This window comes from Cyrtonyx montezumae, unplaced genomic scaffold, assembly GCF_038088225.1.
Source record: "Cyrtonyx montezumae isolate F1298 unplaced genomic scaffold, pur_monq_1.0 scaffold_2, whole genome shotgun sequence".
NCBI lineage: Eukaryota > Metazoa > Chordata > Aves > Galliformes > Odontophoridae > Cyrtonyx > Cyrtonyx montezumae.
Window position 1 is genome coordinate 13,508,818 of NW_027071936.1, and position 141,590 is coordinate 13,650,407.

At 42.8% G+C, this 141,590-nt stretch overlaps 5 protein-coding genes across 12 annotated transcripts; 4 read left to right on the forward strand and 1 right to left on the reverse strand.

The window, feature by feature from the left end:
• The first annotated feature begins 21,539 nt into the window (after positions 1-21,539).
• Positions 21,540-41,147, forward strand: INTS10 (integrator complex subunit 10). 4 transcript variants are annotated; one of them, XM_065736396.1, is made up of 18 exons: positions 21,540-21,668; positions 22,130-22,197; positions 22,276-22,379; positions 22,941-23,080; positions 23,710-23,791; positions 24,108-24,248; positions 24,629-24,800; positions 25,240-25,409; positions 28,959-29,092; positions 30,052-30,205; positions 30,790-30,872; positions 31,631-31,783; positions 32,755-32,863; positions 33,234-33,313; positions 33,755-33,917; positions 34,954-35,047; positions 39,036-39,113; positions 40,790-41,147. In XM_065736396.1, the coding sequence occupies exons 1-18, from the start codon at positions 21,540-21,542 to the stop codon at positions 40,944-40,946; spliced, it is 2,211 nt and encodes a 736-aa protein (XP_065592468.1). In that variant the 3' UTR covers positions 40,947-41,147. The 4 variants fall into 4 exon arrangements, with proteins under 4 accessions (XP_065592468.1, XP_065592469.1, XP_065592466.1 ...); XM_065736397.1 differs by having other exon boundaries at positions 25,243-25,409; XM_065736394.1 differs by lacking the exon at positions 39,036-39,113.
• A 402-nt stretch (positions 41,148-41,549) lies between these two features.
• On the reverse strand, positions 41,550-51,889 carry HGSNAT (heparan-alpha-glucosaminide N-acetyltransferase). The gene is made up of 17 exons (XM_065736398.1): positions 51,689-51,889; positions 51,485-51,612; positions 51,058-51,179; positions 50,111-50,180; positions 49,430-49,499; positions 48,227-48,333; positions 47,441-47,517; positions 46,829-46,859; positions 46,457-46,617; positions 46,079-46,194; positions 45,282-45,403; positions 44,722-44,848; positions 44,485-44,571; positions 43,826-43,903; positions 43,625-43,695; positions 43,390-43,502; positions 41,550-42,371 (listed from the first exon to the last, which is right to left on the reverse strand). The coding sequence occupies exons 1-17, from the start codon at positions 51,887-51,889 to the stop codon at positions 42,190-42,192; spliced, it is 1,863 nt and encodes a 620-aa protein (XP_065592470.1). The 3' UTR covers positions 41,550-42,189.
• Positions 51,890-51,949: 60 nt separating this feature from the next.
• POMK (protein O-mannose kinase) lies at positions 51,950-53,776 on the forward strand. The gene is made up of 2 exons (XM_065736060.1): positions 51,950-52,384; positions 52,909-53,776. Exons 1-2 carry the CDS (start codon positions 52,097-52,099, stop codon positions 53,680-53,682), a joined length of 1,062 nt encoding a protein of 353 aa, XP_065592132.1. The 5' UTR covers positions 51,950-52,096; the 3' UTR covers positions 53,683-53,776.
• Positions 53,777-62,253: 8,477 nt separating this feature from the next.
• On the forward strand, positions 62,254-63,921 carry SMIM19 (small integral membrane protein 19). The gene is made up of 3 exons (XM_065736061.1): positions 62,254-62,421; positions 62,507-62,631; positions 63,349-63,921. The coding sequence occupies exons 1-3, from the start codon at positions 62,267-62,269 to the stop codon at positions 63,417-63,419; spliced, it is 351 nt and encodes a 116-aa protein (XP_065592133.1). The 5' UTR covers positions 62,254-62,266; the 3' UTR covers positions 63,420-63,921.
• A 509-nt stretch (positions 63,922-64,430) lies between these two features.
• SLC20A2 (solute carrier family 20 member 2) lies at positions 64,431-121,668 on the forward strand. Of its 5 annotated transcripts, XM_065736441.1 has the most exons (12): positions 84,146-84,250; positions 85,154-85,296; positions 91,483-92,022; positions 96,123-96,263; positions 97,475-97,560; positions 99,131-99,227; positions 101,204-101,320; positions 102,001-102,204; positions 103,601-104,189; positions 115,175-115,360; positions 116,024-116,108; positions 120,102-121,667. In XM_065736441.1, the coding sequence occupies exons 3-12, from the start codon at positions 91,734-91,736 to the stop codon at positions 120,264-120,266; spliced, it is 1,959 nt and encodes a 652-aa protein (XP_065592513.1). In that variant the 5' UTR covers positions 84,146-84,250; positions 85,154-85,296; positions 91,483-91,733; the 3' UTR covers positions 120,267-121,667. The 5 variants fall into 5 exon arrangements, with proteins under 5 accessions (XP_065592515.1, XP_065592514.1, XP_065592513.1 ...); XM_065736443.1 differs by lacking the exons at positions 84,146-84,250; positions 85,154-85,296 and adding an exon at positions 64,431-64,476; XM_065736442.1 differs by lacking the exons at positions 84,146-84,250; positions 85,154-85,296 and adding an exon at positions 77,844-78,227.
• Positions 121,669-141,590: the final 19,922 nt, after the last annotated feature.

Sequence of the window (141,590 nt, forward strand, 5' to 3'; positions counted from 1 at the left end):
AACTGTTGGGGAATTTTAGCTAAAAAAAATCAGTAGAAAGACTCTACAGAAAACAACCAAGTTTGAGTAAATGTGTCAGCATGTGCCCAGGGAGCATTTTTCTGAGTTCCACCCAAAGCCTAGAAAGCCAACCGTATTCTGGGCTGCGACAAAATAAGTATGGCCAGCATGTCGAGGGAGGCAACACTGCCCCTCTACTGTGTGGTGAGCCCTCATCTGGAGTTCTGCATCCAGATATGATGTCCTCAGTACAGGAGAGACAGACCTGTTGAAACATGTCCAGAAAAGGGCCACAAAAACTACCCAAGGTATGGAACACCTCTCCTAGAGAGGTGGGGCTCTTCAGCCTGTAAAAGAGAGAGCTCCATGGTGACCTGACACCTGCCTTTCAGTATTGGCTACAGGAAAGAAGGGGACAGACTCTTTAGCAGGTCTGTGGTGACAGAACAAAGGGAAATGGTTTCAAGTTCAAAGAGGATAGGTTTAGATTAGAAAAGAAAAACAATCTTTAACAGTGAGGGTGGTGAGGCACTGGCACAGGTTGCTTAGTGATATGGCTGATGTCTTGCCCCTAGACACTTTCAAGATGAGTCTGGATAAGGCCTGGTTAATCTGACCTCACTGTGGAGTCCCTGTTCATTACAGGGAAGTTAGGCAAGATGGCCTTCAGAGGTCTCTTCAAACTCTAACAACTCTATGATTCTAAAATACAATTTGTTTAAACCTGGTTTAAACAAATCTCACACGATTCTCAATCTCACAATAGGAGCACATACAGGAGACCATTGTCTTCGCACTTAACTGTTATGCGCTTCTGAAAACCAATCCAGCTTGAATTTGCTTTGAAAGCATAACCATCAATTGATTATTGAAGCTGAAGGTTCTGAGGGAATTCCCTGTGTTTTCAAAGAAAAACTAAATGAAGCCACTTGACAGTGCAGATTAGCCATGTAACAGTCTATATTGCCTCTCTTGGAGGATACCAAGCATTTTGAAAGGCAGAAATGAAGTCTTTCATAGCAGAAATATTTTTAACTTCATCACCTTGACGATCAACCCATTACCTAAGGGTTGTGAGGTACTACTAGAAAAATGTTCTATTTGTCACTTTCTCTTCTGGATTTTTAACATTGTTTTCATTAATGTTCTAATTCTCATTACCACTAACCTTCTGCCTCCTCCCTTGAAGAGCATACGCTTCTACTGACTGCTTGAACACTTGGTGATCAAGCTTCCAAAACACAACCGTTTTAACAGCTACTCCTCTTGCTCAGTTCTTCCTCAACTGGTTTCCATTAAGTTGCAGTCAAAAAGGATATAGAAAAGCATACTTATTCAGAAGTAAATTAGAAGATCAAAGGTGATCATTATCTTACAGATAACCATACTGGGACAAGAACACAATCTCAGGGAGATCACTCCCTTCCTTACCGTAAGTAAAGACATGCACACTGAAAGAACTGCTTCCATTAGCAAATGCCAGGCACCTAAACTGGCTGCTAGGTTGTCTGCCTTGGTGCCGTCTACCAACAGGCATTTGTCGGCAGGAAACTGATTCTGTCACTACGGACAGCACTCCAACTCTTATCACTTTTGAGCTCTGAAGTAACAGCAGACACACACTGCTCAGAGCCTGGATCTACAAGTACAAGAGACATCTTCTTGAAGCAGCCAATAAATGAAGTACCAAAAGACGTTCAGAAAACTGCCCATTTACTCTAAAACATGAATAAAAGAAGAAAAAAAGGGAAGAATATAGATGTTCTCAAGCCATCCCTTGGTTTATATAACTACTTCTGCTTTACCCCAGATCTTCTACCTCAAAACCTGTGATTGACTCTACAAGTAAGAAATGCACAAAGAACCAGGCAGCAGTTTGAGTTAACAAGCCGTTTGCTAGCTGAAGACTCCAGGTCTAAAAATAGCAATCCTTTGAGAAGTTGTTAGAGCAGCAAAACGTGGCATATGGACATAAAATCATCTGTAGTTAAAAGAAAAAATGGTGAGAATCTATCACAAACAGATGGTTAAATAAAGATATCTCAACCCAACTTGGAGTAGCAAATACTGCCATTGTCATCACTGACAGAGCCAACTGCTCCACGTGGGGGTTCCCGTGTTCCCTTCAACAAGCCTGGCTCCCAGGAGGGGGACTCTGCTTCAGAAGAAAACTAGCAAAGTTGTCCTCAGTAATCTTGGAGTATTCCTCTATCCATTTTGTATCTCTGCACTGTACATCTCCCCAGAACAGTAATGTTTCTTGTTGTTTCACACTTGGCACACTCCAAGTCAGGTCCAGCTGGGTCTCCAGTGAACTTAGTGCAAAAATCAGTACATGAAATCTCAGACAGATACAGGATCACAGCTTCTCTCTCCACAACAGATGTACAGGGCCATTCAAAAACCTGAGCAAAACTGTCCTGGCCTGTACTGAAACTACATTCTAATGACAGCAATCAGTCCAGAAACGTCAGCTACAGTACTATGACTCCAGCCCAGAAGAAAAATTGATAAATGACAACATCTTCAAATTAGGAATCCTCTGGAATTTCAGACACCTAGCCTTCACAACTAGCAGCCTGAAGTGAAATAATGTGCACATACTGAAACTAAACATAAAGGCTCCTCAGCTGTTGGCAGCTCTAAAATTTCACATGAATCTGGCAGGCAGACAGACAGAATCTGAGGAGCAGACATGAAGCAAACACCTATATGAGGAACTCATCAGCATCTTTCTTCATATTCTTCTTTCAAGTTAATTCCCTCCCTCAGGAATAACACTTTGATGCATGCAACCTTCCTGTGCAGAGGCTCTACCCAGCACTCTCCTCCATTTCCAGATGCCCCGTGAACTTCACTCTCTTTTTGTACAAAGCTATCTTTACCTAGGACTCTGCGGTTTTAAGGAGTACATTTGCAACTGGGAAATTGAAAAACTAGGCTACAGTTACAAGATGGGCACTTATGCACTCGTTACCAAAGAGAAAAGATTTATAGAAAAGTGCAGCAGATAAAAACCTTAATCTAATACTAAACTTACACAACAGTCCCTTCTAGATATGGGTCCTTTATACTCAGCCAAAGGGAGGTCAAAGTAAAGGGAATTAACTATAATAGTAGGGAATAACTGTAAAAGTAACAGTTAATAACTGTAAAAGACTTGCTCTTAAACACCCTCTCCTCCCAGAGAAATTCAAAACAAGTCATTCCTGAAAACATGCTCCACTTGTACAATACAGCATGTCTTTGAAGCACACAGTTACCTGAAAAGACAAAAATAAGTTCTACCACTCTAGACCATTAGTAACAGCAAAATACAGCTCTATCTCAGCCCAAATATACAGTTCAGGACTGTAACAGCAAATGCAGGGTACACTCACTATAGAAGTTTCATCTGAGGCTTCATCTATGTCAGTCAGCAGGTGTCGATAAAAAAAACAATACTAAAGTACCAGAAAATGTTTCAACTATATCTGTCAAAGACAGCTCACTCGGTTCAGCTAAGAACTTCCTACACCAAAACTGCCTAACTGAGAAGACTCCAGCTTCTCCACTTTCTGAGACTATAAACACCAGATCAGCCTCAGATGGGAAATACCGCCTCATTGGGAAAATTGATAATTGCTTCTCAAGGAGAACAGCCTGTGGCAGGCCATGTCCTTCCTCACCAGTACAGTAATGATGCCATTGGATGATGCTTCTCATACAATCAAAACATTGCAGTCAGGCTGCCAAAAACACAGGAGAAGACACACTGAAAGCAGAACTATAATTTACATTTCATTCAAAAGCAATATTAAAACATTATTAAAAAGCATAACTTAAAAACCAATAAGCACCTAAAGGAGTATTGCTGTAATGGTCACTAAGAATGCTTTGCCTTGGAGAAGAGTGGATCCCCAAAGCATGCCAAGGTAATGATATAAATGTTCCACTTCAGTACATCCATTTGATTTTCTGGCACTGATGCCACAAGCAAGAACCGCTATGGAGACCAACCTGGGCACAAACTTCACTGCCAACTACAGGAACCATTTCTTTCTTCATACTTCATCTATTCAGTCTCCACATCTAATCCCTGACTTGCTCAACGCATACACTGCAGCAGAACCCTTGAAAGCAGTTTCTAAGAACACAAACCAGCTTTGTGGCTTTTCAATACCTGCACATAGTAAGGAACAGAAAAAGCATGAAAAAAATGACTATACATGCCACTTAAGATAAGCAATCAAATTAACATTTCAGCCACAAGAGATGAAATGTACTGCCTGCAAAGACAACATTTATACTCTAGTAGTAAGCAGCACAGCCTAGATTTCCTAAGGCAGCAGATCGTTTATGTGCTCTGATTTTCAGGTGCTGAGCACTCCAGCTACAAGCATGCAAACAAGTCAGATGCTTACAAATACACAGGTTCGAACCACAAGCCTTCATTTTAAAAGCTGGAAGAGACTGGCTTCATTCATACAGTCCACAGCACCTGAGCTGCAGGTACACTTACTTTTCTTTTTTCAGTCAGCTGAAAGAAAGGGAAAGCATGTTTAGGAGGAAGGAGTGAGCAGCATATGAGTAGCTTACTATCTACAGTGAGCCACAAAACCATAGTATGGCTTGAAGAGGCTTTGCAGAAGGGAAGAAAACGCAGCAGTTGGCTTGAATTCTGAAATACATTTGAAGAAAAACCCACATGTCCAGATCAAAAATTTGCAGAGAACATCAATAGAGCCTTAATGCAGAAACAAGCCCCAGAACAGAACCACACTCCTATTCACAAAGGAGCAAGGAGAGCACATGGAGCCTTACTCAAACGACCTCTTGTTTTTTAATGTGCAACCTTGGCAGGGGAGGGACGCTCAGCTTTCCATGATATTGGGTTAAAAAGCACTCTGGTGGGTCTATTACTCCCAGCAAGGCTCCCAGCAGTGGTCCTGCATCCAGGTACAACAAGCATCCTGAGCACTTATATTGTCATGAAATTGAGTGATTCAGCCAAGCTAGCCAGAGACAAAACACATGTTATTTGTCCACACAAATTCAAACCGTGGGAGGAAAATAAGCACAACAGAACAGGATTCAGACAAGATGCATCCCTATCAACTCACACATAAAAACCTGAGCCTTACTGGACTTAAGCAGGTGTGACTGCCCCACTTTCTGTCTCCACACACACTTCTGGCCACTCTACCTCTCTCCCAGACACAGATCTGCACTTCAGAGACTCTTCCTCATCTGTCAGGTGATACAGCTGAATCAACAGTAACACTGCTTACCTCCAACCAGCTTTTTGCTCCTCAAGTTGCCTTGGCCATGATAGGCAGCAACAAAACCTGAAATCTCAGGTCAAAACATGACCACTATATATACACATATATCTTACAAGCCATCTGGAAGATCCTTGAGAAATCCCCTGGCTTGGATTTGCACTTGCTCTGTGACCTACAGGCAAGGCCAAGTTAGAAATCCAGACTCTGAAATGCACACTTATGAAACATATAGGGGCAAGAACCATCCCCAAAAACCCTGACACCAGGATTCCTCTATGTATTCTGAGAAGTTCCCTGTGGGTTATCAGCATCACTTGCTTGTACTAGCTTCATGTTGCTCCACTCTAGAGTCTGGAAAGGTCCAGGTCCCCATCACATACTTGCACTGCTTTGCTAAGCACCCTCAGCATCAATTCAATGGGATCGACTTTCCATCTTTCAGAAACTTTCCGGTCTATACTACATAAATTACAATGGAAACAACTTAAATTTTTATGAAGATGAAGCAAACTTCTTAACCACTTACTATGTATCACTGAGGATTGAATGTCACTCCACATGTCTTAGATCACTCATGGTTAAGAAATTAGACTTACAGTACATTTACATAAACAGTTCATCTAACATTGAGACAAAAAGAACAGATATTAAGCAAATCATGGAAAGAAACATGAAGTATAAACAGTCAAGACTGCACATCCTGAAGTGCTGCAGGAAGGATCAGAATTAGCACGGGATGTACATCATGGTTTAGGCCAACCTAAGAGGGAGGCAATCCGTTCTGAGAAAACCTGGGATGATGCAGAAGTTCAGCATGAAAACTTAAGTCCTGGAAATACTTCTGAGGACACAGACTACGGAGCACGAAAAAGGCAGAAGAGATGCCTGCATATAACTGCTGTCTACTTCTGTACCAGCAAAAGACAAGCTTCCATCTCTGAAACCTACCAGAAAATCAGATTTCAGTGTAAAATGACAATTCTGAGCATCAAGCAGGACTAAGCAAGAAATAGGAACAAAGTGCAATACCAACAAACATACTTACAGGTACATTCCAGAATGAAAACAGTCAGTTTTGATGTCTTTTTATTTTCAAACCATACTGAGTATTCAGAGGCGACAATATTTCCATCAGGAAATACACAAGCCCAATGTTGAACTTAGATTTTAGTCACGTTCTACAGTCTGCCTCTGTAGTAGCCCATATATTCTAGGAACCCACAGACCACAGATTGAAAACTGCTCCTGTAGATGAAGCCAAACATAAGGAGAAAGTAATCAAGAGATCAAAGAGCCTTTTATTGCTACATCTCCATAGCCAGTGTAAAAACTCAGGATATGCAAGCCTCTATATGCAGAGGCAGTCTTGCAAAACTTAAGATACCAAATGTCAGTGCACAACAAGAACATGATCTTTAACCACAACGCAGTCTAAAACGTACTGCCACCAGCAGACCTTGGCTCAAAGAGACAACTAAAACACAGTGAGAAAGCCTATAAGAAACTGTCACTATCAGAAGGGGCAGCGGGGACAACCTGGAACAAGACTGTTCTCAAACCTGTTGACAGCACTACTGTTGAGTTGAATGAACCAGAAGCTTTCCCTGATACGATGCTTTCTTTCTCACATATCTAGTTACAGAGACCGAGACACACATCGTGCAACCATGAAGTCTCAACTCAGGCTCAACAGAAATATGCACCCAGAAAAGACCAAAGCTTTTTACTTCTGTGTTATCACTCATCACAACCAAGAGCATATTTAACATCAAGACAGCTATCCTGGGACTTCGATGTCACATGAAAGCAAAAGCAGCACCACAACAATTCTGGTTTGAGAGAGTGGCTAACATCCAACTCTAACTGTAGAATATTTGAATTCAAATACAGGCTCACCTTAGCTTCAACTTAGGTGTCACATCTGAAACATCGCATTATTTCCCCCTCCCAAGAACTGGGACCAGACTTCTCTACAGCTAGGTACCCATTTCCCAGCTGCTTTCTGATCAAAAAGACACCACCACTTGTTAAAAATTGTTCCCCTCTAAACTGAAACACACTCTTGAAGAGACTAACTACCTAGATCACTTTCATCTGGATCACCAATAAGATAAAGTAGGGAGGGCGCAGAAAATTAAGACATAAACAGAGCTGAAGACAACTAATATTTCAACAGAAAAAAAAAAATAGCATGACTCAAAGGAAACTGACCCCTGTGACAGAAATAATGCCATAAATGTGCCCTGAACCATGGGAACATGCCAAGATCACTCTAGGGCCCTCTTGTTTGGAAATAAGCCTGCTCTTGAAACAAGCTCTACAATATTAAACACAGAAGAATGCCTTAAAGAGGAAAAGCTCACTCACTGCCTTGAGGTGTCTAAAGCAGAGCAAACCAGAGTCTATCCAAACCACTACTGTACTTCCTGGGTTACCATGTGCAGGTTCCAGCCTCTTTTCCAGGGCAAAAGTGTCTGTAAAACAGTTTGGAAGACAGCACTGTCTGCTTCCTCCTATTTCCAGCTGTAGCAAAATCAATATGACACCCTCTGTAATCATGTGCTGAAACAGTACAGCCATGTGCACACCGTCCAGATAAAATCACTCTGTTGCTTCCTTCTCTTTGCGGACTATCATGGAAATCCAGTCAAGTAACTTCAGCTAGATGGTAACCTTAAAAATATGTAGAACTTGACAATCTAAACCCGATCCTAGCAGTGTGCAAGTTCATATTCAAGTGTTGCAAAATACTCCTCCAAAATATCATTGTGAAACACTGGAATTCTCTAGAAGGTGGGTTATTTTCTCTCCCTACCAACCACATTACCATCAATTTAGACTTTTTCTAATAGAAAGTCTAATTATTCTAGATACGAAGGGTGGAAAAAGTACCAACAGCGCAGCTGCCTATGAGAGCTGCAACAAGAAAAGAAATTAAAGAGGCATGACACAACATGACAACTTTGCTCAAGCCACTTGTATAATAGATACAAATGACCAGCATTTCTTCATGAGTAAGACAATTTTTGTCACAACTTAGTTCAATGGTGGCACAGGCTCAGGGGAGAGGACCTACACTCACAAATAAGCTCCAATTTTCCAAATGCACAGGATATTCATTGAGGTACAAAACAGAAGTGAAAACAGAACTCTGACAAAAAAGTGTAGGGAAGTCTTCGTGAAGAGGGCAGTTTTGCAGGGGCTCTCCTGGCAGGCTACATGCTCAGCTGATAGGATACCGTTCCATCAACATGAAAACTACTGCCACCAGCTGTCATAGTGGACCCTGTGCCACAACACAAATTGTAGCTATGTTCACCTAAATAACAGTGCTCAGCAGGAAAAAATATAAACACAGAAGATTAACACACTAAGAATCAGATAAGCCCACTCCCCCCTCTTTTCTTTCTTGGATCACTCTTGACTTCGACCTTCCTCAAAAGCAAGGCCCATGCAGCATGCTCAGACTGGAAGAGGACCAAATCAGCTCCCCTCCATGAAAATAAATTCACACATCTCATGTTCCCCTTAACAGTGACGACTCACCTATTCTCTCCCTGGATGTTTGGAAAGAGTACACTAGTCAACAAAGATGATGATTAGAACACATGCAAGGACTCCTTGAATAGTTTCTCCTCACCTCTAATTTCCAGAGACCTGAGAGTGGCCTTTCTATACGTAAAAGTGTATGGGGAAATTCTAGTTGGATATACAGAAGTTATTTACAATAATGGTAGTGATACACGGGAGGAAAAGGTTGTCCAGAGAAGTGGTGGATCCTCCATCCCTGGAGACATTCAAGGTCAGGCTGGACAGGACTCTGAGCAACCCAAGTGAGCTGTAGTAGAATTAGATGACATGATCTTGAAGTGTTACTTCCAACTCAAAGAATAGTTTTGCAATAATTCTCTCCATTGCTGGTTTATGAAAGCTGAAATACTTTTTTGGAAATGTACCATCTCAAACTTAAAATTGAAAGATTATGTTTTGTCTTAAATCTAGGATGAAACTCACAAAGGAAACTAAAGAAGCAGATTTCATTTGCTGTCAAAGTACCAACATCTCTAGAAAGCAAGTGATCAGAGTGATCTCAACTACAGTGCAGGACCCTACAGCCTTACAGCTCCCTAACTTATTCTATAAATACAGGCCCATAACTCATCCATCCTCTCTTCAAGATCTAACTGACCAATTCAGAATCACACACCACAAAACAGCAAGACAACTCCACAAGCTGCAGAAGCACAAAATGGCATTAAATAACAAAGCCTTTTTAAGAAAGATGCTGGGCTGCTGCAGACTGACTGACACGCACAGCTCAGTCCACTGGAAAAAAAAACTAAATAGTACAGTTGCTCCCTGATTCGAGTACTCCTGGAGTGGAAAATACATTGAATAGCCTGCCTGTTTCAATTGGCCATATAGCTACAGAGTAGCAACAGAGTCCTAAACCAACACAGGGAAACAATAGTTCACACAATGGCTACGGGGGCCTGTCAGCCAGTAAGATTATATTGTTGCAGTAAATAAGTGAAAAATACTTTGTTTCAGGCATAGGAATTCAGAGTCAAATACAGGTGACTTGGCCTACATCAGTGACGCAGAAACATTTAGAGGTACGTCTTACAAGACTGCCATCCTGGGGAAGAGGTGAAATGCAACTTGGAAGATCCTTACTCCTGACTTCAGTTTGGAATTCTGTCAACCTTCTGCTATTAATTTTTAATAGGTTTAAAAGCTTAATTAACGATGGACAGTAAAGTTCCTTTGACCTAGGCTCTGAAGCTATAACCTTTCCAGTACCTCATAGCCAAGAAGTTTTTAATCAGAATAGAAGACATGGACAGCAATCTCAGATTGCTGCTTTTAGTACATCTGGATTCCCCATATTTCCTACAAAAACCACTTATGGCATCCCCTAAAGCTCTGGCACTTCTGGCACACGCACCAATCCTTAAAATTGCTCGCAAACAAGTTACTACAGCAACCTTCTTCAGTGCCCTCTGCCTGGCAGATATGACAACAGGCACATCTAGAATCAAGGGAGAAAAGGTTAAAATCATAGCTCGACAAGTGCAAAGGCACATGAACACATCTAAAAAAAAAAAAAAATCAAGGCTGCTGACTCCTGATAATACTTACAAGAGATGCTAAGGTGTGCTCTCAAAACACTTCTCCACGCGCTTCACATGTGTAACAAACCAGTTTCTTGGTAAAGTTATTTCCTGAGCATTTCAGGGTGAAGCATTACTTTCCCTTCTCTAACGCTGTGAAGTTTCCCTTTCATTCCTTCAACATTACATAAGTGCTTTTCATTTCCTGAACAAATCTCAGAGAAAGCTGGAATATTTGTGGAATAGCTCATTAATGCACTCATAAATCTAAATATTTGGCTCATTTCAGCACAAGAAAACTTCAGGATCCCATCAGTGCCCTTTCTCAGAACTCGCCTTGCACTGTTCTGTGAACTGGAAGATAAGTGACACGCTGTTCAGGCTGTTTACTGTCCCTTGCCGCACAATCCACTTCGAAGCTAGTAATCACCACTTGATGACAAACACAACCTAAAATATTACTATTTTTCTAAGTTTGTTTGCTATGATTTGAGTCAATATCCTCAATTTTTATATATTCCTCTTACACCTTTTTAACGCAAACTGATGAGAGAAAAAGGCAGGCAATGTATTACACAACACACACAGCTGCGTATCTTGCTAATAGTTTTCTACATGCTTTCCAAAGTTAACTCAGAATCTCTTCCCTGAGCACAAAAGGCTTCATTTTCACACAACCTAAGTGTCCTATAAAAAGTTTCAAAACTGTTACCTCTATTTCAGACTTTTCTAACTGAAAAGCAGTGGTTTTCTTCTGTACAGGCTCCACATTAAAAGCGCACACAGGAAAGACTGTTTCATGTGCCAGAGTAAGACCTCTCTTTTTTCCAAATCCACACAGCTCAAAGCTTCCCACTGTTAAGGATGTCAGTACCTACGTGTTCACTGTAAATGTTAACGAAAACATGAGTTATAAGATACAGAAAGGCAAAGATCCCAGATATATAAAGGCATCTTGTGAAAGAAGGATGACACTGTCTGAACTGGATAAGTTAACCTAACAGCCCTACCAGGGGCCGTGTAACTGCTATTACAGAAGGTCAAAAAAAACCACAGTGCATCCTTCTTAACTAGAAGCACCTTTACTCCAGCACTGTGATTAATACTGATTTCTGGCACATGTAACACAACTTAAGTTATAGCCACCACGTTAACAGCTATCTCTTCCAGTAGAAGTTTACTGAAAAAAAGGCATGCTTTGATTTAAGTAAGGACTGAAAAAAAATCACTTTCAGGACTAAGCATTCTACACTACAGACTCCCAGATACAGTCAAGGCAGCAGCCTGTAGCAGAAATGGCAGTAAAGGAGGTGTAGTAACTTAGCTTTTACCATTTGCATCCCAGCAAACTATGAGAGCAAAACACAAGCCAGTGACCATCAAAGCTGGGGACAGGCTAAGTAATGCAAAAGCCACTGAAGCTACCTGCTTTAGTGCACGTGGTCAGGAGCCCTTTCAGGATTTAATCAGATGCCAGTGGCCTGCTGCATCGGCCTTGGGTAAGTCATCCCACCTACACACGTCCAAACAGTAAGAGCATTCCCTCAAAAACAAAGCAACACTACTAACAGATGATTAACACTGATAAATGGGGGCAGGGTTTTAGCTTTGAAACTCTAGAATCATTTTCTCACCCTGGAGAGAAAGCATAGGATTATTCAGTTGAAAAACCAACAACTATTTATAGCTTTAGTTTAAAAAAAAAAACTTCTCAAAAATACCAAACCAAAAGCCAATTGCTGCCTCAAACCTTTCCAGTAGAAACAGTTCCCAGGAGTGTTCACACACTGTTCCAAGGTTGCTAGAGTACATATTTTTCCATGTGCTCTTGCCAGTAATTCAAGACCACTTTCAGTCACACAACAGAGAGGAAAAAGGAAAAAAAAATTCCTCAATTCCCACCCTCAAGATTTCACTCTCCTAACAATTCTATCAGTACTCTGCTATTCCTTTATTTATGAGTAGCACGGTGACGCCCACACCCAAGTGGTGGGTTTATGTCAACATGAAGACTACAACTACTCACCTAAACAGAAGGAAGCCCACTTGATCCCAGGTGCACAGACAGAAGAGAAAACTTTCATTTCTGTTTGCTAACAAAGAGGAGAAATTCTTCCTACTGTTTCCCTGCCTTATCTTCTTGCCTATCTCACAGACATCACAAGTATAAAGGAACTTACTTAGATACTACAGGTTTTTTCATACAATCCAGCTGATCTTAATATTTCCCTACCACCACCAATGCTTAGGCTCAAGCTAAGTACTCCAGGAAAAAAGCAAAACCTACCGGCAAAACTTAGTGACTGAATTTTTTCCTCATAGCCATCAGGCACTAGAAAATTCACAGCAGGCATCCATATGAAGAATATCACAACTAAGAATTCCAAGCACTGTGTCCAGTTGTTTTAACTATTTCCCAATTAATCCCCAACCAATTACTACCTACAGCTGGAGCCTAAATGAGTACTTAGAGAAACATTAAGAGCAAAAACCTGCTCCTAAGGCCCTAACTTCTTATGCTTTTTCACAGCTGAAATAGAACACAACAGATCTTTTTTTCCTGCTTGATAAACAGGCTCACAGTATTTCTTGAAGCAGATGCTGATGATTGTCGCTGAGTTCTTCCAGCACCCTAGAGGCTGTGGAAATGTTCAGGGTATGGTATTTTCATCTCAGTCTTTATTCCTGAGCCTAAATGCAGTCAAGTTGCAATGAAAGGAACCCACTCAATTGCATGAATAAGCAAAACCACTGTAGTTCAAGCAGGCCCTCCAGGAGCATGGCATTCTGCCAAAGTCCTCTCTTCAGACCAAGACATGACTTCAGACATGACTCGTTACTAGTAATATCATAACAGTGCTGAGGGGCCCTCACAGAGGCTGCATTCACACAGCCAGGCTAAAACGCTCACAAGATAGTCTTCATCAATATTTACATCCTGATAAAGGGAAAGCTAACTCACCACACATGCAACAGATACGTTTCCATCTACACACTGGTCTTTAAACTGTTTAGTTAGCGCTCCACGTATCTAACCTAGCGATTGTTTCTATGAGCCCATCATTGAACAGCAACACGTAGCTCTGTGCTACTTTCTGCTCATCAGCCCTATGCCTCACGTACCTATACCTGTAAAAATTTCTCAGAACACAGCATTACTCCACTTATCTTCATCTTGATAATGTCAGAAACAAATAGCTATTGGTGACTGCAGTTATGTAAAAAAAGCACACAATGCAGTAAGCTATCACAGCATATGCTCCTGCCCCTAAGATCCCAAGAAACACACGAAAGCTATGTCAGCTCCCCTCCTTCCCCACAAACACCTTCTGGCCTAGCAACAATTTATAAAACAGCATCTGGGATTTTATCTGTATCTAATTTATTGCTAACTGCTTCAGAAAATGTTCTATATAACATAGCATTACTTGACTGCATTGCTTTATTTTACAGCTTTTAAGACAAAGTCAAATTGAAATAGTTTCATTTGCAGCAAATAAGCTTTATAATACTGGAAAATGGGTTCCAGATCTAAGTAGCTTGTTCACACTGTGACAGTATTTGTAACTCCCACAAACAGATGTCAGAAAACACCAATATCTGGTGTGATGCTGATGGAATATAATTGAGCCTCAATGGGTCTTAAAAGCACCTTCAAATCCATTTCTTCATTTGAGAACATTATTAATGCTTAATGATAGTATTCTATAATTAAAAATAGTTCACCGTAGCTCCGTAACTTTACTCCTTCTGATTCCCTACACCATCCGTACGTAAAGCCTCCCAGCAGACCACTGAGACATCTCCAAAGTGGAGCCAACACTACTTGGAATTCAAACAGAAGTTTCAGAAACATGAAAAGCCCAACTACATTTAGAAAGATTTTCTAAATGAAGAAGGCCTCCTGTATCTGCATTATAACACGGCCTGCCTTCAGATATGCTTCTCCTTTTAAGAGATGCCACAAAGATTCAAGCAAATTGATTTAAACAGCAATGAATCATAAGAATTTACCCATGCTATGGAAACAAATAAATCTCCTCTGAATGGCAACGCCTTAAATTGCTTAAGAAGAAACTAGTGTCAGTGTCTTCTAATTCCCCAGACACTAACTAGAAGTCACAAACAGCAGTGTCCCATATCAACTCCGTTTCCAGTGCTGCTGCATATGGCCAGTTTTGCAGTGACACCTTTCAGCTGATCTAATAGTGAATTAACATGGCAGAGTGATGTATTTCCCATAACAGGCAGCATTAAGTAGACAAGGAAATCAGCAACACGATCGGAATTAAAAACAGAAAAACACTGAAGTACTGTTAAAGAATACACTAACAGTACATAGCACATTGGAAAGCAATTCTACTCAAGTTAAGCACTACCAGAGAAGTCATTAACTTACAAGTTAAGTGATTCATAGTGGAAATCATGTCTAACTCAGTTTAAACAAAGTTGTGTAACAATTGCCTGCCCAAGGAAAGAAATCCACTCACTTACAGGCTTAATGGAGTAATACTAGAGGAGAAAATGAAAGCAATTAACAAAATGATACATCACTAATCTAGGGTACGCTAGCTAATAAAAGCACAGATAAGAATATAATTGGTATTGATGAAATAACACACCATTGTAAGCATCACAGACAAAATGTTCAGTCACAAATATTTGCATTACATCCACGAGAAATCTAAACAGCAACAGGATAAACATATTAACTACACAAAACAAATAGTGCTTCTGCTTCATATTCTAATTTCAGAGATAAGGAAAGAGGATTTGTCTTACCTCAAATGCAGCCTGAAGAGAGACATCAACACTACATCTTATCCTTTCTTAATTCTCTTATAGCAACCTATGAAGCAATAGAAAATACCAAGTAACTATCTTACCCACAAACAGCACGTGCTAAGGGAGCAACACAGTGCCCAGTAAAGCATGATGAAATAAGTACAAAAAAACATCACCACGACCACAAGAAAAAAATACTGTCAAAATAAAACAGTAAAAAAGTTGATATTTGAAACTTCCAGTAAGGTTTATTACATTTTTGAAGGACTAGAGATTATAATGAAATTATAAATACATAGCTGTGATGTGACGTTACTATTTTCAGTAACACACCAATTTGGTACACTTGTCTAAGGAATTAGAATGGCAAATGGATCTGCACAGAACTCAGTCACGAAAGACCTGAAAAGATTCCTGCCCCTGTACTAAGCACACATGAGCTCAAATGATACAACCTTCCTAACTTGCTTTTTCCTCCAGGACAGTTCCTCCTAAAGCTGCACCCCCATGTTAAATGCCTTGGTCAAGAGTTCACCCACTGACCTGCAAAGAAAGCCCTGTGTTCAGCTCCAACATTTTCTAACAACAAACCAAAAAAAAGGGTTTCACAGAATGAACTATTAAAAAAGAAAATCCTCACATGAGCTTTCCCTGAGGGGGAAACAACATCCATAAGGTTTAAATCGGCCAGGCGGATTTAAGAGGAAGCAGGAAAAAAAAAAAAAGCAGCTCTTTCTGTTGCGTCAAAGAGCCCACTGTGCAATAGGAACAGTGAGCAGAGTTGTTAAACTGGCAAGCCTCTGCTGAAGACAGCTTTTCAATATGCTCTCAGCATCGTCTCCCAGGACGGGCTGGAGACAGTCCCACTCCTTCTTATGAGCTGCGCTCCTTCAAGAGGCAATCGCTCTTAAGGATAGTTCCTATAAACATGCTGTTCAACTGGTTTTGCTGCACACGACGAGACACTTTAGACACAAACCCCCACTCACGTACCAGAATTTGATGTTCCTGGGGGAAACGCAGGCATATTTCAAGCAGCTACCATCAAGCCTGGCTTAAGAGCAGGATGCCATTGATGCCATTGCCAGCTACAACTCTTCTCGGCTTATGTCATTCAGTGTGCTGATAGAAAGCAGTTTTGAAAGACAGCACTGACAGAAAACCTGTAGCGTGATTCTTCTGGGATGCTGTAGTCCAAGCAGCACTCGCTGATTTGAGGAAATCAGTCATCACACACTGCTGACTACCTCTGTGCATACTGCAGAGTGCTCTGGCTATGAGGGGCGAGTTAACCTCCCCTCCTGGGAATAACCTCCACATGACTGAAAACAACACAGGCTGAGGCAGTGTATTTAACTGTGACGGGAGCACGGGAACTGGGCAACCTGGCGAGAGGTGAAGAGACCCACAGCCATCAGCACATCAAAGGATTTGCTACACATACCTCTGCATATGAGAAAACCACCCTGCTGTATGCCTTCTTCCACAGTCAGTGCAAACATAAGCAAAGGCATTCAGAGCACAGGTTGACCTACTCCAGCACGCCCTCATCTGATCAGCTAAACTGCCATCTGGGCTCCTCTAATTATAACGGGAAACCAGGATAACTTCTCAAATGAAAGGACACCAACACATTCTGAGGTGAATATTACTTCAAGTGACGAGGCCACACACACCTGCAAGATGTGCACAGACCCACAAGGAGCAGGAGAAGAACGGAACAGGTCAGAGATACTGTTCCAAATACAAACAAGGGAACAGGCTTTTCAGCATGACTGCAGATCAAAAACAGCTTTAAAAGCAGGACAAACATATGGGTAGATAGATTTTTTTTTCTTATTTCTAGATCTTTCGGAACTGCCGCAGAGATACTAAGAGCCTGAACATGGGGAGGGGAAAGGCAGCAGAAGAAAACAAAATATATCCAGAAGATAGATCCTCCCCATGTTACTTCTTCACTAATATGTCTTCCACAGACAGTCCACCCATCTGTTTCATCTACTTACAGGTTAAAATGAAATCCCCCCCTAGAAAGTGTTTCCATAAGGAGCAGAACATTAGTTTTTGGATAAAGTACAATTAATTTACATATGAAAGATGGCATTTTCTAAGCCTCTGCCCTGCTAACTGAATGCAAACTCCCTTTTGTGCACCAGTGATGCAGGCAGTGTGCTGCTATGCTACCCTCACACCACACCCAGACAACTTACCACTTGCCAAGCTCCAGCTGTAGTGCTACTTCAGTCACGTGAGCATATCTTCAGTGCTGAACTCTGATTAATAATTCTGCCCACACCACAGGGAACAGAACTAAGTCTGGTTCAATGTCCCAAAGCTAACAGCTAGACGAACGTTCCAACATCTCTCATAATAATGCCTGCTCTGAAGCCTAACTGAACCTTTCCTGCTATAAATGGGGATCCCACACAGCTCAGCTCTGTCATACTGTGGGCTGAAGGAAACTCATCCCACGTATTGCATCTGAAGTGCATTTTTTGTTCATCTTAGGACTGTAAAAGTGCAGTTACTCGTACTATGAGCAGGTGTACTGTGAGGTGGATATAACCACATGCATTCCTGATATCCTTTGCAGTCTAAATTACCACGATTCAGTTAAAATCAGGCCAGTGAACGAGAACAGCTTTCAGCTAATACAGAAATGAAGTGGATTGTGCCCAACACTAGTATTGCAAAATCCAAATCGGGATTCAACTCCTAAGACTACAGACAGCCCCAGAACCAGAGACCTCTACTCCATCATCTCATGAGAAGCCATCAGATCTGCAGAACCATGTCCATTTGTACTGACACTGCCATCCATCAATAACAGACACCAGCCTACAGGGAGCTGTATTGGACCACAACAGTCCCGTGCAGTTCCACTCATGTCCCAGTCTCTTTTTGCTCTTTGCGGTTCACCGCTCAGCAGTTGAATCCACCAACCTTCACCTCCACAGGTGAGACAAAAACTTGGTCTCAGCCTCAAAACCTCAGTCCCTGGCAGCCTAGACACCTCTCAGTGATGGGAAATTGCATTGCACAAAACCAACAGACACCAAAAGGGCTAACAAAACAGCTTCACAATATCTAGGTTTTGTGTATACCACATCACTCCCTCAAAAACCCACATCTACAAGGCATCACTTAAAAAACACTAAGGAAACCTACGCTTGTCAGATTTTCTTCCCATATTGGTATAACAGCTTCAGAAAGGATAACAGATGGTGTGCTTCCCCATGCCAAAGCCAGCCTTGACCTCTATAGACCTAAAGAGGAAAGGACAAAGGCCACCAGGTAAGCTGGCAAAGTATAGGTAACTGTCTGCTAGGATTACACCAAGGCAAGACTTCAGAAAGTGGAGAACGACAACACAAAGCCCTCTGCCACACTTCAGTGCCATCTTAAAGCCTTCTTTACGTTGTGTATTGACTGAAGGGTCACAGCAGCATTAAGTCTCAGCTGCAGTGCAGACAACTTGATGCACCACCCTGAAAGTCTGCAACACTGCCTTCACATACCATGTATGCCTGTCCCTGCACCGACTGTATCAAAGATGCTGCCTGATTCCCCCAACCTTGATTTCTGCCACTCAGCTTCCTCAAGAAGCAGGACAATCTTCCCAGGCAAAATCAACCTTGACAGCATCAGATGACTAATGTGCCTCGAAGTCAGCACTGTCTGCTTCCTGTTACAGCAGATGACAAAGCCTCTTCCTGATAAACAAGGCTCATGTAGGCATTCCAGCTGGGTCCTACAGGAAGGAGGCAGTGCACACCAGCAGTCGCATGGCCAAGACACTCAGACCTTCGGCATGCCCTGCTTTGTTCACATTCAAACCACCATCTGCATGAAAACTTGGGAAATCCACGAATCCTGTCTCAAGCTGACAGGACTGCCCAGGCCTGCCACCACCCACAGGCTTGGGATGGAAGATGAATGCACTGAGCCCCTGGCACGTGAGTAGTTTCAGTTCAAGACTGACAGCCCCAAACCACAGAACCTCAGGGGTTGGAAGGGTCCTCTAGAGATGGAACACACTAACCTGCTCAGCTAAAACCAATAGCTTCTGTTGTCAGCACCTTCAAATGCAAGTCCTACGAGATGTGGTAGAAACTCAATACCCATATCCATGGAACTGTCATTAATCCATGGCAACCTGATTTCCTTCTGCTGTGCTAACAAATGCTGATTTGTAGCCATGAGAAATTACCACAGGAATAACTACTACAAGAGTCTATGATTCCCCCCAAAACGGTGATCCCTTTCCTCTTACACAAGAAAACAGAAACGTTGTTTCTTACTCTGATACCACAAAACCTAATACTATAAATACATTAAAAACACTACAGCCTGCTTTTATGACTCCTTGTGAAACTCACCCAAAGCTCTGACATTTGTCTAGCTGGTACCCAAGTGAAGCAGCAGGTATTTAGCAGGGGACTCCTCACACACACATTCTTCAAAAGCAGCTTCTGATACCTGCTATCCTCCTGTTGCCTCTTAGAGCATCATAATCCTGGTCTCAGAAGCAGCACAGAGCAAGCCAGGACCATGCATCCTATCAGACCTTTTCTGTGCAGTTACTGAAGAGAAAAAAATACACACTCTTGTGTTTTGAGGACCAAAAAGCAAAATGGCCTACAGCAGCCTGTAGGTTGGAGAATGGAGACAGTAAAGGAAGATGAGGAAGTGTGCTGCATCCGTTCCACAAGGAACGGCAAACTTTCTGCTGTGGCTCTGTCACCTCTGAATGGTGCATTCATTACATATTTCAGGTTCCTTGAAACTGCAGCTGATGAACACACGGTAAAAGCTGACAAAAGGGTCAGAGAACAGGATCCTGCACTCACTGCTGCGTACTGATAAACCTACAGGGTCAATTGCTTTCAACAAGACAATCCTGCAATAGTTATTACTGTGATAATTTCTCATGGCTCTCAAATCAGCATTTGTTATCACAACAACAGGAAATCATAAAAGGGCACAGAATAACAAAAGTTCCAAGTCAGGAGGAAATCAGCTCCCTCCTTCAGAGAGCAGAGCCTTTGCAAGCATCTCTCTTCTTGAAGGCTGTTGAACTTTATACAGCCTCTCTTCCACAAGCACAGGCCAACACTAGGGTCACAGTGCAAAACCAATGTAGGATTCTCTCCAAAAATGCGTGGGCTTTTCCTCACACAATGCTGGTGGTGACTTTGGTGTAGGACGAAATGGCAGCAGCATGGAGAAAAGGAGATGAGTAAGTTTCCCAGCCCTCAAACGACTCTATTCTCAACTCAAAGACATCACCAGGGACCCCACAATCCCCCAAACTCAAGATCCGTGGCAGCCTACCACAAAAACTCTCCTTCATCTGCACACATTATGAAAGGATGAGAATAAGACAAAATTGCATCAGTCAACAAAGCAAAAAGACAAGGATGTTATCCCTTACCTGCTAGAGACTAAACATTTATTTAAGCTACTTACTGAGAGGACTGCTTCCTACATACAAAGATATATAGTCTTCAGCAACACAAGTTGACACGATCCAAGACCTTAATGTCTGTTGCTACATGAAAAATGAGCAACTACTTGAAAGGAATAAGCAAAACAACACGGAAGAAGTTATAAGTTCACACTCCAGATAAGTAACAGGAAGATCAACATGTAATCACACATCTTAAATTGATAACCATCAACTACACATACGCAAATCCAAAAGTTAATGAAGGTTAGGAAAGTTTACGAGGAGAAACTCTGCTCTCAGCTCTACATTAGTCCTGAACTGGAAGTGTCTTTTATCAGCATGAGCCATAGCAGTGTTACTATGACCTAAGACCCTTACAGAACGGTTTGATTTACAGCAATATCAACATCAAAAAGGGCACTCCTGCGTCACGAGCGCTGGAGATGTTAACTCAGTTGTCTCCAGCCACCATGATCCTCATTACACTGCTCACAGAAACAGGAGCTCTCAAGCCTGGCTCAGCCCTTGAACCACCCATTATCACAGCAGAACTAAGATGCTGAAAAGCAGTACCACAAACCTCGTTGTACGCCACAAGTTCTGAGGACCTAAACGGCTCCCTGAGCTACACAGAAGTACTTCAGCCCTTCCTGCGCACAGAAGCCCTATTTATTCCCGTTTTCCTACTACGTCAGCACCTTCCAGTCCTCCTCAACCCAAAAACAACAGAGCCCCTGAATCTCACTAGCACAAAGATCCCTCTAGTCCCTAGAAAGAGACACCAGAAATGCCGCACGAGCGCAGCCAAAGAAAACAGCACGCTATTGGCCCGCAATATGGCGGCTCCCCGCCCGGCTGAGGAGGGGCGGGAAGGCGGGCGTGACCGCCCCGGCAGGGCGGGGCGCATGCGCACTGCCCGGCAGCAAGATGTCAGCTCAGGGGGACTGCGAGTTTCTGGTGAAGCGAGCCCGCGAGCTGGTGTCGGGAGACCTATGGGCGGCCAAAGCCTGGCTCATCACGGCGCGGAGCCTCTACCCCGCAGACTTCAACATTCAGGTGAACGCTGCGGCACCGGGGCTATATGAAAGCACGGCCTTGCTTGGGGCGCCGCGTTGAGTGACGGGCAGGCCGGCCAATGGCGTGGAGGGGCGGGGCGGGCGGTTGCCGTGGTGACGGGCAAAGAAACCGAAACGGCGTGTCCGTTTTGCGGCTGTCACGCCGCGCCGCGCTCTGGCGGGAGTTGTAGTAGAGTACTCGAGCTGCTCTTTGGCAGATGGCTTGCAACATAGATCGTGTTTCCGCGTTGCGCTTGAGTGCAGACCCTGGTCTCCGATCTCACTGGCTGTTTGGTTCGTGTGAGAATAAAGCCACCGTGTTAATGTATATGCCACAGTCGCCTCCTTTTCATTTCTGCTGCTTGCGTATACGTGTCCTTTGCGGGGATCTGCTCCGTGGCTGTGGGGCTTGGTTTGCAGTTGAAGGGTGAGTGTGATTGCTCAATGCCTTCCCTCCTGCAGTACGAGATGTACACCATCGAGAGGAACGCCGAGAGGACGGCGTCGGCGGGCAGGCTGCTCTACGACATGTAAGTAAGGTGGGGAGCTTTGTGCTGCCTGCGCGTTCCCACGTTGCTCTGCATTCTTTGCCTCGATCTCTGTTACAGGTTTGTGAACTTTCCAGACCAGCCTGCAGTGTGGAGGGAGATCAGCGTGATCACGTCAGCGCTGAGGAATGACTCGCAGGACAAGCAGACACAGTTTTTAAGAGGTAAGGATTTAAGAAGGAAGGATTTTGCTCTGAGAGCAGGGAGAGTCCTGGAGGAACGTAGAGATAAGCCCTTTGGTTTTGTAGCTAGTGGGGCACATCTGTCAGCTGGAACAAAAAGTGCAGTCCAGTAAGCTGGAAAAATGTCATACAGAGTAAGTGGAGGGTCTCTAAGGGGTCGTTGTCTAAATGAAAGTGGAAAAGGTACTTTTTTAGCTAAAGCTAAATATTAGAAGTGGTACGTAAGCAAAAAATGTAAATGAAGATCTTGAAGGAGCATATTTAACTGTCAGATATTATTTTTTTCACTGTTCTACTCATCAGCATTCTTACTTGTTAAGTTTTATGCATCCAGAGAAATGTAGGTTTCCTACAGGCTTCACTCAGAGAGGTAGTGGTTTTGTTTTTGCTTTTTCAGGCTCAGATGTTAAAAAACTGAAAGAAATGAAATGTTTTCAGTCTACACAGCAAGGTCATACTGATCATGTCTTTTACCGTTTCTCAGTCGCCTTTACAGTTCACACACAATGAGTCGTGCTGTTCCTTTTTTTCTTCTTTTTAAAGGATTGTTTGAAACTCTTCCTGGTCGAGTGCAGTGTGAAATGTTACTGAAGGCCACAGAGCAGTGTTTTAACACACTGGAGAGGGCAGAAATGCTACTGCTACTTCTGCGACGCTTCCCAGAGACCGTGGTACAACATGGGGTAAGAGTAGCTCATCGTAAGCATTTTGTTTGTTTGTTTGTAAATACAACAGATATTCCATGCTTCCTGAAAACAGAATAACACATGCACACACAAAGAGTGCTGAGGAGTATTGTAGTCTAAAACACAAGATTGTTTGAGCTTTTTGTATGTAAATTCTCATTGAGGGCAAAGTGCTTTGAAGTCATAGCCAATCAGAGCAACGCTTTTGCTTAGATGTACAAGACTACTGCTAGAGCCCTTTAGATGTGGGTCTACTTATATTTAAGCATCGTTTGAAGACTGTAAAACCTGTTAGTTCTGAAACTAACTCTTCATACCTGCAGCAGACAAGAGTGCACAGGTCAGGCAATGAGCTGCAAATGTAAGGTGTGGTACCTCCATCGTTTCCACCTTTCTGTGCGTGTCTTTACTGATACACAGACAGGCACAAATCCTTTGGTCCTGGTTTTGCTATTTCCTGGCATTGCTTTTCTTCTGGTATTAAGTGGGGCTAGTTTAACTGCAAAGGTACTAGCGCATCCCAACTGAATTATTCCCTGAGTAGCTGCTCGTCTTCATTGAATTGCAATTCCAAAAGTTTCTAAAACCACTGGTCCACCATTTGTTTTTCACCTCTGCTTATACAGGTAGGCCTTGGAGAAACGCTGTTAGAAGCTGAAAATATTGAAGACCAGGAATCCCCAGTGAATTGTTTTAGAAAATTGTTTGGTAAGAAAATGGTCATATTCGTGTTTTATTGTACACGTTTATAGAATAAATCTGTAGTTAATTAAAGTGCTGTCATGGTATTAATATTAGAAACACACTTTATTCAGAATGACAGGCCACTTTAGGGCAGGATGACTATCTGGAAGAAATAGATATTGCAGTCATTCACATGAGGTTCTTTGTGATCCTTTCTGACATTTGATCTGCCAGAGATGGGAATTTACATGGCTAATTGAGAGTCCTTACTTAGGACAAATAAAATTAACAAATTCCACAAATTCTTAATGATATTTGTTTTGTTTCTTTGCTACTCTAGTTTGTGATGTTCTTCCTCTAATAATTAACAACCCCGATGTTCGACTTCCTGCCAGCTTGTTATATAAATATCTAAATAAAGCAGCGGAATTTTATATTAACTATGTAACCAGATCTACGCAGACAGAAAGCCAGTATCAAGGTAAGAGTAGTTTTACAAAATCAGACTTTGCTAGAATACATTTTATCCTTAACTGAATTATGGCTTATAAATGCATCACTTCAAAATAATGTATTTTGAAGAGAAAGATATTAATCAGTTATTAAATATTAATATTAAAGCAGTGTTGTATTATATTGAATGTCTAATTGTACTAATTAGACATTTAATATCTGAATATCTCATGACTGTTTTAACTAATTAGTCCTGACAATATATATACTGAGAGGTAGGACAAAATGTCTAAGATTTCCTCCTCCAATTTGTCAACTCTGATTATGTGTCTTTTTACATTTCTCCTTGAAAATACATCTGTAGATTTGATTTTATTTCTTTCTAAAGAGAAAAGTTTGTTTTCATAGGTTCACAAGATTCATCTGATCTTATGTCTCCAAGCAAACGTAGCTCTCAGAAATACATAATAGATGGTCTTACAGAGAAATCATCCCAGATTACAGATCCTTGGGAGAGGCTGTTTAAAATATTGTCTGTGGTGGGAATGAGGTGTGAATGGCAAATGGATAAAGGAAGAAGGTGAGAAATGTTTACTTTTCCAGCTATTCCTTCTCGAGAAGGATTTATTTTTTTATTTCTTAAGGAGATGGGTCGGAGAAGGACTTTAACGTGAGGAGCATTTTCTGTAAATTCATCACAGCTTTTATTTCAAGACTAAATAATGTAAAGCAAAAATGTGAATCCCTTTCTAATTAGTCACAGAAATATATCCTTGTTGACCAAAGTCATACATAAGAACTACAGTAGTGTGGGATATCCTTTCCTATGTGCCACAACAAATTAAAAGAAGGCAAATATTTAGTAAGGTTTCACTGGTGAGGATTCAGCTTCCCAGTTCCCTGGGATGCAGCTGAGGGGATTTCCTGAGCTAAAACATTAAGCTTTTCATATTCAGTGTGAATTCTTTCCCTTAGTTTTGTGGTCTGGGTAACATGTTGAACTTTTATTTCTTTCTCAGAAGTTTTGGAGATATTTTGCATAGAATGAAAGACCTCTGCAGATACATCAGTAACTTCGATAGCGATGCACATGCTAAATATAAGAATCAAGTCGTGTACTCTACAATGTTGGTCTTCTTTAAAAATGCATTCCAGTACGTCAGCAATATCCAGCCATCGCTCTTCCAAGGTCAGTTTTCAGTGCTAATGTCTCAAAAGATCTTTCCTCGTTAGTCTTTTAAAATTATTGCTTTACAAAGCGACATGGATTCTCTTTAAAAATCTCCCAACACATTATTCTTATCAGCAGAAGTAGTTCAGGACTTCTGTACTGGGTTGGAGCGAAGATCTGTTTAATTTAGTGTTATGGTTTCAGCCTCAGCTAGCAGCAGTTGTGTAGTGAAGAGAGAAATAATGGACCAGATGTTAGGCATAACATTGCTAGGGTTCAGTCCCACTCTTCCGCAGGCATTGTATTTGTTTTTATTTTTTCCTCTGATTTTGATTCTTTGAAGCTGACAGTTCCTTCAGTCAACGGATCACAGTGCTTTCACAAAAAAAGCAAATGTGTTTTTGACTTTGGATCACAGAAAATATATGATTAGTCAAATAAAACCTAAATAAGGAAGTATTTCCTGAAATTCAGTTCTCAAATTCTAACTTGGCTTTTTTTGCATAGTTTAAGCATCGTCTGTGAAGACGTGCTTCTGCATGAATTCTCAATTAATTTCTAAATTGAGCATTTAACATATGAATGTTCTTTGTGGCTTTTCCCGTCCTCTTTAATCTGCTATTGGAGCACTATCAGATTGCTTGGAGCAGCTTGGATTGTTTCTTTAGGGATTTCTTTCACTATTCAGGGATGGACCAGGACCTAAGGGAACCTCATTAATCTTCAGTTTGTTTAGAACTAATTTAAATAGCATCACAGAGAGGAACGTGCAATTCTTAATAGTATGCTCCTCCTTCATTCACTGCTAGGGAATTGCTTGTAGTAATGGTTATTGTAGGTGTAGGGGAACCGTTAAGTGAAGGCCTGAACCGGTAATTGAGCACCTGGTGAAGGGGCATAGCCGGCCCAGGGAGCACAGGTGGAAGGAATTCACGTGTGTGACTGGAAGTGGGGCCAAGCTCCACCCCTTTCCTCACCTCATTTAAGGGCCATGTGTGGAAGGGGAAGGTCTTTTGTGTGGTGTTTTCTTCTTTGGAGTGTTCAGTGACTTATGAGTATCGGTAAGGGGTATAGTTCTGTGTTTATTTATCAGATGGTTGTCTTTGTCTTTCTTGTGTAACTTAAGACTGGTTTAAAGTAGTTATATTTGTTATCTCCTTTTTCTGTTTTCTGTAATCACTGTTTATTCATGCTGCAATGACTGAGTAATAATGAAGTTAAATTTTTAATTGCGTGAGTGTTGTTAAAATGTCCTATTATCTTTTCCTGTTAGAGGCCATGATCAGTGGAGTAATTAAATGCTCAGTAAAATATGAAGTATAAGTTTTAAGGAACTTTGTGGAGTTATTAATTGATCAATAACGATAACTAAGCTCAGAAGACAAGTGATATAACACCTGTTATGTAGAGAAAACTGAGTCATTTAAATTATTACAATACTTTAGTTTTCTTTTTTTTTGTATCCAGACGAAGGTATTATTAAAACGATGTTGTTTTCGCTGGTTGAGTTGACACTGTAAGGCAAGTAAATCTCAGGTGAAGATATGAGTTGTTAAGTTGCATACATGAAAATTAAAGATATCACTCGTGTTTTCAGTATGAACTAGCAGAGGATAATATCTACTGTGGTGGCAGGGTGCAGGACTTCTGGGAAGTTCAGTCACTTATCAGCAAGAAAATATTCTTAAGTTAACTTGTACTCATTTTTTGTCTACCATCAAAGCCCAGTAGTATTCAGTGGTTTTCATATGGCTTATATCGTAAGGGTTTTTCTTACTTTACTTTGAAGAACCCACTGTAGAAATGTAAAGTAAAACCCTATGTGTTTTGGAGGCTTCTTGAGAGATAACTTTTTAGTAGATTTCTTTTATATAATTCCTGTTCCTCTGGTTGAAAAGCTGAGAAGTAAATGAGGCAGTTCACACTTATCAGGCTTGACAGGAGTTGCTATTTAGGCTGATGCTTTTAGAAGTTTGTTTATGACACTAAGTGCTGGAAATGGAACTCTGTAAGCCCACTTTAGACCCCAGTTAAGTCGAGAAACTCAGCATGGCTGTGTGTAGGTTTCAGTAATGTAAGAGAAGGCTTGCAGAACAAGTGCAGGGCGAAGTTGGCTGATTTTAAGACTGGAGGTTTTGGAATAAAGATTACAGTATGCTTGTCTGTTACTGAGAAGAGTGTATCCTTTGGAAAGCAATGCGGTTGTTGAGGTGCTCTGAGTAAGGAGAATGAGTAACAGTAAAACTCATTTCTTTCTTCTCAGGTGTTACAAGGAGGCAACTCTTGAGACTTCTGTGTTAGAACTCTCCCAGCCTTCTCTTGTGGCACATCTGTTTTCTTACAGGTGCTCTTTTCTACATTATGACTTGATGCCTTTTTAAGTGCACACAGCTTATGTTGTTATTCAGTGAAGTACATGCTACAGGACTAATTAATTCAATTTCTGTAGTTGTGTAGGGGACATTTAACCGATAGTTAGTTCCTAGTTTGAATCTAGTTGAAGGAGGTAAATGATCATTTACTAAGCATAGGAGGTTGGTTGGTGTAGCATCAACTTGTGTTGAGATCAGTGTTGTTGTTGCTTACACATCACTTTAGAGTAGGTAAGAGCCCATGTTAAGCTTTTCCTTAGGTCCAGAGTTGAAGTGGATTCTCTTTGTACTGTAGTCTTAAATACATTCTTTCCTATTATGAATGAGGCATTAGTCTTATATCCTGCAGATAGAAACAGCACAAATGCAAGTACAGAGAACACCTGTTGGCATTACTGTGTTTTCTGGCAGAGCTTTTAAAAAGGGCAAATGGATTAATATATTGCCCCTTTCATTTACCTTTCTTGTTGTCTGAGCTTTGCTCACCTCTTTATCATGTGATTATGGTAACTGAGAGAAAATTTTGGGAAGGAAGAATTTTGCAGCAGTGGGTAATCATGTAGCAGTTGTTTTGACAGTGGGGGGTGCAGGCTCACTTGTATGTAATGAAACTTGAGCATTGAGATATGAAATAACTATCTGATTTCATGGGTTGTTCAGTGGTATCAAAGGAAGTTGAGATGATGTGTTTTTCACTTCTACGTGAAGCTTCTGTAGAAGCTTTGAGAGTGATGATAGGAGCTCCTGTAAACTGAAATCATACTGAATGGTTACACTGGAGTAATCTTGTGTCTTTGCCTTACTACCTGCCAGCATGATATTTTGACTCCTAATAAGGATGTTTTGAATATATTGCTGGTTTGTAGCCATTAAGTTCAGAGCCATCTGTTATGTTTACCTAATATTTAGGTAATGTTAGGTAATGCTTTATGAGAAAAATAACTTACTGCCAGAGGGTGTTGTCTGTAAGAGAAGTGTTCAAATATCTATCCTGATGCCTGTAAGGTATTCCTTTGAGTCTGATAAATGCATTATAACCTTTATTTTAAGGCTGCTTTGATGGTAAGTTGCTTAAGTTAACTGCATCTCAGGTTTTGTTCTCTAGCATCACATTCCTTCAGTCTGAATAAGAATCAACTTGATATAAGGACAAGAGTTTTCAGATCAATTGAGATCTTACTTAATTTAAATCTAGGTCCAAATGCACCAAACCAGGCCCCACTGATTCTTCTTGAGGATGTGACCAATGTTTATGGTGATACAGATATTGATCGTAACAAACACATACACAAGAAGAGGAAACTTGCAGAAGGAAGAGAAAAAACAATGGTAAGTTCTCTAGATTTTTCTTCTTGTAAAAGTGCTGAGAGGTTTTGATGCATTTTTAGAGCTACCCTGGAATAGTGGTTTCCAATCATATTTAAGAAACATGCTTTTTTGCTGAGAATAGCAGGAGTAAAACAATTTTTGTAGCAACTTCTGTATGTGTGTATGGCAATTGCTCAGTCATGGCCTGAACTACCAATTGAGCCCCAGGAGCTAAGTCTTGGTCAGTTGTGGGAGCTCAGGTGAAGGCAATTCACCTGTGTGACCTGAAAGGGTGGAGCCTGGCTCCACTCTTCTTAGAGTTCTTTTGAGGGTTGACCTTCACTGAGGAAGGATCTCTGTGGATCACTCTGTCAAGTTTTGTTTATTTTTACTAGCCCAGTTTCTCAGGGATGGGCGAGCCTTCCATTTTCTTCTTTCTTTGGTCCTGTTGACATCACATCATGTATGTGTGGATATTAATGTTTCAGCTTAAAGGAACTCAGCAGAGGCTGCAGAAGCTATGAAAAATGGTAGCAATATCAATCAAACTTTCTACATTTGAAACTCTGAAATAATTAACTGTATCGCAGTTTCGGTAATGAAAAGTCACTTTGTCAATAATGGAGAATCATTTCATAGAATTTCTCTGATGGTAATGTGTACCCTTACATAGGAATATTTTCTTCACATTATGCCACTGTAGGCTTTAACTGCTGATAGGTGAATATATATCCTTCAGTCTTTTATCTGGCTAAAGCACGTCTAGGAGGATGAACTCTTGGGATACTGTTTATCTCACTATTCTGCTGACTTGCTTGGTAGAAAGCCAGTTTGTTCTCATGTCAAAGAAAAGCCAAGTGAGAAGTCACTTAAAGACAGAAATCTCTGTTACAGGACTGCATACTTTTGTTTACTGACTTCACAGTCTTTTGAAACAAATTAAGTACTGAGTCTTTCTTTTTTAATGTATTATTATTCAGAGCTCAGATGATGAGGATCCTGCTGGGAAGGCACGAAGTCGTCATATTGCAGTTAATAAGGCAGACCTAGCAAACTCTATTGAAGTACTAGAGAGCTTTAAACTGGCAAGGGAGAGCTGGGAGCTGCTCTGTTCGCTGGAATCACTGGATAAAGGTAAGGCTAACTACACACCATGCTACGTTTAATTATTTGCTGTCTTTTTAGTTTTGTTTAAGTTGAATTCCTGTCATTAGGAATCCTTAAAATTCAGCTTAGTTTGTATCCCTATTATTTTCTAAGTAAGAAGCTGGTTATCAGTTGATACTTTCATGAATGTTATGTTTCCTGGCTGTTGTGTCATTCTTCATGCCTTTACTTGTTCACTCATGCTTTTTTTGGAAGCAGCTTTCACAGAAGCAGCTATTGATTAGTAGCAGTGTTTCTGGGTGAGGATGTGTTGCTAGTGGCTGCTTTAGTTCATGATCAAGCAAATTGGTTTTACTTTTTCTGATGTTTTCCATGTTATTGCATTAGATAATACTTGATCTTAAAGTAAGCAGATAATACCATTTAACAGCTTGTAATGGGCACTGAGTAAAAGTAATATGGCAATTCATTTGTATTGTAAGGACATCATATATATGAAGGATTTAACGTTCGTACTGTTTTGTTTTTTAAATGCAGTTTATTTCTGTATCATTATTTTTTTTAACAGAAAGCTGTAATGTGCTTTTTTTCTTCTATGATAACTTACGCAGAGTTCACCAGAATTTGTTTGTCATGGAAGACTGAAACCTGGCTTTGGTTAAGAATCTTTCTTACAGACATGATTATTTACCAGGTAAAAAAATAAAAAACTATTCTAAATGACTTCTTACTGTTCTTCTGGTGAGTAGCTCTTCCGATTATCTTGTTAGTTGCCTCGTGGCTACTCCTTTAGGGTATGCAATCATATCTTTCTTAGCAGAAAGCTGTGTACTCTACGTGATGTTCTTGTCTTAGGTTGTGTTTTGGGTCCAGTCGGTATTGCTGTATGGAGGAGACAAGGAGATACGTAATGTGGTGAAATAAAAATGTAGTTTGTCTGCCAGTCCATTCTGTTCAGGTACCATAAATGAAAATATTTTTCAAATCATAGGCTTTAATATGCTGCAGTTAAATTTCTAACTGTCTTGTCAGAAGTTAGACAGACTGATTCTGGATGTCACCCTATCATTCACAGAACAAAGGTTGCTCTTTTATGTGTTTTCCTTGCAATCTTCTGTTCTTGCTGAACAAAACTGTAAGCTTTACTTGACTAAATGAAGTAATAGCTAATGCCAAAGAGAGTGATTTGTTTCACTTAGGAGACATTTTAAAAAGGCTTTTCAAAAAGGAAATGGTTGTCTCTTGCCTTGCAAGTGCTGGACCCACACTCATGTACATAGCACATCATGGAAGAGTTTTTGGTTACTCAGAAATGCTGAAGCCTTCTAATTTGGACACCCTCTGTTTTGAAAGAGTTCTATTAAGGGAATTTTATTTATTTCTTTTTATTTCTTCTACCCATTTTACTCTGGGTAGGCCTTAATAATCTGTTGTTCCATCTTCCTTTTAAAGGGGCAGTACAAAAAGGCCATCAGCAGTCTGCATCACTTGGCAGCTCTTCAGGGCTCTCATTCTCCACAACAAATTACAGGACAAGGATCGCTAGAAAATCAGAGAGCGCTAATCCAGTTAGCAACATGCCACTTTGCCCTTGGGGAGTATCGGGTATGTTCAGTTTACTGTGCACTGCTCTTTTATCACCTGGCCCTGTGGTTCCCAATTGCCTTTGAGTTCTCACATCAGTCTACTTTGAATAGGGTATCAGACATAAGCCAGGGTCTACTTAAACATTGATTAGTTGCAGGGTAAATAATTGCACTTCCTGTCTAATCTGAGTATCCATTACCATCTCCTACATTTGGTAGTTGTAATTTGGGATGTTTAGTCAGAACTTAACCCTAGTGCTCTGCACTGAAAGTATTAAAATACATGGTGAAATTCCTTTTGCTTAGGCTTCTTGTTGCAGGGCAAGAAAAGGGAATTTATATTACAGATAATATAAATTGTGTTCTTAGAAAATAATTTTCAACTGTCAGTGCAAGAGCCAAAATGGTATGACCGGGCCCGACCCCTGAACAAGCTGTTAACATAGTTTTAACATCAGAGTATTGCAAGGTGCATTTCATTGTCAGCTCGTAATGAGTGCTTGAGTAAGGCTCTAAAACCCTCCTAGTACTGTTGGACTTATTTTCTTCCTTTTCAGTTTAATACTTTTCCATTAGAGATACCATTTAAAATCTATTTAGACCTGTTACTGTCTCTAGAAAACAGCATTAAAATTTATAGCACTTGTCATAATGTTAAGTTGTCCTTTTCAGAGCAAGTGTTTAAAAACTATTCTAAGAATTTACTGGGAAGTGTAGTATTTCAAGATGTAATAGCTTTGCAGTTTTGATTTAACCCTCTTCAAAACGACATGGTTTCAAGCTGTCATTGTTTCATATTGTGGCTGTGTCTTTTTACTCAGCTTAACTATCTTATGCATTGATTCTACTGATGTTCTAGCAGCGAGCTGCCTTTTCAGACAAATAAAAAAATGTTTCATCATTTCATCAGAACATAGCTGTACTTAAACTTAATTTAGACTTGTCTATTTCTTGCCTGTCATGTTTCTTGACAATCTTGTCTCTTTTTAGCAAACATGTGAAAAAGTTCTTGACCTTATGTGCTATATTTTACTTCCAATACAAGAAGGAGGTAAAGTACAGGAAGAGCAACCTAAAGTCAAGTCCAAGTTCCGGAAAGGTATGGTGTTGCTGGTACCCTCAACTTAGGGTCATCTCAGTTTTAATGACTGGTTATATATAATGTATACAGTTCTCTTCTAATACTGTGGAAAAGAGGTAGTTCTTGACTCCTTTTTTTTCCTTCAGTTGAGTTCTACTGATACCTACTGTTCTGGGGACAAAGCTCTTACATAGTAAGAGAAGGGAAGAATATATTTTTTTAAATGTTTAACTTCACGTATTTGAATCATTTGTGATTGCCTTCAAAGTTCTCTTCCCTATCTGACTTTTTGGGCAAGTGTATACTCTTTTTTTTGTTCAGATTTCTTCCATACTTAACGGAGTCATAACATGTATAAATAAGTCCATGATCACCTATTCTTTTGCAGGGTCAGATTTGAAGCTTTGGCCGTGTACCAGTAGAGCTATCATGCCTTACTGCCTTCATCTGTTGTTGGCTTGTTTCAAGGTAAGCTATGGTCTGCTAATCTCAAGTCTATAAGGCCTAGCATATGTAGCTGGAGCCCTGAAAGTGCGTGGCCTTATCCCAGTGGTGCATTAGGTGTGAGGGGCTCTACCTCAATTGTTTCTCACCTCAGTGTGTTTGTGGATGGGTGTTTAGGGGTGGAGTAGCATTTGTTCTTTTTCTCCTCTAGTCATTATAGTTTGAGGCAGTATAGACAGCGTTTACCTTCAAGTCCTTCTGCTTGTATCTAGGCTTTCCTTATAGATTACTGGAGAGAATTTGGCTGGGAATTTCCAACTGATTTTAAATATATCGGGGAAAAGTGTAATACACTTCTTATGGAACTTGTTGAGTATTTGCACAGATGTGGGTAAGGTAAATCCAGTCTATTTTGAAGAGTCATGTGATGTATTTTCTGAAGGCTGTTATTTTCTTTCCCTGAAGCTCAGAGCTTTCACTGACAGCAGAGATGATACAGCATTGGGCCATGTGATTGTTCTGCTTCAGCATGAGTGGCCAAGGGGTGAAAACTTGTTCCTGAAAGCCATCAGTAAAATCTGCCAACAAGGGAACTTCCAGTATGAGAATTTTTTCAACTACGTCACAAGTATCCTTTTTCTAGCTGGGAAGTCTTTCACATCCAAAGCTCTTTGTCAGAGATATTGAGAAAGCTCTTGGGTATTTTCAGCAGCAGCTCCTCTCTGATTAGTGTTCTGAGTTATATACACTGTGAGCCTTTCACAATAAGTGGCAGTGAATAATGGACCATAAAGAAGCCTTCTGTTGCCTATTCTGGCACTTCAGAGCACCCTTAAGTACACTGTAGTTAATAGGACTTCAGAAAATCAGTAGTAGCTTTGGGAGTCTTTACAAATATGCCACTGTCCTACAAGGTTGTTGTGCTATGCTGTCCTTAGCTATGGATCACTACAATGGTGAAGTGGCTTCTGACTGTTGAACCGTGGTCATTATTATTGTTTGAATGCATTGTGTGGGTAAGCTTTTGGGTTGAGTAAGCTAAATAATATTAGGGTTCTTGCAAGGCATGTCTGATGTTTTGTCAGCTTTCTCTCACATGCTTGGATCAGTATACACACACAGCTTAGTGTTTAACCTGTGTAGACATCTAACCACTGTCCCCAGAAAGCGTAGTTTCAGATTTATGTCTGAGACAATGAGAGCCCTGTTCAGAGCCTGCAATAATGGCTGTGTTAAAGGAAGAAAATAAGCTGTTAAATCAAGGACAAAATAGGAAACAAAGGGTGATTTGTACCATTATGGGGGCCTGCCTATTCTTCAGTCTCTGCATCACTATGCACTGCCTGCAGTACATACGAGAAGCTAGTGAAGTCAGCCAGTGAATTTGTTGGGAGTGGTACAGGCCTAGTGACAGGAGCTTTCCTTGCAGTCAGACTACATACAAAAAAACTGACAAACTGATGTGTTTTACACTTCTAAAAACAGTACTTAATTTCCGGAGGGCTGGGAATGCATGCTGTGATCTTGTTTATCACTTTCAGAAATCTGTTGTTTTAATAGCTGTTAATTGTGGCTGTCCTTTGGGTAGTGTGGTCTCAGATGTGCAGGAAAAGGACACGTGTTCACTATGTTTTTCCTTTAAGAGTCTTTAACGTTTTCTTCAGATATTGATATGTTAGAAGAATTTGCTTACTTAAGAACACAGGAAGGAGGGAAAATCCATCTGGAACTGTTGCCAAATCAAGGGATGCTGATCAAGTAAGAATGAAAATATATTGACTTATTTTTTTAAGTAAATTATATTCTGTCTTCACTTTTAATATTCAGTGTATGAAGTCTGTCAAAGCAGTGAGTTTTAATGTAGAGAGTTGCATAAAGTTGCTAAATCTCTTATTCAGATTCTTCTATTGACCCATGAACTCCTCTATCAAGTTCTTCACCTTTAAATTCCTTTGTTCATAAGCATTGCATTTGCTTTACACTCGTGTATTATAGTGATTGCCAGACTGCTCTTCCAGCCTGAGGCTTGACTTGCGTTTGCAGGAGTTCTTTGAATAATTATGCACGAGCGTGAGGTGCTAATAATTTCACTGAATGATAGTGCTGAACAGAAAGCACTACTTGTTGCTAATAGAACTATGAAAGACTTAGTTTAAAACATCTTAGGCCCCAGGTATATAACCTGTTGTCTGAGCTAGCAGGTCATCTGTCATTATGTCCTGAACAGCTTATTCTACTCAACTTGTTACAGGATAGTGAAGGGAATTAATAAATCAGATTAACTTGCATGGCATTCTTTGTTTGGAGTCAAGACGGAATGTGTATTGGTTGCAGGGTTCAAGAGGCTTACTGTTTGGGAATATCCCAAGTGTTTACTAGAACTTGCTGTATTTGGGTTTTTGAAAGGGAGACTAGTAAAACTGGTCAACATGCCAGTTCACATAGCTGTGTTCTGGCTGTTGTTTTCCTAAGTGGAACTGAGCTTAAGTTTTCAGAAATAGGAGACTAGCATAAGGTAACAGTGTCCATATTTGAATGAGTGAATCAACTTTCCTGGGTTCTCCTTTAAATTTGTGATTTTCAGACTGCTCTTCCTGTATCTCACTGCTTGTAGACGGATGCGTGAAAGCTAAAATCAGGGTATGCTGCTGGAATGGCCTGCCTAGGGAGGTGGTTGAGGCACCATCCCTAGTGCTGTTCAAGAAGCGTTTAGATGAGGTGCTAAAGGATTTAATTTAGTAGTTGGGTAGAGATAGTGATAGGAGGATGGTTGGACTAGATGATCTTATAGGTCCTTTCCAACCTTATGAACTTATGAACTTTATGATGTTAAATTATAGTCTTGGTCAGCAAGAGCATTTTGTACTGTAGGCCACACATAGTAACTACAATTAGTTGTAAAAGTTTAGTGCTTTTTCAGTGGATCACTGCCTTTAATTTATGTGGTAGCTGTTACTTAGTGTTCTGCCTCTGTGAGCAGGGTTTCTAGTGAGACATACCTTTGTCCTCCTTCTGACCAGTGTTTTGTTTTCTAAATGATGACAAATGTGTGGAGAAACAGAGGTCCATACCTTTGTGCTTGTTATACCAGCTGAAAAGGCTGAGTCAAGTGTGTAACCTGGTTGAGATCTGTCAGAGAGGAACCACTTTGTGAGAGAGAGAGTGGAAAAGAGATGGCATGGTACCCCAAATACCTGGGGCATAGGGTAGCTTATTGCCTCCCCCAACTTGTTTTTATAATCATATGCCAGCACAGCCCTGTTTCCTAGGGTGTTAGATAGCTTCTTTTAAATGGTTTGGTGGCTGAAATGTGCAGACTGGCTTTCATCTTTCAAAATTCTCAGCTGTCTGGTTATTTGAACTGCTGCACCATCTTCCTAGCTATCACAGAGGCAGCTCAGTTTTCTGTTCAGTCACACATAGGAAGCCTCCAATGTTTTCTGCCATTGCAGCCCAAAGACTGAAATCGTTCCTTAACCTGATCTTTTTGAATGAATGACCAGAGCAGTCCAATGTTGTAATTAACAGTATTACAGTTATGTTGTTTTTTAAGGATGAGTTAGTGTATCATCACTTGTTATAGAAAGTTTTCTCTCCAGGTGAGTTGTACGTTCTCATACCATTGTTTTCCTCAGTACCTTACACCTCAGGGGAGACTATTCCTTTATCTAAACCCAGGAAAGTTAACCACACTGTGGTTTGAAAAAGCTGATGCATGGTCTTGATAGCCTTTCAGTTTGGTCCTGCAAAATGTATGATACAGCTTGTGAGGTTTCCCTTTCCTTGTATCTATGGTGGGAATATGAACCTTCATGGTTCTTATTCCACGGAGGGTCCATGGAATTCCATCTGTATCAGGTGATAGAGCTGGCTTCTTGTTTGCTCAGCCAACAGGACTTCTACAGTGAGCTTGGATTTGAGCTGTTATTTGCCTTTAAACTCCCTTCTAGACTAGATGTTTTCTATTTCAACTCATTACCTGTGGCAGTGTTAGCTAGTGAGGTTAAACAGGACAAGAATGGTATGCAAGAAGTGACTGATACCATGCTTGTGTTTTTGATAATCTTTGTCTAATTACAGTGATCTTAGATTAATTACAGTGACCAAACACTGCAGGAGCTTGATGTGAAAGCCGATGAGTTTTCTACTTGTGTTCCCATTCCCAGTTCATCTCTCATTGAGGATGGAGGAGCAAATCTCACTTGATTTTAAGTGAAACAAATCATACTGAGTGTTGTTTTTGATTGTGCATTTGGGTATGTTTACTTTTGACTGCTGATCTTAAAAACACTTAGGCAGACAGTTGTGCAGACTTGAGTTTGCAAACCTCTTCCACAATGGGACCAACAGTCCCATGTCTTGCTGTTACATTTCATTTTCTACTTCCCATGTCCATTTGTTCAGATATTGTACTCAATCATGATGAGCTCTTTGATATAATATTCTCCCGTGATTGATTAATTCCTGTGAATGTTATTTGAGTTTTCTTAACAGTGCTGTGGGGTTTCTGTGCTCCTAAAATGCTCCTTCCTTACTTGAGGTGAGGTTTTTTTTTAGTATAGGTCTCCATCCATATTGATTAGGTTGTACGTACCAGTCAGCCCCTCTGTGAGATCTGAAGGTAGGCGCCTAACTCAGTAGTAGAGGCATATATATCCATGTTGGCTTCTCAGCTTGTTCTTAGCTCGAGTGCGTAAGTGAGGCTTACATTGTTTGGAAACTTGGGTTAAGAAACTAGGCCTGTTCCCATTCACCTAGTTTCTCATGTCTCCTTAAGTAGGGAATTAGATTTGCTCTAGGCTATTTTATGATATTATTTTCCCTGCACACACTGAGCTTAGTTAGCACACAGAGATGAGGACTTAACTTCACAGATGACAAACTGAGGCACTTTTTGGACGGTAGTTCTCATGGGCCTGGGTTGTAAATGTCTCCTCAGGTATTCTTCTTGACAAAGGGAGGTTGCTCTGAGTGGGCATTTCTGCCATGATACTGCCATCTTTTAGCAGCTTGTGTGCAGCTGGGATTTGAAACAGTGAAAAAGGCATCTGTGGACTAACTAAAGGATGCGTATGCAACCTGTTACAAATACTGTCATGTGTTCAAAGTGGCTGGTACTTGCTGTGCATGTGTACTTGGCTTGAGCTCAGCAGCATATCCCTTACCTCAAGCTGTGGGCTCTCCCCGTTCACTGACACGCTTTCACTGGCTGTGCAGGGAAGCTGTGGTATCTGCAATGCTCCTCTCCAACCCTGTAGTTTTATTGTCCTCTTATCCTACGTTTAATAAGAAAAATATTTCTTATTCCTATACATCAACTATATTCATAATTATATATAGAATAGATGGCCTGAGAAAAATGGTCTTCAGTGTGACCTAGGTGAGACAAAAGGTTGGACACCTGGGGGTTAAACCTCTTCTGATGGGCACGCTTCCTGGGACAAGTGACAACAGTTTATTGTGATACCATTGTGAATTGGTTTCTGCACCTACTGCTGTTCTTTCTCCACGCAAATACGCGTATCTGTGTAGACTACTTTTGCTGAACAGCCTTAATGATGGAATCTGGGGATGTTTGTATGTTCAGTGCTGTTCAGGTCCTGCATTCCATAGGCTGCTTGATGGTCACAGTGCTCTTGGGCTCATGGTAGTTTCCTTGCCCCTTTTTTTTCTGGACAGTTGTTTTGCACCAGGGGATGAATTGGTGTGTGGGTGTTTGAATACTGCTATTTGCTATTTTTTAAAGGACTTCTAGCCCTCCCATGGGGTTACTGCAGCAGGAATTCATACCTGTGTTACAGCCCAGCATACAGACTGCTGACAGGTACCAAGTGGAAAAACCCCACTCATAGTGTACTGTGTTTTGTCAACGTGTTCTACTGCCCATGGTTTTCAGCAACTTATTATTCAATCTTTTTTTTCCCTCCATTTGTGCCTACATTACCTGGCAAACCATGTTGTTCTATATAACATTTCTTTTTATTTTTCCCATAAGTTGCCAGTATGTGTCCTTTCAATTTTAATCAATAACTTTTGAATTAAACTGAAATGTAGAAATTTGCTGAAATAATAGCATGTTCAATCACGTATTAGCGAATGCATAACTGTGTGAAGTTAATATGGGATCCATCTGTAGCTCTTTCTTGTCAGTTGAGCTGTTCTGAAATGTTTACTTGTCCAGGTGTTACTTGACAGATGTCTTCAAGAGTTCTGCTGGCTTGGTAGCTGTAGGCTGTTACAAGCTTTAGGTTCTAACTGATCATAGTACTCACCTGCCAGCAGTGTTTAAGGTGGTAAATGTGGAAAATCTGGTAAATTGTGGATCCTAGAGTATTTTCAGTGCAGGTTTGCTTTGCCCAGCCTAGCTCTAGTCTTTAAGTAGCCTCTTTCTGTTTCCCATGTTTAACAGAGGTCTCTGCTGTTTCAGCAGTAGGGGAGTGACTGCGAACAGAATTCCACTTCGACAGTTTTCCTTCAGGTTGTAGAATTGCTGATTTAATTGAAGGTGGAATGCTATTTTTGGTTAGTGTAACTCCTTGTCTTAGCAGTACTACATTTTCAGCATTGGCCTAAGTGCCTTCACTGTTTGTTTCCTTTCTGTCTTTCGCTGTGCACGCTGGGTTTGGTCCAAGTATTTGCTTCTGAACTCTGTCTCAGGATTTCTTTCCCAGTTAACGTTTTCACTTGTTTCTCTTATTTGATTTATGCTGTTTAGTAGTGCTAAGGCTTTCATTTCAGTACATACCCCTTGCCTCTGAGACCAAGCTTGCAAATAGATGCTGTGAAGTCTTGGTCTAAATGTGCAGTTCAGGATCAGTGTGAGTAAAGCCTGGTGCTTTGGCACTGCAGGACGCTGTTAGATGGACAAGACTTTAGCTATTGAGCGTAACCCGCCAGCATGAGGATGAAAGGCTATTAATAAGCAAGGCCTTTTCCAGGGCAGTGATCTGAGTTTCACCAGCCAGCAGTGCTTTAGCTTGCTCAGTAGCAGCCCTTTTGTTCTGTTAGAAAACAAGTCTTGATCTTCTGCTTAGAGGAAGAACTATTCCTGGTGTCTGGTATCTCCCTAAGAGCTGACTTCTACTGGTGAACACAGCCTGGCTTGATTTCTATGCTTCGTGTTGGCCTGTGAAGTGTTTGCTGCACCTTGCATTAATCAGGACACATAAGATTGTGTGTCTCTTAATGCACCCTCTATGCAAGCAGAACGTGGTAAAATGCCAGGTCTTCTGTTAGCCAGAACAGCAAGGTTTTGTTTCTCAACAGCCATTATAACCAAAGCCTTGCAAGTATAGTCACAGAACTCAAAGCTTTTGGAAGACTTATACAATACTCAACACTTTGTTTTCTTTTTAAATAGCCTAGTTCAAACTTCTGATCTCCTATAAACTCAGGTGTGGTAGATGCACAGGTAGTGACACGTAGTGCCTTTTAAATTTCTGCAGTACACCAAATAACTCTGATTTGGTTTTTGTCTCTCTCTTTCCTTCACGGCTCAAGGCATCACACAGTTACCCGGGGTATAACTAAAGGAGTGAAGGAAGACTTCCGCCTGGCCATGGAGCGCCAGGTCTCACGCTGTGGGGAAAATCTCATGGTGGTTTTGCACAGGTTCTGCATTAATGAGAAAATACTGCTCCTTCAGACTCTTTCTTGAATGGACTGGACGGTGGTGTGCTGTCTCTCGGGGAGAGAGAGGAAGGCTTTTAGTTATACTAACAGCAGCAGAGCAGTGGCAAAGCCACTTGCAGAAAAGTTCAGAAGTTTGCTGTGAGCTACAAATTCTGCAGTATGCAAACACAACTCAGTTTTTGGTGACTGCTTGGTTTCCTCATGGAGGTAGATAAAACTTTATAAATAAAACTTGGCTTAACAAGACTTCCATGTTGTCCTATTTGTTGTTTTTGGATTTTTTTCTTTTCACAGGTTTTATGCTAATGCGTCTTATTTCCTTTACACATACATAGAACAGAAGAGGGTTCTTCAGGCTTTTTATTAACATCAGTTTGAAAAATGCAACAGCAGTGAGCTGACAAATAATATTGTACATTGAGTTTAACTGATCTGTTGTCTTTGTTTTTGGCTGAATTGCACCTGTACTGCTGGTATTTTTTACATTCTTTGTTCTCATGCAAATCCGTTTAGGTAGAGGATTGCTCTGTTTTGGACGTCAGTATCCAAGTGATTGGCACCTCTCCATTCTGAGAGCTTAATGTGTGTAATTAAGACTTCATGTGTACTAGATATATAACATAAAGGCCCAGAACATGCTGAGGTGGACTGCTGTACTTGTAGTAACAGCATACCAACTAAATAACCCATGAGAAGAGGTCCTTGGCAGCAGGCTACTGCAGGATACTGGGGTTGATCCATGACCAGCTAACAGCAGAAGGCAAATATATCTTGGGTGTCATTTCACCTGAATGTAACTGGGTGTGTGACAATGGCTGAGCCATATGTGTGTCATTAGCTGGTGATGGGATGCTGCAGGTGCCAGAAGATTTTATAAACCCCAGTTTCTGATTTTGGTGCCTTGTTGGATGCAGTGATGGTAACCACAGTCCTTTCTGATAATCCCTCTGGCTCAAGATGGAGCTCCCTTGCAATTCATTTTGTGAGCACCTTGGGTCTGTCATTAGATACTCAAGTGTTGCAATATAATCGCTCTATACAAAAGTAGGAGATAAGTAAAATACTTTGAAAGTGCAGTAAGTAGAAATCAAGCTATGTGGTCCTTAACTCACATAAAGCTTTGATCATAATGTCCATGGGTATGTAAACTTGAACTAGGATCCCTTTTTATTAATACAACCCAGCTAAAGTGGCAACATCTGAGGATAATCCACCTTTATGTGCTTGCCTCATTAGTGTGTAGGCCTACTGTACCCTGAACACCTCCATCAGATTTTCCAGAATATCTTTTTCCTGTAAAGTAAATAGGATATTATGACCCAAAGAGTTGTTGCAGTGAGGTTTTGAGTCAGATGCTCTGCATGGGACTGACTGTCCTTCATCTTCCATTTGAAAGGGAAATAGTTTTCAAATACTTCATGTCCTATGTAGACCAGGATTGAGTTCATTCCTGAAAGCAAGCACAGGTCTTAGTACCTGACAGAGCGGGTGGGAGCTGGCAGAAGAAGCAGGCAGAGGCCTGCCAGGCTTATGCAACACAAAGTCACTGAAACAGTACCAGCCAATCCTGATAGCCAATGCCCTTTGCCCCAAGGGTGCTGTGCATGTGTGGTTTGCTTTCACACCCTATTTAAGGTATTTACTCCTGAATATGTTTTTTATAAAGAAGCGTAGATAACTTATGTGCTAAATTGGAAGTGCAACTGGATCAATGCTCCTGCAATACTAATGACAAGAAAAATCACAGTTATTGTCTTTACAGTGGCTGAGTGCCGACCTCTTTGGTCAGCTCTACTCCCTTTCCAAACAAATTCCGACTGCTCTTCAAAGTTCTGGGATTTCTGGAAAGAGATATGATACCACGCTGTTTCCCTACCCGTCTTCCTGTCCAGATACCAGAGCTCAAGAACTGCTCCTTATGCTGTGGGCTTGCACTCTGTCCTCAAATGTTTCTCGTGAGCCCAGTGTGGTTAAAACCACTATGGGGGACGCTCTGGGAGACAGGCTTATCTGAAAACACAGAGAGAACCTACGTGGCCGCCTAGGGGATTTTGTCTCCCACATCTTCTGAAGTGGTATTATCTGCTGACAGGCCTCTGAGTTTCCCACTAGGTTAGCTAAGTCTCTGCAGTCCTTTCCAAACCAGCTATGAGCCAGCTGTGGTATTTTGCTTGGTGCTAGGCAGCTGCTCCCCGAACTTGAGATGAAACTTAAAACAGTCATGTGGCAACAGCAGCTTCCAACCCTCATTTAAATACTGGCACAGTCCATCTCTTAACTTTCTGATCTAGTGTCTCAATTCTGTGTACAAAAAATCAGCTCCAGTGAATCGTTTTGACCTCCTTCAAGGTACTTCATTCTGAACTCCCAACTCCTTTAAAGACAGGCAGGTACAGAAACGTAACAGGATAGAAGGATAGTTCTGAAAGAACTGGAAGGAATGCATTTCCTTCTGTGCTTTCACTGACCTGGGTAGAAAAATGGAGTACCTGACCAGAGTCTCTTGACATCCACAAGGTAATACATCAACAATAAGAGGATGAAGGCAAAGCAGCTCAAGGTTGTCACGTATGATGTTGACCTACACACATTTCCAATAGAAAGTTTAAGAGGTAAGTGATGTGGATCACAGCATAAGAAAGGAAAAACGTTCTTCTAGGTATAATCATACTTATAAAGTCATACTGAAAGCTCTTGGCTTACCATAAGTTCTTGTTTACGGGAATAAACCCTTCTTCTTTAGAACATTTTGTCAGGATAGCAGAAATAATTCCCTGCAAGAGAAAAGTTACTAAAGTTTATGCAGCCACTGCACCATTTCAGGCACTTTGTGCTGAATGAAAATACAGGTCGATTAGGGAGCTACCCAATGATACTTATACCGTGCTAGGTGAAATAACTTACCATTACAATGCTCCAGATAAAGAACCGGCCCATAATCTGTTTGTGCTGGTCTTTGTATGACAAGATAATTTTCCCCGCCTAGTATAAACAGAATACAAAAAGTAAATGAAGGCCTGTAAATATACGTGGCTCTCAAAATGTAGTTACGTTGGCGTTGGGTTCCTTGCACTAAGGCAAGGAACACCAATAGGGTTTGTATCAGCTAAGTGTCTAACAAGCTGAGAAATAGAAACAGAATTTACACAGATGGGAGAAATACCTAAATGCAAATCACTTGGCAGCAGAAGTGCACCTTATATCCCTTTCCTACTCTGTTAAAATGGGATGAGCAACTTTGTCAGTTCAACGCTGTGACTCAAGCTCCACCTCCCAACCCTCAGCAAGGGCCTGCGCGAAGGAACAAACTGATGCTGACTCCCTGACCAGCCTGAATGGCTTCTTGGCACTGCATCCATCTCAGCCTGCTCGGAGCACGTGTTCCTTTCCAAGTCACTGCCAGGTTAGATTCTGCTTCTCTGACACTCACCTTAGGCTAAGTGTCCTGAAAAGCATTGCTCCAGACAAGATTTTGTTAGAGCTAGTCTCAGCACACAAGTTGCCTGCCCACGTCCGAGATGTGCTCAGATTTTCCCATACAACATACAGAAACAAAGAGGTACCTGCAGTCCCAGAAATGCCATTAAAATGGTATTTATGGTCCCTAGGATCCCTTCAGGATCATATGGTACTGTTGTTTGGTAAAGCACCTTAAAAAGAGAGCACTTATTACAAGACATGCAAGCAACCAGTATCTTTTCCAGCCTCCTCTTCAGCACGCACATATTTCCCAAGCCCCTCCTCACAGCTGTGCTTGGTGGTAGCCTGCAGCTTCACACTCTTATCCAAAACCTACTTACATTGCAAGAGGGATGCTGATACATATGCTTTTCTCCAAGAACCAAACGATCAATGTAACCAGCTGCTCCTCCAGTGCAGTTAGGATAGTGCCCAAAATCTCCAATGCCCCCAGGACCCAGATAGCCCCTAGGGCAGAAACAAACAAGTTACAGCATCGATGCTAGATGTTCTCCATGGCCAGAAGCACGCAGCGAAATGGAGGTCCTACGTGACAACTGGTCACAGGGGTACAGACAGGAACCTAAAGCAAAGCTGGCTGCTCTACCACCTCTGCAGCTGCTGACCCAGGACTTGGGATGGCGTTGTGATGATCACACATAGTTGTACACAGGCTTCAAGGAGACTACAAGCCTCTTCTGACAGAAGCAGTGATGTTACCTCAATCACACCACTTACTCTAATGCCGAAGTAAAGGCTTTTTATATGATAAATGCTTCCCTTCAGCCTGCTGCCCGTACAGATTTCATCTTTGTTCTATCCCTGTAACTGTTTTTTCTCCCACCCGATAGAAAATACTCTGATGCCCCACAGAAAGTAGACTACTGGAATGCAGTCTTACCTGGGACAACCTGGCACCGGTAACAAAAACGTCAGGCAGAGCCAAATCACTTCTAACATCAGAATGAAGATCCACTGTGGCCAGAAGGGGAGAATATCCTGCAGAGCAGGACATGATGTCTCCTGCATGAGATGGAAGGAATGGGGAATAGTAACTGGCAAGTGAAAAATATGCCCTTGAGGACATCCTGTACTTCTTGACAGACAGTTCCCCAGATACAAGAAAGGGCTGTTTTTGTTGAAAACCGGGTTCTGCCAATGGACCTTTCATCTTCATAGATCATTTCCAGACACTTAATTCTTTGAGGAGGGGGGTGGGAAGCAAACCAAAACGAAAACCCACAATGTTTTTCAGCTTGGAAAATGTCACAAGGAATTTTGATTCTTGAGTAGAACAAAAGCCTTTTGGGAAAACAGATTGCAAAAAAGCCAAAAAGCAGTATTACTTTCCCCTGCTGTGAAAAACCACTGCCAAAATTAACTGGACAAAGCACAGGCCACAGGATTCAGCATAGATGCCCATCCCTGCGGTCCCTTGGCAGTGGAAAGTCATCAGAAATGCCTGGGAATGCCTGCTTCTAAACACTATCAGAACGGATCAGTAAGTCCACAAATAAAGCAAAGACAGACATGATAACATGCGAAGGGGAACACTGAAAGGTGCGTGTGCACTGATGTTTTCACTGGCTCACACTGTGGCACATCAGATAAGACGCTGCATGTTCTTCGTACTCAAACAAGAGCAAAAGCTCCCAAACCCTACTCCAGTATCACGTGTCACATTCCCACGTAACTTACCAAAGTCCCACTGTCAGCATCAGCTCTTGTAAACACGAGTTCAAGAGCAGCAACCACCAGGTATGTCAGTCCCAGTCTCTGGAGTACTCCGGGAATGCGCAGATTTTCCCAGGACACTGCAGAAAATACACCCAATGTGAAGGAGGAGCAGACACAGGCTCCGTCATAAATATGAAGCCACTCTTCCCCAGGCAGAGCTGAGCATCTGCAGGTGTGTGGATCACCTCCATTCTGTCACTTGACTATCATTCATAACCCTGGGCAAGTCAACACTAAGATGATCTACAGTGCCCAGCACGGGGGTCAAAGAGAAAGAATTGTGTCAGTCTCCTATAGGAGACAGCCTGGCCAAAGAGGCAGAGCAACAGATTCACTCACGTGCTCCAAGGCAGTAATTGGGATTCACAACGATGACTCCCAACAGGATTAGCAGAAAGCTCCTCCAGAGGATCTTCCCAAGCACCTTCTGCTTAGAACTTCCCCACCTCAGCATGGAGCTCAGCGACAGCGATATTGATGTGCCCATGATAAACACAAACCTAGAGAACAGAAAGGGGATGCAAAGCAGCTAGGAGCATTCAGCTGTTCTACTGGTTCATAAGGACCACGCTGTCATCAACAGGGGCAGGTTCCTAACAGCTGTTTAACACAAATTCACTCCTCCCAATTCATTTCCATACGGAGGCATATGCAACGCTCCCCTGGCAACCCTTAACATCACTTGACACACTATGCTTCAGGAAGACCTACCATGGAAAAACCAGGTCTGCCACTGTTAGTCCTACAAAAGAAATAAGAAGGAACACATTATTTTCCTCAAAACTTCCCTAAACTTAAACAGCATCATTGGCGGGTTTCTGGAAAAATGTTTGCAACTGTTTGATACACCAAAATCACAAACATGTAAGCAAAACTTACACAGATTCCATTATCTCGCTTCACTGCTTTTACCATTCCTCAAGACCACGTTCATAATTGTGCCTTGGGAAAGACTTCAGGGACGGAATCCTTGCTATCCTTCTCCAGGGCAGCACACTGCCCAACCCCTCCCCCGTCAGTTTGCCAAGCACAGCATTATGGTTGCATGGCATCAAGCAGCATGGCCTTGACTACAATACTCTGTTTAATGACCATGGCTCTTGAAAGCTATGTCAAAAGTAAGAAGGTTACAGACTGTGATTTGAAATTATGCCATCACTGCATATGCACTGCTTCTCCCATGAGCCTAACAGGCTAGATACTGTACTGATGCAAACCAGCAGTGCATCACAGCCCTCAACTAAACACAATGCAGCAGGTATATAACCATGCCTGGATACTGGACTTAAAATGCAGACTAGCTGTGTCTCAATTGTACTTTACCATTCCAACTCTCATGTTTGAAGAACCAGTATTTTCCTCCTCCATAGTTAACAAACACCATAATTACAAGAGAGAGGCTAAAAAGAAACAATGAAAACACAGAAAGTACTGTATGTCAGTGAATACATACATACAAACACAGTTAACATCTACTCTGCTAAAACATTCCTAACTAGTTCTCATGTATTTTATTTTCAAAGAAAGATCACATATGAAGCTTCCGGATTTGCTGAACAGGAAGCAGTATTTCAAAGATCACGGTAGTGAACTGAAGTAAGCACCTCCATGCAGCATTTTCACGGTGAATGTAGGTTGCTCTCATAAGTTCATAAGTTCATAAGGTTGGAAAGGACCTATAAGATCATCTAGTCCAACCATCCTCCTATCACTATCTCTACCCAACTACTAAATTAAATCCTTTAGCACCTCATCTAAACGCTTCTTGAACAGCGCGGTGCCTCAACCACCTCCCTAGGCAGGCCATTCCAGTGCCTGACCACTCTTTCAGAAAAGAAATGCTTCCTCAGGTCTAATCTAAATCTTCCCCAGCACAACTTGTGGCCATTCCCTCAATTCCCTCTTTTCCACCATGAACCAGAACTTAAACATTTCCTCAAACTAGATCAGTGGCAATGATTCAACATAAGTAATGATAAATTTGATTCTCTTTCAAGTTAAACACTCGAACAATTCCACTGTTATGTACTTCCATATACTGTCAATCTCTCTTTGGAAAAACCTTGTGCCCCTTGGGACAGTTGCTTCCAGGCAAGGTCTTATGCTCACCCTCGGAACGTGTCCAGGGAACGCAGGCGTTGCCGAGAGGTCGCGCTCCACAAACGTGGGGAAGGATCACTGTTAATGGAGTCCGTGGTGCTGGGGGACCCCAGCTCCTGAAGGAACAAAATCAGACACAAGAAAAGCAAGCCAGCAGCTGGCCGTGGAACTGCATGCGTTCGCGCACTGTTTCTCCTGGTTCTCCCCGTCTTCCTTTTCTTTTTGCTTCCCCACTTGCTACTTCTAACCCCCTAGTGGCTCCGTAGAGTAGCAACGGCATTTGACAGGACAATGCAGATGCTCCATAATCCACCTTTGACCAGGGTGGAAACAATAAGCCAGCGAGAAAGTCCTGTGTTTGAGATTTGTGGGAGCTGGGTCCAGTCCAGATCAGTCACAGACTCGCCATTCCTGTGAGGACAGCTTTACAACTGAACTGAGGAGATCCAGCTGCTGACTGTCATCAACAGAATCAGCCCCGTCCCATTCCATCAGCACTTGTCTGACACCTCAGAGAGACCGCTCAGGGAGCTAAACCAGCAGAAAATGAATCTTTTTAAAAGCAGGACCAGCTTCTTTCCAGACCAGTTCCCTAAACCACTCTGATCAGCTTCAGTGACAGCATAAGGCAGCAACATTGCTTTAACACGGGTAATTGGAGATAAGCAACTTCAAGAACTGCACAAAAGCTATGCTCACAGCTCTTCTGATTCCACACAGGTTCAGACCTCCTATATATGAAGCCCCGACTGTGAGGTTCCATCTATATTCTAGTATGAAATACAGCCCACAGAAATGCCAACTCCAGGGCTGTCAGGGGAATCTTGATTTAAGCTTACCTCCCATTAAAATTCCTACTCTGCTGCAAGCAAACACACAAGCTGGCATTTCAACCTTACACTGCCTGCATCAGATGGGGACAGTTTTCACATACGTATGTCCTTCAAGGGAACTAAAGTGGGCAGAAAGCTGTATGTTCCCAACCTGCAAGAGTTCAGCGAGGAATCCATAAACCCCACCTGGAAACCCAGCCCAGTACTCTCCAAGAACATAAAACTGCCTGTCTGGCACCAAAACAAGATTTGGCAAAGGGAACATGCACAAGGAGATGGCAAGTAATAATAATAAAAAAGCCCCTAGATGCCCAGACAGCATGCGTTACTGAGGCAAAAGCACCACCAAATGCAAATGGAAGGTATTTGGGTCACTCACAGAATTAATCAGACGATCAGTTTCCCTAGGGTTCAGTTTCTTGTAAACCCAGTTTCTGACTGGACCAATTCTGAAAATTAGTAACAGTTGAAAAGACAAAAAAAAAAAAACAACCAAAAATTGGCTACTTCATAGCCGATTCCATCTTAATATCAACTATTTAGTTGTATAAATCAAAAGCTGGGACAGACCCTGTTTCTCCAGTTCACGTATGTAATGCTGATATACAACTAGTACCTGCAACCCCAGTTAAACCATTCATCACTATTGACCTATATCACTATTAAACCTATTATCACATTTGACACTGCTACGAGCTCAGGTTTGGGAACGCTACTCTCAGGTTGTCCACAGACAGGGACTCGTACCCCCTCAGTACACGTGACAGAAGACCACAGATGTTAAAGTTGCTTAGATCCCATTGACCTGTACTGCTGATTCGAGGCTGTTCCCAGGAATAAGTCATGGGAGGGTAAAGGAGTGTGTGCATCAGCTTATGGCTGATATCAGCTGCTCACCCAACAACTGCTCTGCACATGAGCTACCACAGCTTGATTTGAGCACAGTAGCCGGGCAGCAGGGTCTTACCTGCAAGCAGAGACTCCAAAGCACTACCGCACTGCTTTTAAATGGGTGACCCCATGTCACACATGAGGAGGTGTTAACATGCTGTTCACTTACTTCATTAAAAGGCGACAGATGATCAGGATAGCGAGGATTCCCAAATAAACCAGGAAAGCAAAGAGGATAGCTACATGGAAAAGAGAAGAACACAGTATCTTACAGAACTGCTCATTGGCAGGGGTCTAGACAGGAGTGATGCAAGCACAACCAACTCAACCCACCGTCCATCACACCACTTTTCACCTCAGAATATGTATCCCCAGCCCAAGTCCCAAAGAGACAAAACAAAAGCCAAAGCAGGCTAGCAATCAGCAACTACACATCTTCATATAACAAAGGCAGAATAAATGCACACTGAAGCAATAGTGAAGAAAGGGTTGATGGTCTGATAAAAAATCTATTCAGATTTGGCCTCAGTGAGAAGAGGATGTGGACAGAGTAATAGCATTTCAAAGTGTGAAGGATTGTTCTTTATAGCTGGAAAACTTAAGAAAAACCTATTACAAAAGAGAGGAATGGAAGAGATGAGAGCTTAAAGACCACCTGGGAAAGGAGATGAACCAAAAAAAAGTAAGACGGCAGATTTAAAATTAAAAGCACATCAGCAAAACAGAAATCCAAACACTGTGGCTCGTTTCCTGTTTTGTGAGGGCAGCAGGACAGAGGGAAGAACAAGGGTCCTGTGCATGTTCAGAAACATGGAAGGAAAGAGGAACTAACAATGACAACAACTCCCTCTGGAAAAAATACCCTCTGATTTTTGTGGAGATAATTTCTGCTCCAAAAATGTTGTGGTCACAGAGTATCTCATGTGAAAAGACCTGATCCTGGCCACAGCCTCCAGGCAGGGATGTAAAACATAAGGAGGTAAAACACTGACAGGATGTGTGGACCCATGGCACATTTCAGCACAACGTGGGTGGCTTGCAGAGGCATTTCAGGTAGCTGGTTTTACTGAGACATGCGTGTTGCAGAATGAAAGGGGAAAGCTGAGCAATACATACGGAGGTAGCTGTTGATGGGGCCTTCATTGATGACTACTTCACAAGAAATGGTTTTGGCACTTGTGCTTAGGGTCTTTACCACTAGAGAGTAATTGCCAAACTCTCCAAAATGATACTGAATCCTGTAAAGCAAAAGGTAGACAGAACTTGCTGCTCCACATAGATAACAGGGCATCACCCTGAGAGCTGCAGGGAGAGGATCGTCCTCTCTGAGCTCACATCACCCACCTCCTCGCACCACCACCTCTATGCAAGTGAGACCAGGCCCTGGCACGAGTTGGCCCCGCACCCAGACCCACCCAGCACAACCCGCAGCGTGGCGGACTCTAACGCCTCAATGGTCAGGAAAGAGGTGAAGATGATCGTCAGTCGCAGCCCGGGGAAACAAAAACCCAGCAGCACAGACAGCCAGGGCCGTAGCACCTACTTGCAGAGCTCGCTGCCGGCCCGGGAGCCGTTGAGCAGCAGGTTGAGCGGATGCTGAGTGTCCACCACCGCCGCCGCGCCCGGACCACCGTCGCCCGGCGGGACGACGGCCAGCAGCTGGTAGGAGCACTGCGGAGGAAACGGAGGGTGAGGCGAACCGGTCCGCAGGCCGTGGGCTAATCGCCGCGCGGCTCGGCGCGCTCACCCGGTGGCAGGCTGCGGAGCGGGCGGCCAGGCGGAGACCCCGCGCGGGCAGCTCGTCGCGGACCAGCAGCAGCGCCTGGTCCATCTTGAGCGGCGGAGGCGGCCCGGCAGCGGAGGCATCCGCGCCCGACTGCGTGCGGCCCGGCGCCAGCAGCAGCGCTCCCACCGCCGCCGCCACGGCCGCCGCCAGCGCGGCCGCCATCGTTCCTCCGCGCTCCGCCCCGGGGCGGCGCCGCTCCGGAAGCGCGCTCGGCGCCGCGGCCCCGTCGTGGCGGTCGGAGGTGACGGGCCGCGCCGGGGAGCGCGGCCGGGCAGCGCGGTGACGCGGTTGCGTGGGCTGCCATGAAGCAGCGCCTTAGAACCCTGCGCTGCCGAGGGCGCCGTCAGCTCCGTGTCTTTCACAGGGGGGATGGAAAAGAAGCCGCATTTCGTGAGAAGAGACTTTCCTCCCAAGGAGGCGCCTTCGCTGCTGCTGGCGCTGCTGCTGCTGGCGGTGCTGCTCCTCAACGCCCTGCTCTACCTGTCCCTCGGCAACCTGCACGGCTCTAAGGGCCGCGCCGACGCCGAGCCCGGCCTCTGCCCTCACGGCTCCTTCAGACTTGGGCCGCTGAGAAACTGCTCCCCCTGGCTCTCCTGCGAAGCCATCAGTAGGGAAGTCAGAAAACTCAAATGCGTTGGTGAAGGAGCCGTGAAAAAGGTGAGTTTGGTTATCCTTCCTTCTCTCCTGTGGGTCAGCTGGCAAGGGCTTTGTTGGCTGCCCATGCTGCTTTTATAGCTCTCCTTAGGGCCACAAGTCAGGTAAGCAGAACAGGCAGGAGAAACGTGATCGTGGCCAGTTTGTACCTCTCTCACACCACACAACACCCAGCTGTACACACAGCACCGCAGGGATGGGTAGTGTGCTTGGCACGATGCAACCGTGGCAGAGCCTGGGTGGTATGAACTCACTCCATTGTTCACTCCATCCACTCCAATGAAAGCTCAGGAAATCGTGATGCATCGTATGTTGTGGTTACAAAATCAGGAAGGGCTTGCTGCGACACGTACATGCACAGGGAACATACAGACAGTACACTGTACGTTCACACACCATCACGGGACTGACTGCACTGGGTGACTGTAGTTTGCAGCTGGGACGAAGCGTTCACGTGGATACCACCTGCTAACAGTCAATGGAGGAAGGCTCTCCATATGTTTTATACATCATTTCTGTGTCCTCAGGTCTTTCTTTCTGAGTGGAAGGAAAACAAAGTGGTCATTTCACAGCTCACTGAACCAGAGCTGAAGGAGGACTTCCTCCACGGACTGAAGATGCTGAAAGCACTACAAAGCAGGCACGTGGTCCGGCTGCTCGGCTACTGTGAGAAGCAGTTCACAATCCTCACCGAGTACCATCCTCTAGGCTCCCTGAGGGGCCTGAATGAAACTCTGCACATCCCCAGGTACAAGAGCATGAACACTTGGCATCGAAGGCTGATGCTTGCTATAGACTACGTGAACATAATTCGCTACCTGCACAGCAGCCCTGTGGGCACCTTAGTGATGTGTGATTCGAACGACCTGGACAAGGTGCTCTCTCAGTATCTTCTAACGAGTGACTTTCACATCGTGGTGAATGATTTGGATGCTTTGCCTCTTGTGAACAGGAGTGCTGGCAAGCTGGTCAAGTGTGGTCATCGGGAGCTCTGGGGCGACTTTGTAGCTCCTGAGCAGCGTTGGCCCTATGGAGAGGATGTGCCCTTTGATGATGACCTTATGCCCCCATACGATGAGAAAACAGACATCTGGAAAATCCCGGATGTCTCCAATTTTCTCTTGGGCCACGTTGAGGGCAGTGACATCGTGCGGCTGCACTTGTTTGACATCCACGTGGCATGTAAGAGGAAGGACCCAGCTGAAAGGCCGTCTGCCCAGGAGATCTTAGACACCTACAAGAAAGTTTTAACTCTGTTGATTCGGGAGGCAGCCATGCCTGGTACTAGGGAAATGTTGTAGTGAATCGTGAGACAAACGGCAGACTGAAGTGGATGTTCTTATTTATTTAGCTTGCCTGAAAGGCAAAATCTATCCCCTCAACTGAGAAAATAAAAACAACTGACTTGGTACTTGCACCTTTTGATTAAAAATTATCTACCCAGGGCCAAAGTGGTGCGCCTTTCCCATTGGCATGTTTAATCTATCACTGCAAGAGGAGGAGGGGGAGAGGAATTAAGTTTTGAGAACGGGAGAAATTTCTCAAGAAACAGAATTTTTGTTCAGTAACATTTATATAAAGACTCCCTTTTCAAACACAAAGCATTTTTGTTCAGAAAAGGAATTTAAACAACAACAACAAAGTAATACTGTCCTACTTAAACTAGTTGGCAGAGGGCTGGGGAGCAGAGACTACGGCATGCCCCTCCCAAGCTCTGTGCTGATTCCAGGGCCTTTGACCCATGTCTTACCCACACAGTCCTCACCCACTTCTCTGTGGAATAAAAGCAGTGGTCACTCTAAAATGAGTACCTCAGTTCTCTTCAGGTTTTGGTGAGCCCTGATGTGACGTTCACAGAATCACAGAACCACCAAGGCTGGAAAAGACCTCCAGGATGATCCAGTCCAACTGTCCACCTGTCACCAATAGCTCTCACTAAACCATGTTCCTGAACACAGTGTCTAATTGTTCCTTGAACGTTTCCTCCATGGTCGGTGACTGCACCACCTCCCTGGGCAGCCCGTTCCCACACCTGACCGTATTTCCTAACTTTCAGTCTGAATTTCCCCTGGTGCATCTTGAAGCCGTTTCCTCTCATCCTATCACTCATGTTACACCCAGCCTCCCTGCTGGACAGGGAATAGGTTGCTTTGAGAGCCACACAGCCATCGCTTTGTGGTCCACATATCCCACTGAACAAACACGTTGCTATTTCGTAGGCAAGCAACTGATGCACAGAAGACTTAAATAGGCATGGTATTGGTTTTCAAACCTGTGCCCCTACAGTGTTCTCAGCAAGGTTCTTTGCAGATGAGGGTCCAAGAGTCCTCTCGCTCTTTTTTAACCCACAGAAAGTGTGAGTGCTTCGGAACAGAGCTGAAATGTATCTTTTATTTGTCTTCATTTCATCCCTTTTGCACTCACTTTTGTGTTCACTGAATGTCATGGACGGATGGAAGGAGAAAGAACAGGGAATATGAAGAGAATGTGACTTCCTTCCACAGCAAATTGTACGCTGGAAATGAAAGCCTTACTCCTGAACAACACTGTCAGGCCTGAATTCAAAAGGTACTCATCAGAAAATAAAAAAAAGAAAAAAAAAGGCTGCTTTTTTGTTCAGTGAGTTTAGGAGAAAGCTCTTGATACCTATATGGACAGTACAGGTACCAGCACTGGAGGAAGAGAATAATGATGCCTTAACTCTGCAGTAGGCCTTTTTGGTGAGACTGGGATTTAGCTGTTCTCTGGCTGGAAAAAAAACACAGGAACACTATGAATGAGATGTGGACTCTACCACTACTAGAGGACTTTCTATACTATGGACAATGTCTTTGGAAGGCCTAAGGTCCTCAGACAACTTTCACGTTGTCTGTACTCCAAAAGTGAATTACAGGCAGAGAAGTACACCAAGAAGAGCTGAAGAGTTTTTCTGTTCCTTGTCACACCGATAGTCCTCTTCATTTAAACCATCTATGTTATAACTGAACTGAGAAAACAGTTTTTTTACTCGAGTTTAACTGCATGTGTTCTTTTGGTATCAAAATCTTATTGTAAATGAGAAGACTTTTCTGCAAATGACCAAATTCCTATCTGATTTCTTATAATGACAGCAGTTCTTTTGAAGCTGGTCATTATGATTTTCCTTCCCCAGTGGGCAGTCCATTTTCCTAATTTAGCTGATTCGGCCATTTTCCAGCTGTGCAGTTCTAGCCAGCAGACCTCTCCTTGGCAGCTTTCCTGTTCACACTGTCAGAAATCAAAGCTCCAAAACAGAGCAGTGACTTTAGATACCTCAGGTGTGTTTTGGACTTGAATTGAAAACACCTTCAAGAAAGGTGTGGAAAAAAAGAATGTCATCTCTGCTGTAATTGTATAATTCATCCCATGAGTTATTAATAGGGTTGTCCAGAGTTTTACAGTTCCAGCATAAAGCTAGGATGTGCAAGTGTTGGAAAAGCATCCTACTGCGGCTCTTCAAAGCCAAGGATCAAGGTCTGACAGGACAAAAGGCAGATCCTTTGCTTATCCCCACAACAGCATTTGTTGCTTTTTGTTAGCCCTTATGTATACTTGGAAGGGAAATCTGATGTCTGTGAAGGAAACACACCATTTGTTTTTTATGGCAGTAGCAATGACAGTCGAGAAGAACCTGCCAAGCTTCTCATGCTGGTCTCTTGCTGCTCAGATTCCTGCTCTGCTGTGTACTACTGCACCTTGCAAGCAGCCGTATGGATTTTAAAGAGTGAAAAATAAATGGGGACAAATCCTGGTTCTGAATCTTGCCTTGGTTTCTATTCCTGGGTGAAACAGTTAAAATTAAAAAAAAAATCTGCCTTAACACTGTGTCCTTCACATGCCTCTTCCCCGTTCCCTCCCACTCAGCTTCTGTGTCGTCCAGCCTTGTATTTCAGCAAGAATAAATTTTCTTCTGAACACGGCATTAATGGAGCTTTCAAGTGTTTCTTTGAGGAATGTTATTTCTATCTCCACGGGAACACTAGATGGCAGCATGAAGGTCAGTTCAGCTTTAGTTCTTAGCAGCAGTCTCTCATGCTCAAACATACGCAGGATCTGGCCTTGGAGAGTGCTTTTCTAACAGGTTTCAAAATACCCCTGAAAGATAGCACGGTGTTTGCATTAGCAAGTCTGTAACAAGGCAGACGTAAGGGCTCTCAGAAGAGCCACCATGACAAATGAAGGTGCCACCTCCTCTATAACTTGCTTGTTTTACTTGCATTTGCTACCATCCCTTTTGATCTCAGCCTGCTCCAAGCTTAACCAAGTTCACCTTCTTGCAGCCTTTCAGTAAAATCGGAGGAGTCTGCACCCTCTTCCTCTTTCTGTTCTTCCCAATTAACCTCTTACACAATCTTGAGATAGTATGGACCCTGACCTGTCCTTCCTTCATTTCCAGCTCCTTTTCTCTTACTGGAACTTAGCTGAGGCTTCCTAGAAAGGGAAGAGGCAGGTCAGCCCTACGTGCAATTGCCTCCCTTCTTTCTAAATCAGTCTGCTGGCCATTACAGTTTTCATCATCAATGACAGTCGTGGAAAACATTTAAGGAGCTTTTCTGCCCCTCAATAAGCAGTATTTTTTATCTGATGGAAAACATCAAAGGAGAAAGAGCACGAACGGCTCTGTTTCGCAGAGAAAAACCTGCGAGCTCCTCTCATCCACACTCTGGCTGGCCTTAGGACAGTGAACATGACTACTGCCATGACTACTGCCACAGCTCTGCTCTGTTCAACAACACTGCTGGCTCTCATCCCAAGCTCAAATCAAGGCACCCGCATTCCTTGTCCTTTCCCACAAAATATGCTTCTCCCAAACACCTGAGACGGTTACTGCCAGCATTGCTATTGTATCTCTGTTCTTCCACCTCAAAAGCACCACCAAAGAAGTTGGTCACACAGATACAGGCTCCAGAAGGAGCAGGACTGCTCCTGGTGCTTCTCTTGCAGAAGGCTTCTCCAAACCACCTAGATGGTCAGTGTCAAGACAGGGTTAAGTGTTTATTGGTTTTATTTGTTTGTTTTGGTCCTGTGTGGAGCTAGGAGTTGGACGTGATGTTCCTGATGGGTTCCTTCCAAGTCAGGATATTCTATGATTCTGTGTTGTTTGTTTTTCCCCAAACTACAAGGTGATAGAAGATGGCTCGAGTGTGTTTCAGTCTGTGTGCCACGGGTTTCAGACTGCATCCTAAAAGCAGTCCTATAATCCTGAATCCAGGTGAGCAGCCTTTACAGCAACTCATCTGTATGCTTTACACCATTAGATGTAAAACATACGGTGTGCATATCAATATCAGCTGCTACATATGTCTGGATAAATGCTGAAGGCATAAAGTAGGCACACTTGGTTCAACTGAACATAGCCTTTCTTCCTTGGCATTGGATCAGGATGCACAGGGAAGTGGCGGAGTCACCGTCCCTGGAGGTGTTTAAGGAAAGGGCAGATGTAGTACTGAGGGACATGGCTTCTTGGGCAGTGTCCATAATAGGTGGATGGTTGGACTAGATGATCTTAGAGGTCTTTTCCAACCTTTCATGACTCTATGATTCTTTTTGGGGTTATTTTCTTAAGGGATTCTTTCAAAGCCTGTGCTACTCTGTATTCAATGGAGTGGTAACAATATATTAAGTGTATCAGAAGTTTAGAACACCACAAAAACTGTTTGAAATTCTGTCACAACCCTAAAACAATATTTTTCTTAGGTACCACATAAACAAAACATCGCACTGCTACCTCTGTGAACAGAGGCAGTGTTGCTTGCAAAATATAATTGTGAGATCTTTGGCAGAACTTGCAACTGTAAACTGATTCTATCATTATGACTGTAGTACGTTACCAATAGTTGAGTGACCCTGGGAACAAAAAAAAAGTGGTTCTCAAGTTCTTCTAGCGTGATATAATGCACATATTTGTAGAGTTCATCCACAAAAATTATATGCTAGATGGTACTTTTAAAAAAGAAAACGTATTTTATGGTTTGATTTTAACTGAAATATTGTATACTTGAGGTGACATATTTGAGATGACCACAGGATTTCCAATAATTATCACTCTGCGTTCTGAACTCTAAAATCCAGTATTTATCAGGATTAAATGGTGAATGTATTTACATGACACTGATACTTATGCCTCAGCAATTGCTGATTCCATTGAGCCTTGGATGATTCAAAATCCGTGAATAATTACATATATTTTTTATACAGAGACACGCTCAGATTCCTTGGCCATAGATTTCAGAAGACTGTTAGATTCCAGCATTCACATTTTGTACAGGAAGGAACTGGATTTTCAAGGTTGTTCAGTATTTGACAGTTTCCAGTCAAATTTATAGCAGTTGGCAGATGCTGAAGACTTCTGAAAATAGGGTTCTTCCCACGTTGAGCTGGAAGACCCTTTTCAGCAATTCTCTCAACCGTTCAATCGGTCTGAAGTGAATGCTACATTTCTTCACAGGCTGATCGAAGCTTCTGCTTCGGATAAAGCTAGGATTTTTTAAAACTAAATTACACAGTTAGACTTTCTTCCTCCCCTACAGGTGGTTTCTGCGAGGGTCTGTGTCTGAACCACAGCTGAAACTCCTCCTGTGTATTTGGTACTGTGTAGCACTGACAATCCAGCTGCTAAGCTGAGGTCCCCACTGGCTGCATTTCTCCAGAGCAGCTTGTGTCAGTGACACTTGTTACTACATATTATTTGCTCAGTGCCTACATGCAGGCTACACAGGCACAGCACAAAATGGCAGTCCTTTCCATATAAAAAACTTTAATATAAAAAAAAAAAAAACAGAGACTAAAGCCCTCCTGACACATTAGCAGTATACACTAGTGTTGGCTTTTTCGTTTGACTTAATCCAAGCTACAAATAAATAAGCTAAATGCTCTATGTGGACAGGTCACACCATTTGTTATGCACTGAACCACAACTGCAAGGCTTGACTTTGCAGACCAAATTCAACATCAGTTTATACACCAATTTCTGAAGGTGTTCAGGAGCCTAAGCTATAGAAGCTATAAGAGGAGGGAATGATGCACTAGAATCATAGAATCACTCAGGTCGGAAAAGACCTCAAAGATCACCGAGTCTAAACACGACCTAACCAGATACCCCAACTCTAACAACCCTCTGCTAAATCATGTCCCTTAGCACCACATGCAAACCGTTTTTAAACACATCCAGGGATGGTGACTCAACCACCTCCCTGGGGAGCCTATTCCAGCGCTTAACGACCCTTTCTGTAAAGAAGTGTTTCCTGATAGCCAACCTAAACTTACCCTGGCACAACTTAAGGCCATTTCCCCTTGTCCTGTTACTTGTCACCAGTGAGAAGAGACCAACCCTGCTCTCGCTCTAAGCACCTTTCAGATACTGAAAGAGGGCAATAAGGTTTCCCCTCAGCCTCCTTTCCTGCAGGCTAAACATCCCCATTCTTTCAGTCTCTCCTTGTAGGGCATATTCTCCAAGCCCTTCACCAGAATTGCCTTTCTTTGGATCTGCTCCAGCACCTCCGTGTCCTTTCTACACTGAGGTGCCCAAAACTGAACACAGCACTCAAGGTGAGGCCTCACCAATGCAGAGTACAGGGGCAGGATTACTTCCCTAAGCTTTGGAGTCAATCAGCTTTGGTATTTGAACACAATTCCTCGAGAAAGTCACTCTGAATGCCTACACCCCAGAAGTCCTATTGCAAAAGGCCAGCAAGTGGGAGATGGCCTCTTCTGAGGTTTGCAAGACTCACATTTAGCACAGCACCAAACGCTGTCCTACCCACAAGCTCAACATTTGCTAACTTCAGAAAGACACATGGAGAAAGAAAATCTCTACTTCTTTTGAATAGAGGGTGGGCAGATTATCTGTTTTAAATTATTTAAGTAACTGAAAGAAATCAGGCACCTGTTGGATGAGATAGAGTCCACTCCTTCGCAGTAGGAAAACCCTGAGAGATGAAGTTGCACTTTGTAGATGTAAGTCTTGGTTTCCTCCAGAAGGGATGCTGGGTGCAGTCCCAGGGCATTCAGCATCTTCCCAAGTTGTCCGGACTGGAGCTGCAGGATGAATGAAGAGAGTGCCTTTAGATAGATCATAGAATCATAGAATGGCCTGCATTGAAGAGGACATCAAAGATCATCTAGTTTCATCCCTCTCCCCCCCCACAATGGGCAGAGTCATCAACCACTAGACTAGGCATCCCAGAGACACACCCAGTCTTGCCTTCAATGCCACCAGGGCTGGGGCATTCAAAAGCTCTCTAGGCAACCTGTTCCAGTGCATCACCACCCTCTGAATGAAAAATTTCCTCCTAACATCCAACCTAAAACTCCTGTCTTAGTTTAAAATCATTCCCCCTTATCCTATCACTATTGATCCATGTAAAGAATCGTTCCCCCTCCTGTTTATATGCTCCCCTCATATACTTATATATACTTATAGGAAGGCCATGATGAAGTCTCCCAAAAGCCTTCTCCTCTCCAAGCTAAATAAGATAGATATTAAATAAGATATTGGATATAGATATTAAATGCACCTTCTCTATGCCCAGTACAAGTGAGCTCGATTGAAAATTAAGTCTGCAGATAGCAGTGAGACACGACCCATGTTTTGCTATTCTTTGTCAGGCCAGTTGGCCAAAAAGTTAAGTGTACTGGTAAAAAAATTAAATAAATAAAGGAAAAACCTCAACTTTGTGAGAAAGTGTTTTCAATACCCATGAAACCAGGCTTAATTTACCGGTTTGAGTCATGTTTCTTAACTGATAGATTTATTTGTTTTAGTGGTTTCCACAGTTCTGTGCATGGGTGCCATCTCAATTTAATGACCTAGAATTATGTCTAATTGATGTCCTCCAGCTCTGCTTTCCCACACCATTGGGGGGGGGGGGGGGCAAGGAATTTTTCTCATGATAACAGTGCTCTATTTTTCAATGTTTGGATGTTCTCATTTTCACTAATCTGTATTTTGATGCCCTGCCCTTTTATGCACCCATCAAGCAGTCCCATAGCACGGGAGCAGGGTGACTTGTCACACCGTGTGACAAGATCGTCACAAAAAATCGTTAAGAGAACGATTACCTAAAGGACGCAGTTCCCACAGACTGCCTGGACATGCACAAAGCAGATTCCATATCAGCACGGTGTGCATGCTCCTTCCTCAAATCAGTAATGAGCCAAATCAGGAACTCCCCGGGTGCATCAGGACTCATTCTGAACATTTGAAATGGAATAGGAGCACCAAGCTCTGTAAGTATTTTTTTTTCTTGACTTATCAATAGTGGTGATAACAAATGACTCCAGCGTAAGCACAAATAACTTTATCTTCCTTTGCTTTACACACCTTTAAGAGTTGTGACATTATAACGTGAAAAAATGAAGCATGAGTGGGCAGGAAGAGGGAAGAGAAAGGACATGAAATCCGGCCTACCGCATGGCTCAGATGTAGGAAATTAAGGAGCAAGAAGAAAGTGAGGGTGTGGGCGTGTGAGAACGTGCTCTGCTTGGCTAGTTTATGTCCCAATAAGCACTTCAGACAACTCCCCACATTTCTACACTGAAGCACTCTCTCTGCACCCCTTTCCCACCCCAACTCACACCTCCTACCGCCCTCTCTGCCTGCCTGCATTTTCCCTCAGATACAAGCAGCGCGGAAGAGAAAACCAAGCTGTATCCGCTGCACCAACTACAAGAAAAACCATTACCGACAGACATACCACTGAGGCTGCCCCGCAAGCCACGCACAGCTCAACGAGAACAAAACCACGCGGTGTGGGAGGGGAGCGCACGTCAGCCCCTCCCTCCCCAAGATGGCGGCGGGCACGCTGAAGCGCCGCTCCGCGCAGGCCGTGTGACGTCACTTCCGGCCGCCAGGCGCCGTTCTCCCTCATGGCGGCGGCCGTGGGGGCGGGTGGAGGCGGTTCGGCGGCGCTGGGCGATAGCGCGGCTATCGATTACTCGGTGCATGAGGCCTGGAACGAAGCCACCAACGTGTACCTGCTGGTGGTGCTGGCCAGCCTCGCCCTGCTCGTCTATACGCGGCGGTAAGGGGGCCGAGGGGGGAGGGAGGAGAAGGGAAGGGGCAGCCGTGCCCACCCCACGCGTGACCGTGCCCCCGCACCCCCGCAGGAACAAGAGGAGGATCCTGCGCATCTTCACTCTGCCCCCTGCAGCCGAGACGGCGCCCGAGCCCAACTTCTACAACAGCATGAAGAAGATCCGCCTGCGGCAGCAGCTGGAGATGTACTCCATCGGTAAGGGCGGGCTGAGATAGAGCGCCACACGGCTCTGGTGTTGTACACTGCCAGCTCACAGAAACACGCCTGTGCCTCGCCTCTGCCGTGCAAGCACCAGAGGGAGGATGGGCGAGGAAAGCGTAGTGAGCTGAGACCACCTTTTGAACTTTGAGATTGTGGAACCAGGCTGCGGTGTTCTGTGCTACTAAACGGCCGTGCTACCTGTAGAGGAGTGCCAGCTGGCGTTTTCTGTGCATTGCGCTGTGCACGAGGCTTTGATCTTCCTTTGTCTTGCTAACCAGATTGCTTTTGAAGTAAATGTCATCGTTAGTAGGTGGCTGGTGTGCTGCAGAGACCAGTGGAGAGTTACTGGGTGACTAACAAGTTGCTCAGAATAGTACTTCTGAAGCCATAGTCTTTAATTATTATTTTTTTTTTTCACAAAAGAATCTGAATGGTATGATATGTCTGCCATTCATGCGCTGACGTTGCTGTGATGCTGCTGCTCAGACCTTCCAAGGCCACGTGCTTAAGGACGAGTCCTGTATGGTGGCTGACTTCTCCTCATGCAGCTGAACTATGAAACAACATTCTTTCATCTTACATCTCTCTTGTTTGAATTGTATTTGCACGCATACATAGGTATACACACACATACGTGTGTGTGTGTATATATATATATATATTAGTAGTGTAATGTGTTGATCAGTGTTGTTTTATCTTTTTTTTTTCCAGCAAGGAAGTATGAGCAACAACAGCAGCAGCCACCGAAACAGACTGAAAGTGTACAGCTGTCAGTGGAGTAGAGCCTACAGCTGTAGGAATTCGGGACTTATTTCCAGAGCTGATGATGCCACTTGGTGTGGAGCTATTTTCAGTGCCTCTTAATCAACGCAACGGGGAAAAGAACGGGGTAGAGTACTTCAAAGCTCTGCTCTTGGTAGCTTTTCTCTGAGCCTCATGAAGTAAATGGAACGCCTTCTGAACAAGAGTAGCCAACGCAGGACAGAGTTGTTCAGAGAAACTTCTGAGGGTAGAGAGGTGCAGTCTTTTGATTTAAGTCATTTGCCACTCTCAGCACCTTGGAAATCAGCTCCACAAAGGGTACTGTACAGGAAGTAAGGTGGTACCAGACTGCCAGGAATCTGCCTGGTTCCTTGGTCAAGCGGTGCTGAAATTCCTTCCTGCATTCAGTAAATGTAGGTGTGGATGCCGGCCTCACTGCCCAGTCTGGGTGGGCAGCTGTGAGAGCCATGGCCATAGCACTGCTTGCAGCGTTGCGGTCTCCATGTCAGTTTGTACGTGCTATTGTGATTTTTTTTTTCCTGGAGAAACACAGAAGCATGCAGTAAGCTGTGGTGACACAGAATCAACCTTCTAATCGGTACAGTAATTCTATAGCAAAGGGAGTTAGCTGCATTTGTCCAATTGGTCTAAAGATCAGATTGCCTATAAATATTTGTGTCAACAGAGCCGGTACCAAAAAGTTCAGTTCATCCCTTAGAGACATCACACCCTAACTTCTGATTTTAATTCCCCACTGCAGATCATTAAATGGGTTAACTGAAAGAACGCTTCAGGAATGACTTTTTAATAAAAGCATCTAACCATGAGAACTACTCGAGGACGTTATCGTACGCTGCTCGGTGGCACTGCACCGCTCGGGTAGGCTGGGGCGAACGGGGCGACGGGCGCGTCCCCGCGGCTGCGGGCGTCCGGCCCTCGGCTTCCTCCTCCCCGCCGGAAGTGGCTCTTGCTCCGCGCCGACCTCACTTCCTGCCGCCGCTTCCGCCTCCGGGCCGCGCCGGCTGCTGTTGGTGCCGCCGGTGGTGCCGCTGCCGCTCGCGGGGCGCCCGACGGGCGGTGAGTGGGGCACGCGAGTGGGGCCGCCCCGCCTTCGCCCCTCCCCACGCTGTCAGGGGAGGGGGCCGCCTCGGCGGCGGCGTGCGCGAGGGGCGGTTGTGAGACAAGAAGGGGCCGCGTGGGGAGAAAGCGCGGGCTGAGGGATGGGTGGGTGGGCGGATGGGCTGCCGCCGCATCGAGCCCAGCCTGCCTGGGAGGCCGCGGCGGGAGCGCGGGGCCGGAGTCCTGCTCCTCGTGGGCGTCTTCAGCAGCGCTGCCTTTCTCGGCGCCCGGGCGCGTCGTGAAGCAGCGTGGCAGAATGAGCCCGTCCTTTCCGCTCCGCCGAACCCCGGACTAAAGTGTGTCTGTGTGTCCGTAGCGAATTGCTTCGCGATTTTGCGCTCAGCTGAGCTGGGAGCGCCGTGCGGTACTTGGAAAGGCAGGGCAGCGTGCGGCTCTGCGGAACGCACGGACCTCAGGTGGCCGCGCGGGTCTCTCCCCAGCTGACTCGCTGCGACAAAACCAAACAACTCCACGGAGGTGCAAGAAACGCAAACGCTGTAGCACGTGTTATGGCGTTGTCGGAACGTTGCTCGAACCGGTGGTGGTTGGTTTTCCTGACAGAAATGCATCCGTTGCCATTGTGTGCAGCGAAGCCATGCTCTGTTCTTTTGGTGGTTTTGTATTTCGCCCTTGTAGTACACGCGTGCCTGGGACAGAGCGTGCAGCCGTGGGCAGAGCTCTTCATCTGTCACCTTGGGAATTTCTGCGGTGACTTTTACCGCTTAATTTGTGATATTGCTTGTGGAAATAAGTGCTTTCTTCAATTGGCAGTAAAGAAATCAGCGCCCAAAAGCAAAGGCAGCATAGACAATAGATCTTTTCTCTGTGCCTGTTTACAGCAGTCAGGCCTGTGGGCATACACAGGAGCCTATTCTTACGCTGAATTATTGGGACTCTTGGACAGGGAAAGCAAGTGGCCTTTAAAAAACTGTTCCAAAGTTATCTTTAGCCATGTTCATTCTGAGGAATGCTGTACAGAGGCAAATCTTTGTAGCTTACCCAATAGCAGTTGTGATATGCAGATTCAATAGTGTCTGATTGCACAAAGCGTGGGAGGGAAGGCTTTCAGATCAGTTAAAACTTTGCATCTGTACAGTAGCTTAAAAAAGCAATAGCGAGATGCTGCCATATCCCACCCTGTGAAAGGAAGGAGGGGTGGCCCCCTCCCTTCACCCCCCAGTTGTCAATTCTACTAATTAATCTTAAAAGTGTTGGCACTCGTGCACTTCTAACTAAGCTGCGATGCTTAACTGCATGACTTTGTAAGAAAGGAAAACAAGCCTTGCATTACTTAACTTTTAAGAAGAAAAAAGAGAGACTGGGGAGAGGAGAGAGGGAGACAAACAGGCATAGAGGTCACTGGTCTGGGCTCTGATGTTGGTCCTGCCAGCGGGCATCCTCACTCTGTGGGAGCGCTTGTCCGCAAGTCTCAAAGTTCCAAACTTCCCCTGGAGCTTCTCTTGGGCATCCTTTTCTACTTGCTAGATTTGTAGGGTTTCACATCATTAGCTCCACTTGAACAGGGGAGTTTTGGACAGAGCAAGGCCATCCTGTTCTCACAGAGCTCTCTGACGGTGTTTTCAGCTGTTAGCCTGCTGTCATGGCAATGGTCTTATCTTGTGAGTCTTCAGCACAACTCCAGGCATACCACAGATAAAGCATAACTTGGATGTTCTTGAGACTCTGACCGCTCTGTTCCCCCCGTGGAAGCTGCTGACAGTCAGATTTCTGCAAAGGCAGCCTTCAAGTGGCGTTACAACCACTACTCTGTAATTTTATGTGAAAATTATGATCTTCTGTTAAGTGGTGGGAAAGTCATTGCAGCGCTCCTCACTGAAATGCATCTGGCTAGGTTTTGCACATAATATTGCGCAGAGCTTTTCAGATGGAGCTTGATAAACCCTATGTCAAGCCTCAAGGAAGTCTTAAATTTATATAAATGATGAACGCAGCTGTGTTTAAGGCTGAAGACGTTGCAGGATCTGCAACCTGCAGTCAAAATACCTTTTTCTGTTCCACAAGCATTCTGAGTTTCAATCTGTGCTGTGTTTTGTGTCCAGCTGGTATGAACTGGCATGTGCCAGCCAGGACCAGACGCGAGCACAGCCTGTAGCAGCTGTTGCATAACTCATGGCACTAGCGGTTACGAATGTCAGCAGCATGCTGCTCAGGTGCTGCTAAGCTGTAAGATGTCCCTTCCAAAACTGCCTGATGGGTTTAAAGAGCTGTGGGGAAAGCCTATGCTGTACCACAGGGAAGCTCTGAAGGCAGGAGGAGATCCCAGTTCCTTCATATGAGGACGGCTTTCAGAGAAGCTTCTTCGTTGCAGAGTAATTGATGAAGAATATTCAAACCTACGATGAATCTTTCTGTAATGTGCGTTTGCATATATGATTAAGCAGCATTGGCCAAAAGCCTGGTGACAGCACAGGGCTCTGGAATGTTTCCCTGTTGCCTGGGTAGTTTGTTCATGCTAGCTTATTTCCGTGTGCATAATCACTCCTTTTAAAGTCGTCCTGATCTCAGGAGTGTTGCTACTGTTGGGCAACCTGAAATTATACACGCCACAGGGAGAAAGGTGGGTATGTCATCACTCAGCCTCTCCTTCGGAGGAAGTGAAGAGGTTTTGCCCCAGCCCTAATTTCTACATAAAAGCAGCTAAGAATTGTCACTACATGCCGTGTTCAGCAGGGAAGGAGCATCGTGTTGGACATGTCATTAGTGCCATGATGCCTCCAGCTTGTTGTGCCCAAAGAGCAATAGTGCATGGAAGAGGCTTGCTGACAGCATGCATTCCTCAGTGACAGGTGCTTATACTCAGAATCGGAAACCGTGATCAAAAGGCATTGCCTTCTTCCTCCAAACACCTCTGCCATGGTTTAGTCACCATGGGGAGCCTGGGTGATGTAACATAGTTGGTTAACACAGCCAGGCAAACAAAAAGGCAGCACTTGATCTCGTCCTCGAGACAGGGCTGCCACTGAAGAGCAGAAGGTTTCTGTGCCGCAGGGCCATGAGAGTGGAGGTAAGATCCTTTTTATTTGCAGTCTCATTTCTGTTGCGGTATAAGAGTTAGGGGATAAGGAGCAAGCTTCTTGCAGCCTAACAAGCTGCATCTGACATCAGCCTCACTGAGGGCAGTGGGTCTTCCTTCAGGCTAGGAGTTAGGTACTGAAATGACAGAGGTAACGACTGCAGAACACTTCAGCACTGCTGCAGATGTGCAATGAGAAATCTGGAAATTGTGGCTGGTTTTTCTACAATGGAAGATGAGAAGAGAGAGAAAAAAACGATTGTGCTAAGAGTGAAAGGCTTATTTGACTAACTTTTTTTCCCCCAACTCTGAAAAAAGCCAAAAAGACGTCAGCAAAACGCATCAGAGCTCCACTGTCTCCACGAATTCTGTTTACAAGGAAAGGGCAAATAACCTTTTCTTCTCCAACCTCTTTGCCTGATTTTTGCAAGGAATGTCTAAACTTTGGGTGTTACTTTAACAAAAATAATTCCTGATCTTTTGATGGAATACCTTAAACTCTGGGCGTTAGTTTAATAAAAATAACTCTGGACTCCAAGATTAACAGAGTTGTTAGAAAGAGTTAGTTCTCAATGAGAAAAAAAAAACCAACAATCTGAATTTGGAATTTTAGAACCAAGCCCTCGAGTGCAATTTGTGGCAAAACTCCAGGGAAAAAAAAAACAAAACACCTCACTGATATAAAATAACTTTATCTCTTTATTCTTATAGCTAGAAACTGCTTTGTGATGTGGTTATCCCCTTGCGGAGCCCTAGAAATAGGATGTTTTAGCAGAACTGGGTTTAATTTTAGTCCAACAATAATGTGAATTGGAAATCCTCAAAGGGGCTGCTCAGTGTAGGGATTTGCAGAAACTGGAGTCACAGAAAATACTGTCCATTTGTACGTATCAATAAAAGCTTAGCTTTCAAATCCACAAAGAATAGTTCCCTTCAGTTTCCATCACACTTTTGGACTTCCACATGCTGTAGCTCGTTTGATGTACCCACAGTATGTAAAAGGCACACATGTATTCTTAGCTTGCTGCTGAGAGAGACCACAGTTTGGACGAGATTATAGAAACATTTGTCTTTATTATAGCAGAAGAGAAAGTATTTTGAATAGACCTGGCCAGCAGGAGGGCTGTATCACTTTCCAAAATATCCTCCGGATCATCCTGAAAACATAGCTGGTAACATGCTCTTGACTGACGGCATAGGGTGTGAAGCATAAATTCCTGAGCAGGAAAGATGTATGTTGGTTGTGCAATGGGAGACTCCATGTGATCTCGTTATTTATGGCACTTCTCTCAGATGTCTTTCTGTGAATAGAGCAGCTGCTGTGAACTTAACCTGGCACAGAGTACTGGCTATGTTTGAGCTACCCTATTTTACCATAGCTCAGGTCGCGCTGTGCGCCCATGAGCAGTATCAGAAACAGCTAGTGTGACACTGGTTGTAAAAACAGTACATTCTGAGGAGCCCTTCTGCTGACTGCTGGAATTGTGGAAGGAAGAAAAATGAGACAGTTCTCTTCCATAGCTTCGGCTGGTGGATGTCGAGGAGTGATAGTGTCAGGCATCCCATTTCCTTATACTGCAGTATCAAAGAAAAGGTGGGCGGGAGGATGTCTTGCTTTTTCTTTGCACAGAGAGAGCAGGGAGGATGGAGTCAGCAGCCCAGGCTTTTCCAGTTTTGTCTCTTTTCTTTGTGACCATGTCATCAAATGACTGCACTCGTTGTTTGTAGGAACTTTCCCTCCCTATTGTCTTGCATTTGGTATGTGACAGCACCATTGCTAAATAGATCCAAATCTACAGTCAGATAAGGCTTGGAATTAGTCATGTTCTTTGCACAACCAAATAACTGAGTTCACATGATCTGTAAGTGGCCAGCAGATTTTTTTTCTTAGGCAAAGTATGTACTGCTTGTATTACAAATTTATTTAAAGCTAATTTTAGCTCAACAGATTGACTATTCCAGCAGCCAAAAATACCTTTGTTGAGTCCATTAAAAGATTTCCTTACCTAAACTGTGCTTTTGAATGTGACAAATGGAAAGTATTGCATCTTTTTCATTTGAAATTCAGTAACTATTCAAAAGTAGTAGAAGTATTGCAGTTAAGGTGTCCCAGATCGATTTTGCTACGGTTGGTGGGAGAATTGTTCACTGTCATAATTGCCTTCCCTTGGCAGATGGGAGAATGCTCTGTCCCCAAGTAGTCTTGTGGGAAGAGCCTCAAGAAATCAGTTGTGGAAGGAAAGTCTAGATCAAGGTATTCCCTGAGAACGAGTGGATGAGCTACCCCTCCCCAGTTTGCAGGTAAAAATATGGAAACCAATAAGATATAGGTCAGATGGCAAAGGAGAATATCCCCACAGCCCCTGTATATCAGAGGTCAAGCATTCCCATAGGGGAACCAACCTGCCCTACAAAGTCAGAAAACTTCTTCAACTGTCCCCAGTGAGGGCTGGGGAGCAGCCAATGGGCATATACTAGAAGGCTCTGAATATGAGTAGGCAGACCTACTGGTAACTTTTCCCCTTGGTCCTTTTAAGAGTCTGTTTGCTTCCTGGTAGGCACAGTGGCCCAAACGTGTGCTTTAAATGCTGATACTGCAGACCAGAGTGAGATCGGCCCCTACAAAAAATGGATATGGGTTCTTGATGTTTGGATATTCCTAACCTATTCCCAAATGCTTGTTGCTGAGAGACCACTATGGGAATGCTTCCTATGAGCATTTGTTGATGAGATTTATTGAAAGGGAAGCCCTTTTCAGACTGTGGAGAGGAAATGGAAGTTCACATCTGTGGCAGCCTCCAGTAAGGCTTTTGCATACTCCGCCTATTCTTCCTTCATCTAGAATCATAAAGATGCAGTAGGGTTTTGACAATTAGAGGTACTTCTCCTGTAGGTGGCTGTATGAGAACTGTTGAATCACAGCCTGAGGAGACCACTGAGTCAGGCGTGGGAGTACAGGTGAAGGCAATGCACCTGTGTGACCGGAAGGGGTGGAGTCTGGCTCCACCTCTCCCAGACCCCATTTAAGGGCTGACCACAGCTTGGGTAGGGTTTCTTTCTGTAGATTGCTCCTTTGGTGTTTTGTGTTGTGAGCACAGGACGGGGGTGAGCTTTTCCCCTTTATTTTGATTGCCTTTTTTCTATCATTCTAATCTGTCTAACTGTACTCTGTAAATTATTTTGGCTGTGATAGCATTTGGTATTATTCATTCTGTTAACCTCATTTCTTACAGTGGCAGACAAATTAAGCCAGCTTGGTTGTTTTGAGCACTGGAGATGTGTTACCAGGTCTTCCAGGTCTTTGCTTTTTTTTCTTCTGTTTTTTTTTTTTTTTCAGTAACGAGTTGGAGGATGGAAGCTTCGAGCACTGCTCTGCAGAAATAGTCTCTGAGGTACTGGTGAATGGAAGTTGTATGTGAGCCAGCAATGTGCACTTGCAGCCCAGAAAGCCATCCGTATCCTGGGCTGCATCAAAAGAAGTGTGGCCAGCAGGTCAAGAGAGGTGATCCTGCTATTCTACTTTGTCCTGCTGAGACCTCACCTGGCATACTGCATGCGTGTGTGGAGCGCTCAGTACAGGAGTGACATGGGCCTGTTGTAGTGCGTCACGAGAAGGGCTACAAGGATGACGGAAGGGATGGAACGCCTCTCCTATGAGACCTGGTTGAGAGAGAAGTTTCTGGGGAAACATAGCAGCCTTTCAGTATCTGAAGAGGGGCTGTCAGAAAGAAGGGGGCAGTCTTTATCAGGGTCTGTTTTGACGGGTCAAGAGGAAATGGTCTGCAATGAATAGAGAGGAGGTTCAGGTTGGATGTGAGGAGGAAGTTTTTTGCATTAAGGGTTGTGAAACACTGGAATATCTTGCCTATAGAGATGGTGGATGCCCCATCCTTGGAGCCATTTAAGGCCAGGCTGGACCAGGCTCTGAGCAGCTGATCTAGCTGTAGGTATCTGCGTTCATTGCAGTGAAGTTGGACTAGGTGACCTTCAGCGGTCCCTTCAGACTCAGATGATTCTTTGTTTGTAACTTGAAGGGAGGGAGCAGGGATAGAATAGGAGTAGCCTCCCCCTTTTTCCATTCTCTGTGAAACTGAGACTACCAGACTCTCCCTCCACCTTCTGACATGTGTTGGTAATATGATTCCCCTGAGTAAATTCATTATTTATTTGAGTCCCTCAGCTAATTGTCATTACTCCTGGTTACGACACAGAAAATTACAAGGTTAACCTCACCCTAGCCCACCAACTGGGACGGAATGTTAGGCAGTGCTTAGAAACCTCTGGCTTGGACCATGGTCTAAGTGGCTTGCCTGGGAACACTGTGGAAGGGCTTGTTTCAGTCTTTACAGATACACTGCGAAACAGGAAGGCACTCACAAGCTCCGGAAAGAAAGTATTATATCATTACTCTGGAGCAGAGTCCTGAATGGTGCTATGCAGCTATAAACATCATGGGAAGGTCATTGAGGAGCATATGTTGATTGGAGTCAACAAATTCACGGGTTTCACATGTGGAAGAACCAAACAGAGACAAAAGCTGTATGTGATTGTATTATTTGTTGAGCTGACAGTTGGCGAAATAGTGCCTGTACCAGTTGTGTTAGCACTGTTTTTGTCATTAAGGAGTTCCACCTGTTTATGAACCTTATATTAAGGCTGGGGCAGGAGTTTTGTTTTGACTGTTTTTTTGCCTGAAGTTCTCACTAAAAAGGATGGGATGTTGTGTTTTTCTTTTTGTTTGAGGCCAGGAAATGTTCTCAACGTAATTCCCCAGTTCTAAGCCTGTAATCAAAGCACATGTGGTAAAACAGTGCTCTGTGTGGTGTTTCTCACAGGTGCTTTAACAATTCTTTGATCTCTTTGGGGGACTGTGAGATATTCCAGTGAAATATCATCCAGACCTGCACTTTCTCTCCTTAGGGGTTTCAGTCCTTTGGCTTGGAGTCCAGGGTTTTAGCTCCAGGAGGTGTGAGAGGAAGACGATGTTCTGGGGAGTAGAGAGGATCCAGAACCCTCAAGGTTGTTTTAATATTCTCCTTTCTCAGTCTGCTGCTTGCATATGTAGTTCTATTTTTTTTGTTTGTTTTTTTTGTCACCAAACTTCTGTTGAATTAAGGTGTGGCTTTATGTGATGCCTTCTGCAGGTGTTGTGGTAGCAATGGCAGTGACTAATTGCTCTGGAGCTTTAGCTACAACTTGGCCTGATAACTTCAGTGAGTACGTCATCAGCTCATCTGTAAGTAGCAACAAAGGGTGAAGTTACTGTACAGAGGAACCCGCGGCCTGAAGGGACACCATTCAAGAGCACAGTGGGCTGGGCTGAGCTCAGCTGGACGCTGTTCTTTTTTCGGGCATGGAGATGGGAGGGGAGCTCTTTGCTCAGAGGGAGAGGTTCCTGCGTGACCTTGAGAAGCCGAGTGTGTTGTGCTGCTGCTTTGTTCTTTTAGAACTGCATTTCTCAGAATCTCGAGGCAGTTTGAAGAATGTGGTACTGAGAAACAGTTTGCTTCTAAGAATGGCAGATCTTATATGGAAAAGATCAGAAGTGAGTTGGTAAGATCTGGAATTGGGTGGAGGCTGGTGAAATTTTGACAGAGCTACCAACTTCCAGTAGATCCCAGAAACTGGGCTAGAAATAATGCTAACTAATAAAGTTGCTGAACTGTAGCTTTAAAGGCCCTCAGATCACATTCCTGCTCTGTACCAGAAAGCTGCGTGGCATGGTAGCTTATGGTGTGAGCCAGCTGGAGCCCTAGAAGGGGAAGAGGTGGTTAATGGTTCCCACAGTGCAAGAACAAAGGAACGTTAAATGAAATAGAAAATAAGTACATTTGAAACCTCATGTAATTATGCCACGTGATATTACTGAGGCCAAAAGTTTAGTCAGATTCCAAGTGGACCTGGACATTTATATATATATAATGATAATATCCAGAGTTGCAGTAAATAAGATTAAAAATAAATTAGGGATATAAACCTTCATGCTAATTGATGAGGTCAGGAAGGAATTTCCCCTTTGGGTGAATCACATCATTGTTCACTCTGCTAGCTGCTCCACCTTCTGAAGCATCTGGTCCCTATCAGGGTAGGCAGATGGACCAGAGATATGACCTGTCGTGGTGCAGCCCACCCACCTTGGGCAGCATTGTCTTGAAAAGGATCGAGAGGCTTTTTTTAATTATTATTTTATATTTTAGGGATTCCTGAGGTCATCTTTACTGCAGTGTGCATCTGCTTTTCCTTGTTGGAAGGTGACAGTTATTCGCCTAGTGCATCTACGCAAACGAGGGAACTATCAGTCAACAGATCAGCCAGTGTATAGGTGGGAGCTGTGATGCTGAGCATGTGAGACGTCTCTGTATTGTGCTGTAGGTAAGAAGTAGCTCTGTGAGCAGCTCTGCTGGTAGACATGGGTTTCTTGCAGCTTCCCAGTTCTGGTAGCTCTGCAGTAGGTGAAGCACATCACTTTCCATTACCACCAGGGCGGTGTCTGAGCGGTGAAGCACGGTGCTGTAGTTGGTGAGCGTTTTAAGGAGAACACGGTGTCTGCCCGTGTTTGTGAAGCAGCATATCACTTGGGGGCTGTGTCACTTGTTTACTCTGTGGCTGGAGGGAGCACCTGTGAGGTCTCTGTCTTTTCCTTGAGATGAGGCCGCAGTGCTTATGTCTGTGCATTAGATAGTTGCTCCGGTTATGTAAGTGCTGTTTCCTGGGGAAATGAGGGAAAACACCAGTCCTGCAAGCAAGTTACTGTGGAATCTTTAACCCCTTCAAAGAAATCAGTACAGTGAACAGTTACACCACATCTTTGAGGTGCATATGCCTTTAAAGCAAGTGCTGTCTAATCTAAAAATTTTCCCCAAGGTATAAGGGTAAAGCTTCCTTGCCAGAATATGGTAATTGAGTTAACAGCCCATGAGTTTTCTGTGTTTTGTTACTGAGCTACAAAATTCTGCTGGTATAAAGATCAAAGTTAGAAGGCCCAGCCTGCCAGCGAGTTTTCTCTTCAAAAGAAACATTTCTCAGTTGTTTCAGGTGTTCAGGTGACAGCCGGCATCAGATCTTTTTGACATCAGGTTCAGCTGCAAATATTCATCTTTTTCTGCAGTTCTGTGGTGGAATGCAACAGTGAGGAGTGTGGATGTCTTGTAATCTCTACTGTGCTGAGTGCAGATAACTGATTAATGAATGAGGATGTTAATAATTGAATTAATTGTTGCTGGATCATTTCTGGTGCTCGGAAATAACGTGCAGTTACAATGATTACAAAACAGTGAAGTGGCAGTTTCAGTATCTTGCATGCAGTGACCTTCATGATAAAGACTGAGGATCACAGCAGTATACAATAATTGGATGGTTATCTGAGTGTTTTGAGTGTCTTGCCAATGGGGCCACCTCTGCTTTTGTACTCTAAGCTCGTGAAACCCGTGGTAGTTGGCGTCTCTGAGTTTCTGACCAGCAGCCGTGATGACTGAGGCCCAGGCTTTCAGAACTGTTTGCCTCATAGGCACTTTTGAAGGAAAGGACTTCTTCAAGAGGTCAGAAATGGGGGAATTTATGTTATCCTTCGACATGTAATCCCTGAAGAGTGCATACACTTCTGCTCAGTTACTTATCAGCTATCATTCCTATGATATCCAGAGCATTGGCAGAGGGTTTATTTGACTGTCCAAGGCAAAGTTATCTACTGCAGTGTGCCAGAGCCAAATCTAAGCCTTCTGGTGCTGTGTGAGATGCTGTCTCTAAAGCTGTCCCTCCTTGCTAGCTGAAGAGAACCGACCCCACTGTGGCTTTGAAACACTGAAATTGCTCATGAAGGGCAGTACTGTCCTTCCAAGCAAAGTGCTCCAGGTATATGGGGAGCACTGCTGCCAAGGGCTTTTTGTAGAAGAAAAAAGGGTTTTGAACAAGAGGTGGAGTTCTGAACATTTGGGGTGGGAACTGTAAGAAGTGGGCTCTGATCTGCCCCTGCTTGGAGGAAATTGGGGTTCTCATCTTTTCTGAAAGACAGCCTTAACCCTGTTGGGAAGGGATAAAATTCTTTTTGTGCTTTTGTCTGATGGGGAGCTGGTGTGCTGGCTTCCTTTGGTGACTGTTCTTCTCCCCTGACCCCCTTGGTCAGCATTTGGTGAGGTCATAAGGCAGGCATAGGGCTTGGGCAACTTGTTCAGGCCGTGCTGCCCTGCTGGCCTTGCGTCATCTCATCCTGCTGACTTTGTGCTTTTGGCTCTGGGCCCACCTGGTCCCGAGCTTTGGGTGTCAGAGTCCATTGAATGAAGCACACAGCCAGACAAGAGTTTCTACCTCAAAGCTTGGGAATATTGTTCTGGGGACAAATGCACGGTGGAAATGACCGAGGCCTTACTGAGACCTTTGTCACTGCTGGTTACAGTGGTCCACTAGCTGAGAAGATTGTAAAAAAAAAAAAAAAAAAACCCAAAACACCCGTATTTACTGGAGATGTTGTGTGGCTTTAGGAGCAGTTGGCAAAGTAAAGGAGAGGCTCTGACAACAAATGGGGGGTAGATGGCTACTTCCTTGGGCGAGCAGGTCCTGGGTGAAGTCAACTTGCAGTGTCCTCACTGCGCGGGTAGGTTGGCGGATGGGGCAGCAGGTACTGGCAGTGGATCTGCCTTCCTCACATGAGTTTGGCATGCTCATCACCTAAGAAGGTTTCCCACAGTATGCAACAATGGCATGGGATTTCTTGTGTTCGTTGTGATAGGAGCAGAGGTGTGGATGAGGAGGTGTCGTGGTTAAGCCGATTGTGGCACTGGGTACTTAGGCACCTGGTTTGAAGGAATCTTAGGAAAAGAAACTCCATTTCCTAAAAGGAACTTGAGTGAAAGTTGTGATTTTATTAAAGACACAGAGGCATATTATTATTCATCTTTCCTTGCTTCATCCCTGTGATGTTTCCTGTTTTGCTTCTTGAGATACAGGTGTCATGATGAGGAGCTTCTCAGAAACAGAAGTGGATGATGATGAGTGGAGATGAAGAGATCATACATTTAAGAAGTTGGCTCGAGTTTCCGTTACAGGCATGGAAAGTTTCTGAGACCAAGCCATGCGAGAAGAACATGAGTAAAGAAGAGGGAGATGTAGACCCAGACTTTCTAGAAGGGATTGCAGGATTGAGAGGACGCTGCACAAACATCACGTAGTTTGCTTGCTTATTCATTCACCTGCACCCCTGGATTGTAATACCTTGCTTGCATATCTGCTTGGAAGTTCAGAAATCCCCTCACATCTGTGTCTTTAATATAATCATGGCTTCAAGCTTGTTTTAGGAAGAGCATAATTTATATTGCTATGGTTTTATTTGTGGGTTAGATGGCTGCCACTTTGTACTTTAAATCAAGTTGATTTTTCTGTGTAAATGTATGTCAAACAGGAGAAGATCAGACCATAGCTGTTACGGAGCAGGACTCCGGGGGTCTCGCTTGCATTTAATACACAGCCTTTGCCTAAAAGTGTGACAGGTGCTGAGGTCAACGCAAGAAAAAAATAGTGCTGTCCCTCTGATTTGAGTAACCTTACAATATGTTATTTTATCCACAGACAGATGTTGTAATCAAATATTAATCAGTTCAGTCTTTTTATTTGGCTGTTGCTCCCAAAGATGTTCCTGATAGCTAAGACATTTTGTCAGAGCTGTGGGGCATTCATTGCAGGTTTCTCACAACCGAGAGAGCTGTTTACAGAGGTAGTTTCTTGAACATCCTGGCTGTTACTGGAGCTATCTCCAAGGAAATACTAGCCACACTGTTCTACAGGTTGTTGTAAGACTGATACAAAGTTATTAAGGTTTTAAATATTTATGTCTTGATACTTTCAACACTAAATGTAACTTACCACATGGAGCAGTGCTGCTGGTAGAGGCATGTTTGTTTTTAATATGAGGTCTTATCTGGCCTTCTATCCCTAATAAAAGGCTATGGTTATTTTTGCACACTGGCTGAATTTTTGGCCTTTAAGAGTGTACAATTACTTGGAAGAGTAAAAGCAGTTGTTAAAGGACTGTTTTTCTAATGAAAATAGTTTGAAATCATATAATTTTCGTTGCTTCAGAATGGATGTGATTAGCGTGTTGGAAACAGTTTTACAGTGGATATAAAGGGAATGGTTGAGAGATGGTGGCTGAGAATGTGTCCAGCTATTTTTATAGCTAACTGTTGTATTGTCACACTGGGTTTTTTTTCCATCTCGTTACTTAGATATTTCCATCTTATTGAACAGCTACACTATACCGAGATTAAAAAAAAGCTGTTTGCACTTCGTCATATTTATATTTTAAAATAGGTGTTATTGTACTCATGGGTAAGTAAATCGCAATGACTGTGAGAGAATCCTGGCCTATATTATTACTTTGATAGAAAATATAATGTGGGATAGTATTGTCTGTATAATATTAAAATGTTTTCATGGATTTTTAGCTGCTGAAACTGAAATCAATAAACTTCAGTGTCTGTTGCTGCAAGCAAACAAGCAAACCTGAACATTTCTCTTTTCTTCGTATCACCTCTCGCTCTGTGCAGCTGGTGCTTCCCCAGCGTTGCTCCTTGCCTGCTGTATGTCTTGTTGGGTGGATCCAGGAGGTGCTCAGCTGGGAAGGCTTGCTTGATGGAGAGCTGTGCCTCTGAGTTTGTGCTATGAAATTATCTACATTTTCTGAGTAAGTCCTTGCGAGCCCCAGGCAACATAGAAGCCCAGGATTAGTTGCTGAGCGGGTGGGACTGTTTGCAGTTCTTAAAAACTGTAGAAGCATTTGTCAGCAGCTGACAGTGGTGTATTAAAGTAGATGGATAATAGCCTTCTGCATACCTGGGTATCACATTAGATTAGTAGCACTGACATCTTCCAAAATTGTATGTTCACGACTGAAATGTGTGGTGTGCGTTCCAGATTGCTTTGCAGAATGGAAAATGAGGGGTTTTTTTCTCAGTTGAGGAATTTGAAAACTGACAAGGATTGTGCTTATTTTAAAAACCTGCTTTGTCAGATTTGAAGGAAAAAGAAACTTGTAGTGTAATTTGAATGTACTGTAATTTGTTTAGCTACTTGTATTACAAGAAGTGGTTGTAAGGAACTCACATACGCGAGTTATAAAAAAGACCAAAATCAAACTACAGGAAGTAATTGGTTAAACACTTGGTGAAAGTGTTGATTGAACTATTAAGCCCATTTTATGAGTAATGTATTCCACAGTTTCAGAGCAACTTTTTTTTTTTCTGCATCATTGTATTCATCACATTCAGTTCAATGCCTGGTTAATTCAAGGCTGAGGAACTGGCTGGCAGTTGTAAGAATGGCTTAATTAATTTTCCCTTTTTAATTTCTATGTAGAACAGATACGAAAGGAAATGCCTTCTGTGACTGCTCAAGATCTCAGTGCCCAGAAACAACCAGTTGTTTATAGATGGTAGATTTTTTGTAATATTTATTTAATGTTTTTGGTATATATTTATGTTTTGCCAATCCTCATACATTTTGGGGATAATGGTGAGTCTTCTTTATGTTGAGGGTGACAGAACACTGGAACAGGCTGCCCAGAAAGGTTGTGGAGTCTCTGTGTTTGGAGATATTCAAGACCGATCTGGAGATCTACCTGTGTGACCCACAGTAGGTAACCTGTGTTAGCAGGGAGGATGGGCTCAGTGTTCTCTAGAGGTCCCTTGCCAATACTGCCATTTTGTGTTTGAGTGCTTTTTCTTTGTCAATACCGCAGAGGAAACAGTAGTCTCCTGCAAGTCTGCAAGTGCTGTACTCCACCACTGCACCTGTTCTCCAGAGGACCCTCTTCACTTGATTTTGTTGTCATACCTGACTGATGTAGACTTCTTTTTCTTATGTGTATTCTTTTCTCCCATGAACAGGGCTGTGCTGAGGTGCATGTTCTTCATATAGGGCGGATTAAGGAAGTCTCTGTCCAAGCTGCAGTGGGCACAGCAGAGCCCTGGCACAGCTATGTCTGCTTTTTGCCCTTTTCTAGAAAGGCAGGAGGAGGGGAAGGTTCCTTATGGTATACCCTTTGCTATTACTGACTTCTCAGCAGCATCCATGCTGTCTTTCCTCTGGGCAGCCATCGAGGTGCTGTAATGCATCGTTATCACCATCGCAGCTTAGCTATAAACACCTTTTTAAGAGGATAAGGTGTACTAGTCGCTGGCACTGTTTGCTGGTGCTGTGTACTCAAGGAAATAGCTTTTGCTACCTTAATGACTTTCTCTTCTCTTTATAGCTTGAATGTCAGCAAGCAGAGACATTTTAGCTGTTTAGCTCCTGCTGTGGATGAATACGCTTGTCAGTTCACCAGAGGTAGCTTGTGTCCCATTATCCTGCCTGTGATTTTAGGACCACTCTGTGTGTTCCACTGAGACGTGGGCTCTGGACTGCCAAGGCAGAAATGCTGATGTTACCAGGGCTTGCTTGCAGGTTAGAAAAACCCCAGATAAAACATGGACTCATTTCTCTATCGGCAGTCTGGGGGAGTGTTCTTGATATTAAGGTCTGTGACCAGCTCCTTAGATCAGTCTTTTTTGTATGTCAACTTGTCCTAAGGTTTTCAGTGCTTGGTCTAGCACCAGGGAAGCACTGAAGTAGCAAATGACCCTTTGCAGAGAGTAAAGCCTGGCTTTGCTTGACCTACTTCACAGCACTGCGTGCCCTTAGTAAGTCCCTTGTGCAGGTGTTTGCCAGGCCATGCACCCAATCGTGGGACATTCTTTGGCATGTCACACTGGCAGTGATTTAGTTACCAGCCAGCGTGACAGATCTGTCAGCCACCTGTTTGCTCCAGCAGCACCATCAGCCTATGGTGAAGCAGCCTTTGTTAACTGTCTCGTATAGCTGGATTGCAAGGATCTTGTCTCTCCACTGTGCTCCTCATGTTTGTGTCTGAAGACTGTGGGAGGTACAAGTGGACCACTGCGTGCACTCTGAAGAACACAGATCAGCAGCTATTGATCTCTAGGGACAAACAGGCCTATTGGGTGGCAGGTGCTGTTATTTGTATGGTCAGAGTGTGCTAGATGGTGTGAGGAGGGAGCGCTCTCTCTGGTGACAGAAATGGTTTGGGCCTGTCTCCAGACTGCATTAATCCACGTGTATGTCATCACCAGGCTCTTAGGTGTCATAGCTGGCTACTGTTCCAACAACAGGAAGCCATAGCCACAGCTTTCTGTGGCTGCATTGGTGTTGCCACCATAACTTCATCACTGGTCTTTTCCTCCTTTTAGTCAGCTAGTTCATTTCAGCCTGATCTTCTGTCATAGTGGACGTGCTGGTTTTGGAGGATGCCATTGTGGACCAGGTAGGATGATTGGATGTGTTGTTAACTGTTTACTCTTTCTGCCTCCCTCTTGAGAGAGGGGGTCACTGGATTCAGGGGAGCCCTAGAGTTCTCTTGTAGCTCAGTGGGAGAAGACATTACAGCAGTCATCTGAAACCCCAAACGAAATGAGAATGGCAGGCGATTTGGGTCTCGAGGTGTCTTATTTCCTTTACCTGAAAAATCCCATTACTGAATTCCAGCAACCTCATTCTGGCTTTTTAACAAGGGGGTTTTTGCATAAGCCTTTGAATTTGCAAAACATTGCATTTCCAAATTGCCTTTAACATTTCACAGGCAACTTTTGTGTCCCATGCATAGTTAAAGTAGGTTGGTTAGTAATTTGGAGTAATGCTACTTAGGTTGTCAACAGCAGCCAGGGCTTTTAAAACTGCATTGCCCTTGTTGGTTGCTTACTCTAGAGGTGGGGCTGAGGAAGGGAGGTAGTTGATAAAGCCCCAGGAGACTCAGGGAAGTGGTTCTCCTATTCCTTCATACTTAATATGGATGTCATAAGCCCAGCCTCAGTGAATCAGCTGGAGTTGGTGTGGTACAAGTCCTGTTGGTTCCTGGCATTAACTGGAGCAGTGCTTGAATCAGCTTTGACCAAAGCCTTGATTCTTCAGAATGGTTTTGCTGCCTTTGAAGTCCTGCTGGCTCAGCATGGGCTTGTGCTATAAGGGGGGCTGGAGTCAGCCTCATTCTCCTGGCCTCTGTTGTCCCCCAGGCCAGGCTTGGCCTCCAACAGTTCCAGCTGTGGCTTCTTCCTTTCCATTTTCCCAGGGTTTGCTTGCTCAAAAGATAATGGGTGGCTTCAAGCGGAGTCACTGCAGTATGGCAGCTCTCCCTGCATGCTACCTAAGTATGGCAAGTTCACTTTGGCCGTTGGGAATGTAAGTCTCCTCGTTGGGATGGCCTGGCTGCCCTGGGAGTAAAGGACTTGCTGGAAAAGGAATTTCACATCGTGTGACAGAATTTGGAGTTGATTTAAAAAATAAAAAAAAGCCCACCCAACTTTTTTGCTTTCTTGGAGCGCAAAGGTCAATCCATGCCTGAACGGTCAGCAGCTTTTTCGTTTTTATGTCTATGACAATAGGCTTTACAGACAGTCCTAAGGTTGTTTTCCTTGCAGTCAAATACAGATATATCTGTTCCTATTTGCTTGTCACCCAAAATGCAGAAGCGAGTGCACAGATGTTGTTTGGAGCAGGCTCATTCCAGCTCTAGCAGTGCTTGTGGCTTTGCTCAGGTGCATCTCCGGGTATCGCATCTGCAGAAGAGAATGGCAGGGCCACCCATCCACCTTCGTTTTTCCTTTCTGCTCATTCCTTTTCTCTTCTTCGTTTGGTGGTGGGGGTTCCCTGTAGGATCAAGGGCACAAACAGGGAAATCCCAAGTGCTGAGTTTCAACTGCTTGTGGCTCCCAGTTTTAGAGTACCAACTGGTATACAAAAGTCTGAAAATAGGTCGATAACCTTATTTGAGATATCAGAGAGCAACTAGAACAACACTGTGCAGCTTTTGGATGTTTTGATAGCATTGCTTTTTCTAATTAACACAGCTTGCAGGTATTCAGATTCCAAATCCTGTAGTTTTTTGTTAGAAAATGACATCCAACCCCCATTATTTCCTTCTCAAGCTGTATGCGTTTTAAAAATACCTCTAATTGTATAAAGATACAGCTTTTCTATCTGAATGCAAAAAAGGCAGTTTTTTTTTAATACAGCAGTGGCCTGAAGTTAAAATTAATGCTGCTTTACTGATAGAAGTACTGAAAAAAGTTACTGATAAAAGAGAACCTGGGCATCTATCAGAAAATAACTCATGCTAATTGATTATTTTTATCAGCACATCCTATTTAAAGCAGAATATAAATCTACCCTCACTGGATTTGTTGAATCAAACAGGGATTTCTCAATTGTAGGCTTTCCAGGGTAAATTACAATTGAAAAAAAAATAATTACAATATCTGATTGTGATTGTAGTATGTATTATTTATCGTTTCTACAAATACTTGTTCTGATGGGAATCCAACTGGTGCCACCATTGCCAGAAGCCAATCCTCATCAGTTATTTTGTGGTCGTATAAATTTTCCTTTGCCTGTTTCTTTAGTGGTATCCCAAATTGTAACTTTTTTAATGATCAACCTATCTTGGATTGACTTTTCCCATGCCTGAGGTCCGCAATGCTGATTTAGCAGAACAAAAGCTTTAAAGAGTTTTCCTTTTTTTTTCTGTGCTGATTATTATATCCTTTGCAATTGCTCTGAAGTTTACGTCAACAAGAAACCACAGCTGTGGCCAGGCTGGCTTGTGGGAAGTGGCACCCAAAGGGTTCCACTTGGTTGTCTGTGTGGGTCTGAGATGGTTCCCACAGTGCTGGCTGGCAGCCTTGGCTCTGGGGATAGATGGAGGTACCTCCCAAGTAGCCTGGCCAAGGAGTGTCCCCTGGAAGGCATTCCCACCTGCGTCTGCACGCTTGTGGGTGGTACTCCAAGCTGGGTGAGCCATAGTTTAGGGAGAGCTGGAGGTGGGCTGGATCTCTTTCTGATCCTTCATGTCTGAGCTTTACCGTGCCATTCATCAACAGTGTATCAGCTATAAAGAGAAGATGAAATAATATTTTGTTCTGTTTTCCTCTTAGGTATTTTTTTTGTCTTCTACTGTATCAAGCTGAATAAGTACTCCAAGAAAGTTTGTGTTTGTTTATTCATTTCCTTAAATCCTTGGAATCTGGGCCTCTAAATACAAGCTGACTTCATGTTTACAATCAGGTTCGCTCTTGCTTCAATCAATTGATGCTGCTTTTAAAAGTAGGATAAAAAGCAGTATGTGTTCAGATCTGCAGGAGAAGGTGAACCTTTTCATTGTCAACATGCGTGGCTTTTGCGAAGAAGGGAAAACCAGTGTGAGAGCACCAGTTTCTTTCGGTTTTCTAGAACTGGTGAGGTTGTTTGCCAGCAATTGCAGCACGAAAAGGAGACTCTATGACCAGACCTGAGATTTAGCTGTGCACAAAGCTACAGGCCCTACAGGCCATGGGGCAACCATAGCGTAGTGTTGGGTATTGACCTTTTGGAGAGAGTTAACATTTTTTGTGAGGAATCCTGGCCTGATATTTATCCTTTTTTTTTTCTTTGGAGACGTTTAATGTCATTTCTGCATTAGAGATTTGCCCTAATTCTCTGTAGAAGATGATGTAGCTTTACTAATCCGTGTGAGTTTTTTTTAACGAATATAAACCACTTTTCAGATTTATCAAATTATCCCTGACTGTGATCTGCAGCTGAGCTCCAACAGTTTGGAAATCCTTTACCTCCTTGTTAAGTAATGTTATGACTTTATTCAGACTTGAAAAAATAGATGAGGTAAGAATTAAGTTTCCCACTCTGTGTTTACGGGTTTAAATCAGCCATCTGATTTTTCTCAAATGTGGGGAATATGGCAAATTTAAGTTTGTTTGAATATGATGCCTTTGAGTGCTTCGGAATGGAGTAAAAACGGAGTGAAGTAAAAATGGAGTAAAAAAGTTTGGTGAAAATGTTAAGTTTGAAATGCCATTTACTCATAAGACAGAAGCCTGGTTTATCTTAGAGTACATGATTGTATATTAGATTTTTAAAGCATAACGATGAAATTTTGGTTTGAATTGCTTTTTGCTGAATGAAATGGTTTGATTGTATCCTATGGTATTCAAGGACATATTTTTTGTAAAGATGAGCCAGGTGCTTTTAGGCAAACCTTATTTTTGCCCTGACGCACAGGCAGAATTTCTTTCCACTCCAAGGAAGGTGGTTCAAGGAATTCTGACTGGGTTATCGAGGCTGAATTTTGTCAGTGGAGTTGCTTGCTTAGGCATTGCCCCAGCCCACACTCGTGCACATCTTCAGCTTTCTGCAGTCTGTGTAGCCCGTGAGACCTCTGCTGACATGGATAAAGTAACGAGTGTGCAACATCTTTCCTGAATCAGATGTGCATGCTTTCTTGCTAAATGTACTTCCACCGTTTACATTAAGCACAAACTCAGCATGCTTGCAAGGGGGAGACCTGGGGTTTGTCAGAGCCCACCCAATCGCCCTAAAATGCCCAGCGGTCACTGCTCATGGTAAGAGATTTAAAACGTTTAAAAAAGAAAAAGAGATTCATATCTGGTCTGTGCCTGTGGTTGGGGGGGAAAAAAAAAGAGAGAGCATTTTGTTGTTTTAATATGAGCTTCCTTGGATTGGTTTGCTTAACGAGTGCAATTGTGACGCAGTGTTGTGTTTTATCAGTGCCCACCCCCAGCAGAATTCTTTGCTTAAGAGGAGGCAGATTTCCACCTCCTGAACACGGCTGTGGACTCGCGCTGATGCTTCTCGGAGCTGTCTTGTGGGCTCCCCTGTGCTGGAGGGAATTCTATCCGAGGACTGCCTGTGTAAGTCGCAGCGCTCTTTATACCCTCTGGAAGTTTGCATGTTCAGATGTGGCTGTGCTGAATGATAGGCTATCTATTTTAGACTCCAGCCTCTATTTACAATCAGGAAGGCATGTCGCTGGGAGATCTTAGCTCCTGCTTCTCTTGAAACAACTTTTTAAGTACTGGGTGAGTTCTGTGCATGGCTTTCTTTGATGAAATGTACTTTTAACATCCACAAAGCACTTGTTTGTTATCTCTGAACAGATCTTAGAAATCTCTTGTGCCGAATCATAAAAACTATTTGCATGTTAGAAAGACTTTGCTCGAGCACTGAAAGATAAAACTGTTCTTCAGTACATAGAAGTATCTTTATCAACAGGTGATTGGGGACTTGTTGATACCTTGCCTGGCTTACTTTGCTGGATTGTAGAATGACAGCTGATGCATGACTGTTCTCTATCACTTTAGTGAATGCTTTCCGTAACGTGATCTCACACTAAATATTTTATCTGCATTTTTGACCTTTCGGCAGTGGGAGCAGAGTTTATTAGAATCTAGGAAAACAAAGCATCCTCTGCAGGTTTTAGGAGCTGAAGGTGACAGTCCCTCTCTGCAGTGTTAAACTTGATAGGAGCCCTGGGAAGCTGTGAACTTCAGTGCCGTTTCCATATCGAGTAGCAGTGCCAAGTATGTGCAAACACATAGTGACTCTGTTAAAATAGGAACTGATGGATACAAAACTGCTTCTGAGTATGTGGTAATTGATTTTTAAAAGTAAATCGAGGGTGGTTTTTGTGTCCTGGAGCATTAAACTTGCATCACGCTTGGCCTTGCGACAAGTCCTGTGCATGTAATTTAGAGCCATATAGGGATGTTCTTGGTCTCGAATGACTCGAATTGTACCACCTTCCATATCACAGATGTAATATTAGTAACTTAAAGCAGATGCTTTATGAGTCTTATGTCCCTCGCAGAAACTAGAAAAGATAAGAACTATTTTTGTGAAGTGTCAGGGGCTTTGCTTATAAATCAGGTCTGATTTCTGCGCAGCGCTGTTTTTAGTACCGATAGGCTGCCATGCCAGAGCTATTACCAATTTAGAAGATCCCTGCACTTACATACATAGGTAGCAAGCCTGACAAATGTTTATTATGTAAAGAACAGTGCACAGAAGTTTGGGAAAGATGGAATAAACTCCTGAAGGCTCCAGTGTGGTAAACGTTTGAGACAGACTTTTCAGCCACCGGTAATGAGGAGTGAAGGTTCTGTCGGTGCAAATTAAATGCAGCAGTCTAACAAAACATTTGCTGTTTTGAGCACTGCAGAGGAGAAGTTGTCCTCCCCTTTATCTCTTGTCATAGTGCAAAGTGGAGTATTTGTAATCGTTGCCTTTATAAATGCTCCATTAGCTGCTTTTTTTTTTCGCTCATATATGATCAACAACAGAAAAAACAACTAAAGTTGAAAATGGAAACTCGCTGAATCCCCATCCTGTCTGTAGCATGATGAAGCTTTAAACCCCAATATGAGGCAGCTGCTGGGAGAAGAAGGGCTGTGTGCAGTGTGATTTGTGTACGTTTTAATGTTCCACATGAACACAGTGGATTCTCTCCTAATTTTCAGGAGAGAGAAGATGAAAGGGCATTTATCTAGTCTCTGTTTGCTTCTCTCTGTCACCCAGCTGGACTACTGGTGGGTGGTAATGCACTGGGATCACTTCCTCAGACTTTGAACCTTAGTTCTTAGCATTTGTTTAACCATTCGTCCCTGCTGTTAGGTGGTTTTGCGTTCCCTCCAGAAGCAATCTCTTTGGCTAAAAAATAAGATCTGACAACATCATCTTTCCAATTTCCTGTTAATTTTTCACTGGAAAACTTGCCTACGCTTAGAAATGTATTGTGAATAGTTTCCAGAATAGCTCTCTCAGTAAGTGCCCGCATATAAACATGTCCTGAAATGATCTCCTGCTTCTTGCTTCCTGACTTTTCCTGCCCATCTGCTTGTTGCTGACAATGAGCTGCACTGCCCCTCACCTGGCTTTCATTCCATTCCTTTCCTCTGGGTAGAAGTAACTCTGAGGAAGTGGTCAGCAAGAGGCAAGGTAACATCACAGGCTGTCTTTGTCATCTGACAATGAGGGTGTGCTTAGCATTTCCAAAAATCAGTTTTTTTGCATTGGAGTGCGAGTTAATAAGTCCGCTGAAAGAGCCTTCTTCACAAAGCCCAGAAATGCCATGCTAATTATTGATCAGAAGAAAGACACGTTAGCTAAAACCTTTGCCTTTATTGCCAAATCAGCTTCCTGTGGCCGGAAGGCTCATCCCAGTGTCGTTCCACATGCATGCATCACAGCATCCAGCAGAGGTGTGCTCTGTGGTTTGGGCCTGGTGCCCCATGCCCAGCAGTCCTGGCCTCGCCACGCAGCGCCGGGCCCTGCACTCTGCTGGGGTAACCTCTCTGTCTGGTGCAGCCAGCTGGGGAGGTGACATCAGTCCCGGAGGTGAAGCTGAGGATCTACCAGTGCTGAGCAGGTCCGGCTTAACTGCATTTGGCATCACGGAGGCATATTAAGAAAATAAAAAAGGGCAAAATGGGCTGGAGACTTCCAGCTGTCATGCAGAGCTGATGGTCTGTCTGACTCTCCTGTGGTACTTTTCCCCACTTCGTTTTCATCCCAGCAACAACTCAAAATACCACAGGCTCATGGGCTAGATTAGGTGAGGAGGGGCATAGCTCAGCGTGCCCAAGCATGCCAGATGTATTTTGGGCTCCAGAAAGAAGCACGCTACAAGATTTAGTCTGTATTTAGTCTCTGGCCTACTTTGCGGGATATTTTGCATTTCTGAAAACTTTCACAGAGGAGCACGTGACTGTTTTTTTTTCCTTCCTTCTTTTTATTCCTTTCTTTAAGCATTTAACATCTCCTACTTAGTGCAGGAGCAAGTAGTAACACCTAGCTATTTGAACACTGCCTGCATGTCAGTTTCTGAACGTGCCAATTCTCTTTCCTCTTTCCATTTGGATTTTGGTTGTGTTAAAGACAAGGTATAGCTAGTGCTGTGTTGTGGCCCTGGTAAAATTGAGTTGAGACTTCGAAGGAGAACTCTGTATTGGTCCTTGCAGTGGCATGTTGCTGCAGGCACCCCTTCTTCCCCATATTGCATTCAAGGGACGGAGGTCGTGTAGCTGCCCCTGAGTCCTTTGCCAAGAGCCCCAGCAGTACACTTTGAGACTCTGTAGCGTTCACCGGGAAATTTTGGATTTCTTTGCCTTAGCACACGCACTTTGAGCCTTTATATCTTTTGGATCACCTGCAGCTCATCCCCCAGGGAAGCTGTAAGGGCAGCCTTTGACTGAGCAGTTAATTTTGGAAGCTGGAAGGATCTGGGTTGAATAAATGCTGTTGCGTGAACTCTGCTGTGGTGTGGAATGTCACAATACCCATGCTTTCCCTCATCACCTCAGAAAATTGGTAGGTTGGTTGATAAGTGGATGGGAGACAGAACTCTGCTGGAAATAAGGGTTTGCTAGCATCTCATGGGTCTGAAGGAAGCAGGACTCGCATGACCGCTGTGTTTGTGGGTGCATGTGTTTTTCAGGCATTTTTTCTCATTTTCTGGAGAGGATGCTGAGGTGCAGAGATGAACTTGGCCAAGGTGCTGTATGAACGCATGCAGGGTAGGGAATTTAACCATGGGTCTCCAGCATCGAGGAAGGAGCTCAGTCTGGCACTTCGTCTCAGCAGAAATGCAATGTACATTAATAAAAACAAGTCAATCTAACACAGTATGGGAAAAATGTTTCTCTGTCCACATGCTTTGATACTCGTGTTCTCTGCAGAGAATTTTGAAGCTACAGACCCCAGCTCAGGCAACAGCAAGTCAGTCCTCAGAACGCCTTGCAGATTGAACTGCTCAACCGCTTCGTTAGTACTTTATCTTGAGTAATCGTGTTTTCTGTTGTGGTTCCATCCGAAGCTAGGTATGTAACAAGGCTCTCAGCATGAGGATGACTGGAAAAGGCTCCCAGACTATGGGGTAGGCATTGGCACGTCCCTGTGTTTTCTGGTTGCATGCCACAAGTTTTGTCCTCCTTCTCAGGCAGACAAGCTCTAACTGTAATCAGTTTTTTCCAATATTGTTAGCCTTTCCCCCTGTCCAAGTCTTTTCCTGCTTTAAGGTCTGAGTGCTCTTGAATTATGGGCAACAAGTCTTCAAACATGAGAAATGCACTGGGGCTTCGTTTTCACATGTTATCTCATAGTATAAAAATCCTTGTACAAATGTTTTCAGCAGTTAAGACCTTCCAAGATGTTATTTTGGAGTGCAAATCATTCAGGGGTTGGTGTCTGCTCCATATCTGGAAAAGAGTGGAGCAACAATTGCCCAGCCTCTGTGGAATCTGGAGGAAAAAAGGAGGAAAAAATATTTCTCCTTAATACGTGTGCTCGGATAAAACATCAATCCTTGACTTTAACTTTAGGGTGTTTGAGTAAATGATTACTTAATTACCAATGTGATGTTTCCTTCTTGGTACTTCTTAAGGATCCGGTATCTCAGGAATATGCCAAGTCTCATGATTTTATTAGGAAATCATGATCTTCGAGGTTTTGGATCTTCTCTGTGGAGACCCTCCTTTCCTTCTAGGACAGACCTTCAGTGCATTTTAAAAGTACTTCAACATGGTTTTGAAACTGTGTGTATTTGTTGAATGCGACTGAGGAGAGAGAGAGTTAGTTGGGCTCAGTCTTTGCCCTCTGACTTCCCTTAAGTCACTGAAATGCTTTTTGCAAGGTGTGCAGTTGGCTGGCAGATATTTCCTGCTGAATATGCCTGTGACCCCTTACCGCCTCCAAGACAGCACTTTCCTTAAGTGAAGGTGGAACAAGATGGCTTTGTGGATATAGATGACTGCTTCAAGAGAAGCAGCCAATGTAAGAGGCAGATGGGTTTCTCCAGGCTGGTGGTTGCTTCCAGCCTTTAACCACCTTGGTCCATATTGCTTATGGGATCCGCAAGTCCATAGAGGCTTGAGGTCAGCAATGCTTTGCACTTGTGGCAGCTGATTTTAAGATCAAGAACTTGGGGGGCAAATGTTTCAAGGATTCGTGCAGTCTGTCTGAGCCACATCTGGGGAGTGGTGATTTTTCCTTCCATATTCTCAAATCTACTTTGATTTTAAACCACGTCTGTTTGATAGCAGTCAAAGGGAGCTAGGTGACAAGTGAATGTAGAAGTGTAGTTTTTAAGTTTGATTTACATAAATATACTGAATGGCTTTCTCGTTGAGATCAGATAAAAGCTTCACCATCCAAAAGGGTATATTTTTTTAAAGCCCCTTCTTCTCTGTAATTTTGGTATAAAGATCTCACTCGTACTTCAGATAAAACTAATAAAAGACAAAGACATAGGTCAGAACGAATTTCATAAAACCGAAGTCATCAGAAATACTCGAATGTATGCATAAGAATGGTTTGAGTGTAATAACCATACTAGTAATCAGAACTATCTGCAGAGAAGAGGAGAAAGCTTAACTTTTTAGTCATTTTTTTTCCAGCATTTACATAGATCTGTAGGAATACGTGGGAGTACCATGATCGCTGTGCTGATTCAGTGGCTGAGAAGCTGTAAGAAAATGATGTCCTGACTGCCTGGGATGTGACAGTAGCAATATATGAATATCGGTGCTCTTGGGAGTATTTTGGTGATGTTGTGGATGCATAAAATCATTTTCCAAAGGAGTGCATCTCTGGCCACAGCCAGTAAAGTGAGCTATCTCTGCAGATGGGAGCGGAGCTGGGTGATGCCCATCAGCTGGGAATCAGGCTGTGTGGTGTAGTCTGTATGTCCTACATGCTATATGCCCACTTGGTGCCAAGGGCCAGAATGAATCTTTCTAGTAAGAGAGCTTATCACGCTGCCCGGTAAATGGAACAGAAAACGCCGAGCTCTCTAAGTCCTTTTAAAGCGATCAAAATGTTTTCTCATTTCTCAGTGATACTGAAAGAAAGCATGTTGCTTTGGAGGTGACCTAATTTTAACCTTTTGGAATTGCTTTATGATTTAGAACAGTCACATGCCAAAGCAGGGTCCCATTAGGGGATTCAAATCATCTGTTTACTACTGAAAACACGCAGTGAGACAGGCTCTGCTGACTGCTCCCCCTTTTTTTTAATTTTCTTTTCTTTCTTTCTTTCTGCTGCAGGACAGGACACCGCTGCTGTACCAGTCTGGGAGCAAAATATGGAATGTTCTTCACTGCTGATTGAGCGCAGGCAAATGAACAGTATTTATAGTAGTGTGAAAATCGGCAGTTAGCAGTTTCTTCACATTCTAACACTACCAGAGAGAACTCATTGTTTACAAGAAATCTGCTTTCGAAATCCGTTACGGTTCCCTCCAGCCTTGATTATTAACTATTTGCAAAGGGGAAACTTATCTACGCTCTGGGGAAAGATGGCAATGGAGGAGTACCTGTGGATGGTCATTGTGGGTTTTATCATTGCTTTTATTTTAGCATTTTCAGTCGGTGCAAATGACGTTGCCAATTCTTTTGGAACTGCTGTGGGCTCTGGTGTAGTGACTTTGCGCCAGGCTTGCATTTTGGCTTCGATTTTCGAAACTACTGGCTCGGTACTGCTGGGGGCAAAAGTAGGAGAAACGATTCGGAAAGGTATAATCGATGTTAACCTGTACAACGACACCGTGCCACTGCTGATGGCAGGAGAAGTCAGTGCAATGGTCGGTAAGTAATGCTTTCCTGTTCTGAATAACATCCACGGCACCTTTGGCAGCCTGCTCATTGTGAACGTTTTAATTAGATGTAGATCTTCCCATCTTCTGCACTCATGTCTGGTTTTGTGCAAACAGAGGGGTTTGGATTTCCAAAAAGGAAAAACACTTCTAATCATTTTCAATTTTCAGCTATTTACCCATTTAACTAATATAAGTATAAATGTTTATTGTAGTGGGTCATATATTTATGTTTCTAGAGTACCTAAAAAAAAAATCTGGAGATTGATGTTGTGGTAAATTGGAAATATGTCAGCATTTGTGACTGCAAAGAAAATCTTACAGAAAGTCTACAATGAATAAGTACTTGAGGAGTTGCCTAAATAGTTTTTAAACATTTAAGGAAAATGAAGCATATTTGCTTAAAGTGGTGTTTTTGCTGATTGATTACAATTAATCAATCCTACCCCCTGACAAAACTTCAAGGAGCAATAAAGACTGATGGTCACACGTTAAAGGGATTTTTACTTTTTCTAACTCAAGCTAGTAGCGGTTCTGCATACCTCTGAGCCTACTCTGTACACTTCTGTTTGCAGTTAAATTAATCTCTGTTCAGAACAAGTGGCATATTCTGAGGTAAGTAACATTAAGCCCTGGTATTTCTCCTTTGTTTGTATGCAAGAGGCTTTGTGAGCTTTTGGAGAGCTCCCCTAAGGATCAACAGCAAACCTGCTTTTAAAGGGCAGGATACAGCAAGCAGGAAGCGCTCTCCCCAAAGTTTTCAAACAGAACTTGCACAAAAAATAGATCATTTCATACAGAGATGTACTACGTCCTTTTTTTTTTTTTCCCCTTGTTTTTGCACTCTAAAAATCTTGATGGAGCAGTTTCTGGGCTGGACTGAGGTGGTTTTTGTGTGTGTGCGAGGGGCGATGCTCCTCATTGACCTTCACCACACCTGAGCTTCCAGGGGGCTGGCTGCCTTCCCAGTGAAGAGGAAGAAGAGCTGATTAGCTGCTGTCTCATACAAGGCAACTGCACCGGACAGCTTCAGCACTCCTGGGCTCCATAGCTTTCTCTTTCTTGATGCCTTGCAAGGCCAGCTGCAGATTCCTGCTCAAGCTGTGGGATGACTGAGGAGTGTCACTCCGCTCGCAGTAGTTATCCTTTCTTTCCTGAGATAGCTCTATCATTTCTGACTCACACCTGAGAGCAGCCCACGCAACATGAGACGTAAATGACCTTCATCTCCTGACCACCACCTGCAGAGCCGAAGTCTTTTCCCCTTGCTGTATCTCTTCATGATGTCCTGATCCTGTCTGGGCAATGTTTTATGTCCCCCTTACCCCCTGTGGAGGCAACTGGCCAGAAGCTCAAGGAAAACAACTTATTTGCATGTGTGTTTACGTAAGCCTGTGTGAACTTCATGACCGGTTGCATTCCCTTCCTTCAGTAAGGGCATTAGGAATAAATCCCACATTTTAAATCTCTGAATTAAGCACAAATTACCAACTGCAGGTTCTGATTTTTTTTCTTCAAATCCACCTTCAGCTTTCCTCAGGATGTTCAATATTTTTGTGTTTTCTCTCTTGTGTGTTTGTTTATCCTCTTTTTCCTCTGCACGTGTCTCTCCGTTCTCTTATGCATCGTGGTCATGCTTCCATGAACAGAGTTAGCTTCTGAATTTCAGTGAGGCTTCCATGAGCCAACTGTACGGGGGAGACCAACAGTCATGGTGTTCTCTTTCAGGATGTTACTGGGAGATGTCTTGATACTTGCAAACAGTCGAGACGGTTTTTCAGGGCAGCCACCTGATCAGAAAGCAAGGAGCGCTGGGATTGTCTGGGGATGACATAATCTGCATCTACATTTAGTAGTGAAACATGTTGTAATAATTTGTAACCTACTAAAATAGTGATTTTTGGTGGTTGGACTATTTGGGACTCTCACTTTTGAGATGCTGTAGCGTGCTTCTATACTGGAGCATTTGTGCTGCGGGCCAGGACAAGCTGTAATGAGCCCTCTGGCTTGTGGGCTGGTTTTGTCAAGGTTGGAAATACGCATTTTTTTATAGAAAGGAGCTAAGAATTAATTTTCGAAGATTAATGTCTGCCTTGGGATGTTGCAAGCCTCAGAATAAAGTCCTGCTCTGGCTTGATTTGTATTTTCTTCTGTACTCTAACGTGCTTGCTTTAACTTCTTCTGGATTGATTAAATAGGAAATAGTGCCATATTCCCTGTTTTTCTCATTAAAAAAAAAACCTCTTAAACCCAGCTACCTCTGCACATGTGTAGTGCAGCTGTGACTTAGAAGCATTTTCTCTATTTTTTAGAACAACTTTTTTTGGGGTGCAATTATGTATCTGTGGCTGACTTAACTCTTTGTTCATTTGTCTCTTTGGAGATGATGCCAGCATATGTGTTCCCTTTCGCCTCACTTCCACTTAGGTTCATGTCAGAGGTGTTCCTTTTAGTGTACGGGAAGATAGGCCAAAAAGTGAAAGGGCAAGTGTTCCTTGATTGATCTAGAATTTCCGATACCAGTAGGAGTACCAGTTGTTTTGGGATAGTGCCCCAGGAGAGATCAGTTTTACAGCCTGGTTGACTTCCAAACTGCATATGGTGCCAGCAGATTGATCTGACAAGACTTAGTGGTTTGGTATTTATAAAGTAGAAACTTGACCATGTAATGGCTTGTTTGAAGTGACAGACCAGTTTCTCAGTGTTTGTTTTTTTTAATAAGCATACCCTTCTTCTTTCTTCCCTTCATTTCTCTTTATCTTCTTACCTGTCTTCTTCACTAACATCTGCTGTTAAGGCTGTTCCTTCACCATTTCTCATTTTGAGCATCTTGCTTGCACTGGAGCCCTTGTGCAACTTCAAAAGGCATCAGTAATTGATTCTTCGCTCTCTCCCCTCTTGATGTGTGTGTCTTGGAGCTGCAAAACCTCATCACAGCTCTTTTTCAGTGCTTTTAAACTCTGATATGTAACCAGACTGCATTTCAAGATCTTCAAACCATCCTCCTCTGTTGGAAGTGAGGATGGAGGCTGGGATTTCAGTGACCGTGTGTGTTCAGCAGCCTTGCTTTATCACCTGTGTCCGCTGCAGACCTGTGAAGACTGATGGCGTGAGCCAGAAAATATGGGATCTTACAGTGCAGCTTGATTGGTGTCATTGGAGCTTTGTAGCATTAAGATTTTGTTTCAAGTCAATGAAGTCTTAAGATGAAGAAAAGGTATTACTAAGGACTCTCTAATATTAGACAAGATAAAAAGTATACTTGAGTCATGATCCAGATGATTTTCATGTCCCCTTGCTAGCTCCATTACAAGAGGAGCAGGAACCTTTTTTACCATGGTATGAAAAGGAGTCAGAGCTTGGAGCTGCATGCTGGTTGGTTCACTGTCCAACTATGGTTTAATGTAACCATTGAAATGTTGAACCAAAATTGAATACAGGATCCTCTCTGTAGTGGTACAGATTTTTTTTTTCCACAGCCTAAATTCTCCAGTGCTTCAGCGATCTACAAATCAAGACAGTGAGCATCTTCACTCCGTCCTCAGTCAATTTATTCTGTAGAGAACTCAGAGTAGTGGCTGCACATCATTGAGAAGAGGCACAAAAGATCCCTGAGCCAGATTTTGAGCCTTTATCTGGTAGCATCTAAATTCAGCAGCTTGGGTATCTCATTGGTGAAGCCATGGTTGTGTCCTGACACTAGTCCCATGGAGGCTTCCAGGTTTGTTTCTAGAGAATGAGGTTTTCTAGGCTTGATGCATATCTGGAGCTGTCTGTGTGTGTAGTCTGATGAGCTGACAAGTGAAAAATAGTGTAAGCCTTCAGAAAAGAGCAGTCCTGACATGCAGTGTTAAGTGTTGTTAGTAACAAAAGATAATAAATAAGATGCAGTGCTCAGAGCTGCTACTAGACTGTAGTATCTGCGTTTGAAGTCAGAGAAGGAACAAAATTCTTTGAGATCTCTGTCGTGCATGTGGAGTGTAGGCTGTGCTCACAAAAGAATGAGGGTATGCGGTTGAGAATTTTCTGTGTGATGTTTCTTTTACGGTTGTTGTGTACAGCTTATGCCTTTTCCCCTCCCTCACTTTTTAGGTTCTGCTGTTTGGCAGCTGATTGCATCTTTCTTGAAACTCCCGATATCGGGGACCCATTGCATTGTAGGTGCTACAATTGGATTTTCCCTCGTCGCAATTGGCGCACAGGGAGTTCAGTGGATGCAGCTTGTCAAGATTGGTAATTGCTGTTTCTTTTTCTGTGGGAGGGTCTGGGAAAAAGAGTGCACTGGCTGCGAAGGTTTTCATGGAAACGTGCTTTGTACTGGCAGCACTCCCTCTTTGAATTATTTTCCACTTGAGGGCTGCAGCACATCTGCAGGCCAGCCCTGGAGAAAGGTAAAATCCAAGTTGTGCTTTCCCAGCAGTAAGCTGAGGATATTTCACCTCCCAGACATGCTTCAAGGTGACATTCCTCCTCTTCTAATGCTTTTTGTGGCAGCACACACCACCTCGTTCTTACTTGGAGTTATATGAATGCCCACAGTCTTGTTTTCCACCCACCTGATCCATGGAGGTGAAAGCTGAGTGCACAGCACATGTTTGCATCACAGCCTCCCACTGCCGCGGTCAGCATCACCAAGCAGAGATGTCAAGGGGGTTTCTTTTTGGATTGGAAGCCTTATAACCCAAGTCACATTTTGAATCCTTCGTTTAATTGACTCAGGGTTGAAGGCATAGAAATACAGTTGAGCTTTAAAGAAGTTTTAGCAATGTGTGTTTTTCTTCTTAATTCTGTCCCAAGTAAAATAAAGTTTGTAGTGAGCCTGGAACTACAGTAGAATCAACCTGTTAACCGTGTCACAAACAGTAAGTGACTCTGGATAAGCTTTCCAGAGCCTTGCTCTAATCCTGTTTTATTGAAATCAGTGGGAGTTTTGCCACCCACTTCTGTTAAATTAGTACTGAACATTTGCAAATCTTGCCCGCGGAAAAATTTATACACATTGTTCTCTGCAATTGGTGCTTCTGTGGCATTTTGGAAATGGAGACTTTGACTCTGTGAGCCACGTGGCATACTGCTAGATGCACTTACTTGCCACTTGCTTGCGCCCTTTGCAGTTATGGCCATCAGGAATTTTTACTAATTCTCTTGATCAACTCTGCGTTGGCTCAGATAACTTTTTCCTGATTAATTTGATAACGGATATTGCAAAGTTATTTGGGAATGTTTTGGATGATGTTTCTAATAGTGCCTAGCAGTAGTTTGACTTTCATGAGTGTCAGTGGAAACTGAACTGTGCCAGTTGTAAGTAAACATCTGAAACGTTTCTGTTGTACAAGAATGATTTTGAATGCATTTGCTCATTGACCAGTAGCTGCTTGACTATCATACAAGTATATTATACTCTCTATTTTATGTTCTTTTCTGTTGTTTTTTTTCTAACACAGTTGCCTCTTGGTTTATTTCCCCACTGTTATCTGGCTTGATGTCTGGAGTACTTTTTGTGTTGATTAGATTCTTCATTCTAAAGAAGGTAAATGAATTTCATCATTATAATGAGTGCCTGTTACTAAGGCTGTCTTCTGCCTTATCACCAGAGCTTGGACATTTCCGCAGTGTTGTAAGTTTGTAGTTTGCTTTTCGGATAGGAGACCAGTCATTCTTTACCTTGCCATCAGAATTCTATTTGCTTATAATGATTCTGAAAGCTCAGATTATGTAACAAAACTTATATTTGAGGCTTAAGAAGTGCTATGCAGGTGCGTCATAAGCCAATTAGTATCATATTTTCTGTTTCATTGAAAGATTATTATTGTTGTAACTTTGACATTGCCACTTTACTAGTATGAATTTTTCATTGTTGTCTTAATTTCATGATAGCAATTCAAACCCTTATTTACAAGGAATAGTTCTCACTGGGAGATATTCTAATTATTATTTCAGAGTAATTTTAACTTTGGTTTACTTTTTCATCAGATATTAGAAGATGGGCATCTGTTTTACTAGATTCTCATGAAACCTGAATCAATGGGTTTTTAGTGACCTCAGTCAGCTCTGAGGCAGCATTAGTCCAAGATGATTTGCTTCCCACCCAGCAGAGACTAGAAACCAGAACACTTTTATCTGCTCTTTTAGTTTCTTTCACACTATTCAACTTGCTAAAATAGGTGGTGCAGCACATGACAAGGACCTAAAATAAGGGATACCATATTAGTGCTTATGCAGGGATCTTAAATAGATGATGAATTAATTCTTTGGCTATAAATAGCACCACCTGTAACCTCAGCTTCATCATTCTTTAGTTCTGATGTAAATAAACATCAGCTATAAAAGCTGGTGACAAATTTGAACGGACACAGCTTTGAATTAAAATGGCTCAATCTGCTTAGAGGGTCAGATGCTCTAGGGAAATAGCTCCCATTCAAGAACTTCACAGCTTAGGAAATCAAAATAACATGACCATGCCCTTGTGCATATGCCTCTGGCGTCTCTGTGTAACATTAGGAAACAAAATCTGACCAGCTACCCCTTGGCTTCATCAGGCTCTTCCCAGCTACCTATAGTCCATCAAAAGACCAAAGGTCTCTTTACACAAAGGCTCTTTCCTCGCCTTTCATGGTGCATTTCCTCAGCACTGTCAGCTGAGCCTTTGCTTGTGAGCACCAGGGGTACAAGGCTGCACAGCCGCTTGCCTCCTGTGCCCATTGCTGTGCTGTGTGCCGGGCAGCGAGGCACAGTGATGTGCCTGTTTCAGCTTAAGTCCTTGGTCTGGCAGCCAGGACAGCCCCCTGCAAAGGAAAATGCTCACAGGAAGAAGCTTGCCCCCAAGTCAGCCAACAGATCTGCATCAGATCTGAAGCTACATCCGATGGTGCCCAGGAACAGTGTCAGGCTCCCCCAAAATATTGGTGCTTGACAGTACGGTCTTTGAAGGTTCAAGTATAAACACACAGGTCAACATCCATTCCTCCCTATCCACCTGAAGGCTCCACCTGCTTGGCATTAGCTTGGGAGCATGTGTTTTCCTTATGTTGGTTAATGCTTGTATTAATATGTTGGCAAACCTAGCTAATGCTTCCTTTTTTTTCCATTTTTTTCTACAGGAAGACCCTGTGCCCAATGGTCTCCGCGCACTTCCAGTGTTCTATGCTGCTACCATCGCTATTAATGTGTTTTCCATCATGTACACGGGGGCACCAGGTGAGCAAGCTGTCTGCAGCCAGGGGCATAGCTGGGAGGCTTCCTGCAGTTGTGGCATTGCATTTGTTGTGGATAACAGTGTTCTGCAGGTGGGCTCTTGGGTAGCTGTAAACACTGCATTCTACTTTGTTCATTAGGAGTTAATAAGGGCGGGAGTAAAGCATGTGCTTGCACGTGTTTTTTAGTTCGTTCTTGTGTTTTTGTGATTCCCCCCTGAACACTGTTTAGTGCAGATGGGCACAGCTAGAAAAAGTTCCCTTTTTAGAGACAAGTGAAATATTGAGCTGTGCCAGCTTTGGCTTCATACATCTGAGCATGCTTTGAACTCTCAATGGTGTTGTAAATATGTGGAGCAAGGAGGGAAGGTCCAGAGTTGCCTGGAAGGCTGTGTGCACTCCATCTGATGCTACAGCTTCGCTGAAGCTAGCAGAGTCACGGCTCTAATGAACCTGGTACAGAGCCCGTTAATTAAATGTGCTTCTTTCAGCAATAAGATGCCCCAGTCTTTTTCTGCATTTAATGCATCTTCTCTCTTAGGTGCTGTGTTTTCATTGCAACTCAGAAGGAGGAAGTGATACCTCATTTTCATGACTCTACCTATATTTGTACTTAAAATTTCTGTCTGAGTTCTAACGTGTTTCTGTATTTATATACTTCTATTTGCATGTTTAAGTTGACTTAAGCAGTGAGTATTTAAACGTAACCTTGCAGTAAGGTAGTTCACAAGAAGTGTTCAGTTTTCTCAAGAACGTTATTGAAGAGCCTGGTCACTGAATGTTCTCTTTAGATTAGATCATTGCCCTGGAGCGATGAATGATCACACAATTGAAAAGAGTCTCCACTCTTTAACGTGCCCACTGAATTAAGAAAACAGGTTTAATAAGTATCCTTTTCTGAATGGATATCTGTTTTCTCTAAAACGTGCTGAACTAGATGTACTACACAAATGCGTTTGTTAGACTCTGCTTGACAGCACAGCATTACTGAAATTAATGAAAAGCTTGCAAAGTTCCCACTCGAGGGAAGCACAGCTCAACTTTTCTTTTTTTTTCTTAAGTCAAAGTCCTCGTTGGATGGATGTCCAAGATGTTTCACAGTAAATCAGCTGTATAACCAACATTTCCTGAGTAATTGTTTGCAGAAGTAGGTCAGGCAGTCTGCAGTGACTCATTAAGCAAAATAATGAAATAAGAATCTTAATGTCCCTTCTGTTTCAGCTTAGCAGTCTCTAAAGTATGTGAATGAAAAGGTGGGACTCCATTTTTGATACACAGAAAGCACATGTTTACAACATATGTCTATTTTCCATCGCCTCTATCCTGGCAACGTATACCAACAAGTATGAATCTACAACCTAAGTTGCAAGATAAGCACGCATTGATGGGACAGAAATGTCAGAGTCCAGGCTCTTTCTTAATCAAGGGCCTGATCACAGTGGTTAATTGAACGAGAGATCTCTTGGGAGAATGGATGCCAGGTGATCTTAAAGGAGTGCAAGTTGTTTGCACGGTTTCACATTGCAGAACTGGAACCTCAGCTCAGAAGTGCCACATGAAGCTATTATTATAAGCAGATAATGGCTTAGATTTAGCTAAGCAGCAGGTTTTATTGACCAGAGCAGAGGTCAGGTAAATACTTAACCTAATGGGCAACAGAGTTTAGCCCGCATTAGTATATATAGTAATGGCATACTAGTTTTAGTAGCTCTGGTATGGATCTTTTGCCACTGACTTCTTTGGAAATAAGGTTATGGTGGAGTCACCGATAGCTGGGAGGATCGGTCCCATAAATGTTTGCAGGTCAACTGGACCTTTGAATATTGCATGTATATTACATATTGATGTTAAAAATGAGCTGCTTGTTTGTGTTGGGTTTGAATACAAGGCAAATTTGGACTTGTGCAAGTCTGCTGTTCTCCTGCTTGGGATAAAGAAGTCAACTTACAGTTTCCTTGGGTTTTACTGTTGTCTTCACAGTGCTTGGACTGGTACTGCCAATGTGGGCTATTGCTCTAATATCACTCGGCGTATCCTTAGTATTTGCTGTCTTAGTTTGGATTTTTGTATGCCCCTGGATGAAGAGAAAAATAGAAAGTAAGTGCTTGCTTGATGAAATGTGTGTGATTTCAAATTGTGGAGAGTTTCTTTTCAGAACTGAAGTGCCCTTGAAATGTCATATAGTTTAGTCCTCACCCACAGGCAAGGCGTGCTGAAGCTGTTCCTCATGTATTTATGTAACCTGCTCCTGAAAACCTGCAGTGGAAGAAATTCAAAACCTCTGTAGGCAATCTGCTGCAGCACTTGCGTCTTCCAGAGTCTCGCAGAAACAGGAAAATAAATCTTGGAATATAATCCATTCTATGTTTTGTTAAGGAATTATTTAAGGGAATGATCTGTTCAAGTGAACATGCGGAATGATGATGTTCAAGTGAATTCTTTAGAGTGAGCTGGGCTGATCGCAGCTTTTATTTTTACAGTGTTTTCCTTGTTTGCTCTCCTACTTACAGCAAATAATAGCATTGCAAAATCAGAGGAAAGTTTTGGGTTTCAGTAATTAATGAGCAGCTTGGTACCTATTTTGGTGAAGTTAAAGAATGATCTGGCATTTTCTCAGATGTATTTAACAAAGCTAAGTGTTAGAAATAAATAATGCGTAAGAAACAGAGCCAAGCTTTTGTATCTGCATGGATCTGTTCCATTGATGCAAACATTGGAAACATAAGCAGTGTGACTGAGAGGTTGAGTTTAGAATTACAGTCCTGTTATTTCTTTAGGCCGGTTAAAGAAAGATGCTGCACTGTCAAGGATATCGGATGAAAGTCTTGATAAAATTCAAGACGAAGAAACGCCAGTCTTTAAAGAGCTTCCCGGTGCCAAAGCATCTGATGAGAGCTCAGTTCCCCTCACTGGCTCAGTAACAGAAGCTGCTGGGGCATCCGATACTATTGCAAATGGAAACCATCCACGTGTACCTTATGGTAAGAGACTAAGACAGCACAGCAGTCTTCTTGTTTTCATAGCATGTTTTGGTGCATGTAAGTCTCTATTGTAAATGCTGAGTTAGTGTTTGGAATGCTCGGTTCTAATCCCCCTCACCACTTGTGGAGGAAGATTCTCATTTACAAGTGACATTTTCTAGAGAGAGCCTGAAAACAATGACTTTTTGTTTGGCTGCTTGTGCATTTTATGAAAGCAGAACTTAGTTTCCTTCCTGCTTTACTCACTGTTCTTAATGGTGTTTCTATCCTTTTAACTAGTGGAAAAATACAGAGAACATAAACAGCTGATGTATGAAAGGTAAATTCAGCATAAAGATTACTAGCACGAGGTGAAAAGATTTGTGTTCTAGTTGGTGACTGTATGACCATTTGGAGCGTGTCCGCTAGAAAATCACATTGTTTCTTGAACATATATTCATCAGAGGTATGCCTGTGTGCATAAAGCCCTTTTTGTTCCATGTGTTGGCTTCACCCCTCTCCCACCCACTTGGAGTCAGCCAACGCTCACATCACTTTATTAATGTCTGTGCAACCTTGTAATTTGTTAAGGGCCTGAGGTATTCAGCTGATTCTTACAATATCCAGGAAATCACGGTGGGAAGCTCTTTGAGTGTGAGCTTCCACTTCAGAACCAGCTAAAACAGCTGTGAACGATGCACAGTTGTAATGTGAGTTTCTTCAGAAGTATTGGCTTAGCTGTGATATATGTTCTGCGGCATATGTAGATGTTAAGTGTACGTGGAAGGAGTAACTATGCGGATAGAAATAAAATATACCAAGTATTTGAATAGCTGAGTAAGTGTTTTTTTTTACAGTGTGAGCTTTTTGTTTTCTGTTTAGATAAATAATTTTTGAGTAGTGTAAATGTTTTTAAAAAACAGGTATTTTTGAAATGTGACCTCACATTCAGTTTCAAATTGCAGGAAGATCACCTCCCCCAGCATACTTACTCATATTCAAAGTAAAGAGAAAGCTCAAACGAGAGCTTACTTTACAAATAAGGAATTTTTACATAACGGAGTTTTCCAGAGGATTTGGGCTTCAGGTATCAGCTTTGAGTGGCTGATTCTAAATGTCTTACTGCAGGTCCTCCCATGTGTTTGTGGAAGACCCAATGGCGGATAAAGCTATTTTTTTCTTTATTTTTTAATAAACTTTTGATGCGCTCCCAATTGTTCATGGGAAAATATATTTTGCAGTGGCTTAACTCTTCACTCATTCTAAGCATGCATTGCAAATAGGTCTTCTTTGTCTTATACCCTGTGATGGCTTTTCTTTTAGCCATTTCCTCGTGCTTTTTCATATTGGGAAATCGGAGGGCGTTACAAAATTGCATTTCATAGAAATAACATTTCTAAATCTTTGCTGCTTTTAGGAAGAGCCTTTTCTATGACGCACACCTCTGTGAAATCACCTGTCTCTAATGGCACTTTCAGCTTTGATGGCCAGGTGAGGAGTGATGGCCATGTCTATCACACTGTGCACAAAGACTCAGGTTTATACAAAGACTTGCTACACAAAATGCACCTGGACAGGTCCACCGATGAGAAGCCTGCTCAAGAAAACAACTACAAACTGTTACGACGCAACAATAGCTATACCTGTTATACAGCTGCTATTTGTGGCATGCCCGTGCATTCCTCATTTAAGGCAGCAGATACATCAACGCACGAGGACAGTGAGAAGTTAGTAGGAGACACGGTGTCCTACTCTAAGAAACGAGTTCGGTATGACAGCTACTCCAGCTATTGCAATGCAGTGGCTGAGGCAGAAATTGAGGCGGAGGAGGGTGGAGTGGAAATGAAGCTGGCCTCTGAACTCGCAGATCCCAACAGGCCCCCAGAAGATCCCGTGGAAGAGGACAAGGAAGAGAAGGACACGTCACAGGTCCATCTGCTTTTCCACTTCCTCCAGATCTTAACAGCCTGTTTTGGATCCTTTGCCCATGGAGGGAATGATGTCAGGTAAGAGAGTATGATTGCACAAACCAGCAATTTTAAAATTTAAGTACTTGGAGCTAGGTTTGCCAGCTGGTCCAGAAACTTACTTCTGCAGGCAGATGGTAATCGGCATTGTACTTTGCAAAGATGGTTATGCTGACATCCACAATGCTTTTCACAAGTTTGGCTGCCAGATCTATAGTTTTTCTTCTCAATGGTAACATTTTTCTGTTCTCAGCTAAGTAACTGTGTAGTACCTAGGTTAATTCAGGCTTAATTGTGGAAGGCTCTGAAGCACTGAGAATCCTTCAGAGATCGGTGCCTTGGCATGTTGACCACTCGAAAAACCACTAAGACTGCTGCTGCCCTTCCGAGTTCACAGCCTCTTTTAACTTCAACAGTGAGACCATCAGCAAGTGAGAGGCTTAGGCTATTTTTGTAATTAGATGAATTTAATCTCTCATCATATCACATGGCATAAAGAGATGTATGGAGAATGTCTTTCTTTGGATTGCTGCCTTTATGAAGTTCCTTTTGCTAAGAATTTTCCAGGCACAAAGAGGGTCAAGGACCGTGTGAGGTGGTATGCCACTAAATAGCCCAGAAAATTTAACAAGCTTTGATGTTATTTGGAATTTTATCAACTACACACTTAACTTCTCCACCTGGCTTAGCTCTCTTACCAAACTGAACGGAGCTAACCCTGAGGAACCATGGGTATGTTCCTGTGCCTTGTGCAAGGGGAGGTCTGGGGGCAAATCTCCTCAGTGCTCAGTTAGAAGATTGCTGTGTCTTGGCTCTTTGTGGTTCTGATGCGCAGGAGTTTTATCCAGAGCTGTATCACTGCTGAATTACTCCTTTTTTTTCTGACAGAGGAAGCCAGTCAGTTTATCCCTTAGTCGTTTGACTTAAGTATGTCTGTTTTCAAACCCTGTGGCATTAACATTTTCAAGTAAGAAAGAAGAAGGATCATCCTCTGAGAGTCTTACCTCCTGTTTATATTGACTCAGCTGACAAAATCTTGGAGTTGGCCTTAGGAATTGTTTATCTGCATTGTCTTGCCACTGCCTGGTCATATCCTGTCAGAAAAATGCCCTTACAGGGAGAGAGTTTCCTTACTCTTTTGCCCAACTCTTTCCATGCTTTTTTTTTTTTACTCCATGACATACAAGACTTCAGACGAAAGGGCGCAGGGTGGAGCGTTTTATGCCTTCCTTGGTTGCTCATCTGCTTACAACATTGCTTCATTTGTACGGACGTGCTGCACCCTGCCCTCTCAGTGGGTGAAGGATGGTTTGCATGCTTTTCCTATGGGAAAACTGCACATTTTTTCCTTTAAGATTGTGCTGGACTGCCTCTTCCCCAGGCCTACGCTGATCCACATGGTGATGTTCCCTCAGAGATCCCCCGTGACAGTGTGCTTCGAGGGGTTTACTGTAGAAGCAGCAGTCCTTTGGATTAAGCTTGGCGCATCCTGAGTCCCCCCGAGTCCCCTTCTTGCTGAACGCTCACAGTTTTAGATGTGAGTTATTGGTGTCAGTTTCAGCATTTGCAACGGGGCTTTACAGCAGTCATAGCTTTCATAGCCCTCCTTAGGCATCTGTGCGAACAGTGTCCCACACAGCAAGAACAGTTATTGCTTCTAGCTGTTGTCAGCTGCCCAATTTAACTTGCAGCTCATCTCAGAAACACTTAATAACATGTCTTTGCTCTCCCCATCCATCCAGTGTCCTGGGAATTCAGAATAATGCTTTCTGAAGAGCCTTCTTGTTCTCACTCTTGCTACTGCTCCCTTCTTTCCAGGGATCTGGCTCTGAGAAGTATGTTTTCACGTGGTGATGTTTTCCTTCTGGATAAGGGGGCACCATTGTGGCTTTCTTTTCTCTTGGATGTTTACCACTGATCAGGACTTGAGCTCAAACACTTTGGGTAGGAGCAAAGGCCCATGGAGGAGTGTACCCAAGCTCTGGCAGTGGCCAATGGCAGGTGCCAACAGGAAGATCATATGAGGAAGAGCAAAGACTACTAATATTTCTTCTCATGTATTCTTTCTCCCAGCATCTGTGGTAGAGAGGCTGTGTGCCTCAGAGCTTTTTGTCTGCAGCTCTGCTTTGATGGCTTTTCATTCCAGGACCATTACTTTCTGAGCCCTTTTTATTTCTTTGCCCATGCTGAAGATTTGTGGTCTATTTAACTTGTATATATGGGAGCTGTCCTGTTCTCGCTGTGCTTTTTGCATCTCTTCCAGGTTGCCTTTTTGAGGCTGAAAGGACAATAGACACGCCCACGCAGGGTATGGATCTGACTCTTTTATTCCTTGTTTCATTCCCAGTTCCTTTTGTAATAACTTGTAAAAACACCTTTGCGATTTGTAAAGAACTGATGTGCTATTTGAATAGATTTACTCATCATTTTTCCTTCTCTCTCACTCTCTTTTATCTGGCTATTAGTCCCTGAGAGAGCCTTTCCTGTCATATCATGACAGCTTAATTTCTGTAAGGGCCCTTGTTGAGCGACCCTGTCAAAATCCAAGCACACTGCATTCATTAGGTCAAGCCAAGGAGGCAGCACTTGTTCATGTCAAGGTTTCTCTTGTGTCAGAGCATCTTGAGCTGAGCTTCTAACTTGCATAGCAAATGAATGGCTTTCCTTTGTCCCTTTTTGGGGGAAAGACCATTGCAGGAATTTTGCCCCCTACAGCAGTTAAGTACCTGTGCCACCCATTTGTGCTCTCTAAATGATGTCTATAGGTATTCCTCAGGCACTGATATGTTTTTGCCTTTTCTGTCAACAGATGAAGGTAGTAGAAATGGTTAGATGTGAATTTAAGGATGCAGTCCATTCATAAATGAAATTTTGAGTTATCATAGTATCATGGAATGACTTGAGTTGAAAGAGACCTTAAAGATGACCTAGTTCCAGCCCTGCTGCCATGGGTAGGGGCACTGCCTACTGTATCAGAATGATCAAAAGCTCATCCAACCTGGTGCTGACCACCAGGGATAGGTCGTCCACAGTTTCTGTGGCCAGTGTGTTCCAGAGCCTCACAACCCCCCAAGTAAAGAATTTATTCCTAATATCTCATCTAAATCTACCCTCTTATAGTCTAAAGCCTTTACCCTTTGTCTTATCACTATGCTCCCACATAAAAGAACCTTCCCCAGCTTTCCTGTACTGCCTCCCCTTTAAGTACCAGTCGGCTGTTAAGATGTCCCTGTTGGTAGTTGGTAAGAGCTGGACTGGATGAAAGATGAAGTTCAGACCATGTTTGGTGATTCTCTGTTGTGCCAATAGCGTAGTTCCCCCCAGAATTCCCCATTTGGATTGGCTTGTTGCCTTCACAATATCCTTTCCTGAAAAGTCATATTTTTGTTAATGTTTGGCAGATCTGTACTTAGTTCTGTCAGTGTGATCCTCCTGAAGTTGCTAGCAAGCACGTATTTTTATTGAAGGCATTTTGTTCCAACATCTCATTCAAGCTGAATTCATGTAATTGCAAAACTAAAGAACAAGTTAGCTTTATTTTGTCCGGGCTGCTAAAGGTGCAAGAAGCTGGTCATGGGTCTAAGATCTGATCTCAGTTTGCAAATTAATCCATTCTTGCAGGTAGTATTACTGAGTTCCAGCTAATTCGTGGAAAATGTTGAGTAGACGAAATGCTAGGGGGATCCAGATATCTATCCTGTTGATTGTGTAGTACAGATATTTTGCCTGCCTGCATGTCTAGCAGAGCAGAAGATATCTTACTGGGCTTTGGGCTCATCAGCAAATCACATAAAGATCTGCAGAGCTTAGGAGGCAGCGTGTTATTCTAGAATAAAACCTTATTGGTAGCATGGATTTCTGTCCACATTTCTGTGTGAAAGCAAGCCTTGACAACCTGTTCTTTACTGAGCACTACTATTTTTTCATGTCTTCATTCCCTTTCCTTCTGCTACTTTTGAGTGCCACTGCTGCTTCCACATTCTTTCTCATCCTTTAATCCTGACATTAAAATCCTGCTTGCTTCTGTATTTGGTTTTAAGCTCCTTGTCCCTATGTTCCTTGTTCCTATGCTCTTTGTTCCCAGCACCTGCTTCAATCACAGCTTTTTCTTTGGATTTGCCTTCTCCATTCTCTTCTCTTGTGTTGGAGCTGTCCTTTCTCACATGTTTTCTATTTAATTTCCATCAGGTTGTTTGCTGTTATCCTAGAGAGGGACAGGAGCGGATGAGAGGGGCAAAGAGAGACAAATTAAAAGCTAATACAAGTGCAACCTGCAGGGGGTTAAGTGTTTACAACATACTTAAACAGAAGGCAGCAGCATTTGTATGGTATGAACTGAGCCATGATACTACTCTGAAATTCTTCATGGAGCAGAGGTGCCTTGTATGGCTTGGCTAGCACTGCAGTGGACAAAGAAGTCATCTGTGAATTTCCTTTGTTTCGTTCTGCAGGCCTTTCCCCAGAGCTGGGAGGGTTGAATCAGTAGTTTGCATTTGGCTGCAGATCTAATTCAGCATAAGGGTAGCTAGACCTTGCTTTTTTCAGAGCTCCCCTCTGTCGTTCCGCGTCGCAGCGATGCCAATCAGCAGAGATAGCAATTGCTATCTCTGGGCACTGATGTTTGTCACTGGAGTTATGGCCAACAGCCTCAGGGATCCTTGCCAAGGCAGCTGTATGTTAAAAGGAGTAGGGAGCCATGGTGGCTCCTTATTTGGCTGCCTGATCTGTTCAGACCATCCCTTCCTGCCGCAATACTTAGATGCATGGTGCTGGGGATGTTGGAGCTCTTCCAGGGCCAGGACTAACTGAGCCAGGCCCAGAGCCTTGTGACACTCCGGTGCACTTGGGATGAATGAAAACTAAAGCATCTTAAATCCCAATGAAATGTGTTGGGACAGACCCTCTGAAAAAAATGTTGTTGTTGGATTTAATCAGCAGTGCTGAGCGAGCAGGTCGCACTGGCTCAGCATCCGAGCACAAAGAGAGCACGTCAGGTCATCGCAAGGGCAGCAGGAAAATAAAAAGGGCAGGATGGAAAAAAAGCCTGGGCCAGGAGCGTGACGTGGGGAGAGTTGCCAGCTTCCTAAACTCTTGTTCAGAGCCAGCTTTCCAGAGAAGCTAGGCTTTGTTGGTTATCGGGGATTACGTGCACCTATGGCTGCGCTGGACTGAGCTTATTTCTGTAAACACAGGTTTGTTCAGCAGGAATCCTGGTGAGCCACAGTTCAGTGCCACAACTGCAGCTGCCTGCTGTTACTGTATAGATGCAGACAAGGGAGAGCAAAAGCTGTAGGGCTGATGCTGTGTAACAAAGCCTGAGTTAGCCCTTTCCTGAAAGCCCGGGGAGTTTCAGAGTTATTTCAGAGCTAGAGTCAAAATAGTTTGTATTTTTCTAAAAATTATTTCAGTGTCTTAGAAGCTGAATCTCTATCAGATAGGGAATATATTGTTATTCCAAGTAATGTGAGTGAAACTAGGAAACATCTGCTTGCCCAAATATAGATGGAGGAAATTTCTTCTTTCCCATCCCTGCAGGCTTAACTGGAGTTATGGGTCAGAGCACACCAGCAGCACTGGGACTCACCTTTTCCCCTTTCCTCAGAGTAAACGCAATGAAAAGAAAGGAGCCAAGGGCCAGAACACTGTATGTCACTGTACACGGAGCACTTGGTGGGATTCAGTTTCCTTGCTGAATAAGGGATCTACAGGAGCTTTAATGAGGCCAGATTACAAAATGAACGTTGCTTATTTCCTCCCTGAGAGCTGCAGCCAAGGTTACTTAGAATATTTTGGAAGCTAATATGTCACTACAATTACTGAGAGCAGCCTGGAGTCTCACTTCTTCAGTTTTCAGTAGCAGCATGTCCTGAAAGTGCAGTCGGTCTCCTGAGTAGGTTTGCATCTTGTGTCTTGAACTACCCAAGTAGGTGCCTCTGTAGCTGTGCCATCACTTAGTTGCCACACAGGCCAGTGAGGGAAGAGCAGAAAGGAACTATTGTCTCTCTTTGCCAGAATCACGTAACACAGGCATTTTTGGGAATGGCTTGTCCCTGCTGGTTGCATAGAGTTCATTGTCATTTAGTGAGAGGCATTTCTTCCCATATACCATTACCAACCCTGCCTCTCCAAGAGGTAGGAATGGCAGAAATGTGCATTCCTGCCCTGCAGTGAGTGGTGAAATGTTCTTAGTCCTTTTCTTGTAGCCTGCGGAGATTTGTTTCAGGGCCACCATTTACAGTGCACAATGATGGGCTACAGAAAGTAATATGTGGTCTTTGTGACTCAAAACACGCCCAAAGCTTGCATTTCATGGGGCATAGCTTTGACATGACACTGCTGTCACACAATGGTGTGTACACAATTCTGTAGGTTTTTGGAAGTAGGCTAAAAACAAGAGCCCTTTCTTGATCATCTGAGACCTCTGGATAATAGGATATATTTTTTGCTGTTGGCACACCACCCAGGCAAACCCTTCTTGCAGAGTTACTCAGTTGTTGCAATGTCTCCGACCATGACTGCAGTATAGGCAAAAATATCATCCCACTTAATTTTCCAGTGGGAAGTTCAGAGCGAAATTTGCTGTCATTTGTGAAGTCCTGTTTTGGAAAATATTGAAATGAATGGGGAATTTGTAATTGTGTGTAATACTGGAAGTTTAATATAGATTTCTGAGTTATTTTACCCATAGTTCAATTTCTATCAGTGTTAGTGTATGCACTAAGCTTCTTCCAGTCAACTTGAAAAAATGGCAAAAACACAATCTGATTTTTCGGTAGTAAGGAATCAAAGCATGGTCATCACATAGTCTGTAGATCACAGATCATAACAGAAAGTTTAGTCAGAGTCCAGCATTCAACTAAGATTATATTTCCTTTTTGAGCAAATTGCTACCCACCCCACATAAGAAGTACCTAGTAGAGTGTTGCTAGTTCACAAAATATTATAGTAAGTTGCATGACATTTGGTGGTTTGTGGAGTTCACAACTGATAGTATCCTTTCCTTTTACTACTGAAAAAGTCTTTACTTTTGCTTAAAAAAAATAATAAAATCTTTGTTCCCATAGAGAAAAAACTGGACACGTCACCCAAAAGCACATAAAAATCTCTACTTGCATGAGTGTGTGCATGTGTGTTTGCGTGGCAAACTGGTGATTTCTAAGCCTGTCTCGTGACAGCTGAATGTTTTTTGTTGGTGGTGGTAATGCTATCTGTCTCTCAGGGGAGAGGTGAAGCCAACTCTATTTATAGTTCAGATGTACTGTCAAGTGTTGTCTTACACAACAGTTTTATAAATTCCCTGGGACAGATTCTCAACTGGCACAAATGAGCAGGGATAGAGAAGTCATGCCAATTTATGTTAGTTGAGAAAGCTAAAAGATAACCAGGAGGATCAGCAAGCACGTCAGAAATGGTCCAAGCTGCTTGACTGTGCCACAGTGACACGTGTCTGAGTGCAAGTGCTGCTGTAAGTGTCTGCTAGTCCTGGATCATTCATCTGCAGCCAGCTTGACACTTTTCATGCAGCCAAGGCCAGCAGAAATAGTAAAAAGTGGGCATGGAGAGCAAGCTTCATGGCAGACTCAGCAACTGGGCTTCTCTTGCTATAATGTGTTATAAATTCAGCATATAATTAACTTGCATTGTGTTACTCTTGTGCTCAGTGGATAAAATGCATATTATGACATAGATATGTAGATATAGAAAACTGAAGTAGTACCCAAACAGGGGCTATGTTATCTTTGCTTTTAGATGCAAAACTAAGCTATGCATTAATGTGCTCCAAAGGGTCCCTTTTGTTTGTTGTTAGGAACCTAATGGCAGTTTTACAGCAAGATAGAAACAGACAGGGGTCCAGACCCACCGGGTGACTACCTCAGGCCTTTTTCTTTTTTCTCTTATCTTCTCCCTCTAAACTATTGTGAATAAAACTTTCCCACATGTGACCTGTAGCACAAATACACATTGGGTAAAGCAAATAAAAGAGCTGCCATGAGAGGGTAAGAAAGCATCACAACTTCAAAATACTTGTGAAATGAGTCTTGGCCAAACACTTGGAAGATTTTAGGTCTGCTTTCCTTCTGATCATATCTCGAGTCCAATGAGACAGAACTGCTGGGAAACATTTTGCGAACCACATCCCAGCATAGCCTATATCATGGTTCAACTGCTTAGTTACTCAGCTGCAGGAGACATCTGTTCACCACAGAAGGTCTTAAAACAAAGTTTTAAACAACTTTTTGCTGATGTGTTTTCTCTCTTACTCTCCTATCGGGACTATTTGTCTTCTACTGATGAACTCTCCCTAGTCCCAAGGTTGTCTGGTTGCACATGGCAATGTATTGAAGGTGACTCAAGGTGTGCCAAGATTCTAGTCTCAGCAGTTTGAGAGTCAGATTTGTTCATTCAGTTCTGTGGTGGGACAAGGCTGATGGCTTCTTCTAGAGATGTTCCCTGCTTGGCACAGGAATTGTTGGTAGCACAAGTCCCTGGGGCTGGACCTGCTGGATAAACCCAGAGGCTGTGCAGGTAGTAGTTTGGAGACAGAGGCTCCGCACCGCTACCAGTTTGCTGCTTGTTGGTAGCTTCTTGCAGGAATTCAGTCTGGGAGATATGGTTGTTCCTAGAAATTGAATGTTTAAGCCACACTAAAAACTATTTATAGAGAGAGGAGGAATGTCCCTGTGGTGTAAGCAGCCACCCAGTGGTGTAGGAGCCCATATATGGCAATGCAAATTATTACCTTTTTGACTTTCTCAGTATACATTGATCCAGTTCTCCTTTGCTTTCCTTCCATCCAGGGATGGTATCAGAAGTGTTACCCTCTGTGGTTTGGTACAGTCTCCACTGATCTGTTTGACAGCATTATCCACTTCGATCCTCCATTGCTAGGCAAAAGTCAGTGGAGTTTGGCCTTGCCCTCTCTTACCACAATAAGGAAATAAGCTTTTCTTTGAGGATTAGGATTAGTTGATTCACAGAGTTGTAGCAAATAATTAAAACTGGATTTTGGTACAAAAGACCATCGTTTTCTGGTGGTGTTTTTGAAGCCTTTTCTGTCTTCCCAGTTACGTTAGGACTGACAAATATCCACGTATAATCCCTTCAGAACAGTCAGAAGTCAGTGCCTGGGCTTTCTCCAAAGGTATTCGTTATTTTCAACAGAAAGCTTGTCCCCAGGTCATTCAACAAAATAAGAAGGCAAAAATCAGTTTTCCCTTTAGTCATCTGGTCATCGTTTTAGTCGGTCTCATCCAGAGCTGCCATCAGCACCCATTAGTTGAAGGTACAATATCAGTTACCTTTCATGCACAATAAGGCATTAAAACATGAATGTAATTTAATCTGCGCCTGCAAACAGCGGTCAGGAAGTTGCAAGTTAACTTATAAATAATAGAAATGCTTTGTTCATGTATCTTTTCTACCTTCAAGACAAAAGCAATTCTTGCATTCAGGCATGAATGCATAAGTACAGACACGCTTTAAAATGTATATTCAGGTACTGTATTAGAGCAGAACATTAAGATATATTTGTTAGTGGAATTCACTCTTTATTTAAAGAGTATTTATTTCTTCATTCCAGTGTCTTCAAACCCACTGTATTTATTAATTGTGTTAGCTCTCTAAATTATTTCCAGTACTTCTCTCAAAATGTTAATGATTATTCTTTTTTTTTATATACCAGAGAGTCTTTTCAAGCACTTCTGTTTTCCTTGCTGCTTGAGTGTTGTGTATGCCTTCCTGGTCGTTTATCCCCAGGGATACTTCTCATTTTTAGGACCTGGTTTCTCATGGACCAGGAGAAGGGAAGGAGGAGGTGTTGTGTTGCTCAGACACGCTCTGCTGGCAGTACTGAGGACACTCTTTCTCTTGACTGTTAGCCTGCAACCCCAAGCACCTCTTCTCTGATAAAGATGAAAAACTGAATGATTGACTGTAAGTGGCAGTGGCTTGCTTTGCTCAACAACTGACGCTAAAAATGTCCCTTGTTCCAACAGTGTGCTTTGGAGCAAGACCAGCAGCTAAATTGATGCAGGACAGGCATAGCTGTTGGTACTGCAGCGTCATTCACCACCGTCCGCTTTCTGTTATCACTTGGCAAAGAAGGAAGCTTCCTGTTCCTATTCAAACATTTTGAATGACTTTAGGCAGGTTTGCACTGCTCTTCTTTTTGTTACTTAGGTGTAATTACAGTGCTGTCTTGCTCTCCATGCTTTTACAATTTGTGCTAAATGCTACTCCGCAGGGCAAGCTCGGTTTTCAGCTAACTCTAATTTTGAGAAATGTAATGTAATTTTTCAGAATAAGCATAGTCAGAAGTCTTCCTCCAGGCACTGGAGCATGAGTAAGGTTACCGGTGTCAGGTGACAAGCCTTAGGAGAAGAGGCTTCATTGTCACTGAATATCTATGGATTTCTAGGTATCAGCAGCAGGATAGCAAAATGAGCTCATGCCAGCTCGGCGTCACCAAGCAGTTCTCTCTGATCCAGCCTAATCGGTTATGCCGTGCATTTGGAGAGGACTTAGTCACCTTCCCATCTGCATTTTGATCGTATCTCTAGAAGTTGTAGGTTATCAGACTGGATAATATCTACATCTTCTCTGAAATTCTCTAGAATTGTTCATTAATTTCCCTTTTTGACAAAAGATCATTTAATACTTGATTTTGACAGATGCGGAGCTCTTGAATTGATAAACTTTTAGTTAACTTCAGTGTAGCACCAGAAATGCTGGTTCTGTCTCAGAACAGACGTGCAAGATATTACCAACTCTGACATTTCTGAAAATGTGTTAAAGATGAATTTTTTTCAGCACTTGCTATAGTTGTAAGTGGTGACGTGACATCTGAAAGAGCAACATGATAAGAATTTACTGCTGCGGTCTTCACAAGTGAAGAAGTGTGTTGCCTGTAGGGTCAACTCAGAGCAGTTCTGCACACACTATGGAGAAAAATCACGCGCAAAAAAATCCCTTTCAAGACAATTACCTACATTTTTGTAATTCAGGTGATGTTCTTTTTTTTCCAGCAATGCAATAGGTCCTCTTGTCGCACTCTGGCTGATCTATGAACAAGGTGGTGTCATGCAAGAAGCATCAACTCCTGTCTGGCTGCTGTTTTACGGAGGTGTTGGGATCTGCGTGGGTCTCTGGGTCTGGGGCAGAAGAGTTATCCAGACCATGGGTAAAGACCTCACTCCAATCACACCTTCAAGGTAGGCTCAGTTGTCATTATCCTGGTTGATCTTTGTGTGTGAGCCAGTCTGAGAAACTGCTGTGGCAGTACTTGGTTTGCCGGTTTTGCTGTGCTTTAATGATAACCTGGCTTCAATTTGTACATTTTTTTTAAAAATGAGACGGAAGAGAAAGAAAGGAAGGATAAAAAAAGAAAGGGAAAATAAAAAAATGTATATACTTGGAAATTAATGCAGAGTGAGTTTGAGGCGTGGAGGTCTTCTGCTGATGACCCAACTAACATGGCAGAAGGTGTACGTGGAAATGGTGAGGTTACAGTGGCTTCCTAGTGTGCTTCAGACTATTAAAAGCACATATATTCATTACAGTAATTTTTGTCCTTGGTACGTACTAGACCTTCATTGATGCTTAACCAGAACACTAATTAGGCATGATTCACTGCAGCGTAACGTAGCAAAAGCTCCTGACGCAATGAGCCGTGCCTCCGGTTACTGCAGGTGACTAGCCCATACTGTTTCCATTATTCAGCAGTTCCTTGTTGTCTTTCTTTACTTGTGTGACAAAAATCAGGTGGAGATAAACGGTTGTAGAGGACTCAGGTAAGACTTAGGCACACTGCACGTGGTATCAGTCCGAGCTGATGCAAAGAGTGATTGTGAAGTGTTTTCTTATGCTTCCTGCAGTGGATTCACTATTGAGTTGGCTTCGGCGTTCACAGTTGTGGTAGCTTCCAATGTTGGACTTCCTGTCAGTACTACACACTGCAAGGTATGCCTTCGCCGAGCGACTGCAGTCAAGGCAGTCTGGACTATTCATCTTAAACTATGCTGCTCAGATCAGTGGATAATGGCACATTTTTGCAAGGGAACCATGGCAAAGGGAAAAGAGCCTTTAAAAAAAAACAGGATTCCAAATATTTGACGTTGGATCCAAATATTGCATTGACGTTGTCGCAGTAAAGCTATTGCAATTGGGCATGGCAGCCACCAGAGCGTGAACTCCTTTTGCTGTTGTTAAAGAAAAACACTGCTTACTGACATGTGACCTCAATTGAACGTGAGCAATTGCAGGGGCAGCTGGCAGCGAAAGGCCCTGTTTCCTCCAAAGGTGCCATTTGAACCTGGTCGTGTAGCATTTCTCCCTTGTTCAGAGGCTGCGCACCATTCATCATTTATACTTCACTTCCTTGATAAGTGCATGGCATGGGATTTCCTGCATATAACTCTTTTACTACAGGTTTTCCATCTGTCTTTTTTTTATTTCTTCACAGTGGATTTTGCATTGAAGTAATGTGTGCGCTAACGGTACTTGTAGCCTCAAATGTGGGTATTCCAATAAGCTCCACCCATTGCAAGGTATTGGAGTTTGCAGTGACCCCATCAGTAAATCACATCACTAGGACAAACCATAACAAAATACGAGATATACCGATTGCTGCAGATTGCCTTCACTACGCGATGCACCGTGCAGACAAAACACCAAAGACTGTATAAAGCAGGTACAGCTGAGCCAAGTCAGCGTTACAAGGAGTTGCACAAAAGTCTGGAATGTCTTTGATCCTTGCTTAGTCATACTGAACTAATATAGTCTTCTTAAAATAACATAGGCTCGTAGTTCGTGTGATCCGGGTTACATGTAGTTTAGAGGTGCTTGTATAAAAAACCAGCAGCGTTACATCCTTACGCTAATACTTTAATTTCTTTCTTTTATTAAACCAATTCATCCTGACTTTTGTGCATTGTAACAGAATACAGTCTCTGTTTATATATATAAGATCAAATTACAAATACACACTATATATATAGAAAATCCCATTTTGAAGTATAGACAAGATTAATGAAGTGCAGAATTTAATTGTGTCACATGCTATAGGAGGAAACCTGTATGGGGCTCGTACAGAACAAAGAGCATTTGGACATTTGCCCTGTGAGAGAACACTATGGGAATTGGGAATTTGATTCCTGAGGAAATTCCTTGTCCAGTATCACTTCTGCCTTCCCTATGTACTCCTGGGCACGCAGAGCTGGCTGTATGCATCACCTTCCAGTAGGGTATGGCAAGGACCCCCGAAGCCAGAGCTGCCAGGCCCTCTACCACTAAGTCCTAGCAGGCCCAAATCCTGTGGGATTCACTGCTGCACCAAGGATCCCACCCAGCTCTGCCAGGGCAGCTTTTTGGGGCTCACCGCTCTCCAGTGCAGCAGGCAGGCAGTGAGAAACTGGGAATGCTCACCAGCATCGTTGAAAGAATTTTAAATCCACAAATCTTGCAGAACACCCAGAGTTAATTCAATTGGCATCTTCTACTGAAAACTACTTCTTCAGAAAGCTCTCCAGTTGCAAAATAATTTCTTTCTTTCTGCTGTAGAGTCCTTTGAGCTGTAGCCAAGCCTGGACTGTTCTGAAAGGCCGTTCACATTTCCCAATGTTGGCCTAACTGCTTCCTCTGATTTGAGCAGGGAAAAAGTTTGTAACACGTGAGCCACTTGTGAAAATGGTAGCTCCAAAACACTTCCCTTTCAGCTGACTCGAAGTCAAATGCCCAGTGAAGAATTTGCCAGGGAGAATAATGCAGCTTTGATTATTCGCACTGTTTGCCTGAAGCACTTCTAGTCAGCCATCAGAAAAGAGAAAATGCACTTTGGTGCAGACAAATAGACCAACTTTAAATGCAAAAGGGAAATTTCTTGGAAGCAGTCGGCTAATGTGAGGGCTGTGTTAGAATGTATTCATTTACTGAACACGGTCTAAGGGTTGGCCTTTTTGCAGGGCAGGGCACATAAACTCTTCAAAAAGTGCTTTCAATGTGGTTAAGTCCACACCTCCTACCTGCACCTTGCCATGTATAATTAGATAGGTTGTTCTTAATGGGAAGATCCACCTCCTAACAGGATTAGGCTGTTCCAGAACATCACGCTACCCCACCAACTCAGTGTCTCAGCAAAGCAAAATTGTGAGTTAAGAGATCAATTGGTCAAGGGCTCAGCGAAGCCAAAAAGGAATGATTATCCATCATTCACTCCGTGGGAAAATGTCTTTGTGACAGCATTGCCAGCTCTTCCTTCTTTCCCCGTGGAATTCCCCGTGGAAATGCAGACACATCAGAGAAGCAGTTGCCATTGAGACAGAAGTGTCTCTTTTTTTTTTTTTTATCAGCAGAAACATGATTTCACCCATTCAGCCTTCCTTGAGGTTTAGCGAGGAAAAGCCAGTGTGCTGTGAATTCGTTCCTCGCCCTTTCACTGCCCGGGCAGTCAAGCAGTTAGTCCTTAGTGTCCCACGCAGTGCCTGTTGTTTACTGTAAAATGTGAAATCTACAAACAGGTGCTTCTCAGCTATAATATACAGAGATAAACAGAGTGCAGGAGGTAGGTGTGTTTTCTGTACAAAAGCAACTTTGTTGAGGTCATATTGCCAGCTCTCTTTTGCTGTTACTATTTAGGGTGTTGTAAACACTCTCTGTGTTGCTATTGGCAGAGTTATAGTGGTTTGGGTATTATTTTGCTGCACCATTGCACAGGAACAGGAGAGACGAAAGCGTTTCTGTATTTCCTGTCATTCTCCTGTAAGCAGAGCATATTGAAGGCAAACTGCACTGGTTTCAAACCAATCTCGAAGTAGATATCATCTGAAATTCCGCAGACGGTGTAGTTGCCCTACACCGAAGTTTTAGCTACTCTCCTAACCGTTAGTCTGTCTGAATTACTATTAATCAACTAAACTTTAATGATGTTTAAAATGAAAGACCAATGCCATCATTGCTGATACCTTTTAAATTTCAGGAAGGACTCAGAGGTTACTGTACGTAAACTTCAGGCTCGCTCAATAAGCAGTGTTCCTTGTTGTAGTGTGTCACAATAGTGCTAAAAGCATGCAAAATGTAAAGCAGAGCCTAACAGCTGAGCTGCTGAAAAAGTACTGTTTCTTTGGATTAGCCCTTGAGATGTTCAGAAGCTGGGAGTTCCTCTTAGCTGGGCAAGGTGCTGCTTTTTCTCAAGATTCCCACAGGGCACGTGCAGACACGCCTGATGCTCCCCCAGCTATGCACAGCCTAGCACATTGTCCAGTCCTGGTGTATTCAGAGTATGTATTGACTAGGAAATTTCCTTATTAGATCAGGTTAAGCTACAGACAGAAGGCAGTTCAGCTTGCAGGAGGGGGGAACATAAGACCGGTTGTGTCTTGGAGTTTCAGTTCCCTTAAAATTGAATATTTCTTTCCGCGTTCCTTGCTGCTTTACTGTCTGCTTTGAGTAGACAGGTATGAATAGTTTTGTTAGCGGCAGAGTGGCTGTAACAGTATGCAGGGTTTACACCCAAGTTTGTAAACTGTAAACATGTTTGAAGGAATAAAAGACAGACAGATACTAGCTTTGCATTTACTGCAGCATGTTTTTTCTCTGAAAACACTAATCTCAGCTGCCCTGTTAGCGTCTGTGAGGATATTTTACCCACTCCCCATGTGAAGCCAGGCTTCTTGATGTTCCTGTAGTTTGCGTGCCCCCTAGCATCTGGCTGAGGTATTCGTCTGCTGGCAGGATGTGAGCTGCAGGTGCTTTGCTTGGTGGCTGGTCTAGAAAGGCTAACTTTGCTTTGAACGGCTTGACTGAGGGCAGCCAGAACCTCATCACCGGAAGCTCTATATCTCAGTGCCCCTGTTTTGAGCATCGCCTGGTATCAGCTGAGTGGCATTGGTGCAGGCACGGTGAGGGAACTGGGACGCACCCCTCACATCTCTTTCTCTTTCCTCCCACGCTCACAAGGTGGGCTCCGTGGTGGCCGTCGGCTGGATCCGCTCCAAGAAAGCTGTTGACTGGCGCCTCTTCCGCAACATCTTCCTGGCCTGGTTTGTGACTGTCCCAGTGGCTGGCTTGTTCAGTGCCGGGGTGATGGCACTGCTGATGTATGGTATCCTACCTTACGTCTGAAGAGCTGCAAATAGGGGAAGTAGCCAAGCTAGCGTCAAGGGGAGAAGCGTTCCCATGAAAGGACCGGTCGGAGAGAATCCATCTTCCATATCTAACTTCTTATCTACTGTACATAACAATGTGTCATATTGGTGACATGGTGATGTGGTGCCATTTCTTATGTATTAAATAAATATATATGCATATAGTAGGTAACAATACCTAAGTTATATTATTAGTGGGGTGAAAATAATTGCCTAGAATTTAATATTTAGAAAGAAATTGTACATAGTGTATCATTTTGGTGGCAATTTTTTAATCTTTTGAAGAGAAGTATGGATTAGGAAATGTTTCTTGTCCATTTGATATAAGAAGCGAGGTACAGGACTGCATTAACACATGGATTTTTTTAAAGCTACTAAGATACTGGAACAAAATGTGCATAAAGTGCTTTTCATAAGATAACTCTGTTCATATCATTGATCTTGGTGTATCATAGCATAATGGTTATGGCTTTGTAAATACTTACCAACAGTAACTCTTAAATGGTGCATTTCCCTTATATATTTTGGATAAGAAAGTTTAGGAAGTACCAAAGAAGCAGGGGAATAGCTTGCCAATATTATGTTTTTGTCTACACGTGTGGGTGTGTGTTGTGTTTCCTCACCTCTAATTTAACACTGTTTTCACCAGGCTACCAACAGCCAGGCTCTTTCCATCTTAATGTAACTACAAACAAAACAAAAAAGCACACAGAAAAGCTTGTTCTACTTGTTCTTGTTGCTTAGTAGGCAGAACACTGTTGTCCACACTAGCTGGCAGTCCGCTGACTTCATTTTGTGAAGTGTTACACTACTTAGTTTCTACCTTTCCCTCAAGCCCTGGCCCCATTGCACTGCCATCAGTGTCAGTGCCAGCACAGACCATCAGTCTTCTCTGTCGCTGTCCAGTGACCTGTGGCTGCCTGCTCTCTGGTACAGGAGTGGGGCTGCCTGGTGTGGCTGTTGGGCCACAAAACCCACTCAGCCCCACTTTTGTGGCTGGGGGTTTTGGCTGTTGGTGGCCAGCACTCGGGATGTGATTGCTCATGGCAGCTCAGGGGACCTGATGCACGAGGTGGTGAGCTAAATCCCTGCACAGCTTCAAGAAGCACATTTGGGTGAAGGTTACTGTTTGGTGGGTGGGAGGCAAAGGGCGAGGGGTGTCTGGAAGAGGTTTGGGAATCTCTTACTGTTTAAATGCTGCTAAAATTTTGATAAACGGTCTTGGTACTCCATTGTGACTTTTCCATTGGTCATTCATACTAAATTTATAATAAAAGATAAACAGCCCCGATCACTTTTTACCTCTTGTTTTTTTTAAGTTAAGTGTTCTTCATCCGTGTTAGTTATGCTGTCTCCAGGGTGGTATCTGTGCTGCTGACCGCAGGCAGCGTGTGCTGCTCTCGTGGGTGTTTGAGATGAATTTGAAAAATTGGAAGGTCCTGGAAAGTTGAACAAAGGAAAAGAGAGTGTAAGGTTCTGTTGGCTTTTGGGGCATCCTTTGTGAACAGCAGGGGGGAATTTAGAATAAGACACCTGCAAGAATAACTTGCTGGAGGGTGAGGAAGAAACAGTGACAGCATTTTGGTATATACCATGATGTTTAAGAAGCAATGCATACAGCTCAAAAATCAGATTATTTATCCTAGAGTCAAAACTGCAGCCCTGTACGACAGCTGGTGCCCACCTAAGCAATAATCTCCCACTGTGATCTACTCGGCTAAAGCCAGTTTGGGTGATGGCTACCACATGTGCTGAAGTTAGGATCAGGTCAGAAACAGACCAGCTTGGCTCCAAGCTTCTCAACCTCATCCCTCATCCCACTGTTTTTATGTTAGATGATTTAAGTAAGTTAAAAGAATTACTTAACTGTAGGGGTTGGGAGGGACCTGTAGTGATCCTCCAGTTCAACGCCCCTGCTCGAGCAGGTTCCCTAGCATAGGCTGCACGGGAAGCATCTGGGAGGGTTTTGAATATCTCCAGAGAAGGGGACTCAGCCTCTCTGGGCAGCCTGTTCCAGTGTTCTCTCACCCTTGCAGTAATGAAATTTTTCCTCATGTTTGTATGGAAATTCCTGTGTTGCAGTTTGTGCCCATTGTCCCTTGTCCTGTTGCTGGGCATTAGTGAAAAGAGCCTGGCCCTATTCTGTAGACACCTGCCTTTTAGGCATTTATTAGCATCAACAAGATCTTCCCTCACTCTTCTCCAGGCTGAACTGTCCCAGGTCTCTCAGCCTTTCCTCAGAAGGGAGGTGCTCCAGGCCCCTCATCATTGTGAATCCCTGCTGTACTACCTCTAGAAGTTCCCTGTCTTGACCTGAAGAGCCCAGAACCGGACAATACTCCAGGTGTGGCCTTGCAAGGACAGAGTAGAAGGGGAAGGATCCCCTCCTTTGATCTCCTGGCCATGTTCTTTTTAATTCACCCCAGGATACTGTTGGCGTTCTTGTTCTCAAGGCCACACTGCTGGCTCAGGGACAACGTCTTACCCACCAGGACACTCAGATCCACCCTATGCTGTACATCAGACCCGCAGCAATCTGAAGCATGAACCTTGCAAGGCTGGAGCTTTTTGAGGTTTTCTGGAAAGATCAGCCTCTCAGAGTAGAGTGGTTATGTTGCAGTATCACCTTACATAAGCAAAAGTTTTAACGTTTCCACCTGTGAAGCATGAAGTGTAGTGATTTTAATGTCATCGCTGTTAGGGCTGCTAGCATCTGTTTTAGTACCAGAGAGACAACTACAAAAGGAGCCCTCTGACTAAATAGATGCTTAATTTTACATGTGATCAGTTCCAGTCAGAACATGAAAATTAAAATGAGGACTTCCACTCACACAAAGAATTTTTACCAAGGTGGGCAGTCAAACATGCTACAAGTCCTAACTTCACCCCACCCCACTTTCCCTACCATCTAAATGTTTGTTAATATGTTTAACACACTTTTTATTTCCCTCCACACATAGTATATGTGCTTTTCTTTCTTAACATATATCTCTACCTGTAGCTAATCCAAGAGTCAACAACAAAGCAATCAAGCTCCTCTCAAAAGGGCATTATTTTTACATTCTGCCTCATCTTCTAATATTCAGCTTCTGACTCAGAAAACCCCTCTGAAAGCCTCAAGCAGCAACATGAGATAAAAGCAAGGGGAACTCAACACAATCTCTAGCCTTAATACCAGCATTGGTGCTGCTTTCTCAGCTGCAGCACAGCTGTGCCACATGGAGACACAAAGGTGATTACAACCTCCTGTTTTCTCACCTCATTATCCTTAGTAAATTTAAAAAGAGTGGGAGACAAAGAACTACTTGAGTGCATTAGTTCAACCTCAATATTTAAGAGTAAAGAATGAATGGAGAAACGTGATAGAAATGTTCAGGATAACTGCAACTCTTTTTACAGACGAAATGCAAACAAATGAAAAAACCAAACTGTCTGCTGTTTCTTAAGTCATTTGGAGGACCAACGACAATATCTTTGACTCAAATCAGCTGGAGATGAGCTAATTGGCAGGCTGAATAGGCCCTAACCATCCATGTCTCCTGGTCTTAGGAGTAGTGCTATGTGAAGTGCTTGGAGCAAGCTTTATCTTCTTTTAGGCCTGGCTTGTTTGCCTTGGGTGCTGCTTTGTTTTTGCCTGTCCGTCTACTTGTTGGTTTCTGGTGGGATTGGCTGCTGCTGTCAGTCTTTTTCTGCTTCCCAGTGTGATCACACTGGGAAAGCTGCTGTGTTACTGGTGTAGTGGCAGCCTGTGTTTCTCTGTTTGTTCTGGTTAGGGCTTCTCTTTTTCCTGCACTTTGCTGTTGGACTCGTGATTCTAAGGTGAACGCTCTATGCTCAGATAGCAATTAGAGCTCAGCATTTCTGAAGGTAGAGAACTGTATATTTTGAACATGATGAGGTTTTGTCTGTTGGGTTTAACTTAATGTCATTTATAGGGCTATCTATGTATGTAAAAGAGTCCAAAGGAAAAAAAAATCATGGGAAATACATAAGGTAGTGAAACAGAAGGAATGAAAGTATATGAGGCACTACTTAGGGCTTTTTTGTTGTTTGTAGTTGCTTGGAGATTTCGGTTTCTTGGTGAGAGCTCGTAGTCCAAACCTGGGAACTCCTGAGCTGTGAGGTAGCAGAGTTTGATTTTCAAGAGTAGATGTTGAAAAGGATCTGGATAAATATGTGCTTCTGGAGTGCAGAAGGCTGTTTGGATGAAGTCTGGTTCTGTTTATATGCTGACATTTTTCATTAAGGAGGGTAACTGATGAGAAAAGGCTTTTTGAAAGCTTAAGGAAGTGTGACACGGTCTTCCACCTTGTGATTATTTTGCTTTATGGATGCTGAGATAATTTGTTAGATTTGATGGAGCACTGCTTCCACCTCCTGGTCTCAGAAGGTAAGAGAGGTGGAGCTGGAGTGAGATTGTATTGCTACTATGAAGACCTGTAAGCCTTTTCCTTCTGCTAAGCACCGGAGCCGAACAGAGAATAATTATAAAGCACAAACATTGAAGGAGCTGTTTTTATTTTTCCAGAGTTCAAAGGTGAGGTTGTACAAAAACCCAAGTCTAATTCAGCTGGGTGTGGGATACTCTATCTTAGATCCGAGGAGGAAAAGAAGTTGTAGTGAATTAATTTTTGTTGTCCTACTGATTGCCACAAGTGAACTTGGTTTGTGTTTCTCCCACCAAAGTAACCTTTTTGTGAAAACACATTACTGATCAGTGATGTGTGAGAGGACCTTATGTGCATTTTGCATCGCTATTTGAACTAATTGGGGTTTCTGGAAGTACTTGTAACTTCTACAGGAATTTGCCACATGGTTAATTTTAGCTTCTAGATGCAGGATCTGCTTATTATGTGAGATGAACGCAAGTAACAAAAGCCGGTTTCTTTTCTTATCCATCTTTCTAACTGAAATTGCTGTCTTAAAACAAAGCTAGGTGTGGTAACTTAAGTACATAAGAAGTATGAATTAGCTTTGGAGAGCTGTTGGGGTATCTGCCCTCAGTAAAAGCAGCAGTTACCTGTCCTGATTGACTTCACAAACGTGATCTGAAGTGGTATCTCCGAGAGCGTGTAAGTTGTCAGCCCTGGTGTGTAAAACCAATTTACCTGGCTTAATGGGTGGCTGGACTGATAGCATCGTAAGTGGATCTGCTAGTTCTCAGGGTAGCCTGGCACATAGAAACTTTTAGCTTATATATACAGTGCTTATGAGTTACCACTGCATTTTCAGTTCTGGTGGAGCTGAGCAGCAGATATTACCCTATTTAGAACTCCTGGCACGAATAAGCATTCAGGATTTTAATATTGCCTGCACCATTAATGGAAATAAGCCTGCTTTGGCATGATTGGGCTAAGAGTACTTAAAAGGACTGAAATGAAGTTAAGTTCTAAATGCAGGGATGAGCATGTCTTATGGTGACCTTGAACTCTACTGCCCTCAAATAAACTGTTCTCAGTGCTGTGTCGGGTGCCAAACGTGTGCCAACATTGCCCACTTTCTTTCACTGAGAAAGATAATGTAATTGCACAAGAAAAATAGTGTGTAGTCACTGGGTAATTACAGCTGTGTTGAAGCAGATGTTTGAAACAATGAAACAGCCGAGTCTCCAGGAGAAGAACAATATGAGTGGTAACTAAAGGACTATTTAGATACAGAGCACCAGGATGTGAGGTTAGCAGCATGCAGATATTTGAATCAGGACCACAACGGTGTATTGCCTGAAAGCTAACAAAATGACGTTCCCCTCTAAACAGCTTATTCTCATTGTCAAAAGAACTAGGAAGCATCCAAATTTCTCAGTGTTGCTAGCTTTAAAGATTGTCCTGACAGGCATTGGTTTTATTGAGTCTGAGCTATGCTGTGTGGCTGTGTTTATCCCGCTGCCCACAGTCATTCTCCCCAGGAAAGAAGTCACAAAAACGTAAAGGGGCCCCTTCTTGCCCCAGGGTGTTCATAATGCTCATGTTCTGATGTGTCTCAGAGTAGTGTCTTCCTCCACAACATCTGTGTGGAGTTGGGGATGGAGGCAGAGAAGCAAGGGATGAGAGCAGATGGCTATAATGGCAACACAATATCCACGTGTATTAGTTTGAGCTGGAACAGAATTGCGTTATTCACAAAATATTAAAAACCTCCAAGTATGATGCTATGTTTTGATTCTAGGATGAAGGTGTTGTGTTGATAAGTTGCCAGTGTGTATGGTTGCCTGCTAAGCAGTATTATGTAGAGCCAAGGCGATTGTCAGTGAAGGATCCAAGGAGCTGGGAGGTAATAGAATAAGGACCTCTATCTTGAAGTGACCAAAAAGGTTTTCCATACCTTATGACACTGTGCAGAAAGAGTTTCGAAAGGAGTGGGAGCTCATCTGGCCCTCCTTCAGTTCTTGGGGGTCTAGCTGGGGGTCAGTCTAGGGGTTTTGAGCAATTACTTGTGCATTGCTTGTTTTATGTAGTCACAACTATTATCCTTTTCCTTTTTTCTCAGTAAATAGTATTAACTCACAAGTCCTAGGTGGGTTTTTTTTTGTTTGTTTGTTTTTTTAATTTTCTCCCTGATCCCACCGGGAATGGGGAGAGTGAGAGAATGACTGTGTAATGTCAAGCCACCTGCCAGGCTAAACCACAACACTACGGCAAGTAGATGAATATTATTTCTAAAAGTTAACAGCTTAGGGAAAGCTATAGGATTTGCAAAGGTTGTTATTGACCATGTTTGCAGGCTTTATGTTGAGTAGCCCAGGAAAAATGGGAAGAAGGGAAGAAACCAGAGGATGTATTATTCTTAGTATCATAAGTAGTTAAATGTGTTGCACAGTGGCTAATAGTCTTAACTACCGAGGAAGTGTAAGCAACAGGAGTTCCAAGAGAGAGTGTGGCAAAGAATGCAAGCTGATCTAGTAAGCATGTATTGAATTGCCCTGGGAAGGAAGGAAAAGAAAGAGGAGCGGACTGCTCACTGAAAAGACACACTTGAAAGTGTTCATTGTTAAAATTCCATGCATTCTCTCTCATTTGAAATGGTAATCTGCTGCTGGGTGAGGATGTGGCTAAGATGAGAGAATGGAATGTAATGTGAGAAGCAGAGGCTCTGCTTTACGGTCAAAGAAAGTGGACTTTGCTTTTTCTGAGATGTTGACTGGCAGCAGTCATTCTGCTTTGCCAAGCTTGAGTAACTGCAGCACTGTTACATAAAGAGTGATTTATCCTCTGGTCTTCAGCTCTGCTGCTGTAACAACCTGATTTCTTTTTAGAAAGCAAACCTCAGATGACTTCTCAGTCTCTGCAATAGGCTAAGGTACTCTGCAAGAGGATCAGGGCCAATGAAGTTAGAAATCTGAATGGCAGAGAAGTGCTATCTCAGAGCTGGAAGAGGGAAATAGCTCACCTTTCTTCTTTGTCCTAAAAATTAAGTTCGCATAGCAAGTTTTAATTGAATTCACCTTTCCCTTTCATCTGCTCTTCAATCTTATTGCAGCTTGTAAGAGTTCTCAGATTTCAAGTGGGTTTTGTCGTAATCCCTGATGACGCACCAGCAGGAAAAGAGGAGCTGTGCCAGCCTGCAGCCATCGCTAGGCGGTGCACGCCAACCACCAGCCTGAGCACTGCACTCAGCCTCTGTGTGCGCGCGGCTCCCAGCACTGAGCAGAGTAGCTCCGGGTCAGTTAGAATAAGAGAGTGAAAATAAGAGGAAAAACAACTGCGTTGTTGTGTACCCTCGAGCTGGTCATGCTTGATAATACAGATTTATTTTGAGGATTATGGAACGTTTTTGTAGGACAGGTATTTTTGTTGTTTTTATGATGAGACAGAGTTGAAAGGAATATGTTGTTCAGCTCTAAAGCAGTGGGTGCCAGGGAGCAGAAAGGTGAGCTCTGGAGTTCTGTAAGCTGTTTGCTGGCCTGCTGAAATGTCTCATAATACATTAATGAGCTATTTGGTACTACATCAATACAGTGTCATACAGCTAGTTTTCCAAGAGCATTTAGGTTTTAAGTGTACAGCCTGATCAGGGGAGATGCTCCTTTTGTGTTCTGTGAGAGGAGCTATGAGGGTGATGAGCAAGTTTAAGGCAAGCCCACAGAAATGCCTTCCTGTATATCGCACAGTTAAATCTGGGTAACTTGTAACCTTAGGATGGTGGGGATACTGGGAACTCGCAAGCACTTTAGGAAGTGTCTAAATTCAGGAAAAACCTTAAAATCCTGTCTTCAATGGCTTTTTGACCTTAGATCTCCAGTCGTTCAGTCCTAGGTTTTTATCTTGCCTTGTTTACTCTGGGTTGGAAGCAGGCCCTGTGATAAAAGAGCTTCATTTTTTAAGATGCTCATTGAAGTGCTTGCCAAGAATGAGCTATTATGAAGATCTCTGTGATTAAGACCAGACACATGATAAAGTGAGGTTCTGAAGGGCAGGAGGAGAACATGAAAGAAAGTGGAGAGAGCGAAGAGAAGGAGTTGAGGTAGTTAGCAAGTAATAAGTTTAAAAATAAAAACAGAACCACCACATTTAAAGCTAGTGATGAAGAAATACACAGTGGCCTTGCTGAGAGATGGATGGCTTGGAATGGCAGAGGTGGAGTTAGGCTTGATAGCCATGACTAGACCTAGACTGACTGGCAGTCTGTCCTTCATCATCATAAATGGCTTGAGTTCATTTGGCCTTTTTTTCTCAGCTGAAAGTTAGTTTCTTCCTGTTTAGCAAAATGCTGTGGATCTTTCAAGGGCATCACATAAGAAGGTCTCCTAAGTGCAGTTTCCACCCAAACCATGAAGCAACCCACTTTCTTGTTGTCTGCTCCCTTTCCTTTAATGGTTTGCATGTTGATTTTTTTTTTTTTTGAAGCAGTGGACTGCTTTGGCTATATGCATCCTTAGTAGGTTATGAGATCAGCTTGCATGCACTTGGAGTTAACCACAGGAAGCTTTCTGTTTCTTGTTACCAGGATCTCCTTCCTTTTTTTGGGGGGGGAGGGGGGTGGGCTGGGGAGGAGCACACTTTTTATTCTATTTTTTTTCCCCTGGTGTTTGGTTTTGCTGCAGTATAGAATCCTGTATCATTCCTCCATCTGTCTGGATGATGGAGCTGAGTGCTGGGCAAGGTTCTCCTCTGTGCTGCAGGAAGATCCATGTATGCCCACTTATTTCTGCATGTGTACAAGAGCCCTATCTACATTGTTGAGTTGTACAGTATGAAGTTTTTATGTAGTAAGGTGGTATTACCAGTGTTCTTCAGCCTTCTGTCATTAGAACCTTACTATTATTATAGACCCCTTCTGGGGGAAGAGATCCAGCTGTGTTTTCCTCCAGAGACAATTCCTGAGCCTTGGTGGAATCTCTTCAACCAGTGAGAGTGCAGTCCTTCGTGCTCTCTGTTGCAAGCCAAAGCATCTTATGGTTTGTTACATTGATTTCAATCCCTTTGAGATAAGACGTGGAACAGAGTCAAGGTGTTGACTGAGCAAGAGTGTGTCTTAATTTATTGTAAGATGTGAGCAGGCATGAGAAAAAGAAAAGAGAAGGAGTGAGTGAGAGGGGTGCAGGATGAAGACAGAAAAGCAAGTCATCACTGCAGGTCTCTTGGTGTCCAGTCAGTCCTTCTCGTTCTTCTGGCTTGGCTGAGGATGTGATGGGGCCATGGGCTACCAGCTGTGGGTTTGGCAATGCCTTTTGATGCCATATGATGTTTTCTTAAGCCAAGAGCTTTTGCCATGCAGAGAGCATTTAGTATCATGTGCCATGCCCATACTGTACTGGCTGCTCTTCTCCCCTTGCATGGTACTAGTGGTTGGTGGGGGGGACACCAGAGACTGCTTTAAGTAAGGGGATGAACTCCTGACATAATTTGAGCTTGAGCACAACATGTGTTTTTTTTGCAGCACTCCATGAGAATGTTACAGTACAGTTTTTTTCTGAGGCTTTCACAAGATTGTTACAGTTTGATATCACTAGCCACCAGCTAGCTCGAAGTTTATCTCTTAACCAGTCAGAAAGAGAGGGAGAATTCACGATGTTCCAGTTGTGTGGACTGCTGTGACAGAGTCAGAGCCAGAAAGCAAAGTTATTTCATTCCCATATTTCCCTCCTGGGAGGGAAAAGCTGCCTGTTGCTCTGCAGATTGGTGTCTAGGGCATATCCAAGTTTCAAAGGATTCTGAAAAGTAATGTGTTGGTATTTTTATGCTCTTTAGGGAGGAGAAAGACCTGCTGGAATTTGTATTGACTCATTGTCAGTACAGTGGAATATGGTATCATGATTGTGGGACTTTTAATGTGTTAGTATATTAAATTATTTAAATTTGTGTTACAAATATATATATTTTTTAAATGACCACAGGTAATATGAGCCAGAACTCAAAATGGTAATTCTTTTTGTTCTGCAGCACTCTCTGAAACATTTACTATAAGTTGGAAGCTAGTGCATAATATAAACAATATGGTTGCACCTTGCCCTTCCAGCAGTGTCCACTGAATTTGTAGTATGTCTTCATCAGTTACCAATCAGGAAACATAATGCTAAGCTACAGTACAACTTGTTTTGAAAACCTCGTCACTGATTTATTATGTCATGAAGGCCATTTATGTATCTTGACATAACTGGGCATGAATAGAAACAGAGCACTATTAGTTCTGCCTTCATAGATAATTCTGGAACGCATTAGTATCATTTTGGCTTGTTCTTTTAAATTTGAAGTGTGCTCCGTTGTAACACAGATGAATTTTTCTCTGTATAAACCACTTGTACTGAAGAGAGCTCTTAGTCAAGAAAAGTTCAAGTGGCATGGGCAGCAGCTGTCAGATACTACAGTTCAAAGTTAGACTCTTTTTCACTTCCAGATGAGCAGATGAGGATTCAGGGCAGGTTGAGATTGGATGCCAGGAAAAACCTCCAAAAGAATGATAAGACTTTGGAACAGACTGCCCAGGAAGGTGATGGAGGCACTGTCCCTGGCAATGCCCAGAAAACATGTGCATGTGGTACTAAGGCTTAGTGCATGTGCTAGTGATAACTTGATGAATGGACTAGACAATCTTAGTGGTCTTTTCCGGACTAAATGGCTCTGTGACAGTTGTGCTGACTTGTGGTTTTCAGTGGTACAGTACCTACTAACACTTAACACTGATTGGAAACTGAAGGCTGTGGATTAAGGAATCGATCTTTCTGCTAAGTTGAGATGTTCTCATTAGCTATAGAAAGAAAGAAAAATGGTATCATTCACCACTGTCTGAGGTGTACAGTAGTTAAGGCTGGATTAGTTGCACAAGGCGCTAGCTATAAGCGGTTAGAGCAGAGAAATATTTCAGTTTGTAAGGAGAACAAGCTTTTTAGACAAGACCCAAGGTATTTCCAGTTAAGCAGGGGCAGGTGTGATGCTCCAGTGTCTCAAGACCTCTCATTTAGCAAGTTCCGTCTCATCAGTGCCAAGTACTTACATGTAAGTCCCCAGCTTTACCAACAATTGGGGAAAAGCAGAGTCTGCAACCATGAACAGAAACACTTCCAAATCAGATGGTGCAATTGTTCTAGTGAAATCAATAGACTCAGCTCCCAGAAGTATGCTTTAAGTAAAAACAAGCTGTTAGCAGCAGACGGATCTGGGGACTATGGATTTGATGCTGGTCTGCTGGGAAGCACTCTGAGAGTTGAGCTCATTCATTTGTAAGCACCCACGGCAGATTTGCTGTAATTTCTCAAGATGTTTCTGTGTAACCACAAGCCTTAAAGTGTTTATTGGCTGTTTGTGATTCGTGCAATAAGGTTTCTGTTATTTTTATAAGCCCTGGGGCTTAAGACAGAAAGTTCATTTGATGTTGACCCTTGCCAAAAACTGTTCTTAACGCTTGCTATTATCAGATAAATACACAATGCAGTACAGCTTTGCCACCTGTGTTCTCAGAAATGGTTGTATTTCACTTATTGCTTGTTTTTATTTTGGTCAGTTATGTTGAAAGTGTTTTTGCAACAGTAGACTAGTGACAGAAAAAGTCCATTTCCTTTGGATTTTTTTCTTTTAAAAGACACTTTTTTCCAAAGCCACATTTTCTGTGGCCACAGAACACAATTCAGACCTTTAAGCAACTTGCATTGTTTGTAAAAGCATGTTTTAAGCCACCCTTACTTTATGTGGAGATCTAACACTTTGATTCTAATGCTAGGATTCTACTCTGGAATTTGTACAAAGGCTTTAAAGTAGCAATGGACAGTGGTTCCTCTTTGGGAAAGAAGCGTTGTCTTGTTTTCTTATTTCAGAACGTGATTTGTAGGATTTCTAGCTACTATGCATCTCAGAACTCTAATGGGAATACATCTTTTTGGGGGCTGTTATCAAGTCATGGGGCAGAATCATTTTCACTGGAGTTGTCTATTTCTCTGCATGTATCCGAACTTTGTGTAATACATGCTTCATTTCCACCCATTTTTCCAGAAGAAAGTTCAGAGAGGTACAAATGAATAATGACTTTTCCTTGGTGTGCAGGCCTTTTAAGTACCTGAGCAGTGTTCAGTTGTGACAGACAATGCTAAAGTAGCTACACAGGCTGGGGAGAATAATAATAAGCAAGATGACTAAAGAGGGGAAAAAAGTATCAGCCAGATTTTGTCATTTTTGGTTACAGAAAAGAAATATTTTTGGATATTGAGTACCACAGAGCTTTTTAGAGATGAAAGCTTGATGAAGGCAAAAAGTCTGGACGCACTCTTGGCCTGTAATGGTGTATAATGCAGTTTAGGTTTGCGAAATTTGGACAAATCTGAGAAGCAAGAGGAAGTGGCTTTTCCTTGCGTCGTTTCACATTGCTATGTCTGTCAGCATCTCAGGATCTGCACTTTTCAAAAGAATAAATCCCCTTTTGGGCATCTACAATACTAAAGACACACACAGACATGAAAAAGGAATAAAGGGATAGGGAAAGGTCTCTCTCCTCGAAGGTGTTTCTCTGTTCTATTTCAAAATGTACAGCTGTGTTCTCAGGAAATTTTGTATCCTTGGAATTCTCCCTGCAATATGCTTTCCAGGAAGAAAGAGCTATGATGTGTGTTGTAGGACATGGGGATTTCTGAAGAGCCTTTATATTTTATTTTTTATATTAAAGTTAACTAAACTTCTTGCAACTTTTCCTGTCACTGACGAATGAATTCCAAGCTAGTGAAATTATCAGTAACTATGGTAAGTTTTGAATTGAGTTTGTACAACACAACGGAAACTAAATTATCATTTATTAGGCCAAGGAGATCATGGAGTGTATATGCTTGCTGACCAAAACAATTGTGCTAGAAGCTGTTTCTCATTCTGTACATGATGCCAGTAATCATTTAAATACTAATTCCACTGAGAAGATTGCACAGAAGAGCACTGTGGAGTTAACAGACTTTGTGCGCAGGTTTTTTAAGGCCTCCTAGTGCTTCTTAGTTGTGAAATAGAATCTACTATCAGTGAAAAGGCTTTAGCGTAGCTGGTTACTTGGATTTTTGGATACTGAAAACACAACCATTGCAAATAAACCCTATTATCAAACTTAAGGTTAAGTAAAACTGTCTTCAGCTGAGAGTCTATGGGAATACTTCAGTGTTAAAAAATAAAGCAGTAAGTAGCAGGCCTTCATTTTCTTTCTCAAACTGCAAGACCTAATTTATTGATCAAACCATGCATTTAGCGTATGCCTGCACAGGAAACATGACTGGTAAGTGCTATAGGTGAGTGGTGAGATGATAGCTGTGATGTGACACTACCTGCTGCCAATGCATGAACTTCCAGAGGCTTTGGCCACAGGATTAGACAGCCCGTCCCCCTAGTGCACAGTCTCCCATCAACTGTCTCATCCTAGGCACTGGATGAGGATGGCCAAGTGCTTTTGCTAAATGGGGGGAGTCAAAGTAGAAAGAGGTCGTCTGAGATCCAAGATCATTGATAAGATGCAAGACAAATAGGTGAGATTCCAGGGATCAGAAGAAACTGAAATAGTGTGATAATTCGGTTAGAGTTGGAGCAGCAGAAGAGATTGTTCTGTCCCAGACAGCTCCACCTTTCACGTTGGCAAAATATCTGCTACTGTGACACAGCGAATTTGTTCAGAAGTGTCTGCTCAACTGAAAATGTATGGTATTGAGTTGAAAAACCTGATCCAAATACTGGATGTAGGGCTTTATTTTTTTTTTTTTAGCTTTTTATGTCTTTGTGGACTAAATATTTAGACTGGTGATAGTCGCTACTTGGGCCCCATCCTTCAACTTACCTTGCGTCCTTGACATGGGGTGCATAGCACCTCTGACAGCCTCTGCGGGGCAGCTGTCACTTGAAGTGAAAGACTTCAGAGGATGGGCTTTTGACATCTGTGGATAGGAAGAAGGCTATTTGAGGCTGTGAGATAGATTAATGTTTTCTGGCTACTTCTTCAGTAGTTCACAGAATTGAATGGTTCTTATTCTTCCAGGGTGTTATTTCTGGCCACCCGTAGGTGCACGGCTACATGTACTGATTCAGTTTAAGTGTTTTTTACTTGGCCAAAATTTCTTCCAGGCTCCAGGTGGTAGCATACAATGTTCTCAATAAAAAAATAAAAATACAGGCTACGGGTGAAAAGAAGTGGGCATGTGGGAGGCTGCCACTAAACTATAGCAGATGGAACACAAAGAAATGAGAACAGGTGCTAGGAAGGCAGAATCTTGTAATTCCCCGGGCTCTCGGTAGTACAGATTTTCATTTTACATCCTTAAATACCAATTTCCTTCCTCAGTAATATCCTGGAAGTTGTCCAGTATATACTTCAGGGACAGTTGTTGGTTATCTTGTTCACAAAGTGTCTCTCCAGAATCATAGAACAACCATCAGAATTTGCTAGCAAACTGCTTTTGCAATTGAGAGGGGACAGTATTAAACAGCTTATATTTGGAAACCTTGTGCATAGCGTTGTTTTTTGCAGCTTTACAGGGCAACAACCAACAGAAAGTACCCAGTGTCTCAATCTAAGTAAATACAGTTACCTCCTAAGGAAGAATTTTAATCTGAAGGATGAGAAAATGAGCTCAACACGTGTCTGAATTCATAGTCAATATCCTAACACATCAAGAGATGGACTACTCTTCAGATCTGTTTGTCTTAGAGAAGAGAAATACCGAATATTTGTCAAATACTAATGTTGTTCCATACCTGAGGGTGTTCATGCGTTCACAGGTATAACCTAGATAGTCAGGGCAGGCAGATGACAAAAGGCACTGCTTTAACCTACAGCGCAGCTCTGTCTCGGGGGACAGCCACCATTATCTTGATGGACCCAAACCATTTGCAGATTCTGCAAGAGTAGGTATCAATTTCATTGCTCTGAGGCTTCATTGCATTTTCCTATAATCACTGGGAAGAGAAAATGCCTCAGCTGAATAATGGGAGGAATGCAGACAGAGAATGGAAAGGACCACAGTTGTAGGTTTTGTTAGGGACCTCTGGAGATGAAACAGTTCAACCTCCTTGTTAAAGCAGGTTCCCTACAGTAGGTTGCAGAGGAAAACAATTAAGCAGGTCTTGAATATCTCTAAAGGAGAATGCACAACTTTTCTGTGCAGCCTGTTCCAGTGCTTTGTCACACTCAAAGTGAAGTTTTTCTTCGTGCATGTATGGAACTTCCTGTGTTTCATTTTGTGCCCATTGCCCCTTGTCCTGCTGCTGGGTACCACTGAAAAGAGCTTGGCCCCATCTTCTTGGCACCCAGATGGCCAAAAAGAGTGGGAGGGCACAGAAAGTCTTGTGTCCATAAGGCAGCATATCCATGGAGTTCTCCATACCCTTACCACTTCATTCTTTGCAGAAGAAGCAGAAACAGTAGAAGGAAGTTCTGACCTCAGGTGCAGAAACAGGAATCTCCCTCATTAATTACTCCAAAGGTGACTAGCAGGACAGGACCTTTATCATAGAATATTCCTGCCAATGCATCCTCTCCTCCCTGTTTCTAGCATTAATCTGGTCACAGTAGTCCTGTCCTTCCCAGAGGCCAGCAGAGTACTGATACTGGGCTGCTAAATTCAAAACCTTGTTACAGGCAATGCCGAACGTGCTGCATGAGTTGTGCAATACAGAATATGTTGGTTTTCTGAAAATTGTCATCTTAGAGAAAGTTACCTGCAAGTCACTTATTAAAAATAGCACAATGGTGACATAAAAAGTGAGCTTTGTGGGACAAACTGACCGTAATATTATTATTACTGGCCATTGGGGAGGTAGGAACAGTAAACTGCAACACAGAAAAAGAGAACTTGAAGCAGAGAAAAAACATCTTGTTCTCTCATGTTCTTTAGAGTAAACAACAGTCAAAACAAGTTAACCTTTTCATCAGTGTGTAACGTTCTATGCTAGTTTGTTATCCAGTATGTTCAGCAGGAACAAAATTATGCTCAGTGATTTGCCCAAGTGGGTGTACTTACTGTTTAAGTTCAAGGTAGGTAAGGAAAAATGCAGCTAAATTTTGTGGGACAGGGTTTGTTTGTAGTTTGAATGGTAGGATGTTGGTTGTCTTTCATTATTTGTGCAGTCTGCAGAATCAGAAAGCCTTAGAAGTGGTGGCATGTTTGGAGACTAAAACCTAAGATATAATCCTAGGTAGCTAGAAGTTGGAGGTGGAATGCAGTGCTTCTGCTAGGCTGTCACATACAAAGGGGTTTTTGTGCTTCTCATGGTTAAGATAATCGAGGATTGCATAAATAACAAGCAGGAAACACATGAAAAAAACAAAACAAAACCCCTTAGATGCTATCTTTAATTCTCCTATTTTATTTTATTTTTTTAAATAAGAGGCTATATATAGAATGGTAGAAATTATTGAATCCTTAATTGAATTTTTGGGGATGGATCCTCGGGCAATTCCCATTCCTTCTGACAGTTTTCAGATATCACAAGTCTTTTCAGGATGCAGGTCTTAATCTCAACTATGCTTTTCCTTCCAAGGACTCCAAGGAAGCCCATAACTAAGTGAAAACCTTTAGCTCATCTTCCTCATATATACACAAGAAAAGACTAGAAATCAGCTTTTAATCAATAACTTAACACATGTCTAGAATGTTCAACCTCCAAGATCTTATAACTTTGGTAAGTCCCTAAACCTTATAACTTTGGTAAGTCCCTAAACCGTGGTAAATAATGGATAAGGATTTAGGAAAAAGTCCCCATAAGAGAAAGGGCCAGGAAGCATGAGATAGTAATAATCTAACATACTTGATTTGAACATAACTTGTTTGTGGAAGCTAGTAGTTAGGAGAAGAGCCACAATCTCAAGATAATTGATTATAAAACCTTTGCTCAGCACCAGGTGGTGCTGTTCTGCTTTTTAAAACACATCTTATGAACTACTGAAGTACTGATTAAACTCTGATTTAATCTAAACTAGAGAGAAAAGTACCTATTTTCTCAGGCTATGAGCCACTTCAGTGACTACTTTTTGCCTTTTGTGTTCATATTGTTAAGAAGCAGATCATTGTCAGTACACAAATAAGATAATTTTACAAGTTTTTTGTTTTAAAAATAATTCTACTTAAGTCATGTTTAATCTAGTTATATAAATTGACCAGTTCAAAAGAAAACAAAGCTACATATGCCTCTTCAAGCAAGAAAAATCAGCTGAATCCAGAAGCTCTGGTTGTGAAATGGCATAAAGAACGTACAAGAAAATTTCAGAATTATGGACTGGGTATTGAACTGTTTTCTATAATTTTCCTTGTTATATTTTGTCTTCACAACTTATTCATTTTATTTATATTAATTTTTAGATATTTGCCAATAGTAACTCATACATTGATGTGAACTGAGCAGTTCCATTCTATCCCATTCAGTTTATCAATTATGCTGATTGTGGAATGGAGGCAGCAAAATGCAAAGCTGCTTTTTAGTAATATGGCTAGGTGATGCAGTCTGATAGTGATTTAAGCTAGGAGTTAGAAGGAAATTCTTTACTCAGAGGGTAGTGATGGACTGGCACAGGCTGCACAGAGAAGCTGTGGTGCCCTATCCCTGGAGGTGCTCAGGGTCAGGCTGGATGGGGCTCTGGGCAGCCTGAGCTGGGGGGTGGCAGCCCTGCCCACAGCAGGGCTTGGAATGGGGTGAGCCTTACAGTCCCTTCCAACCCAAGCCATTCTAGGAACCTACAGTTCATTTTATTTTTCTGTGAAAACCCACCCCTGCCACAGTTCAGTCTTTTAAACGCAGCGACAGGCAGTAGCAGCAGAAGTACACATCTTGTGAGCGACAGCCTATCCTGTCATCCAAAAGCTAATATCCAACCAACAAAACTGCTGTCATTATCCAGTAGTAATCATCAGAGGATGGTGCAATACTGGAAACAAGGCAGCATAGGCTTGAAGGAAGTTCCTACAGGGAATTGCAGGATTTATGCATATTGATCTGTTACAGGTCACGGTTCTGAAAAACTACATTCAGAATTATCTGTGATTTTAATACAATAGAAATGTATTTGGTAATGAACCCATTTATCAGAGAAGGCAATATAGCACAGCACTGAATGACACTGTGTTAACTAACCAGTTTCTTTATGGGTTTTCATCCTCTGTTGTAATGTTTAGTCCCTGCTTGCCCACTATATCCAAATATAAGCTATTTTGAACTTAAAAGAAAGCAGGAAAATACATACGACCCTGTCAGAAGGAAAAAAAATGTATCTGTAGACTGTCAAATCTCTGTATTTTCAGATGAGCAGAACATGTCATCTCTGGTTCATTATTTCTAGATTCCTTCATTTACCATAGCTTAATGAAATAAGAGATGTGAACTTGACACTGAGCTACCCCAGTTGATAGCTTGGCATAACAAAGTAAATGTAAGTAGACAGGGGCTTAAGTTAATATGCCGGACTATGAATTGCAGCTGGTAGGATATGTTCACATTGCCTGCTCTGCTGTCTGTTACAGGAATGGTTTCATAAAGGAAGACATAAGGGAGGATGCAATAGCCAGGAAAGTAACTTTGAGCTCAATTAGCAATTTGTTACAGCCCTTAGTTTCTGAACTGAGTACAGAGTAGGACAACCTTCTTCACTCATAGGCATGATTGAATTGAAATAAAAGCTTTTCCTATGGATGTATCACGAGGACAAAAAAATGCACAGGGTAAATGTAAACCAAGAGAGACCAATCTTACTTGCTTAGTACTCCTAATTTCAATCAGACCCTTGTCAGAGTTTTTTGTCAGAATCAGAGTCTTGTCACAACTTTTGCCTTAACCGAACGGAATTAAAGCTGTGTGAGCTTCATACTTAACCCATCCTGAGTCTGCAGCCAACAGCAGCTCAGAGTTGGCAACTCTGCAGCATGCTGGGCTAATGAAGTACCTGTTGATTTGTGAGGAGTGGAAAAGTAGAATATATGTAGAACTGATTCATAATTATTATTTCATTCTCCAAATTCAGTGGAATTATTGGATACTTTTCTAAAAGACTTCAGCTATCCACACAGAGCTAAGAGCTCATGGCTAATGATATAAGTGGCAAATGATAAGCACCAAGTAATGGTAAGCTGAATTTCATCTCATGTAGCTAACGAAAGCTGATCAGTGTTTGATCCCCAGGCACACTAAAACTTACTAGCCAACTCAGTGAGGGTGTTCCAATATGGCAAAAGTAGCTTCGCTGCCTTTTTTTTAGTCTTTTCCAGAAAAGAGTGATGGTCCAAGGACTTCTGAGACAACCCTACAGGAATTTGTTTCGTAACCAAGAGACCAACAGCTACTGCTTTAAGAAAAAAAAATAAAAACATAAAAATACTACAATGTCAGGAAGAGATCTCTGTCATAAGCAGAGCATCACAATACTTTGCTACTTCTTTTACATGGAGAGCTATGCTGGTGCTTGTTAACACAGAGAAAGGGCCTTCATAAAGCAGCCTGACTGGCAGTAAAAATGCACAGATGGAAGGGGAGCCCAGGTGTGCTGCAATTATGGTGTCTGCCAGGGTGCCTGCTAAAATCATTTCTGTTGTTATTGCTCTGTTTTTAACAGAGTTAATATCCCTGATGCTTTTGTTTCTTTGCACTGCAGAACTTCTAAATCTTTCTCCAATTGCATGAATTTCACTCGATCCAAAAAATGCTGTAACACCACATTGTCAATACATACTTAAATACCAGAAATGACAAAGCTCAGATGAAATGATGACCTTGCTTTTCTGTGGCGTATTGTACACGTGCAAAAATCTTGCTGAAAATACAGTAAAACAGTACTTCATATTCCAGGGAACCTTCCGTCCCTAAAACTACTAAAATAATCCTTGTAAATGTCAAAGGCTGGGGCATTTGTAGCAGTTGCTTTAGGAATTAATTTTCTAGCACAGAACTCTCTTTTAACCTGAGGAACTCAAGTGCAACAAAGGGAACATAAAGTTATCCAGGGGGAAAAACTGTACAGCTCTAAATGTATTCATTGTATCACTGCTGACTTTCTGCTTCCTTTTCCTTTTTGCAGTTGTTATCTACAAATACTGAGTTTAGCCAAGCTAAATTTGATGAAGGAATAATTAATATCTAGAAAAATATATATTTTTCCTATTTATCAGCAGCAAGATACTGATGTAATGGTCATTTCACAGCCTACATAGACCCCTCTTTTTTTTTTTTTCCATGTTGGCTCATCTTGAGGTTTAAAGCATTTTTATGCTTAAATGCTTTCTTGGTGAGTTGTAAGCAATTCTAATGCAGGGTTCTCATAGTCAGGGTTAGGCTCGGGGAAAAAATATTACTGCCAGATGATTTTATCATGAAGATAAGCATTAGGTGGTTGTAAGCAACACCAGAAAAAAAGGTGGCCTCCTGAGAAGGATAACGAGGACAAAGAAAAAATGAAAAATAACCTGTAAAAGCCTTCTGGTGATGCCATGGGGTTTTGATGGTAATGTTTGGTTTTCTTGTTCTCGGCAAGCAACTGCCAGCCCTAGGAATGAGTTTTGCATTGCCCTAAGCAAATTGGAAAACACAACACTACTGTATCTGCTCCTTCACACATAAAAACAGTACTAAAAACAAAAATATATAAATGCTGAAGTACATCTCTGCCGCTTATTGCTTTGCTGCTGTGAAGTAATTATGTGCCCAAAACCGTATTTAAAGGACTGATGTGAATCCAGGGGTCCAGATAAGCTGATCAAGTCCCAGTTCTAAGTTAAGTTCTACCTCAACCTTCTATAATCACAGCATGCAAGTGTAGAGACTTCTGCTTCTCATTTGCCTGAGGCTACTACAGATTGCTAGCAGCTCTGGCTCTTAATCATGCTGCTGTTGAATGCTGAGCTGCTGAAGGGTGATGATTTCAAGTATTTCAA

Excerpts from the sequence above, each read along its gene's own strand:
- INTS10 (XM_065736396.1), top strand. The coding sequence starts at position 21,540 with ATGTCAGCTCAGGGGGACTGCGAGTTTCTGGTGAAGCGAGCCCGCGAG. Across the intron at positions 33,918-34,953 it reads TTTTTTCAACTACGTCACAA|ATATTGATATGTTAGAAGAA; the intron begins GTATCCTTTTTC and ends CGTTTTCTTCAG. Across the intron at positions 39,114-40,789 it reads AGCATACAGACTGCTGACAG|GCATCACACAGTTACCCGGG; the intron begins GTACCAAGTGGA and ends TCACGGCTCAAG.
- HGSNAT (XM_065736398.1), bottom strand. The coding sequence starts at position 51,889 with ATGGCGGCCGCGCTGGCGGCGGCCGTGGCGGCGGCGGTGGGAGCGCTG. Across the intron at positions 51,613-51,688 it reads GCTCCGCAGCCTGCCACCGG|TGCTCCTACCAGCTGCTGGC; the intron begins GTGAGCGCGCCG and ends TTTCCTCCGCAG. Across the intron at positions 46,860-47,440 it reads CAAACATGAGAGTTGGAATG|GACTAACAGTGGCAGACCTG; the intron begins GTAAAGTACAAT and ends TTTCTTTTGTAG.
- POMK (XM_065736060.1), top strand. The coding sequence starts at position 52,097 with ATGGAAAAGAAGCCGCATTTCGTGAGAAGAGACTTTCCTCCCAAGGAG. Across the intron at positions 52,385-52,908 it reads GTGAAGGAGCCGTGAAAAAG|GTCTTTCTTTCTGAGTGGAA; the intron begins GTGAGTTTGGTT and ends CTGTGTCCTCAG.
- SMIM19 (XM_065736061.1), top strand. The coding sequence starts at position 62,267 with ATGGCGGCGGCCGTGGGGGCGGGTGGAGGCGGTTCGGCGGCGCTGGGC. Across the intron at positions 62,422-62,506 it reads CTGCTCGTCTATACGCGGCG|GAACAAGAGGAGGATCCTGC; the intron begins GTAAGGGGGCCG and ends GCACCCCCGCAG. Across the intron at positions 62,632-63,348 it reads GCTGGAGATGTACTCCATCG|CAAGGAAGTATGAGCAACAA; the intron begins GTAAGGGCGGGC and ends TTTTTTTTCCAG.
- SLC20A2 (XM_065736443.1), top strand. The coding sequence starts at position 91,734 with ATGGCAATGGAGGAGTACCTGTGGATGGTCATTGTGGGTTTTATCATT. Across the intron at positions 92,023-96,122 it reads AGAAGTCAGTGCAATGGTCG|GTTCTGCTGTTTGGCAGCTG; the intron begins GTAAGTAATGCT and ends CTCACTTTTTAG. Across the intron at positions 102,205-103,600 it reads CCATCCACGTGTACCTTATG|GAAGAGCCTTTTCTATGACG; the intron begins GTAAGAGACTAA and ends TGCTGCTTTTAG.